General features: G+C 33.4%; 5 protein-coding genes and 1 non-coding gene across 10 annotated transcripts; 3 read left to right on the top strand and 3 right to left on the bottom strand.

Moving 5' to 3' along the window:
• The first annotated feature begins 41,270 nt into the window (after window positions 1–41,270).
• LOC113689066 (uncharacterized) lies at window positions 41,271–44,124 on the top strand. 2 transcript variants are annotated; one of them, XM_072050169.1, is made up of 5 exons: window positions 41,271–41,529; window positions 41,636–41,695; window positions 41,863–41,901; window positions 42,104–42,142; window positions 43,896–44,124. In XM_072050169.1, exons 1-5 carry the CDS (start codon window positions 41,417–41,419, stop codon window positions 43,945–43,947), a joined length of 303 nt encoding a protein of 100 aa, XP_071906270.1. In that variant the 5' UTR covers window positions 41,271–41,416; the 3' UTR covers window positions 43,948–44,124. The 2 variants fall into 2 exon arrangements, with proteins under 2 accessions (XP_071906270.1, XP_027062701.1); XM_027206900.2 differs by having other exon boundaries at window positions 41,863–41,913.
• A 43,983-nt stretch (window positions 44,125–88,107) lies between these two features.
• Window positions 88,108–90,868, top strand: LOC113689065 (uncharacterized). Its single transcript, XM_027206899.2, has one exon. It carries the CDS (start codon window positions 88,416–88,418, stop codon window positions 90,639–90,641), a length of 2,226 nt encoding a protein of 741 aa, XP_027062700.1. The 5' UTR covers window positions 88,108–88,415; the 3' UTR covers window positions 90,642–90,868.
• A 3,922-nt stretch (window positions 90,869–94,790) lies between these two features.
• LOC113689722 (F-box/FBD/LRR-repeat protein At1g13570) lies at window positions 94,791–97,787 on the bottom strand. Of its 4 annotated transcripts, none has more exons than XM_027207472.2 (4): window positions 97,483–97,787; window positions 95,592–96,438; window positions 95,330–95,491; window positions 94,791–95,251 (listed from the first exon to the last, which is right to left on the bottom strand). In XM_027207472.2, exons 1-4 carry the CDS (start codon window positions 97,497–97,499, stop codon window positions 95,036–95,038), a joined length of 1,242 nt encoding a protein of 413 aa, XP_027063273.1. In that variant the 5' UTR covers window positions 97,500–97,787; the 3' UTR covers window positions 94,791–95,035. The 4 variants fall into 4 exon arrangements, with proteins under 4 accessions (XP_027063273.1, XP_071906572.1, XP_071906571.1 ...); XM_072050471.1 differs by having other exon boundaries at window positions 95,592–96,408; window positions 97,483–97,786; XM_072050470.1 differs by having other exon boundaries at window positions 95,592–96,611; window positions 97,483–97,785.
• A 708-nt stretch (window positions 97,788–98,495) lies between these two features.
• LOC113688952 (transcription initiation factor TFIID subunit 7-like) lies at window positions 98,496–103,931 on the bottom strand. Its single transcript, XM_027206780.2, has 6 exons — window positions 103,792–103,931; window positions 103,068–103,187; window positions 100,046–100,179; window positions 99,833–99,952; window positions 99,449–99,518; window positions 98,496–99,047 (listed from the first exon to the last, which is right to left on the bottom strand). The coding sequence occupies exons 2-6, from the start codon at window positions 103,183–103,185 to the stop codon at window positions 98,884–98,886; spliced, it is 606 nt and encodes a 201-aa protein (XP_027062581.1). The 5' UTR covers window positions 103,186–103,187; window positions 103,792–103,931; the 3' UTR covers window positions 98,496–98,883.
• Window positions 103,932–116,221: 12,290 nt separating this feature from the next.
• LOC113689063 (DELLA protein GAI1-like) lies at window positions 116,222–117,695 on the bottom strand. Its single transcript, XM_027206897.1, has 3 exons — window positions 117,134–117,695; window positions 116,863–116,991; window positions 116,222–116,805 (listed from the first exon to the last, which is right to left on the bottom strand). Exons 1-3 carry the CDS (start codon window positions 117,693–117,695, stop codon window positions 116,222–116,224), a joined length of 1,275 nt encoding a protein of 424 aa, XP_027062698.1.
• Window positions 117,696–131,743: 14,048 nt separating this feature from the next.
• On the top strand, window positions 131,744–131,850 carry LOC113691200 (small nucleolar RNA R71). Its single transcript, XR_003448612.1, has one exon. It is a non-coding gene; the product is annotated as a small nucleolar RNA R71 (small nucleolar RNA).
• Window positions 131,851–144,179: the final 12,329 nt, after the last annotated feature.

Below are 144,179 nucleotides of genomic sequence, written 5' to 3'. Positions count from 1 at the left end.
TAGAATGTTGAATAGAAAAGTGGGAGGGAAGATGACAAATGATTTTTACGAAGTTGATTACGGATTATGTTCTTTAAATATTTTAATTTTAAATGAATCTTTCATATATTGACAATGGATATAATTATCATACTTGAATGCATCATATGTAAAATTTGAGATTTCAAATTCAAATTAAAATAAATTGTCAATTATTCAAACTTGACAGTGTATATATTGTTAGTATATAAAAAAAATTTAATTTTTTCATTTTTTTTATTAACAAATGTGCGAGATTAGAGATTTGGTAATAAAACATGAGAACCTAAACAGTTTTTTTTTTCTTTTAAATGAATGAAGAAGTGATAGAATATTACAGTATGGAGTAGGAGAATAGGATAGAAGATTCTTAGTATTTTTACTAAACAGTGGGGGCAGAGCCTCATTGATGGCAGTGGAGGCATCTCCCCCATGAACAGTCCCTCCCCTCTATGTTTCTTTGCACAAATGTTACAAATTTTTAAGTATTGTGGTGGTTTAAATATTTGTGCCTCAGTAACATATATCAAACATATAGAAACTAGAATAAGTTTGTAGCGATTATTCTTGACAATTTTACCTAGTACCGAAATATCACACCAGCCTCCCTGAATTCGACTGCTTTGGTTACAAAAGAAGCCCATGTCAGAACAATTGAAGTATAGAATTGACAACAATTTAATGTCAGCACATTTTGTTCCACATTTATTTCTTATGGGCCCCAAAAGAAATTAATGTAAAATTTTTACATTGAATAAAATGGCTATACAAGAAAGGAGAAAAGTTGGGTTGACTTCATGGATTTGGAAAAAAAAATTTATCACAGAGCCAATTTATGATTGTTAATTACACATGACATGGTCATTTTCTCGGTATGAGAACATGAAAGATTTGGTGAAGGAACCCAATGAAGAGGCCTTATTCTGCACAGAGAAGAGGCAAGCAGAGTCAATTTTTAAGACCAGCAGTTGAAGTATTCCAAAGAGACGAAGCACAGCAGTTGAAAAACAAGGATGGCTTCATCAGCTTATAGAGGAAATTCATGTCAGCTGACAAGGTCCAGGGTTGCTATAACTGTTGGAATAGCAGTCCTTATATGTACTACAATATTTCTGCACTCCGTTTGAACTAGCTGTTTTTTGGGGTATTTTTGAAAAATTTTGCTGTAATAGAGTTTTTAGATTATATTTTAGGATATTTTTGAAAAATATTTTGAAATATTTAAGAATAGAAAAGTTTTTAGAATATATTTTGAAATATTTTTTAAAATTTTAAAAAAATTTAAACTAATTTTTAGATTACCTTTTAAAGTACTTTTTTAAAATTTTTATTGTATTTGAAAAATACTCCCATCCTAATCTAATTCAATAGGCTCTATACACAAAATATTTATCAGAATGCATGTTGAGAATTCTGAGACTCTTGCCCTTGTAATCTACAATAATGTCATGTGAGAAATAGCTCCGATCCTATTTTCAAGATATACATGACTAATACTTCAGTTGTTGCTCAATAAAAGCATAGACAAAGTAATCTAACGAAATAAAGCTACTTTCACGATTCAATTTTTGATGATAGAAACATGACTTTCTTTTGCACACGCAGTCTACTCTAATTTCATATAAGGTTTTCTTTGAAACAATGTTCATGTTAAAAACTCAACAAAGAGATGCCACAAAAACCATCTGTATTCATAGATTAATCATTCATTTAAAGATATTCTTCTGGATGAATATGAACAAATTAGTAACAAATTAGTAAGTCTTACTCAAATATCTACTTTAACTCTCAGTGTCTAGTTCATAAAGCCATATAAACCTCATCCATGTAGCTAAACAATATACATCATACGCAGCAAATGCATGCCATCATCGACCATAAATTTCCCACCATAAACTTCAACATATTCATGATCCGGACCTTAAATAAGTCATCATCTCTACAGGTTACCCTTTAAACAAATCTAGGGCCAAGACCTCTATATTATTTCTAAAGGATTATCCTGATAAAACTCAGTTTGGTAGTAAACTTGTTAGCAATTAGTATAATATGCTACAAAAGGCGCCATCTGCTTATATGCTAAGCTAAATGCTGCCAAATTGGAAGATATTTTGATAAAAATTGAAGCTGATATTTTGCTTCATTAAGATTATTATAATAAGCTATTATGATGAGGGTAATTGGATAAATTTGATTGCATTGATAGTGACATTTTGTTATATCAAGTTCGAGGTGAATCTAAGATTGCAAACAAGGGCGTTAGATAAAATTATGAGAAATCTCAGAGAAGGTTTTTGAAATTATTTTTCATTTTAATTGTATGTAATTAAATGGTAATGAATGCATCCTTAATTGAAGGAGTATCAACCACAGTCCTCATGTTCTACAATTAATTTCTTTCTACAGGTTTTAAGGTAATTCAGGTTATAAAATTTCTTTCTATAGGTTTTAATTTCTTTCTAAATGTTCTTATAATGGCATGAATGAGATTGTTTGTAATTGGCCAATTCCTAAGACCGACGTGCTCGTCTTCTATTGGATCTAAGCCAACATCTTTAACAATATTCGTAGCTTGGCTGGATTTTTCTTCTGATTCTTTTATCTGTAAGTACCACAACCAATTGATAGATAATTCAAAGCCGTTTTCTTCCATTTATTTGATGCTACGCAAGTTCTAGTAAATTATTGTCGATGTACTTCCCAAAATTAGATCAAAGACCTAGAGATGGCGCCCAGTCCCATCCACAAGTAACTCCTCTTGCCCCCATCACTGCCTTGCTCCGCTCCTTCGTAGGTGCTCACGGGTGGCAATTTCAATTTTTTTCTTAAAGTCTGGCTCAATTTACTACTGCCATACTGTTTACTGAACTTCTCTTGTTGGCATGGTGAGGCAGCAATTCAAGAAGCGTATGCATGAGACAGAATCAAATAAAATCCAAAAGTTAAAAGATGATGCTGCAATGGGACTGACAAATCACATAATACATGAATCGGAACAGATAATTGGAAGGAAATTCAGCAAGAACTCTTGAAATAGATCTACTAGTTGTATTTGTCTTGTATCGTTGAGGTCAGGCTTCTGTCGCCCTCAAGAACTGTTCTGAGGCAATAAAATCCAAGCATCTTGGTTTTTTTTTTTTTTTAAAAAAAAGAAATAGATCTACTAGTTGTCTTGTTAGACTTCCTTAAAGCAAGCTGTTGAACTTTTTGTTTATAGTGAATATACTAACATGACAGGATGGAGTTCAGTCTTCATTCTTGTTCCCCACTCCCCACACAAAAAAAATAATAATCAGGGTGTTTCATTTTCTCTAGTCTTCTTGAGCAATTGTAGCATGTTCCTCTAGTCTTCCAATCATAGACACCATTACTCCAGTAAGTATAACTACGACTAACACTCTAGCCATGAGTATAGTGTACATTTTGTGCCATAGAAGAATGAGACACTAAAAGTCACAGCACAATTGGTAAAAACGTGTCATAATTGAGAACTCTTTTATTTAATTTTCTTTCATATCATAGGCAAATAAATTCACACCTAAGAAGTACAACAAAAGATATCATCCTGCTAATTACATTTCGAAAAAGAGACACAAATAGACATAATAAAGTACATGTATGGTGATCTAAAAGTAAGGACATGAAGGTCTTGTTCACAATTTTATAGAAATCGAAAGGATTTTTAGCATATCAATTCTTAGTTGGGTGATAGAAATATTTGTGTGAGCTAAAAAAGAAATTCGAGATTAGATGGCCAGAAAGTTTGGAATTATGGTATTATAAAGCACATAAAAAGTACAATATTAAAATTGAAGAGTAACACAAAGGAAAAATCGTTTAAAATGTCCCTCACATTTTGCAAAATTACTTTTTTCGTCCCTCACTTTTAAAAGTCTAATTTTATGTTCTTTACAAATTCATATTAGTCAAATTTGGTACCTACTTAGGTTTTTGACTAATTTTTGACTGGAAACCACCACGTGCCTTACATATGATCATGTTTTAAGGGTAAAATTGTTAAATCAAATTTTACATAATCCAATTCATAGTCCGTCATGTTTCACAAAATAAATTTTTTCTCCCTCACATTTGATAAAATGAATTTTTTTCATCCTTCACATTTTTCAAAATGAATTTTTTCATCCCTCAATGATCATGTGTGCGAATAAATTTTTTTAAACCCATGTATATATCTATTTGATTTTACCTAAACAGTACGAATAGCATATAAGCGAAATCAAATAGAGATATATTACATGTTATTCGTACTGCTCAGGTGAAATCAAATAGATATATACATAGTTTAAAAAAATTGTTAGGTTTTCACTCACATTCATTTTCTTTTACTCGAAAATTGAAAACAAATAAGGCATTTAATCTTAAACATTATCAAATGTTTATATCAAATTAAATTTGCATAGAAAAAATGCACAAAGGAAAAGTATGACAAAAGGAAGTAAGTGATTGGCTCTTTCAAATTAAAGACAATCATAAGGCAAGTAATTCAACAGTTAGTTTTAAAAATGGTGAGTAGAAATTTTAGATTTAAATTGCAATTTGTTAGTACGTCTATAGAATTCGAGTTATGATCCATTAATTAGATAGCTTTATTATACAACTCAATAAATAAATTATTACAAAAAAAAGTCACAAATATTGAATAGGTTAAAATGGTAAAATCATATAGATATATACATGGGTTTAAAACAAAATTGTTAGTTTTAAGCCCCTGTATATATCTATTGAATAGCATGTGTATAAATACGATTAGCTTATTTAGGTGAAATCAAATAAAAATATATTACATATTATTTATACTATTCAGGTAAAATCAAATAGATATATACATGGGTTTAAAGAAAAAAAAAGCTATTTATGCACAAGATTAATGAGGAATGAAAAAAATCCATTTTGAAAAATATGAGAGATGAAAAAATTCATTATATGAAATATAAGGGACGAAACAATTCATTTTGTAAAATATTAGGGACGAAAAAATTTATTTTGTGATATGTGAGAGACTATGAATCGGATTATGTAAAAATTTGATTTGATAATTTTGCCTTTAAAAAATGATTACGTGCAAGGCATGTGGTGGATTCTAACAAAAAACTAGTCAAAAACTTAGGTAGGGACCAAATTTGATCAATGTGAATTTATAAGGAACATAAAATTACACTTATAAAAGTGAGGGATGAAAAAAGTCATTTTGCAAAATGTTAGGGACGTATTTGAACGATTTTTCCCTAACACGAAATTAAATTATAAGGGACCGCAATTAAATTCAAAAAACAAAAAAAAAAGAACCTAAATACCAGGAGGAAGAAGTGAGGGTGATGATTACTATTGCTAGAGTGCTACACAAAGATATAGAAGGAAAGAAATTTAGCAGCTGAACTGAAAAACACAAAATGGGGTAAATTATGATATTTTAAGTCATCTAAAATATATAACACAAAAAAATTAAAGAACAATACAAGAAAGAAACCAAAAACTAGGATGATGAAGAGAAGAATATTACTAGTGCTACATAAAGATTTAGAAGGAAAAAAATTTGGATTATCACTGTGCTCATTAGATCTTGAAATTCAATACTCGTATAGCCATAAGTAATGTAGATTTTGTGCCATATGCGCATGAAACACTGGCAATCATGTCATAATTGAGAAAATTTTTTATTCATTTTCTTTTATTAAAAAATAAGTTAATTCATGACTAGAGAAGTACAATCAAAGATATCACACTAATCATTACATCGGGCATAGATAGGCATAAATGATGTAAATATATTGTACTATCAGAATGAGAGTCATGAAACCACGAAGATCGTGTAAAATATTTTACAAAAGTGAAAGGAATTTTACCTTATCATCTTTAATTATTCAAGTGAAAGAAATATTTGCACAAGATGAAAATGAAATGCGAGATTAGATGGCTAGAGAGAGGATTGAGGCAAGGAACAATAATATCTCTACTTAGCTTTTTCTTCTAGCTATCAAACTGTTTGTCATAATTATTATATGAAGCAAGGCTATGATTTTCATCTACACTGTCAAAAACTTGACCTCTCCCAGTTAGCTTGTGCAAGTGACCTTTTCTTACTCACAGCTACTATAAAAGATTCTTTGAAGTGATTGATAAGATTGTTCAGGACTTTGGGCTTTTATCTAGTTTACATCCTAACCTTCAAAAATTTCAAGCTTTTCCTTGTAGGATTTGATGATACAGTGGCCACTGAACTTTGTAAATAGTGCATATTCTAAGAGGGAAGTTGCTTGTAAGCGATCTCGACTGCCACTGCTTACATCTAGACTATCTACAAAGGAGTTTCAGTTTTGACCAAAAAAAAAAAAAACAAAGGAGTTTCAGGCTATCTTTAGTAAAATTTAGCCAAAAATTCAAGGCTAGGCTAACAAGAAACTTTGCTACGTGGGAGATTGCAATTAATTCATGCTGTTCTCAGTGGAATCCACCTACACTAGACGAGTGCTTTTGTACATCCTAAGGCAGTGTTCAGGGGGATTGGTTGTATGCTGACTTCACTTCTGCGGGCTGGTGAAGTAATGCAGCACTATTGTACCAAAGTTAGCTAGAAGAATGTCTGTCTGCCTAAAAAAGAGAGAGGACTTAGCTTGTTCGAACTTGCACCCAAGAACAAATGTTTGATTTTGAAACTATTGTGGAACATGTGTACCAAAAGATACATTCTTTAGGTTAAATGTGTCCTAAGATTGTTCTTAAGGGTTGTTTTCTGTGGGGGTGAAAATCCCTATGGACTGCCCTTAATCCAAGAGAAACGTTTCAAAACTTAGAGCGATAGCATAGCCTTTTATACAGAGAATGGTAGCCAATGTGAGCCGGGGGGGTGGGGGGGGGGGGTTATATTTTTGGTTTGATAATTGGCATCCATTAGCCCAAGTACATTAACATTTCTCTCCAACCTGCCTTCTTGTTTTGATGTCAAAGATAAGATAAGATGGTAAATGCATCTAGGACAGTCCTAGAAATAGTGAAATGGGCGGAGAAGGTCTGGAGAAGTCAGAATACCGACACAATGTGCTCCTGATCTTCTCATAGCATTTCCTAAAGAGAAGGAATAATTGCAGAAACCTCCTCTGAGATTTCTGATAATAGCACTCACCTCCTCTATAATTTCTAAAATGGTACTAACCTCGCCTAGGAGGAAATTGGACCTATTATTAATAATAAATTGTATGATTTTACTTTTATAGCCTAACTAATTGCAGAAACTTAATGAACGAATTTTAGAAAAGGAAAATTATTTTTTGTCAACAAATTGAGTGACTAATTAAACTAGATTACCTGTGCATTTTAACATCATTAGCCATTGTAAGCAAAACTAAGGAATGGTGCCAATTGAGGGGAAAAAATGGCGTATATGTTTCCATATTATGTTTTTCAAACCAGTTAATTTAAGTCTAATATCATACAATTGTAAAGACGAAAACCAGTAAGCAATTCTGGAGTTTCTACTAAAGTAAGTATAAAGAGAATTTGCACAAATGTAACTGCTCAAGTCATTTTTATATCAAAACCTCCTCTAGTTCAGCCTACTGCTACTTTTCAAGTTGCTATATCTCTTTTCATTAATATAGTTATAACTCTGTAATCTGGAAATATCAATAGCAGCAACAGTTTTAGTACGTGGTTTTAATGCACTTACTGCAATTTTCATTTACTAAAGACAACTTTATCTTATTAGTATGCACTTCTAATTACTTGTAACTAGGCTTATCTCATGCTCAATAACTTTTAGTGATGTTTAAATATACTGTTAATTAGCTAATTGTTCAACAATAATTTTTTTTGTATATGATTGGTGCTGATAATATAAGCAGTTATGTTACCCCCACAAATAGCTATTCACATTACTAATAGAGAGTTTTAAAAGTGACGTGTATTTTTTATAAACTTTACTACAATAACCTGGATATGTAATCATTTAACTAGCCGTTAATATCCACCGTTGCTTCATGTATTGTTGGCAAACTTCATTCAATTGCTCTTACACCTGTTGAATTTTACTAATTCTTAATAAATTTTCATATTTTGTCATTTCTTTGTTAATAAAACTTGGCAAGAAGTACGAAGGGCAAAAAAATCTGGTATAAATTTCTCATCTCACTTCTTAAAAAAATTTTTTAATGGTAACTTTTTTGGTATGGACTGGACTGAATCTACAACACAAACCTTAAGTTCAAGGGTGGTAAGTGCTATTTTCTAAACTATAAGGGAGGTAAGTGCTAGTGACAGAAAACTCAGGGGAGGTTTATGCAATTTTCCCTAAAGAGAAAGATCAAACTATTTGGACCCCTAGTTCCTCTAGTACATATTTGTTAGGATCCAAGCACACAACAAATGACTATTAAGACATCAAGTACACAACAATTTAATGACAAATAAATCACAAGCATAAATGATAAATAACATACAATATTTAACGTGGTTCGACTCCATTATTGAGCCTATGTCCACGAACAAAGAAAACTCGTTCTTTATTATGAGAGAAAAATCCTATATAAGAATATAACTTGAATACAAACCCAGCCATTATATACTATCTCTTATCTCTCAAGAACCTTCTCTCACACCCCATGTATAAGGCTATATGAAACCCTTGTATGCTCTTGTGTGCCCTTTGCGTCTCACTTTGTAGTATGTCAATCTACTTATTTATAGAGAACATCATTTGGCTAAAAACTAAATAACAACAAGAAACCAATGCTAATTCATAAACTTATACAGAATAGAAAATAACTTCTAAATGGTAAACAAAATAGGAAATTCTTTGACAACTACTCCAAGTAACTAAAACCAAATAGAAAACTAGTTACTTCCATACAAAATAAGAAATCTACCTAAAAGAAATTAAACCAATTTTCTAACAAATCTCCATCTTGGCAAATATTTTTTTTAGCAACCATTTGCTTTCAACTACCAAATAATATGGTACTGAACTACACATATGAATCAATACAGTCCTGACACCAAATTGATTCAATCGACAAATGAACATGTGTAGTTACCCCAAATCCAACCTCCAGTTGCAACTTGATTGCCTCCAGTTGACTCTCTTTGCATTCTTTTCACCATCACTTGCAACTTGGGATCCTCTTCTATGAGTTCTAACTATTGAGGCAATCAAGTGGTAAAATCACCATACTTCTTTCCATTCTTAGGGCTGTCTCACTATGTATGGTTTTTAAAACTCCATCTGCAAAGTAAAATTCGTTGCCATCAGCGTTTTTTGGTATTTTGAAATTAGATTCCTTTGTTTTTTTAAACCATATGCCACACCACCTAAATAACTTAATCTAGTATCAACCGTTGGGCTTGTGATAAAATCTCCACCGATCCACATCCAAAAATCGACATTAGATTTCATTTTTTTCTTGACTCTTGAATCACCTACCTAGATTTGCTGTCAAGTATTTCCATGTTTTTCGCCTTCCCATCTTTCACAATCAATGCTTCCTACTAAGTCATTGAAATAAGGATATCAACTATTAAATTGTTTAATTGGTAATAACCACCAATTCATTTGATCTTAATAGTCAATTACGATCCAACCACAAATCTTGCCTTATTGCCCGTGAATAGTCCTGTCTTGGAACTAAGTTCTGATATCGCTTGATAGGGAAAAACATTTCTAGAAAATCCATCAAAGAGTCCAATACGTAAGTCAGGAATCCAACTCTGATCAAAAAATTTAAGTCATTAGGTCTCGGACCCTTATTTATATATTAACCATTCTTTTTTTATTTTTCGGACCAATGTAGGACAATCCTTTACTCATGGATCTAACAAATTTTCCTCTTCATGAGTAACCCTTACATTAAACCCAAATTTATAAACCCTTTTTCAAGTCCACTTTAATATTCAACGCAAGCCTATCTTATCAGTTAAGGCCACCTCTTCTCCCAATCATGAACCCTCTTTTTTTCAACATCCAAATTGCATTTTGAACCTTTGCCAAATCCATGGTGCATCTGGTCCACTTTTGCATTTCAGTCCACCATCAAGAAGAGAATTTTCGCCGGTCCAACTCTTAAAAGAATTTATTTGCCGATGAGTAGTCTAGTCTCGCAACTTGAAACTCTAATACCAATTTGATAGGGGGAAACATCTCGAGAGAGTCCACCAAAGAGTCTAATATGTAAGTCGAGAACCCAACTTTGACCCAAAATTTTAAGCGATTAGGTCTCGAATCTTTACTTACATATTAACCGCTCTTTCTCTATCTCTTGGACCAACGTGAGATACAATATTTTATTCATAAACCTAACAGTATTTTCTCTAAAGCTATTCGACTTCAGGGATTGTGTGTAGTTTTTTATCAGTTGATATGGGGAAAAAATTTATGTTCCTATTTGTTCTGTTATTTTGTGATTGGTTTGTAGAACAAGGCTTAATGTTATGGATTAGATTCTATGGAGACTACTGGTATCTAAGGCTAAATGTCTGCTAAATGAAGCTAGTGATGAATCCGTTTGGCCATGAGCAATCTTTAAAGATCGAGGTAGTTGGGAAGAAGAGATCACTTGGTTGGCTCAACATTTGTAAACTGACTGATTCATTTGGACTTTAAAAGATTGATCTTTGTAGTCTCTGCTATATGAAGCTAGTGATGAATCCGTTTGACCATGAGCAATCTTTAAAGGTCGACGTAGTTGGGAAGAAGAGATCACTTGGTTGGCCTACCATTTGCAAACTGACTGATTCATTTGGACTTCAAAAGATTGATCTTTGTAGTCACAATCTATCAGCCGTAGAGTGCTGGAAATGTTGGAAGTAATCCTAAGTTTACAACCTTTTGTGTGTGTGTGTGACGTGTATACATATAACATTAAGCTCATTCTAATCAAGTTTTATATTTATAAACTCCTAAATACCCCACACATGATTTATCGCAAGTATACGAATCGTGAGCGAGTATAGAGTATTAAGGGTCGATCCCACAAGGAAGATTGCAATTACCGGCACTACTAAAGTTTCTCTATTATTAAGACTATCAATAAATTATAACAAGTAAAACCTACTGAACTTATGCAAGAAAATAATAAATGAAAGCTCCTTAGGTTGTGGTATCCCTAACTACTCATGCAAGTGCTATATTTGGATCATTGAATACTACTATCTAAGTTAGTTATGGTGTAATTTCCTTATGCATTTGAATCCTACTTTCGTAGTGAATCAATTATACTTATAATTAATCCATACCTATTCTCATGGTTATGAAATTAGTTACAAGTTCATTTTTTCAGTGAAATTACATGAAACCAATCACTAAAACCACATAGGTGCACCTCTACTCTCGTGAGTATACTCCCTATGTTTAGCACTTTTTGAACTAGTATTAAATCTCAATTTTCATTGCAGAAAAAACACCTTAGATAATCACAATCAATGGTACTGGATTAATCATGATTTAAAAAGCCAAAGTGCTAAATAACTTGCTCAAATCATAGTAATCAAATAGCGAAATAATAAACACTATCAATCATAGAAAGTTCAACCAAACCCAAGGCATAAACTTTAAGGACACATAATAAACACAAAATCCAGAACTTGTATATTAACTATACTTAAGAATCTGATACAAAAGATAAAGAGTTAGAGAAGAGATAACTCATGTCACTTGAGCTTCAACTCCTGCTTCTTCATCTCCATCTTTATCCTAATCTAGCTAATATACAAGAATGGATGAACTATACTAGTCTACACTAATGCTAACCTAACACTCAGAAGATGAAACAGCTACATTTCTGCACTCTCCAAGTTCTTCCTTATGTCTCTCTAATCTTCCTTCAATCTTGCAAGTTTTGGCTATATAAAGATGAAAGGTGGTCAAGAAATGAGGCTTACACCTCCCTTTTACAGCTGGTAATGTTTCTCACATGTCTAACATTACATGTGACTTAGTGGAGGTAAAATTGAGTTTTTCACGTAAAGAACAGCCTTCTCTGACCACAATCTGGCCAAGTTTCGACCAGATTGCTACAGTGACATTTTGGTGCACTTTTGTTCAATTTCCAGCTCTGCTCCGATTTTGCGTAACTTTCAACTGAACTTTTTTTAATGATAAAAACTGATTTAGCTCTTGACCAAAACATAAAACTTGTAGCCCTTTGAGTAGCTTTCTAATGCATCAAGAATCATCTCATTTGAATTTATGTAGGCTGAGAAATGACAGAAATACCCTTGACTGCTCACTGCCTTGTTTCAGCTTCGACGAATAGAAATTAGCTACTGTAATTCAGTTTTTTGACCTAGAAAACCTTCAAACTGGATTCCGATGTCTTCACCAAAGTTGTAGATCTATCTCTTATCTTCAAATTGGTTTAAGAATCATCTCAATCCGATCATTGTAGCTCAAGTTATAGCAGAAATATGAAAATGTGTCAAAACTGTCAAAATGCACAAAAGTATTTTACACCAATTATAACCAAAATGAATTATTTTCTTCCAATAATGTAATCAAAGTGACTTAAAATAATATAAAATGTCATACAATTATTACGTAAATTAGTCACTTATCAAATTCTCCCACACTTAAACCATTGCTTGTCCTCAAGCAATCCACACATAATCAACTACAGTGATTCAAGAGGTGAAACAATATATGCATTTTTGTCAAATCTAATTCCTCATGACTTGGAAAATAATCATTATACAATTATTCAAATTACACTAAATACTCATAATATCAAGTAAAGGAAAGATAATTATACCATAATTTAGCAAATTAAACTTAATCTCTCACCTTAACCTAATTTCACAAATAAGCAAATCACATAGTCAATTTATAACTTTCCTCCTCTTATAATCATTTTTTGCTCAAAATTTACAACTAAGAGGGATTTATTCACACTAATTTTACTTAAATCGTGAGAATGCCTTTTGACACGAAAATCGACACTTTTAGGTGAAGATTCCCGGTTACTCAACATTTGACTTATTCGAGTTATTATGCATACTCTTAATTCAAATATCTTTTTACGCAAAAGTTGACATTTGTAGATGCCAACCTCCAGTTACTCGGTACGAGAATCATTGGAGTAGAATAATTTTTATTTACTTTCTTTTCTTCTTCTTTTTTTTTTCTTTTTTTCTCTCTTTTTTCTTTTTATCAGAAAATAAATAGATTTTTCCTCATAAAAAATTAAATCAAAGGAGGAGTACAGCTTTTATTGATTATATCAATCACTTACTTGCAAAATTAAGTAAAGAGAAGAAATTCCATTAAATATGTAAAATTATAAGCATAATTTTCGTCACTTTACCAAATATAATTTCTAAAATGTAAAAAATTCTAATTGCATAATAATCATTTCTAAGTTAAATGAGAACTAAACCTTCCAAAATACGCATAAAGTTTCAACAATTGGAAGAATTTAAACATTTAAAGTTGGAACAAATTAGCCATTTTTGAATGAAAATGCAAAAATTTGAAGAACTTTTGGGCCATAGTGAAATATTGGAAAATATTTTAGAAAAATTTTTACAGAGTTTCTCCTTATAAATGGATGAAAACTTCCCTGCCAACAAACCCAATTTCAGGCAAATTATCCACATGGCAAATAATTCAAACACAATTCCAATATTTCTAAGCATTTAAGTTCACCAAATATCATCACATAGCATTAAAATGCAAGTTCAAATATTTCCTCCCCCACACTTAAACTTCACATTGTCCTCAATGTGAGAAAAGGAAAATAAATAAAGAGTAAAAGAGAATACTCCCCTTATGACTTGCGCGATCCAAATCCATATAAATTTCCAACCATATTTGGGAAAGAATGGAGAGTTCACTCATTGCACCCTAAAAAAGACAAAATCAAAACAAATAAATTTCTTAAAAATAAAAGGTTGCAATCAACAAGAAGAAAAACATGCAAGTCAAGGAAAAAGGAAAAATGATCAAGCATGTGGAACCATACAATGTTCATAGGATAAAACATGAAATGAGCTAATCTTTGCTAATCAAATATATGCATTAGTATCCAAAGCAAAGGGAAGCTAATTTCACACAATAAATCCACAATCATGAACAAAATAAGTTCCATTTATACATTTTGTCATCAATGATCAAGTCCCATCAAATACAAAAGTAATCTCAAAATGGAGGCAAACACACCAAGCCAAAATATAAATGACTTTCATGATAATTCATGAAATACTAAAAATCATTGAACTACAAAGATTATAAGTGCATTTATGAATTTCATAAATTAAGGCCATCTTCAATTCACCTTTTCTTTTAGAATTACCTAAGAATTCAAGAAATCATTCAATCAAGTACCTTTTCATTCATTAGGTAATCTAAATTACTCACATGAATATCATAAACTCCCACAAAGCTAATTAAAATGTTACATTGGCCACTTAATATGCAACTTTGTCACCAAGCCAAATTAAGCATAAAATTAATAAAAATTCACTAAATAATCACAAACTCATGAGTTAAACATCACCAATAATCATCAATAAGCTCAATAAGCACAATGTAAAGCACCAAACTTCACAAAATGAAAAAAAAAATTCAAAATTGCCCAAAAATAGAAAAAAAATAAAAATTGGCAAAATTCAAATGACAACATTTGGTAAAGATTTGTTACCTCAAACTTGTTAGTAGATGATTAATGATGCAAATAGTGAAGAAACCCCCAAAAATTTCACTCCAATTGGGCCTCAAATGAAGAGTTCAAAGATGTAAAACCCTTGATCTTCTCAAACTCAATTCCGAATTAAAACTTGTTTTTGAAGAAGTTTTAACTACGAAATCATCTCTCAAGTGAAAGGGGATTGTTTTGGTATTGTTGGTTTGAAGATTAGATGGTGAAAAGAGTGAGTTTAGTGAGTAGTGTGTGTTTTACGTGTGAATGTGTGTGTAAGTTGAAGGAGCAGGGAAAGAAGAAATGAGGAATCCGTTCCTCTTGAATCTGAAGAACTGCCAGAATCCTGCCAGAATGAGGAATCCATTCCTCTTGAATCTGAAGAGCTGCCAAAATCCGGCCAGATTCTGGCCAGTGAGCAAAATAATATATATATATATATATATTTTACGAAGTTCCCTGTCAATCCGGCCGTAAATCCGGCCAAAACTTGGCCGGATTTTGTTGCAAAAAATTTTCTGATTGCAGAAGTGGATCCGAGGCCTCGGATCCATTGAATCTGCACTTATTGCACAAGTTTCTACAATTTTTAGTTAAACCCCAATTCGAAACACACTCTCCAATTCGTGCTCTACAATGAAATTTTTAACAATTCAACACTTCACACACATGGAAAGTGACTTAAACATGAATTTCAGCACATCAAAACAAATAAAAAACATGTAGAATGGAAATTGAAGGTTGAGGTTCTTGAATCAAATAGTCCCTTCGACACTTCCAATGCATATGATGGTGCTCAAATGGTTCAAAAGAGTGCAAATAGGTCATGAACACAATTAAACACTTGAATGCACTTCAACTTCATGCAAATAATTAACTTAACCTCATAACATGAAATTAAGCATTGTAAACTCAACAATGAAGGTTAAGCTTCCCTTTTTTCACATATGTCTCCACTCCTTATAAACTCTTTTGCAATTGAAATAATGTGCATGAACCCTTGCCATTGCCACCTATAAAACACACAAAAACACTAGTTTAAACAACTTAAAAGCTACTAAAAATAAGAAATCGTTGGGTTGCCTTCCAACAAGCGCTTCTTTATAGTCATTAGCTTGATTATATCACCTCATTTTTCAAGGAGGTTCAGTTAACGAATAATCCACCATTTTAGGCCGTGGTGGATCATTGAAAGGTGACTTAATAGAAAAAACCAAATGATCTAATGATGTGAGAGATGGAAGTGACTTACATACTCCAAGTGTTTTATAGATATTTTCTTGAATATGCACCACTTGAGAACTTACCAAAGGAAATGCCATGAGAGTATCTTGGGCAGGAATACCTTTAAAACCTATACTTTTTATACACTCCTCAAGAGGGGTGAAAAATGAGTCATTAAAACTCACCTCTTGAGATTTAAAGTTAGCTCCAAAGATATTATTATGTGAAATGGACATTTCCTCATTGAAACACAAGTTAGAATCATCATTTTGATCAAAATGTAACCCATTTTCACATATAACATTTCTACCATTCATGCTAGGATCTTTTTGTAAATTATTAGAGAAAATAACTTTACACAATGCATTCAATTGCTCATGTATTCTACCAAAGTGAGAAGTTAATTCATCTATTTTTTCCTCAATCCTATCAAAACGGTCGGAAGTTGCATTTGCTAGCTTTTCTATTACTAAATCAAATTGATTAGAGAAATTTTCTACAGCTAGCTCCCAAGATGCATTAGAATCATTAGCTAATGGTTCACTTTCTAACTCTCAAGACAAAGGTGCATTAGCTAACTTCTCTATTGCCAACTCCCAAGATGGTTTTGATTCATATTGGACACTTTTAGGTTGGTAATCATAAAAATACGGATAATCACTATATGCACATTGATTTTTCCAACCATAAGAAGGAGAATTGCTGCAATTAGCACTATATCGATCAAAACAGGGATTGTAATTCTCTAATTCATCATAATAATTCACATTTTGTGCTTGCATACATGTATTAGTAGCATGATAACTTCCACACATGTCACAAATCACATAATAAGAATTAAAAGCATTAACATTCCTCCCTTGCTCAATTTAATGCATAATTGTGTTCATTTGAACTTGTAGCATCATAACTTCAAATTTAGCCTTTAAGCACCTTAAACCATTTTCAAAAGACATACATTCAGTAAATTCTTGGTTACCTCTGTTGAAGAAGCTTTGCACTTGGTAACCATCCATTGCCAATCTTTCACTTCTCAAGCATTGTCCTTCAAATTGATCTATGCTTCTCATCACCTAAAATTGCTTTTAAACAACTTAAGAGTAAGATTAGTAAGAAGAATAGGTGATAAAACACATACACATATAAAACACTAAATTATAGAAAATAACATTCACACTATAATTAATAAAATATCTAAACTAATAAAGTTGTTCTTCACACTGATATTGCCAAATTTTCCCCGGCAACGACGCCAAAAACTTGACGTGCGTAGGGTATACATATAACATTAAATTCATTCTAATCAAGTTTTACATTTATAAACTCCTAAATACTTCACACGCGATTTATCACAAATATACGAATCGTGAGCGAGTATAGGGTATTAAGGGTCGATCCCACAAGGAAGATTGCAATTACCGACACTACTAAAGGTTCTCTATTATTAAGACTATCAATGAATTATAACAAGTAAAACCTACTGAACTTATGCAAGAAAATAACAAATAAAAACTCCTTAGGTTGTGGTATCCCTAACTACTCATGCAAGTGCTATATTTGGATCATTGAATACTACTATCTAGGCTAGTTATGGTGTAATTTCCTTATGCATTTGAATCCTACTTTCGTAGTGAATGATTTGACTTATTTGTCAAGCGGGTTACTAAATACTTGGTAGAAAGTATGAAAAAAATTGAAAAAAAAAAACAGAAAAAAGTCATAACAAAAAGAAATGGTAATGGGGCCTTTGTCCTATATGTGCAAATGAAAATCAGGTGAATCTTTACCCGGAGTAGAGCATAAACCTAAAAAGATGAAAGAGACCCACTTAGGAACAAGAGAATACCATCGTAATTTGGATTGATTTTCGATGAAACAATACATCAATGAGAAGTTAATTAGATGGGTTTAGTGACTTTTTTATTATATTTTTTTATTATATTTAGAAATAGTAAAAAAAGAGTCAAAACTCGTGTTTATTGAAGAAGAAAAAAGCCTTTCGTTAGAAGTCAGAAAGAACCTGTTATGAGAAAAGAAGACGGACTGGAATCTATACATTGATTCTTTTTTTTCGCAATTTTTTTGAACCATATGCACCAAAAGGTGCATGTACGGTTTCTAAGGAATATACATGTACCTTAATCAACCGACTTTATCGAGAAAGATTACTTTTTTTAGGCCAAGCAGTTGATAGTGAGATCTCAAATCAACTTATTGGTCTTATGATATATCTCAGTATTGAAGATGATACCAAAGATCTGTATTTGTTTATAAACTCTCCCGGCGGATGGGTAATCCCCAGAGTAGCTATTTATGATACTATGCAATTTGTATGACCAGATGTCCATACAATATGCATGGGGTTAGCCGCTTCAATGGGATCTTTTATCCTGGTTGGGGAAGAAATTGCCAAACGTCTAGCATTCCCTCACGCTTGGCGCCAATGAGGTTTTTATTTGAGAGAAATTAAAGAAGACTATGCCTTCGCCCTATGAAATATGAATATTAAGTAATAATAGCATGGCACTTCGAATTCGATACGAGAAAATTTTGCATTATCAAAAAATTAGATTATGTATCAAAAGGGTGGTATGAGAGAAAGGATATTTCCGATTTTATCTTATTTATCGGGAGTCCACTGCAGCGTCACAAACCTTTTTGTTTTTATTTTGAAAGACTCTTAACAATATTTATGTTATGTAAAGAGAGTGAAAAAAGATTTTTCCTCATTTGATTGCATCAAAAAGAAACTTTGGGATTGCTGAATCACAGACAAAAAAACAATAAAAATTTATATAAATATATAAGGCAACGAAGCCATCATAGTATTTTTTAACTATTTGGAAAGGAAGGGTGGCATTTTGATCAGTTAACCATCTGGGTCTGATATATTCTTCTCTTTCTTCAATGGAAGGGAAGGGTCAATTTTATTGTAGAGCCATATGCAATGCACAAAAGATAAAAGATGCTTGTACGGTTGTTCAATTCTATCCTTTTCCTATTTTTATTTATCTTTCTTTTCTCTTCTGAGATAGAGGAACTTTTTATTATGTTATATCATCAAGGTAATGATCCATCAACCTGCTAGTTCGTTTTATGAGGCACAAACGGGAGAATTTATCCTAGAAGCGGAAAAACTGCTGAAACTGCATGAAACCCTCACAAGGGTTTATGTACAAAGAACGGGCAAACCTTTATGGGTTGTATCCGAAGACATGGAAAGAGATGTTTTTATGTCAGCAACAGAAGCACAAGCTTATGGAATTGTTGATCTTGTAGCGGTTGAATGAAAATAACATGGATTTCACCAAAATCCGCGATTTGAGATTTTATCTCTGATTTTAATATTCTATTACATATTTATTAATATAGAAGTAATTCATAATCATCTGGTTAGGATCAATCTAAACCAGTCCATTATGTATACAATTCAGCATGCCAACTATTAAACAACTTATTAGAAATGCAAGACAGCCAATAAGAAATGTCACGAAATCCCCCGCCCTTCGGGGATGCCTTCAGCGTTGAGGAACATGTACTCAGGTGTATATGCGACTCGTTATGAAATATCCAGGCTCTGTTTAGAAAAACCAAATTCAATTGGTAATATATCTATGATTACTAGTTCTGTCATAGATATTTATTACCAATCGACTCGTTATGAACAATTACCGGTATTACTAAAATTTCTCTATTATTTAGACTATCAATGAATTATAACAAATTTAACCTACTGAAATTATGCAAAATAACAAATAAAAACTCTTTAGGTTGTGGTATCCCTAACTACTCATGCAAGTGCTATATTTGGATCATTGAGTACTACATCTAGGTTAGTTATGGTATAATTTCCTTTTGCATTTGAATCCTACTTTCGTAGTGAATTAATTATACTTATAACTAATCTATACCTATTCTCATGGTTATGAAATTAGCTACAAGTTCATTTTTTCAGTGAAATTACATAAAATGAATCACTAAAGACCACATAGGTGCACTTCTACTTTTGCGAATGTACTCCCTATGTTTAGCACTCCTTGAACTAGTGTTAAATCTCAATTTTCATTACAGAAACAACACCTTAGATAATCACAATCAATGGTATCAGATTAATCATGATTTAAAGAGCCAAAGTGCTAAATAACTTGCTCAAATCATAGCAATCAAATAACCAAATAATAAACACTAACAATCTTAGAAAGTTCAACCAAACCCAAGGCATAAACTTTAAACATACATATTGAACACAAAATCCAGAACTTGCATATTAACTATACTTAAGAATCGGATACAAAAGATAAAGAGTTGGAGAAGAGATAACCCATGTCATTTGAGCTTCAACTCCTCCTTCTTCATCTCCATCTTTATCCTAATCTAGCTAACATACAAGAATGGATGAACTATACTAGTCTACACTAATGCTAACCTAACACTCAGAAGATGAAACAGCTACATTTCTGCACTCTCCAAGTTCTCCCGTATGTCTCTCTATTCTCCCTTCAATCTTGCAAGTTTTGGCTATATAAAGATGAAAGGTGGTCAAAAAATGAGGCTTCCACCTCCCTTTTACAGCTGGTAATGTTTCTCACATGTCTAGTATTACATGTGACTTAGTGGAGGTGAAATTGAGTTTTTCGCGTAAAGAGCAGCCTTCTCTGACCACAATCTGGCCAAGTTTCGGCCGGATTGCTACAGTGACATTTTGGTGCACTTTTGTTCAATTTCCAGCTCTGCTTCGATTTTGCGTCAATTTCAACTGAACTTTTCTTGATAATAAAAGCTGATTTAGCTCTTGACCAAAACATAAAACTTGTAGCGCTTTGAGTTAGCTTTCCAATGCATCAAGAATCACCTCATTTGGATCTGCGTAGGCTGAGAAATGACCTAAATACCCTTGACTGCTCACTGCCCTGTTTCAGTTTCGACCAATAGAAATTAGCTATTGTAAAGTCTGTAATTCGGCTTTTTGACCTGGAAAACCTTCAAACTGGATTCAGATGTTTGCACCAAAGTTGTAGATCTATCTCTTATCTTCAAATTGGTTTAAGAATCATCTCAATCCGATCATTGTAGCTCAAGTTATAGCAGAAGTACGAAAATGTGTTAAAACTGTCAAAATGCACAAAATCCATGTAAAAAGTGATAAAAACCTCATTTAATTGAACAAAAGCATTTTATACAAATTATAGCCAAAATGAATCATTTTCTTCCAATAATGTAACCAAAGTGACTAAAAATAATATAAAATGTCATACAATTATTACGTAAATTAGTTACTTATCAGTGTGTGTTGGGGAGGGGTGCTACGTTTACAACTGTTAGACGTATACATTATCAGATCCATTATTGACATGGTGTAGTGTGCTGTCAAAAGCCAAGGAAAGTTTACAAGAAACAGAAAGAATTATGAGCTTTCACTAGAAAGCCAACTCTTTTTGGAACAATATTGCTAGCTTATTGGCTTTAACATCTTTTTTTTTAAAGGCTTGTATATAGATAGTGGTTGTTTCATTTATGGATAAAGAATAATACCCTTGAGTGTAATCTAAATTGGCTAACATCAATAAAATGACAGCCGCTAAGAGGAAAACACAAAGTTTTGAAATTACGATATCATAAGGCACCAAAAAAAATATAGCATTAAAAAGAATTACAGGACAACACGAAAACAGCTACAGATTTCTAGAGGAAGAAGAGAGGATGAATTATATTAATCCTACATAAAAACATTGAACGAAAGAAATTTAATGCCTAATCTAAATCTCTAGTGTGTTATGTGAAGGCTGAATCCTATTTTTTCTTTTTCTTTTTTTTTTAATTTTTTTAGTGCAAGTGAGAGATCTTTAATTAAGTTGAAACCTCTTATTGATACTCTCTCTCTCCCGTACCATCGAATCCATCCCATCCCTCCCCCAATTTTTTCTTACTTAGAAGGAAAAGAGCTCAAAGTTACTCATAATGCGAATTTATAGTAATTTAATTTTCCATTTTTTCTGGTCAATTCACATTATAGAAGTGTAACTGGTAAGAAAAATTCGCCATATACATAACCAATTTTCATTTCATTTACCACGCATGGAGGTAGCACTATGCCCCTTCTATTGTTCAAAGATAATTATTTTTGTCCAATTTCTTCCTCTTTACTGAGCTAATTTGTTGGTTACTTCCCTTTAAGCAATGCTTGTAATTTTAGCTTTATATTTAGTTACGGATAACAAAAACCATATGTAGAGCTATCAATACTTGAACATCAGTTACAAAAGGATAAGTTGTTATAGATGCTTTGTTGTATTTCTTTTCCATTTCAGATTTGGCTAATTGATTTTTGTATGACCACTGGACCAACATACTATCGTTAATTTTCTACAAGAAAATTTCTTTCTTTGACAATTAGAAGAATGTCTTTTGCTCAGAGAGAGAGAGAGAGAGAGAGAGAGAACATGATACTAGTTTAAATTGAGTATAAATTCAGTATTATGGCAGAACTATTTCATAGGCATTATATATATGGATATAACTTTACCAAATTAAAATTTAGTGCCTTTGCGTCAACCAAATCTTGACAGAATGCATTTAGAAAGAGTTGATTATGCATTTTGTTAGTTGTAGCCAACAATTAAGTATTTCCATATTTGTTATTCTTTCAAATTTTAATTGTTGAGTATCAGCCATAAAGCTAAAAAGCTCAAATATTTGTCATTTTCTTCGTTTAGATTATATTAAAAAGAAAAACACATTAACCTTATCAAATAGTCTTCAAATCATCACATGGATTATATACCATATTGGTCTGCAAATGTGCATCTGTTAGTCAATAATATAAGGATTAACTCCATTTTACACCCTTGAACTTGCATCACTTTTTGACTTTGTAACCTAAATTTTAGTTTTGGATACTTTGCTCCATAAACTCCTAATTTTGGACATTTTGCACCCTACGCTCTCAATTTTGTTCCATTTAAATCCAATCAATGATTATGTTCACAAAATTAATGAGATAAAAGGGTGGTGAAAATTAATGACAATATACCCGTTTTATTCCAACTATGATTTCTTTTTGGCTATTTTTAGCACCTTGTCATTTATTTATGTGGTCTCAATTACCATATTATTAGAAAAATTAACAAGATAAAAGATGGTGCAAATCAATGATAATATATTATTTTATTTTTCTATAATATCTTGGCACTTTTTAATTACTTTCGGCACATTATCATTGATATGTTGGGTTCTCTGTGGTTAATTTTGCAAAAGCTATCATTGATTGGATTTAAATAGGATAAACTTGAGAATTTAGGACGTAAAGTGTTCAAAATTAAGAGTTTAAGGTGCAAAATGTCCAAAATTGAACCTTATGGTGCAAGATAGGAAAGTGATACAAGTTAGGGTGTTCGAAGTGGAGTTTGTCCATAATATAATCAATTTCTTTTCTTGATTCTTTTTTTCTTATTCAATTTCTATATAATTAATACTATGTAAGTACTTAGCTCTACTTTCAGGATCATGAAACTTACGAAAAATACGAAATTTTCAGTTTTGAAATACATCATAATAATAATAATAACTTATGATTCGACAACCAATTCCAGAGGAGGTTTTAATAATATGAAATGGTCAACCAAATAGAGTTATTTTGACTCCTTAATTGAGTATTATTGGTTAGTTAATGTTATGAAAACTAAAAGAGCAACATCATAACTTAAACTTTTGTACTCAGCATATTCCTCTTTATTAATCTAGTAGTGCTTATTGTAGCTATAAATTAACAATAACATGAACATGTCGAGGCAAATAAATGTTTGATGAAAAGATCCCATCAAGTTTGTTCTGATTAAACATGCAAAAATCAGTTCTTGAGACTTGAGAGGAGCTATGCAACGATTCTGATTGTAGCGTGGCTATTGTGTAAAAGGAGACTTCCGACCAAGGACAAACTAATGGCCTGGGGTCTTCAGCTCACCTCAGATCAATGTGAGCTTTGTCATCGAGCAGTGGAGACCATAGACCATCTCTATTTTGATTGTCCAACAGCTAGTGGAGTTTGGCAGAAATCACAGAGGGTTTGCTTGATAAAAAGGGGCATATACAGTGGACTGTAGAGTGACTTTGTAAGTAATTCTATCTCTTTTCCTGATCAAGTTGGGAGGTTGGTGCTGCTGCCGTAGTGTATCAGCTATGGAAACTGAGAAACCAAGGAATCTTTCAGTGGAAACCTGTCTTTGCTATTGACATTGTGGCTGCTATACTTGCTATAGTACAAGATGTGACTGAAAGTTGGAGAAGAATCGCTTGCACTAAGTTGAACTGGGAGCTAGCTTTGGAACCATGGCTTGACTCATGAGTCATGATTGCTTTAGTGGTAATTGTTCTATGTCTCGTACTTTGGTAGGGATATACCGATGTAGTTGGAATGTTGAATTCCTGCTGTATACGCTCTGTTTCTTTGATCAATAAAATGGTTATATTGCCCAAAAAAATAAAAGATGAATTGTGCTTGCTGTACTATTTTTGTAGGTGAATCTATTAAGTGTAAACAAAGTCATTATTTTGATTTTATAATTTGTTTTAATTTTTGGCAGTAAGCAATATAACAATGGCATTAAATTTTGTGGTTATAGATTGAAAATTGAGTGAAAACGATCAACAAATTCCTACAAGTGCATAGAGCCGATCGTAGTAATAATTAACTTGAAATATTTTTGGGGTAAAACTCATAGGGACAAGTTAATTTTTTACTTTAATAATTCTAACAAATTGCAAAAGTTGAATTTAAGAGATTAAAATACTAATTAAGAAGCAAAATAGGTGAAGAAATCTAATAAAAGAGGGGTTGAGAAAACAATAGATGAGAGTCTAGGCTTTTAGATTTTAATCCAGAATTTGAACCAATTATCCGGTTACTTTCTTAAAAAGCCATGAATACATTACACAATTATATTTTAAATTATTTCTCGATACATCTAAAGTGTGTCTAATTAACTCCTACAACTCTCTCAAGATCATAAGTGTTCAATTAAACCCTTTAAGAGATTATGTGATATAATTGTGTCATAAAAATCCTTTTCTACTCTCATGATCAGATTAAATATGTTCATCTATCTAGTGCACGGTTCAGTGGTGGAGTCAGAAAAAATTCTCAGTGGGGGTAAAAGCAACACTAAAATTTTTTACCTACTCTTTTTTTAGTTTTTTAAGCAAAAAAAAAAAAAAATCACCAACAAGTTGAAATGAGAAGGCTTTTTTTAGCTTACTTTATATGGAACTTTGTGGCCTACATATCCTTTTAGAATTTTAGTTTGTGAACTAACTTAGAGGACCACGTAATTCTTTCACATCCTTCATAAGAAAATTTCTGAAGGTACACTTAAGATTATATTAAAATTCTATAGGTACCATAGGAATTTTAAGGGAGGGCAGTGGAGGCTCGTGCCCCTTGCACCCCCACCTTAAATCCGCCATTGGCATGGTTGTTTCTCATTTCTTAGTTCAATACAAACCCAAAGAACATGTTCATGTTGATGAGGCATAAACAATTAATAGAAATCAAGATAGACAAATCATAGCAATAGGCAAGAATATATCTGGAGAAACTAATCATAATTCCTTCATAAAAACCTTAACACTAGAAGCACGTTAGTTCAACATATTCATAATTAAAACCAAAAATTCAAGAAACAACATTAGCAATAATGGAGAATAAAGTAAAGAAAACTTCTCAGTTTGTCCGACTTCATTCCTTGTGTTGGTTGCTCTTTGGTTCTTCCATGTCTTCTTCTTGATCTCTCAAGAAAAATACGTAAAAAAGATGAACTAAAACTTAACCTAGTGTTTTCTAACCTAAAAATGACCGAATGTACTCCTATTTATAGCTTCCTAAAGTTGTACCCCAAGTATGGTAGGATTGGGTCTTGAAAAGCTGCTAAAAATCAAGTTTGGTCATGTTTCCTGATGAAGTCTAGCCCAAAGACCGGCCCTAAATCTAGACCCTGACTTGTTTCGATGCTCATGAACCATCAGAATCTAAGAAAGTTCGGCATGAAATCCCTTTCACTGTTCGACGCTAGACATTAGATGCGCGGGTGGATTTGTAAGGATCCCCGTGCAGATCACTTTTGAAGCCCAATTACGCTAAGAAGGAGCCAAATTAACTTTTTTACAAAACATCAAAGTTGTAACTGATAGGGTGTGAAATTTTCATTTAATTCATAATTATTTCCCCTTTTATTCAAGCCAAATATTATATTAATTGATCGATTCTACTTATATTTGGTATTTGGTGCTAATTGTAGGAAAAGGAGCAAAACGTGAAAAAAGGGACAATTTTCCAATAAATTTGATGGTGGCACGTTCGGAACTAAATTCCAAGTCCAAATCAAATTCAAGGCAGTATTGGAGGAAGATTTTGAAGATTTTAATCTTCATTATTAGTTTTAGTGCTGGAATAGGGAACTTGGAATATTATCTTAGTAGTTACCTTTTTCTATTTAGGAAACATGATGTGTTATTGGTAGTAGAGTCCGAATAGGAAACAAAAAGAAAAAGCAAAGGACGGACCGTTTGAGGAAGAGCAAGCTTGCAACATTTACGGAGGGGAGATTAACTCATCAAAGTCCCGCTCCCGTTTGATTACTACTTCCTGGGGGAATAAAAGAGGGAGCCGGCAGACTAGTAGAAAAAATTCTTTTTTCCTTCTTTTCAGCCTAAAGAGGCAATGAGAAACATTTTGTTCTTCACCATGATGGAGAGCTGAATTCCTTTTTTCTAGTCGAAGGTTAACTTGAAGGCGTGGTTCCAAATATCTGCGAAATCGAATTAATTTTATTTATTTCTTTTATTCATTGCTATTTGTACGTTTCCTGATTTAATTGTTTATGCTTATTATGTTATTTGAATGTCAAGGGACCGATATTTGAATTAACCTAATGATCTAATGCCAAATTAATTGATTGAATCCATAATTGTTCAATTCATTAATACCAGTGGCGACTAGCGTGATTGGTTTCTTGTTAGGGAAACGAATGATCTAACTTAAACAAACCCTCGTAGCGTGTTTGTTGGTTAAGGTTGGACTTTTCTAATTCTTAATGCAATCAAGGAATTAAATCCTACAGTCGTACCTAGAGTTATTTCTTGGTTCGAGAAATAGTTAACGGTCGTACCTTGACTATCGAAAAAGTAAGGAAAGGTTGGTTGTTTATTGCGTGTATGACAACTATAACCAATCTAGTACTGAGCAATTGAATTATCTTTGCATCGATGATCAATTGAATGGACCGTGTCTGAAAAGTTGCACCTTTGGCTAGAGTCGTATTGGTCATTGATTAATTCCTGCTTATTTCTATTAGTTGTTTTGTTAGGTAGTTAATTAGTTATTTTATATTCTCCAAAAACCCCCATACTTCGGACTCTAAAAGAAATAAGTTATCCCCAGTCCCTGTGGATTCAACCCTGCTCACCGCTATATACAAAATCTATATTTTTTCTCGAGTAGGTAATTATTATTGCACAAACTCGACAACCCTTTGAATTTGCTTTCCAATAGCACAAGAATCACAGCATTTGGACTTCTGGACTCTAAGATATACTCAAGATACTGAGAATTGGTCCGAATAGCATCACAGTGAAACTATACTTTAGTAATTTGGATTTTTGGCTATGGAAATGTGAGAACTAGACTTTGATGTCTGATAAAAATTGAAATTGTAGAATCATTTTCCTAGGTTCAAAATGAATTAAGAATCATCTCAACCCAATTTGTGTAGCTCAAGTTATCATCAAATATTGAAACTTGTCATTCCTGCCAAATCCCTTCCTTTTCACTTCTTCTTTCATTATTTCTTCATGCCACATTTTTGGTCAGTTTTCTCTCCAAATTGAGCTCTACACAACAATATAACAACAAAAATAATTAGTTTCCATTCAAAATAAATATCAAATGACATAGTTAACTAGTGACTTATGCATATAAATGCACTACATTTTGCATCTTATCAGAAAACAAAGACAGTTTAATGCCACTCACTCTCATTACCTCCAAAGCTACAAGAACATTATTGATGAAGAGGCTTCTTTATAACATAATGAAGTTCTTTACATGACAATTGGTTAATGTGATTTTGGTTGGTAATAATGAACAATTACTAGTGCTTGAATGATCCATGAAATAAACCACTATTTAGGCCTTATGAAGTTATTTAGATGGCTTGAGTTTCCAACATCCATTTTTCAAGATTGTAAAATAAGGAATTTATTTAGTGTAACAAATTATTATAGATATACAGAATCATGCTCATCTGTTTTGTAAAGTACCAAATTCAAGAGAACAAAAAAAAAAGTAAATAATTTTTCCATCCACTTTAGCGCGTGTACTTATCATTTAACACTTGTTTGATGTTCAAAACCATGCATAGACATAATTACCCAACCCTATACTTGGCCAACTATAATGTATTTTTGCTGAAGTAGAAATTTGCTCCCACTTCTGCATATGGTTAAAATTCTAGAATGAAATGATGAATCATAGATGTCATATTAAATAGTACAGGAGCTTGATTAAAGTTCTATGCTTAGTTATTTTGATGCTTCCACTCAAGTATATCATTTTCCTTTAAGATAGAATCAAGATTAGCTCATACGTTGTCAAGGTTTAACCTTAAGCAAGCCATGCTCTTGACTATTGATTTATCATCTGCCAATCAATAGAGTAAATTTATTCTTTCAAAGCACCTTTGGATTTACATGAGAAACCTATAAGTTTGTTGGGATACTGGATCTTTTCTTGCATGCTTGATAGAATGATGCCTTCTATTGAGCAACAATGAAATTCAAGAAAGAGTCACTAGTATAATTCTTGAAATATTAACATACAGAATCACTAATACTATACACTAGTTCAATCAAACTAAATTTTGATATGACATACGTGGTTAATAATGGCTTATCAAATTTTCACTATTTGCCTTTGAATTGACAAAGAGGTTGATTTCTCTAAGCAGTTACTACCTTGAGGTCATTCGAAGGCTTTACGGAGAAAGGATTAGAACACATGGTTATTGGTTGAAGAGCCATTGAAGTCAAGTTAAGGTTGATTTTATATGATATTATTGGATTTTGTCAGTCTTGAACTCTTAAATTAAAGTTTTCTATATGAACTCTATAGGTTGACCTCTACCCATTAGAATAAGTCTAAACTGACTTATTTATGTCTTTAGCAATTGTTATCACTTGTTAATCATCCTATTGGCAAATGTTTTTAAGGATCACATCAAAGCAATGATCACTTGTCATTAGTGTCAAATATTAATTATGGAATTCTCAAAACTTATAATAGTGGGAATTCAGGTCGAACTCACAGGGAACGGTTGAAACCTTCAATTTCCTTTGTCAAAATAGTAAAAAGTAAATTGGAATAATTAAAACTACAACTAAAATTAAGACAATAATAATAAAAATAGAAGATAAAAGTAATAAATAACGAGTCAAACCAAGAACATGAAGATCTTTATTTTGATTGATCATCAATTTCTAAAGATTCAACCTTTAATCACTATTTGGCTTAAGTTACCTCAGACGCCAATAATAACTCACAGATTCTCTGAATTCAACAATTAGAATGACACACTGAAATTGTATTTTTGTTATTACACAATCTAGGTTTTGATGCAATCCCAAATTAACCCAATAACAACATTAATAAATAAAAATCAGCCAAAGATAACAATAACCCGTAACACATGTAGTTATTTAATCAAAACCATGACTCTCTCTAAGGATTCACCAAAGGGGACAATGAATTGTTAGCCTTATTTGCCATATAAAAATACTAACACGAGACAATTATAGATCTAGATTAGTATTTTGGCTTGAAGAATACACATATGGAGAATAATTGGCTACTTGCTTTTCAAACATGTATCAACAGATAATAGAAATTAAGGAATCACGGATAGCAAATCAAAGATTGACAAGGTCAAACCCAATTTCACGATCATTGGAATAAAGACTTCAATCCTTGACTTGAATAGAGAATTAGGTAAATACTGCCCTCAAGAGAGAAACAAAGATGTTCATGGCCAACTCTAGTTCTACTTATTTTAATCTGCTCCTAAGAATGTAGAATATGGGAAAGTAGCACTCTCAGGTCGTCTTCTTCTTTCCCCTCTTAAAGTCATCCAAATCCTACTATTTATGGTGCTAGGAGGTAGGGTTTTTGAGTTATTCTTGGATAGGTGAGTTAAAATTGATAAAACGTATGTCCAAGCAATATCGGTCCTAAGTCGGGTTGTAAAACGAGTGCCCATCATTGGTTAACTTATCAAATTGACCAAAATCAACTTCAAACTTGAATGGGCCTTGTGTTTGGCCCCCATTATAGCGCCCTATAACTGCTGCCTTTATGTACTTAGCATTCTCCGTCCAAATTGAGCTCCTTTTGCATTTGCACTCTAAGTGCTTTCCAACCTGTCCAATCATAAAATATACATTAAGTAGCCCTTCTAAAGATAAAATATACATAAAATCATAGTGATAGAGGAGCATAAAAACATGATAATTAGGACACATCAAATTCCCCTACACCAAATCTTTGCATGTCCTCGGCCAAACTCAACTAGAGAAGAGATGAATAATACCTAAACAACTAACTCAATTCTCTATTAGAACATTGAAGTGATACTACCCCTACAAAACGATCAAATACCAAAAACCAGAATACAATATTGAGCGAGATATTAAATAACCAAAAATCTCTTAACAAAGCAAATGCACCCAAGCACAAAAATCAACCTAAGTGATAGACTTCACAGGATGATTTCACTCTCTCAAGCATATGCAATAATCACACAAGTAGGGGTATGTATCACTCAAATTTGTTTCATAAAATACATCTTGCAAAGAATCTACTCTTTCAACACCCTAAAATATGCATAACATGAATCATAAGAACTTCAAACTTTGGTTGTAATGGGGCTAAGGTTAAAGGTAAGATAGCTGGGAATGTAAGATAAATCATTAGAACTAGTAGAGCATATAAACAATCTCCCACTGAAGATAACTCCCAAAACTTCTCTTCAATAGAATCAAATGTATCCCTTGCGAACAAGAAGTCATTCTGCAACCATTAGCTACCCAATTGACAATAATAACTCATAACAAACCAATAAAGCACCAAGAGAATATTAATAATGAAAAAGGATACTTTCTTTGCTTTTCTTTATTAATAACGAAAAGGGATACTTTCTTTTCTATTCTTTATTAATAACAAGAAAAAAAACACTTTCTTTCCTTTTCTTTTCCTTTTTTTATTTTTCTTCTTTTGTTTTCTCATTTTCAGCTTTTTATTTATTGTATCCTTGTCAAATTTTGAACATAATTCCCTCTTGTGCAAATATCATAAACCTGCCCAATATATCAACGCCACACGCTTTCAACAAAATAACCCCCATTCACTAGAAATAACCCATCCATTTAACATAAAAATACTTCACTAGTTACGAAAGATAAATGAAGATTAGAATTAAGAGTTTAAAATGTTAAAGATGGGGACAATTTGAAAACCAAGAAAAATGGTCATTTGGCTCAACAGGTCTAGCAAAAGGTTCAATACCAAGGTTGGTTCATTTACTCAAGTCAAAATTTGATAAATAAAGATGGCCTTAATCATTTTCATCATACATATTCCAAGATAACTTCAAGAAAGACACCGAGTGAGTTTTAGAGTAACAAATTTATGAACGATATCATATAACAAAGAGGAATAGATTGACAATGAAAACTCAATCTTTAGGCCCAAAAGCTCATAAGGTTATTGTTTATCACACTAGGCCAATTCTACACAAGACTTATCTATTGCATCAATTAATTCAAGATTGCAAAATATCACCGCAGCATTGTACGTAGCATTAGATGATTGTTACACTACTCTAAACATAACTACTAACATTCATGAACAAAACAAACAAAAGAACATAATTAACCAGCACTACCTAAATTCAACATTGTCCTCAATAATATAAAGAAATTAAAAAAAAAGAATACTCTCCTGAGAAATGGTGAGTAGGTATGGTGAATATTAAGTGATGTGAATATGCAAATTGGAAAACCATTTAGAGAGCCAGACATAGAATCAAACATGTTTTGCCCATTTATTACTGCCACTACTTTCATTATTACCTGCTCAATAATCAAGAAAAACTACTAAGCATAAATATAAAACTAAGTATAAAATAAAGTGATTTAAAATATGAAAATGTTGGGTTGCCTCCTTACAAGCGCCTCTGGTTAATGTTCCTAACTCGACATAGCTACATATAAAATGTTTCAACTTGCTTCACTGCTTCCACAATATGTTCCTGATATCCTTCATAAATGCAGTGATCTTTCTTAGGTGCGACATGAAATCTCCAATCTTCACGATCACTAGAAAGCACAAAATGGACATTAACTGAATATTTGATAGCATCAAAAATATTAAATCTAATGATCTCACTATCAAACTCCATGGTCAATGTACCATTATATTAATTTTATTTTTAGCAATCCTCAAGAAGGGTCTTCCAAGTAAAATAGGTGCTGGATTTGGAGACTTATCATCCTCTATGTTCAAAACATAAATGCCACTTAGAAAATTAATCTATCAACCTGCACAAGAAGATCTTCCAATACCCCTTCAAAGTAAACATTAGATCCATCTTCCAGTTGAATAACGACTCTAGTTTCTTTTAAAGGACATAAATTCAAAGAAGAATACATTGACAAAAGCATGACATTGATAGGTGCTTCTAGGTCTAACATAACTTGTTTAATTTGAGCATTACCAATAGCACAAGGAATTGTGAACATACCTAGGTCCTTATGCTTTGGGGATAACTTCTTTTGGGTCATGGTCGAGGCAGCCACCTTTTCATTCCTCTTGAACTTCCTCTTTGTAGTACATAGCTCTTTAAGGAACCTTGCATGCTTTGGAACTTGCTTAATCACCTCAAGCAATAAAATGTTAACTTTCACCTTGCAAAACACATCAAGATCTTGCCCTTCCTCATCCTTCTTAGTTTCACTAATCTGCTCGGGAAAGGAGAAGGAATGACAATATTAGGTTTAGAAACATTAATTTTACTGTCACTTACTATTGGTAAATCCTCCACTTCCTCTATTGATATGGTTTAATGAGATTCCGACTCCTGCTCTCCTTGAGCAGGCTGCTTCAACTCTTTTTCATTTCTAAAAATCAGTGCACTAACACTATCCTAAGGATCTACTATAGGCTAGATAGCAAATTTCGTGAGTTCTAAGCTTGTAAATCAGCTATAGGTGTGGCTAACAGTCCAATTTGAGTTTCCAAATTTTGAATACTTGCTTGAGTTAAACATTGGAATTGTGCTGTTTCATGCTAAAATTGTGTCATTTCTTGCTGAAATTGCATAGTGAAACTAGCTAACGACTTAACCATGTCCTCTAGAGATGAACCGGCATTAGTACCTGAATAATCTAGCACTTCTTGTTGAATTGGTCCTTGATGTGGAAATAAGTAATACTGGTAGGAACCTTGAGTTGGTTGACTTCCATAGATGTAGTTAGGATACCCTTCCTACCCCGAATTATTCGTATATGAATAAGGGTTATATTTCATTTGGGGTGGATCATGCATGCTTTCCCCAAATTGAACATGCTCATATGGGTTTTCTTGAAGTAGTGGGCACATGTTTGTAAAATGTGTTGCCAATGAACAAACTCTACAAACGTCTACTGCTTGCATATTCATCTCAGCTAATTGGTGAACCATAGAGGGCAAATCAGAAAGTGTCCCTTCCAGACCAAAAGCACCAGCCATTGCTTCCTTTAAAGATAAGATACACCTGAAACTTGTGGCCAATAAAAATAATAAAATTGGAAACAAAAATATGCAAAAATTAACAAAAGAAAAATAAAAGTTAATATTGTTTCCCAGCACCAGTGCCAAAATTTTAATCACTTGTCGCAAGTGCCAAAATTAATTACTGAATTTTTAAAACTTTTAGTAGTGGGAGTCCAGGTTGAACCCACAGGAAATTGCTGAAACCTTCGATTTCCTTTGTTAAAATAGTAAAAAGTAGATTGGAATAATTAAAACTACAACTAAAATGAAGACAATAATAATAACAATAGAAGATAAAAGTAATAAACAACGAGCCAAACCAAGGACATGAAGATTTTTATTCCGATTGATCATCAACTCCTAAAGATTCAACCTTTAATCAACTATTTGGCCTAACTTAGCCTAGACGTCAGTAATAACTCATAGATTCTCTAAATTCAACAATTAGAATGATATACTCAAATTGTATTCTTGTTATTAGACAGCCTAGGTATTGACGCTAGGGGTGGAGCTGAGTCGAGGAGCTCAACTCGAGCTCGATATGATCGAGCTCGAGCTTCTCGATAGAGCTATCAAGTCGAGTTCGAGTCCACAAATTTGATACTCGAAAGCTCGACGAGCTCTATCGAGTATCACAAAAAAAAAATAAAAAAATATATAAAATGATTAATATAAGTAAATAAATTCTGAGGAATAATTATGGGTGAAGTGATAATTATACTAAAAAGAATAGTCAACAAGTTCCTACTTCCCGCCCAGACTTCCCATCAAGCCTTTGTAGCCTTTGTAGCCTTTCTGCCTTTCTAGCCTTTCTGCCTTTCTAGCCTTTCTAGCCTTTCAGCCAGTTCCCACTTCCCACTTCCCACTTCCCATTTCCCATTTCCCATTTCCCATCAAACCTTTCTTCCTTTTTCCAACTCCCAAGTCGTGTCTCTGTTGCTAGCTCGTTGAAGCTTCGCAGAGCAGCTATTGATTTGCTTATCCATTGCCGGTAGCTTTTGAATCCGCCTGTAAGTTCAGAATCTCCTTATCTCCTTTTTGAATTTATGTATTAAGCATGCGGGTAAGAACTTGGTTGTATTATGTATTAAGCATTTAAGCATACTGGTAAGGAAAACGTGAGGAAAATTTGTATTTTAAGCTTGTTGCTGAAATTGTTGGTTACTGTATTTAGATTTGGTCACCACAACCCGTGCATCTGATATGAAAGCCTCCTCGTCTTCTCCGACCTTTTATTTTTTCTTCTCCTTCTCTTGAATCTCTGCCACCCACTGGCTGTTTAGTGAAGAGTCTTCAAAGAGAGAATTTTGGGTTAAAGATTGATTTGTTATTTCTGTCTTTCTGTGCAATTTCTCATAAATTGGATACGAGCAAGGTTTTTTTTTTTTTGCTAGAGGAATCACTTGTTTTCTCTTGAGCCTGTTGGCAAAGGTCTGAATGCTGCCAAGGCACATCAACAGCATGATACCCTGCAAAAGCTAAGAAACAACCATATTGATTAATGAGCATTGCTGATTTCATATTGTTCATGTTTCTAAGAATGGAACTCCTAAAGTTTTTCTTCAGTACGTGTCATCTGACCTCCATGTTTGCATATCTAGAACAATATTTGAACTTTCTATAATTGGTTTAGTTGGTCCTAGCTAACAAAAGTATAAAGTTAGGGATGAAGCAACACAAGTATAAAGGCTGGTATGTATGGATTTACCAAGTATGATAAAAAACAGGGATGAAGCAACACAAGTATGAAATTTCTTTTCCCTTTAGCATAAGTCAAAAGATATTTGAGACAGTTGAAAGTTGTTTTTATTTTAAGCCTTTGAAAAAAATGTAGGAAGAGTATATCATAGCATCTGATTACTGTGATTAATACAGATTTATACATTTGTTGATGATCAAAGTGTGATTAATGAAATGTGGCAGGTTTAATCTTTTCATTACTGAAAAGAATTATCAGCAGAACCTCAAAAAATGTATTCTTTATTTAATTCATATGCCTAAAACTTCTCTAAATAATTATCGGAGCAAGGTTTTTTTTTAAATAGTTTTGTTTACACCCTAAAAGCTTCTGAAATTCATGGTGAAAGCCTCCGTTAATGGATGTGTCTTTCTTTAGCTTGAAAATTTCCTTGCCCTGATTTGAAAATTTGTTGTCTTTCTTTAGCTTGGAACCTTGGACTGCATGTGTTTATGGACTGATGTCAACCCAAGACAAGGGCAGTCAACCCGAGATTTCTTGTATCCCACCGGTTTCCAATGCTGATTCATGTACTCCATTGATATTGGACAACCCAATATTTGTCTCCAATGAGTCAACAATGAATCCAGGAAACATGATGACTAATCCAATTACACAAAGTACTCCTTTGGGTAATATACAAGAAGGACAAGAAGTTGTGGTTACTGACGATAACAATGAAGAAGGAGAAAATGATAAATTAGGTGAAGATGATGAATTCCATATTCCAAAACAGAATAAAACTTCTGAAGCTTGGGAGGACTTCAACGAATTTGAAGAAAATGGCAATTACTATGCCATTTGCCGTTACTGCAATAAAAAGCTATCGAGGGGTAAATCAAAGCAAACAACTAGCTTATGGCGGCACCGAAACTCATGTCCATCTAGAAAAACAAGTTTAAGACAAGCTGCACAACAAACGAAACTGAACTTTCAGCCGGCTGATGATGCATTTCCTACTATACCACCTTTGCATACCGGAAAATTTGACATGGAGAAAATGAGAGAAGCCGCTGCACATTGGATTGTGATGCACGAACATCCCTTCACCATTCTTGAAGATGAAGGTTTGAATATTTTCCTAAAGCGTGGCATGCCCGAGTGGCAAAAGATCACTAGAGGAGTAGCAAAAAATGATTGTGTGGCAGTCTATGAACTTGAGAAAAAGAAGCTGAAGAAAAAGTTGAGAAATGTGAAAAAGGTGAGCCTCACAACCGATCTTTGGAAATCCAAAAATCAAAAGATCGAATATATGGTTATTACTGGCCATTGGATTGACTCGGATTGGAAGCTACAAAAGAGAGTGCTCAACTTTGTTCACATACCACCTCCTAGACGAGGGGTTGAGATTGCTGCTTCACTCTTCAAGTGTGTGAAGGATTGGGGTATTGAGCAAAAAATACACACAATTTCAGTTGACAATGTTTCAGCCAATGATGTGGCTATTAGAGTTTTGCGGGATGATTTTAGTAGATTGAAGAAACTATTAGGTGGGGGCAAGTTGTTTCATGTTCGATGCTGTGCGCATATCTTAAACCTTATTGTTCAAGTCGGCCTTTCTGAGATTGCGGACATTGTAAACAAAATTAGGGACAGCGTCGATTTTGTCAATCGCTCGGAGACCAGATTATTGTTGTTCACTGAGATTGCACAACAACTTCAAATACCCGGGAAGAAGTTGCTTTATGATTGTCGAACAAGATGGAATGCCACCTTCGAAATGCTAAGCTGTGCTATGAAGTTCAAAGATGTTTTTCCTCATTTTCAAGATAGAGATCCACTCTACGATTCCTGTCCAGCTTATGAGGATTGGGAAAAAGCAGAAAAAGTGTGCTCTGTGTTAGAGAAATTTTGGGCAGCCACGCATGTGATATCCGGGAGTGAATATCCTACGAGCAATTTGTTCCTTCAAGAGGTTGTGAAAATTAAGAAAGTCTTAGATTCTCGAGCAAATGATGAAAATGACTTCATCCGAGCTATGATTAGAAAGATGAAGGCCAAGTTCGACAAATATTGGGGCGAATGCAATTTGTTAATGGCTATTGCTGCCATTTTAGATCCAAGGCAGAAAATGAGAGTTGTTGAGTTTGCCTTCCCTCAAATGTTTCCATCTTTTGAGGCACAAGAACATATTTTTAGCGTGAAGAAAGCTTTATTTGAGCTTTATGATGAGTATGCAGATTTGAATGCAACTGGAAATGAAAATGCAGTCCACTCATGTGCTTCAGAAGGGCCACAAAAAAATGCAACATCTTCTTCTAGATGGGTTGACTTTGATGAGTACTGTGACGAAATGGAGACTACTGAGCCACAAAAATCTCAATTGGTGGATTATTTAGAAAAGGCTCGCCTAAAGACTGGTTCCGACCCAAATGCCTATGATTGTTTGGAGTGGTGGAAAAGCAATAGGGTTGCGTATCCAATATTGTCCGAAATGGTGGCTGACATCTTGGCTATTCCTGTAACTACAGTGGCATCTGAGGCCACATTTAGTGCCGGAAATCGAGTTATTGATAGCTATCGTGCTTCCTTTCATCCAGATACGGTTCAAGTGTTGTTGTGTGCAGGGGACTAGTGTAGAAAGCTTCACGGGATCTCAAAGAAAGTGAAAGTAAGTTTTATTGTTTTATCATTCAACTTTTGTGGCCAAATTCAACAAGTTATGACTTTTTTTCTTTCTAAATTATTTGCCTTAGGTGGTTTTTATTGTAAATGCAGCAAGCTAAAATAATCAAAGAAATTGAATTGCCCAAGATTTGAAGGTCTATTGCAAAGGGCTCATTTTGAATCAGGTTTGGCATTGTGGTTATCTAGAGTTCTTGATAATTTTGTACCTTAATTTGATTCATTTTTTGTCTTTGGTGATATTTGACAGGACTTATATTTTTTTGGTTGGCAATAGGTGTTAGAAACTTGGAATTTTGGAATCTGAACTCTATGCAGTTAACATCTCAAATGACTTGTCTCAAATCTGTACAGCTATAGTGAATTTGGTGACTTTTTTACTCAAGCGAATGTTGACACTTGACAAGCTGTGGTTGCCAGTTGTGTTTTGACTTTTTTGACTCAAATCTGTACAACTTTGGTGATCTGGAGATTTTTTTGACTGTTGACAAGCTGTGGCTGCCAAGTTGTGTTTTGACTTTTGACTTTGGACTCAAATTTGCATAGCTATAGTGAATCTGGTGATTTTTTTGACTCAAGTGAATGTTGTATAGCTACTACCAGGTTGTATTTTGATTTTTGACTAAAATCTGTACATGAGTTGCTGTATAGAATCTTGGCAATGGATCTTAATAGAATGTTGTATTGAGAACTTGATCTCAAATCGTACAGAGTTCAGTGTATTGTGACTAAATACTATTAATATCAAGTTCTCTATTTCTTTTGCTTACATGGCTATTTTGGCTATTGAGAAACTATCATTTTTTCTATCATATTAACTAGTTTGATACTATTGCTTTTAGAGTGCTTGAATCACATGGTTGGCATTTGCGTTGAAATGAAGCAAAATGCATGTTTTAATATGAATTGCTATATTGAAGGATAGCACAGTTTTTTGCGCTCAAATTTTGCTGAATTCTGGTCTAGAAAACAAATGTTTTCGAGCTCATTTTACGAGCTTAGTTCGAGTACTCGAGCTCGAATCTTATACGAGTTCGAGCTCGAGTTATCTTTAATTACATCGAGTCGAGTTCGAGTCCAAAATTTGAGGCTTGTTCGAGCTCGAGCAGTACTCATAACCTTCGAGCTCGAGCTCGAGTATGGTACTACTCGAGCTCGAGTATGGTACTACTCGAGCTCGACTCCACCCCTAATTGACGCAATCTCAAATTAACCTAATAATAGCATAATAATCAAGAATCAACCAAAGATGACAATAACCCATGATACACGCAATTATTTAATGAACACCCTATAACTCCTCCTCAGGCTTCACAAAGAGAACAATGAATTGTTAGCCTTATTTGCCACATAAAAGTACTAACACAAGACAATTACGGATCAAGATTAGTATTTTGGCATGAAGAATACACATATGGAGAATAATTGGTCATTTACTCTATCATACATATAACAAAATAGAATATAAATTAAGGAATCATGCATAGCAAATTAAAGATTGAAAAGATCAAATCCGGTTTCACAATCATTAGAATAAAGATTTTGATCCTTGGCTCAAATATAGAATTAGCTAAATGCTACCCTCAAGAGAGAAATAGAGATGTTCATAACCAAATTCTAATTCCACTTATTCTAATCTACTCCTAAGAATGTAGCATATAAGAAAGTAGCCATTCTTCTTCTTACCCTTTTAAAATCGATCAAAACCCTCTATTTATAGTGCTAGGAGGTAGAGTTTTGTGTTGTAATTGAATAGGTGCATTAAATCTAAGAAAATGCATGTCCAAACAATGTTGGGCCCTAAGGTAGGTTGTAAGACGGGCGCCCATCATCAGTTAATTTGTCAATTTGAATAAAATCAACTTCAAACTTAGACAGGCCGTGTGCCTTCATGAATTTTGCATTCTCCTTCCAAATTAAACTTCTCTTTTGCATTATTTTCACTTTAAGTGCTGTTTAACCTATCCAATCATAAATTATACCTTAAGTAGTACTTCTAAAGATAAAATATGCATAAATTGTAGTGATAGAGGGATATAAAAACATGATAATTCGGGCACATCAAGCAACTCTGTAACACCTATAATTTTTGTCAGTCACTTCACTTATGAAAGTTGTGAATTTCTTGATTAATAACTCAAATGTGTTCCACTCAACAAGCAACATATCATTTGATTAACAACTCAAATGTATATTTTATGAAATGAGCTATCATCATTTGAGCCTAATATCTTAATAATAGATGCTTGTTCAAATAGAGAGCAATGATTAAGATATAATACTTAATAGTCATAAAGCATCTTTCTATCGAGATTTTATAGGAATAATTGTTTACATTTGATGTTCTTTTGTCTTTAGATATTGATCTTAACTTTTCTTATACCGCATTGTTTGGAGATGATCACCCCATACAATACAATGGGCTACCAAACATGAGTCAATGCCATTGATTCCATACTTGTAATTTGTCAAATGAATATTAAGTATTTTGATTCGTTTTTCTACTTTTCTGTAGTTCAACTATTTTTTTAGGGATATTAATTTCATAAACCCTTTAAATTTTTTGTATGACTTCATATTTTCATGAATAAGTAACTCCGCTCAATAGCTTATATTTGTTAAGTTGATGTTCTTGTACAATATTTGCGTGCTGGTTAAAAATATTTATGGGATAAGATAAGGATGTGTATACTAGTTTGTTAACGATTCTCAAATTCTTGTTGAAACCATGGTTGAGTGTTGTGCTATCAAGGCTAATCTGATCGAAAATACTAAAAAAAATAAAGAAAGAATTGTTTTTAGCATATGTCAAATAGCACTCAAATTGATCAGATTCAAACTCTACTATTATTTGTCTTATAAATTTAATTTTCTTTGTCTTCTAAATTTTCAAGTAATAAAAAGTAGCAAAATAAAACTAAATGCTACTTTGGATCCATCCAAGGTGTTCTTTTACTCAATGGTCATCACTCTCCAAACTTCGTACCAGAAAGCAGTTGAATTATTAATGGTTGTACTTGTCTAGACTACTTAAATTTTAAGTATTCTTCCAATATTTTAAGGATATATATCTTTTACAACTTTATGACGTAAAAATGCCAGACGTCATATGTCCTTGACCACTAAAAATATTGATGTGTCAAAGGTAGGATTTTACTACTGTATTGACTAATTTTCTTCTCTCTCTCTCTTTCCCTCCCCAACAACCAGAAAAGAAAAGAAAAGATTGCATTCTCCAACAAGAAGGTTTTAGCGTCTAGATCTAAATAAATACCTCAATAAGGCTGTACATATTTCTCTCACAATTTCCTAGTAACAAAAGTCATGGCAAAGACAAAAATTCCTGGCCACATCAAATTTGGCAACCCTACTGCTCAAGCACTAATTCAGAAACGTAAAGAAAGTGTTGAAAATCCACCTATCAAGGAGCTGAACAGGTATTAGATATCAACAATTTCATCTTTGTACAATTTGTTATATATCCTGTAACTTGATTATGTTTTTGAGTTAGTTTAATCATTTGAATATATTCATCCTTTATAGACTTGAGGAAATTGCACGTTACTATGATAGCCCTGAAGCAAAACAAGCTGCAACCGATCTGTGAGTAACCAAATCCTTCATTAAAAATAAAACATTTAAATTTACATTATTTCAATAATGTCAGTATTATTTATTTTAAGAATCAACCTTTGCTTTTTTTTTAGAATTTTGAAGTCAGTTTTTCATTTTTTTATTGTATAATTTTATTATGTTGATTATAATTGCAGGACGCATTATGTTTGCTTTTTGCAGACAAAGAACAGCAGGTCACCCTCAGAGTATGATGATTTATTTGCTATTGCAGATCTCATATAGTTCATCTTAATTCCATGTTTGAGATATTCTAAAACTTTATGTTTAACATATTATACAAAGACATTTAACACTAGACTTGGAATGAATCATATCAACTTTTTTAGTTTCTAAGCTGGAGAAGAATCCATTTTTATTGTTTGATATCATTTTCAGGGAAGTCGAAAACAGAAGCAAGATGCTGAAAATGCTCAGGTTCGGTGTACATGCATTGCCATCAATTGATTACTCATGATTAAATTTCCAAAATCTTGAATACATAGTTATGCACATATATAAGTGCTAATGGAAGATAATAAATCGACCTTAAAAAAAAAAAAGACCTCACTACTAGCTTACAAAGTTGCATTTAATTAAATCTTGACAGTTAAAAGTTTTCTAAGAGAAATACAACATATTTATTATTGAAGGCATTATTATTCAATCCTTATCCTTAGCAGCTCACAGATTGACTATAGGTAGGCAAATAAATGAGCAACTATAAGAATTGACCACTTCACACCAAGAAATTCATATATATACATGTTTCCTTACATATTCACACCCTAGTGTCAAAAATTTTGCTTTCCGACTAACCAAATAAGAAATATCTTATGCTTCATTCTCCAAACATTGTTAAGGTTCAAATTTCCTGCTTTCCAGTCCTTAAATTGTATTACGTATTCCTTATAGCCAAAAGAAAAAAATCAATTCCTAACTAATACAATGAACTTTGTCAAGGCTTGGAGTATAAAGTTGCTAACTTTTCCAAAATTTTCAAACTAAGAGTAATTACAAGGAACTTATCCTATAAAAATCACATCTCCTATAGAACGAAATATTGGATGTAGGTTAAAATTGTACTCATTTAATGTATGAAAAGTTCATGTAATGAGACCACAATAAATAATGAGAAAAAAATTTTAAATTTCTTAGTTTAGCAATTATATAAGGGTTAATCACATTTATCCCCTTAAAGAATATCATATTTCTCAATTTACCCCCTAACCTTTAATTTTGCTCACTTAACCCCCTTTAGGACAAAATTGCCCTTGCATTATTTTGACTTTTCATTTACCTTGTTTTTCTTTCTTTTATTTCTTTTTCTCTTTCTTTTTTATTTAATTCTTCCTCATTCCCACAAAAATTTTCACCTTAATGATTGAAATTAAAAAAGAGGAATTGCAGAGATCTATCTTCTCTTTAAATGATTAAAAAAATATTCAAATCACTTTTCTAAAATACAATTTTTTAGCCTTTCAATTCTTTTAATTTTGGATTTTCCTCTTTCCTTTCTAGTTTCTCATTTTATTCGCAAGAAAATATCTTAAGATGAAATTGTGACCTGATTAATAATCATCAATTGAAATTTGTGAGACGTTGCATCATACAAAAAATCAAAATTAGTTTTTGATGCCTTTTAAATCTTCACCCAGAAATATGCAATTACAAACTCAAAACAAAAATTGTCGTTGAAATAGAATTTCTATTGGGAAGGATGAAAGAGAGAAGAAGGAGAAAAATAAATAAAAGAAAGAAAAACAATTTCATCTTATGATATTTTCTTGAGAATAAAATGAGAAACTAGAAAGGAAAGAGGAAAACCCAAAATTAAAAGAATTGAAAGGCTAAAAAAATTGTATTTTAGGGAAGTGATTTGAATATTTTTTTAATCATTTAAGGAGAAGATAGATCTCTGCAATTCCTCTTTTTTAATTTCAATCATTAAGGTGAAAATTTTTGTGGGAAAGAGGAAAAATTAAATAAAGAAGAAAGAGAAAAAGAAATAAAAGAAAGAAAAACAAGGTAAATGAAAAGTCAAAATAATGCAAGGGCAATTTTGTCCTAAAAGGGGTTAAGTGAGCAAAATTAAAAGTTAGGGGGTAAACTGAGAAATGGGGTATTCTTTAAGGGGATAAAATGTGATTAACCCATTATATAATACATTTTGATTTTTGTTTTTTTGCAGGAAATGGACCAGTTGGGATAATATCTGTCGTTTTTTCAAGCGAGTATGGTGAAAAACAAAGGAAAGAGTCTAAAGATGCCATATGATAATAGCTTCAGAACAATTAGAAAGCTATGTCGAAGTAATCTGGCTTCTTCCTTGAATGTGTGGTGCTAATAGCACAAGAAAATATGTTTCATAAACCTTTTCAGTATCTAATATTAATTCTATGATGAATGAAGTTTTGTCAGTCATGATCCCTACAATATTTTTATTTTTGGAAAAAATGTCTAATTTATGCAAGGCTTCATTTACTTCATTTATCAAGTAGAACAATGAAAAAATATTAATTATGGCGAGAATATGGACATTAAATCAGTTAAATAACTATCCCCCCCCCAAAAATCTATCCCGCTATGCCAATGATGAACTTGCCAAACATAATCAGCTAGAAAAACCAACAAAATTATGCACTTATCTAAAATTAATTCTTCTTTAAAGTTTCTAGTGTTCTGGTACCAATCATTGATAATACATCATAATACCTAATTGAGTGTTGTTCAATCAATGCAGCCATAAAAGAGTATATTTAGCTATTCTCAAATATTGGACAATATTCATCATATAAAGATTTCTTTACACAAGAAAGTTGATGAACAACGACGTTTCTTTGACAGCAGATTTGCCAGTCCACATTAGATGACGGATCATCATTATTCAAAAGTTCTCCAAGAGAAATCAATGTCTCTATATATAAGAAAGTGTCAAAACAAAAAAAAAACTTATTTTTTATGACATTATGTTCAATCCTTATCTATAGGTGCTCACAGATTGACTATAAGTAAGCAAATAAATGTACAACTATAAGAATTGACCATTTCACACCAAGAAATTCATATATATATACATGTTTACCCTATCAATCTTAATGCAGTGACTTCATACCCTAGTGCCAAAAATTTTTCTTTCCGAGTAACCAAATAAGAAAAATCTCATGTTTCATTTTCTAAGCACTGTTAAGGTTCAAATTTGTGCCTTTCCACTCCTTAAATTATACTACATATTTCTTTAGCCAAGAGAAAAAAAAAATCAATTCTTAACTAATATAGTGACCATTATCAAGACTTGGAGTATAAAATTGCTACCTTTTCCAAAATTTTCAAACTAAGAGTACTTATAGGGAACATATCCTATAAAATTGCATCTCCCATAGAATGAAATATTGAATGTAGGTTAAATTGTGCTCATATAATGCATGAAAATTACATTTAATGAGGTCGCAGCAAGTAATCAGAAAGAAATTTTACATTTCTTATTTTAGCAATTATCTAATGCATTTTTTTTTTTTGGCTGGGAGTTTGCAGCAAATGGATGGGATGGTATATATCATTTTTTCAAGCGACTATGGTGAAAAACAAAGGAAAGAGTCTAAAGATGCCATATGAAAATAGCTTCAGAACAATTAGGAAGCTAAGTCAAAGTGATTAGGCTTGTTCATTGAATGTGTGGTGCTAATAGCTTTTCCTCTATCTTAAGGAAATAGTGCAAGAAAAAGTGTATCTTAAATTTTCCAGTATCTAATATTAATCCTATTATGAATGTAGTTTTGTAGGACTCTGGTTTTGGAAACAATGTCAATAAATATATCTTTATGGATTGACTGTTGCTTAGTGGTTACTTTCGCAACAAATAAATCAGGTTGAATTCATGTAGCTAAATCACTCGATAATGAAGATGTCATATCCAGAAACTTTTATGTACCAATAATAGATATCTAAAGAAAATAATCTGACCATCAAATTTTTTATTATGCCAAAATAATGAATGCTAAAATAATTTTCTCTTTTTTCTGGAAAAAAATGCCTAATTTTATTTAGATTTTGTTTCCCTATCCAAGGGAGTTCTTGAACTTTAAAGTTTATACATAGAACGAAACAACTTGCAGTGTGGGACTAATTTATTCCTAGGCTCCTACGATATCTCCAAGAGATAGGAAAGGAATTCTCTCACTTCTTTCTCTTGTTTGCTGACCAAAATAAAGTAGCATGGAAAAGGAAAGGAATTCTCAATAAAACAAGTACTGCGAATGATGTTTCCTTTTAACATTAATGATGTTCTCCACATGATAATTGGTAAATATGATTTTGGTCGGTAATAATAAACAATTACTAGTTCTTGAATGATCCATGAAATAAACCACTGTTTGGGCCGTATAAAGTTATTCAGATGGCTGTCTCCAACATCCATTTTGCAAGACTGTAAAATGGGGAGTTTATTCAGTGTAACGAATTATTATAGATAGGGATAATTTCAGAAACCTCTCATGAGGTTTTTGACTATTCACTGGTTTCCTTTCAAATATAAAAAATTACACTAACCTCTCTTGAAGTTAATTATTTTGTAACATTTAGACCCAATTGATGATTAAAAAGTGATATTAGCAGAGAGAAGATAATATGATTCCATCATTGTTCCTCATCTACGGCATTATATAATTAATTTAAATTTAATACCAATCTACACATTAAAATATAAAGATAATAAACTATTTTTGATACCATATGTAATTTAATCCCTGATGATAAACAGCAAACTAAAGTGTTTTCTTTAATGGTTGGGCACATATTAAATTAATTAAACAATTTAATAGATGTGGAGTAATAAAATCATATTATGTCCTCTCTCTTAATATCACTTTTTATCAAGATTTTATGGGACTAATTGTTTACATTTGATGTTCTTTTGTCTTTAAATATTGATCTTAGCTTTTCTTATACTATATTGTTTGGAGATGATCACCCCATAAAATACAATAGGCTGTCAAACATGAGTCCATGCCATTGATTCCATACTTGTAATCTACCAAATGAACGTCAAGTATTTTGATCCATTTTTCTACTTTTCTGTAGTTCAACTATTTTTTTAGGGATATCAATTTCATAAACCTTTTAAGATTTTTTGTATGACTTCATCTTTTCGTGAATGAGTGACTACACTCAATAGCATATATTTGTTAGGTTGATGTTCTTTTACAATATTTACATGATGGTTAAAAATGTTTATGGGATAAGATAAGGTTGTTTATGCTAGATTTCTTGTTGAAACCAATGTTTTGAGAATCGGACCGAATCGGCCGGTTCAACCGGTTGAACTACAAACTGATCATGACATGGGTCCGATTCTATGTTACAATTGAAATTGTCCAAGAACCAGTCATAACCGTCAAACCCGATAAACCGGATCGAACCAACAATTTCTGATTTTTTAGTTTTCTCTCAATATTTTTTTAAAGTTTTGCAAAATGTGACTAGTAAGAATTGAACTCAAGACCTTTGCTACACAAGATCAACATAATAACCATTGCACCATCACATTCACTTAGTCTCGTATTATACCACGTTTATATAAAATAAATCTCCATCTTTCTTTCTTCCGTTTTCCCTACAAAATCTCATGCCCTCATAAATATTTCTTTGTAATTTTCAACTCTCTCCTCATTTCCTTTGTCACCCCTTTTTAATCAAAGTTTTTTAGTTTTAATTTATTGATGTTTTCTTCCATCTTTTAATTTTGTTTTTGCCTATTAAATTGAAAATTTTTTTAAAAATAATTGTTTTTAACCATAAAAACTAATTATTAAATACCACAACCACTCACTTTCATCTCATTTTTTTGTTTCTTATCAAGTTTGCATCTCTATTTTCGATTCTCCTGACTTTCTCCGAACTCCAAACTCCAAATTTTTTTTTAAGATGCAATCTCTAAATCCAAAAAACGTGAATTAAAATTTAAACTCACAATGTCTAATTCCCATATATGTGAATTTTGTATAATTTCAAAATATAGTGATATTTTTGGGTGGGATTTAAGATTATTTTTTTTGTAGATATAATTGAGATTGAAATGAAATTTATTTGTTTCAACTTATAATTTAAAAGATTTATTTTTGAAAATCCAAGTTTTTTGAAAATATTAAACTTTTCATCATATAAAAGTTTAAATTAATCCATTGCATGTCTTATTTTGTGTGTGTGTGTGTGTGTGTATATATATATATATTTATATAAATTATTTTTTAAAAAATTTATTGAACCAAGGTTGAATCGGTCCGATCGGTTGAATCTTGATCCGAACACTTCACCGGTTCAATTAACAATCCGAGTTTTAAAACATTGGTTGAAACCATGGTTGGATGTTGTGCTATCAAGATTAATCTAATTGAAAATACTAAAAAAATTAAAGTCTATACAAGTTTAATTTTCTTCGTCTTACAAATTTTCAAGTCACAAAAAGTAGTAAAATAAAATTAAATGCTACTTTGGATCCATCCAAGGCGTTCTTTTACTCAATGGTCACCACTCTTAAAACTTCGTACCTGAAAGTAGTTGAATTATTAATAGTTGTTCTTATCTAGACTACTTAAATTCTAATTGAATATTCTTCCAATATTTTAAGGATATATATCTTTTACAACTTGATGACGTAAAAATGCCAGACGTCATATATCCTTGACCAATTAAAATATTGATGTGTCCAAGATAGGATTTTTACTACTATAGTGACTAATTTTCTTCCCTCTTTCTCTCTCCCTCCCAAACAACCAAAAAAAGAAAAGAAAAGAATGCATTCTCCAACAAGAAGGTTTTAGCCTCTAGATCTAAATAAACACCTCAATAAGACTGTACATATTTCTCTCACAATTTCCTAGTAACAAAGTCATGGCAAAGAAAAAAATTCTTGGCCACATCAAATTTGGCAACCCTACTGCTCAAGCGCTAATTCAAAAACGTAAAAGAAGTGTTGAAAATCCACCTGTCGAGGAGTTGAACAGGTATTAGATATCAACAATTTCATCTTTGTACAATTTGTTATATATCCTATAACTTGAATATGTTTCCGTGTATGTATTGGTTTAATCAGTCGTACATATTTCTTCTTTATAGACTTGAGGAAATTGCACGTTCCTATGATAGTCCTGAACTAGAGCAAGCAATAACCGATCGGTGAGCAGCAAAATCTTTCTTTAAAAATTAAAGCATTTAAAGTTACGTTATTCCAGAAATGTTAGTATTCTTTTCTCTTTTTTTTTTTCCTTTTTTTTGTTATGAAAATGTAACAAATTCGTTGATCAAGTGCCTTTGGTGGTAATTTAAATCGACCTTGCTCTTTTTCGAGAATTTTGCTGTAACTTTTAGAATTTTTTTCCATTGCATCACTTAATTATGTTGATTATAATTGCAGAACACTTTATGTATGCATTTTGCAGGCAAAGAACAATTGGTCACCCACAGGCTATGGTCATTTAATTGATTTAGTTGCTATGGTGGTTCTCATATAGTTCATCTGAATTCCATATTAAAGATGTCTTAAAACTTTATTTTAACGTATTATACGAGAACAGTTAAACTAGACTTGGACTGAAAATCATATCAACGTTTTTAGTTTCTAAACTAGAGAAGAATTCATTTTTATTGTTTAATGTCTATTTCAGGCAAATTGATGCTAGACGCAAGCTGCTAAAAAGGCTCAGGTTTGGTCTACATGCATTGTCATTAATTGATTACCTATGATTAAATTTCCTAAGTCTTGAACACATAGTTATGCACATTTTTAAGTGTTAAAGATAGGTAATAAATTGATCTCACTATTTGCTTACAAGGTTGCATTTAATTAAATCTTGACCGTTAAAGTTTTCCACAAGCAATTATTGTGCCTATAGATGATAATGCATCTAAAAGAATTTTACTTTTAATGACATTATTATTCAATCCTTATCTTTAGGTGCTCACAGATTGGCTATAGGTAGGCAAATGCATGTGCAACTATAAGGATTGACCATTTCACACCCTGAAATTCATATATATATTTATGGACATACATTTTACCCTATCAATCTTAATGCAGTGACTTCATACCTAGTGTCAAAAATTTTTCTTTCCGATTAACCAACTAAGAAAAATCTTATGTTTCATTTTCTAAACATTGTTAAGCTTCAAATTTGCTCCTTTCTGCTCCTTAAATTATACTACATATTTTATAAACATTGTGAAGTTTCAAATTTTTTTGGTCCGTTCCTTATGTTTCATTTTCTAATACATTTTGATTTTTGCTTTTTGCCAGCACTTTGCAGGAAATGGTCAAGTTAGGACGGTATGTTAACTCAAGCGACTATGTTGAAAACCAAAAGAAAGAGTCTTAAGATGACATATGATAATAGATTCAGACCAATTAGGAAGCTAAGCCAAAGTAATCAGGCTTCCTTGAATGTATGGTGCTAATAGATTTTCCTCTATCTTGGGAAAATTGCGCAAGAAAAAGCGTTTCTTAAACTTTTCCAGTATCTAATACTAATCCTGTTATGAATCAGACTCTGATAGTTGCAAACAATGTCAATGAACATGTCTTTTATGATTAGAAAATGACTTGACGATGAAATTTATGATTAGATGCCAAGTTATGAGTGCTAAAATAATAATTTTTTAGGGAAAAAATGTCTAATTTTATTTATATATATATTTTTGCCTGTCCAACGGATTTCTTGAGTTTTGAAGTTTATACATGGAATGAACCTACTCGCAGTGTGGGTCTAATTTATTACTAGGCATATACTATCTCATCAAGAGATAGGAGCATTTAGTAGAATCGTTGAAATAGAGCCAGACTATGTGTGACAGCCCCACCTTCCCCTAAGGCGAACCAAAGGGGTTAGCGGACTGCCTGCCCAGCTCTCGCCAGGACTAACGGTACGGTTTACGTCAATCTAAAACGTTCCGGAACATAACATCGCGCGCAAACAAGTCAAAACACGAAATAAAATAAAATAAAATAAAACGAAAACCGAAGCCGAAATTTATCTAAACCATAGCCAAGCATATATGTACAACGGAAATCAACATTTACAACCATAATGGCATGCCAAAACTATTCATTAAGGAGTACACATTCGATTTGCCTATCAAAAGGAAATGAACCCGTTATACATTAGGGTTTCACTTCAAGAGCTATACAAAAGACATTTACAAGCTCAGTATGGCAATTGACTATCCAGTCCATTTTCAAAAGCAATTATATCCCTGTAAGGAAAACAAATAACACGGAATGAGCCAAAGCCCAGTGGTATACCACCCAATAAGCAATCAAAGTCATGTAAGAATGAACCTTCATTTAAAGTGCACAAATAAGCAATGAAGCAAAACGGTAAAAGGATACGGTCGGCTCTCAAGAGCCCATTTCCACGCTTGCAATCTTGAACCAACCTCATTGACTCTCCGTCAATGTTAAAATACCAAACCGTAGACAACTCTTTACTTCCATTCCTTCCACCCAACATACCCCAACCGGGCCCGCACTCCATTCAGTAATATTTTTGGTAATACTCGAGTGTACCGGAACCAAGGGTCTCATTACCACAAGGTTCCCCAGTACAGTCCCCGTGGCGATTCAATCTTCACGACCAAGCCCTCGCCGGCTCGATCCAATTGACTACCAAACGGGGTTGAGCTCAGTAATGCAGTAAGGCCGTTGGACATCGTCCAAACGACATCAATTCAGTTTCCATGAAATGGAATTCACCAACCAATATATCAAGTTCAGTAATGCAATAAAACGGTAGCCATTCAGTGACAATATCAAAAGAGGTGAGGGCGGTCAAGTACACCCTCACCTTAATCAATTTCAATATTCGAATAAGCCATCAAGGCATCACATAACATTTAACAAAGCCACATAGTAACAATTTAGTGAGTGGTATACTCACCAAGCAAGTAAGTGGTATTTCATGTACCACGATCACCAAGCCGTCGTGCACTACCTTCACGCCCTAGAATCATGCAACACATACAATAAGACTCCATGCCGAGCCATAAACAACACCAATTCACAACCCTAATAGGGTTTCATATGCATAAATGAGCATAATAGCAAACCAGAAATTAGAAAATGGCCTTAGTCTTGGCCCCAAATAGAAAACTGTTTTACACTCATTATGCGGTAATGGTACAACTCTCACTACAAATATCGGTTGGGGGTGTAAGACCCACCGTTTCGAAGCTATGGAACAGGGCTACAATAATGTAGAAGACCACTCAATCCAGTTCCTAGCTTAACTAGGTCGAAAATGCCAAATACTAACCCAGAATTCCTAAAACAGGTTCGCAAAACACAAAACACTGTAATCAGTATATCTCAGTCCTTACAAGTCCAAATGCCGAAATTCCAAAGGCATATGTTAGCTAAGACACTCAGCTACATTTCATCAGAAGACACCAACTCCAAAATCCAAACCAATTCCAGTCAAAATGGCCAATTACTATCGCAGTTTTCGCATTCTGCTCAAAGCAGAACAGCTACAGTAATTTCGTCATAACTCATTCTACATTAATCCAAATGACCTGAAATTTTGCAGGCACATCAACCTCATCAATACCTACAACTTTCATGTTTTGAGCAAAGTCAAATTCGGCCTCTAACACAGTGATCTAAAACCGGACAGAATTGGGGCTTCAAGAACCCTAACTTTCCAATTTTCCATCCAAATCCAAAATTAGTTGCATTTAACCACATTTGACATCCACTAGAGCCATTTCCAACCATTACAATTCATCATACAAGCCCCCAACATCAAGATCATATTAAACCAGAAAAATTCCCAATAAAATAAAAACTTCACCATAACAAGCCAAATCAAGAAATAAATCACATTTTCACACACTCATGCCACTTCTAAGCATCATATGACCATTATTAGAGGTAGTAGGGTGTTCAAGCAACACTTACCAAGAAATCAAGAGAAAGAGGGATATTGGACACCTTTGATCTTCAAACAAAGTTCACCAATACACTTACTAACACTAGAAGCAAAGTTTTTATGGAGTAGAAACAACTCTAGGCTTTGGTTTGTGGTAGATTGGACCAAGTGGAAGCTTGCAAAATGAAAAAGTTCTTCTCCTTCTTGAGCTTGGGATGGCCGGCCAACACAAGGTAAGAAATGGTAAATTTTTATGATTTTTTTTGAGATATTTAACCCTTGGTCAAGAAAGTCAAAATGATGAATAGTATTTCTTTAAAAGTATCCAATAAGAAGGTGACACTTGTCACCTTCATTAATGCCTTCTTATCTTTCTTTTCTCTCTCACATCAATCACTTCACACACACTACTTATCTCTTAACACCCGATAAATTTATAACAGTATCCGAAACTTAACCTTATTGGCCGAATTTTTCCGAACTTTTCGCACTAGTGGGTCCCACGTCCATTATTTATCCTTAATTTTCTAAAAACTCGCCAATGCTAGAAAAATCATCTTAAAACTATAATTGCTCATAAAATCCTCTCAGAAAATATTTCTAAGCCAGAAAATGCAAAAATTATGCAATAAAAGGGGAAATAACCCTAGGAAAAATATTAGGGTTTTACGGGCTCTCACACTATGCATAATTAGGTGCAAGGAGAGTGCTAGTTCAATATTCACATTGATATTTCAAGGATTTCCAGCCATACATATATAAGAAGGTGTTGGGCCATTTCATTCATTGTCAATTGATTTTGACATGGAATTCTAAGTAATTTAACACGGTATCAGAGTTAGACCTTGGGTTTGTTTGTTACCTCATTTATTTTACCCGTGACTTGGTTCTTTCTCTACTAGTTTAATTCCATTTGCCAAGTCACGTTTGCGAAGGGGTGTTAGTTGAATATTCCACATTGATATTCCAAAAATTTTCAGCCATACATATAATGTGTTGGACCACTCCATTCATTGCCAATTGATTTTGAAATACAAGTCCAAGTTATTTAATAGAGAGAATGCTTTGTTTAATTTTTAGGACAAGTCCTTCTTTATTTCCTAGAAAACACTAAGGAAATGTTTCCAATTACTCAGTTGATTCCAAGAACCAAATGAATTGACACCATTCTCTTTGCTTTATAGTTGAAAACTTTTCTAAACCACATAAAAAAAGCATGCAATATGCTAAGTTTATTTTAAAGCACAATAAGATTAATTTAGTAACCAGAATTGATGAAAGGATTATTGACAATCCCAAAATGCAAATATCAAAGCAAAAATAAATAAGACAGGGACAAAGAAATTTATGTGATTCAGTCAAGTTGACCTACATCCACGGGTGGAGAGCAAACTTTCACGATGAAGAAGAAAAAACAAAATTGCCTTAAGAAATGTTCTTAGACCCAAAACATCTAATACTTAAAACACAAGAGAACCCAAAAATATTTTATGAAACAAAAGCTTTAATAACCAAAAAATTCAAATGGCCCACTAAAACTCTCTTAATTTGGTACACTTAATCCTATCACAGGCCCACTTTATTTATAACCAATTAGGGGAAAAGACTCCCTTACAAAAAGTGATATGGGACAAAGCCACACATAAGAAACCTCCACCTTGGTGTGTCCCAACATCGACAATAGCAAATCTATTCTATCTTCTCCATATAAGTCCCAATGGGTCTAAGTCATCAACACCGAACACCAATTAAGTCCAAACACTGCTTGAACTTGTAAATTGGAAGAGATTTCATGAACATGTTAGCATGATTCTCTTTGGTATTAATTTTCTGAACAAGAACTTTTCCCTCAACAATAGTATCACGAATGAAGTGAAACTTCACATCAATGTGATTCATCCTCTCATGATACATCTAGTCTTTAGTTAAGTAAATGGCAGTTTGACTATCACAGTAAATAGCAGTAACACCTTAATGTAGATTGACCTCGCCAAACAAATCCTTCAATCACTAGATTTCTTTGATTGTCTCGATCACAACCATATACTTTGCCTCCAAAGTAAATAGAATTATAACAGATTGTAAAGTAGCTTTTCAATTAATTGCTTAATCACCAATGCATAATACATAATCTGAAAGTGATCTTCTCCTATCAAGATCTCCAGCGTAGTCAGAATTTACAAAACCAACCAAAGTGTCATTGTTTTTCCCAAACTCTAAACAACTGTATGAAGTCCCTCGTAAGTATTTAAAAAACCATTTCACAACCTACCAATGTACTTTTTTAGGACAAGACATCTATCTGCTAACAACACTAACTACTTGTGTGATATCTGAATGAGCACAAATAATTGTATACACAATACTGCCGACTACACTGGAATCGGAAACCTATGTCATATACTCTTTCTAACAACTGACTATGATAACTAAGCAGCAGATAGTTTCAAATGACTAACAAGAGAAGTAGTTATAGTTTTAGCATCTTTCATGTCAAATTTCTCCAAGATTTTTTCAAGGTAATTTTCTTGAATCAAGAATAGCATTTCAACTTCTCAATCTCTCTTGATTTTCATGCCAAGAATTTTTTTAATTGCTCCCAAATGTTTCATTTCAAATTCACTACTTAACTGCAAAGTGTGAATTTCTGATAAATTCTTGGTAGCAATGAGTATGTCATCAACATAAAGTACCAAATAAATAAAAGAACCATCATCTAACTTTCGGAAGTAAACACAACTACCATACATGCTCTTTAAATAACCACGACCCAACATGAAAGTATCAAATCTCTTATACCACTATTTTGGAGACTGCTTCAATCCATATAAGGATTTTTTCAACAAACAAATATAGTCTTCCTTTTCTTCAACTTCAAATCCCTGAGTTAGTTGCATATAAATTTTCTCTTCAAATTCATCGTATAAGAAAGTTGTTTTAACATCAAACTGCTCCAACTCCAAATTATACATGGCAACTAAAGTAAGCAAAACACAAAAGAAACATGCTTAATAACAGGTGAAAACGCATCATTTAAATCAACACCTTATACCTGATCATAGCCCTTTGCAACCAACCGTACTTTGTATCTTGCATCTTCAACCCCTGAAATATCTTTTTTCTTCTTGGAGACCTATTTACATCCAACAATTTTCTTATCTAAAGGTTATAAGAATTCAGGTTTCATTTTGATGAATAGACTCAATTTCTTCATTCATTGCAATTAACCACTTAGCAGAATCATCACAAAAAACTACCTTTGAATAGATAGTAAGTTCACCAACTCCATCAGTTTCTTCTGCAACTGACGGGATTTTGATATACGTACAAGTTAAAAATCCGAAATATACTCGTTTCACTGCAAGTATACAGGTCAACTAATAGTTTAGAGTATATATCGGGTCGATCCCACAAGGAAAATTGAACAATTAACAGCACTACTAAAACTTCTCCATTATTTAGACTATCAATGAATTATAACTAGTAAACATACTAAACTTATACAAGAAAATAACAAATGAAAGCTCCTTAGGTTATGGTATCCGTAACTACTCATGCAACTGCTATATTTGGATCATTAAGAACTACTATTTTGACTAGTTATGATGCAATTTCCTTATGCATATGATTCCTACTTTCGTTGTGAATCAATTATACTCATAACTAATCCATACCTATTCTCATAGTTATGAAATTAGCTACAAGTTCATTTCTTCTGTGAAATTACATGAAATCAATCACTTAAAACCACATAAGTGCATCTCTACTCTCGTGAGTGTACTCCCTATGCTTAACACTTCTTGAACCAGTATTAAATCTCAATTTTTATTGCAGAAACAACATCTTAGATAATCACAATTAATGGTACCGGATTAATTATGATTTAAAGAGATAAAGTGCTAAATAACTTACTCAAATAATAATTTCAAATAACCAAATAATAAACACTAACAATCATAGAAAGTTCAACCAAACCCAAGACATAAACTTTAAAGATACATAATAAACACAAAATCCAAAACTTGCATGTTAACCATACTTAAAAATCCAATACAAAAGATAAAGAGTTGGAGAAGAGATAACCCATGTCACTTGAGCTTCAACTCCTCCTTCTTCATCTCCATCTTCATCCTAATCCAACCAATATATAAAAGTGGATGAGTTAGACTACTCTATACTAAACTAATCTAACACTCAGAAGATGTAAGAACTACATTTCTGCACTCTCAGGTTTTCTCCCGTATATCTCTCTTTGAATCTTGCAATGGTTTTGGCTATATAAAGATAAAGGTGGTCGAGAAATGAGGCTTACACCTCCCTTTTACAATTGCAAAGTGCTTGTCACATGTTTGACATTACATGTGACTTGTTGGAGGTGAAATTGAGTTTTCCGTATAAAGAGCAGCATTCTCTCCGGCCAAGTTCCGGTCGGATTGCTACAGTGACTTTTTGTTCAATTTCTGTTCAATCTTCACTGATGCTCCGATTTTGTCTCAAATTCAACTGAACTTTTCTTGATGATAGAAGCTGATTTAACTCTTGACTAAAACATAAAACTTGTAGCCCCTTGAGTTAGCTTTCTAATGAATTAAGAATCATCTCATTTGGATCTATGTAAGTTGAGAAATGACCAAAATACCCTTAACTGCTCATTGCCCTGTTTTAGCTTCGGCCAATAGAAATTGGCTACTATAATTTGGCTTTTTGACTCAGAAAACCTTCAAACTGGATTCAAATGTTTTCACCAAAGTTGTAGATCTATCTCTTATCTTCAAATTGGTTTAAGAATCATCTCAATCCGATTACTGTAACTCAAGTTATAGCCGAAATATGAAAATGTATCAAAACTGTCAAAATGCGCAAAATCCAAGTAAAAAATGATAAAAATCTCATTTAATCACTTAAAACATTTTTGCCAATTATAACCAAAATGATTCATTTTCTTCCAATAATATAACCAAAGTGACTAAAAATAACATAAAATATCATTCAAATATAACGTAAATTAGTCACTTATCAAATTCCCCCACACTTGAATCATTGCTTGTCCTCAAGCAATTCACACATAATCAATTACAATGATTCAAGAGGTGAAACATTATATGCATTTTTGTCAAGTTTAATTCCTCATGACTTGGGAAACAATCATTATACAATTGTTCAAATTACACTAAATACTCATAATTTCAAGTAAAGGAAAGATAATTATACGCTAATTTTAACAAGTTAAACTTAATTTCTCACATTAATCTAATTACACAAATAAGCAAATCACGCAGTCGTTTTATAGTTTTTCTCCTCCTATAATTTTTTTTTTCAAAATTTTACAACTAAGAGGGACTTATTCACATTGATTTTACTTAAATAGTAAAAATGTCTTTTTAGACGAAAATCGACACTTTTAGGTGAAGATCTCCGGTTACACAACATTTCACTTATTTAAATTGCTATGCATACTCGTAATTCAAGTACATTTTTATGCGAAAGTTGACATTTGTAGATGCCAACCCCCGATTACTCGGTACAAGAATCATTGAAATATAACAATTTTTATTTACGTTATTTTTTTTTCTTTTTTTCTCTTCTTTTTTTTATAGAAAAAGTCACATGATCTAATGTTGTGAGAAATGGAAGTGACTAACCTATCCCAAGTGTTTCATAGATATTACTTTGAATATGCACCACTTGCGAACTCACCAAAGGAAATGCAATGAGGATACCTTGGGCAACAATACCTTTAGAACTTATATTTTCAATACACTCCTCAAGAGGGGTGAAAAATGAGTCATTAAAACTCATATCTTGAGGTTCAAGGTTAGTTCCAAAGATATTATCATGTGAAATAGACATTTGCTCGTTGAAACACAATTGAAATTCATCATTTTCATCAAAATGCAATCCATTTTCATATACAACATTCCCACCATTCATGTTAGGATCATTTTACAAATTATTAGAAGAAATAACTTCACACAATGCATTCAATTGCTCATGTATTCTACCAAAGTGAGAAGTTAAATCATCTATTCTTTCCTTAACCCTATCAAAACGGTCGGAAGTTACATTACCTAATTTTTCTATAGCTAACTCCCAAGGTGGCTTAGAATCATTAGCTACTCTGTCTATTGCCAACTCCCATGATGGTTTTGATTCATATTGGACACATTTAGGTTGGTAATCATAAAAATTTGAAGAATCACTACAAGTACATTGATTATCCCAATCATACGCTTAAGAATTACCCCAATTAGGACCATATTGATCAAAACAAGGATTGCAATGCCCCAATTCATCATAATAATCCATATTTTGTGCTTGTATAGATATATGAGTAGTATGATAACCTCCACACAAGTCACAAATCATTTGATTAGAATTAAAAGCATTAACATTCCTCTTTTGCTCAATCTCATGCATAATAGTGTCCATTTGAACTTCTTATATAATTACATCAAATTTTGCCTTTAAGCATTCAAACCATCTTCAAAAGACATACTTTCAGTAATTTCTTGGTTACCTCTATTGAACGAGCTTTGCACTTGGTAACCATCCATTGCCAATCTTCCACTTCTTAAGCATTATCCTCCAAATTGACCCGCCATCCTCATTATCTAAAATTGCTATTAAACAACTTAAGAACAAAATTAGTAAGGAGAATAGGTGATTCACACATAAAACACAAAAATAAAAGAAAATAACATTCAATACACATTAAACAACTAATAAAATGTCTAAACTAATAAAGTTGCTTTTCACACCAATATTGCCAAATTTTCGCCCGCAACGGCACCAAAAACTTGACGGGATTTTGATATACGTACAACTTAAAAATTTGAAATACACCCGTTTCACTGCAAGCATACAAGTCAACTAGTAGTTTAGATTATATATCGAGTTGATCCCATGACAAAAATTGAACAATTAACAGCACTACTAAAACTTCTCCATTATTTAGACTATCAATGAATTATAACAAGTAAACATACTGAACTTATACAGGAAAATAACAAATGAAAGCTCCTTAGGTTATGATATCCCTAACTACTCATGCAAGTGCTATATTTGAATCATTGAGAACTACTATTTTGACTAGTTATGGTGCAATTTCCTTATGCATATGATTCCTATTTTGGTAGTGAATCAATTATATTCATAACTAATCCATACCTATTCTCATGATTATGAAATTAGCTACAAATTCATTTCTTCTGTGAAATTACATGAAATGAATCACTTAAAACCACATAGGTGCACCTCTACTCGTGAGTGTACTCCCTATGTTTAACACTTCTTAAACCAGTGTTAAATCTCAATTTTCATTGCAAAAACAATACTTTAGATAATCACAATTAATGGTACCATATTAATTATGATTTAAAGAGCTAAAGTGCTAAATAACTTACTCAAATAATAGTTTTGTAAGGATCGAAGACAACCAATCGAAAAGCCAATCAATAAGCAATTAAAAGATCATAAATGTAACAATAAGTAAAAGGAAAGAATTGCAAACCAATTAACTACCCAACTCCTCTTGAGCTTCAAACAAGCTACTTCAAATTGATGAATTACAATCACACTTGTGTACAAAGGAAGGTTCACCTCCTCCTTGCCCCGAACTCCCTCGGTCAAGCCAGGACGTTTTACTATCCCTCAGGACAACCCTCACAGAGCTACACTCATGAAGTATTCACTCACAAATGAAAAGTTTACAATGAACCTCACACCACTAAGACTACAAATCTTCTTTGAAGAGTATTTTCTCACTAAAATCTCTCTAAATCTTTTGTATCTTCAGTGTGTCAAAGTTGTTTGAAGTGTCTGACCAACCACTATTTATATAGGACCAAGAAAGTGCCTCATTAATGCTTCCAACGGATAGAGAGTAGCTGAACAGTCAACTAGCCGTTGGTAGTGTCGGACGTCCGATAGCCTTGTTTTATGCGTCTGACAGCAGACAAACAGATTTGAGAAATTATCTTGTTTCTATCGGACGTCCGGTAGAGACATATTCAGCGTCCAATAGTTTCGTCGACTTCGAAGGATCCTATCGGACGTCCGAAGCATGCGTCCGAAGTTGTGCAATGATTATCGGACGTCTGATCCTGACATCTTGAGCGTCCGACAGCTTCAGCATACTTTGTCATCTTTCAATTGTACTTGATCATGGAATCAAATAACTTCATAACTGAAAATATATCTTGAAAAAATATTAGTATCATCCATTTGTTTTGTAAACATCAAAAGATACGGATCAAGATCAACAATCTCCCCCTTTTTGATGATGACAAAACAATGGATGGAAAGAAACAAAGTATAAACTCCCCCTCAATCATTGCAACCAAAACTTTTAAGAGCCAAATTCATAATCTCAGAATAACTCCCCCTTACACATTGCATCCATTTCTCCCCCTTTTTGTCATCATAAGAGTAAAAATCAACTACTATAATCCAGCAACAATAACAGAGAATTCAATATTCCAAGAAAAAAATAGAGAAATGACAGCAATCACAGCAAATCATCATGAGATCAGCATTATTCTTTTATCTCTCTTTTTGACATTATATAGATTCAGTAGTATTCAAAGATATCAGCGAAAACTCAGATCAAAGTATCAAAAGAAAAAATATTATGAACAAGAATCACTGCAATGATTAGACAAAACCTCCTACTTGTTAAAATTAGCATCATGTCTAACTATCCACATGCATATCATACCTCTTCTCATATTCTTTCTCACATAACAATCACTATTCATGTGACCTTTTTGACAACAAAAATTACTCATAATCAAAGAGTTATTTACATGAACAGGTTTAATAAATCTTACTTGTCTTCTCCTATGGATAGCAAACTCATTTGAATTAGAATTCAACCTATTCTTTTGAAAACAGACTTATTTTTTGTGTTGAAGCAACTCATTTAAACCATCCATTCTTCTTTTCAAATCACCTTGTTCCTTTTTGAACAAATCACAAAGTTTTACTTTTCTATCAAACTCAAAATGTAAAGCAGTCTCACTCTTTTTGAAGTAATCATTTTCAGCAATCAACTTTTAGTTTTGTTGAAAAAGATTTGCATTATCTCGAAGTAAAAAACTAATTTTCTGTTTTAACTCCTTGTTTCTAACATAAGATTCTTTCAAACTATCATGCAGTTTTATAATGAAATGTTCAAGATCATATTCAGTTTCATCATCACAATCACATTGAGAGTTAGAAAATGTTACCTCATCATCTCCAATTGCCATGAAAGCCAATTGAGTAGATTGATCTTCCTCTTCAATTTCACCATCGGAATTGCATTCATTCCATGTGAATTGAAATTTGTTTATTCTTGGTTTTCTTCCTTCTTTCTTCTTCATCACTGGACAGTCACTTGCATAGTGTCCAGGTTGGCCGCATTCAAAGCACTGATCAGTTTGCTTTTTGTTGAACTGATTTGGGAATGAATTGTTAGGTCCACCTTTTCTGAATCTCCTCTTGTTGAGTATTCGTTTGAAACTTCTTGTGATGAGAGCGATATCATTGTCATCACCTTCCACATCTTCTTCATCTAGGGAGGCAGAATCATCTTCATCTTGTGAGGCTTTTAGAGCAATATTCTTTCGCACTTTTGCATCCTCTTCCTCTTGCACCTTAGTCTTAAGTTTCATCTTATAAGAGGTAAGAGAATTAATAAGAGATTCAATAGGCATAGTATTCAAATCTCTAGCCTCCTCAATAGCAGTCACTTTATTTTCCCAATCATTGGACAAGGCATTCAGGATTTTTCTATTTTTCTCACCAAGAGAATATTCTTTTTTCAGCACCTCTAAATCTTTAATGAAATCATTGAATCTACAATACATTTGATCAACATTTTCATGAAGTTCCATCTTGAAAGATTCATACTTTGTAACTAGAATGGACTTCTTTTGTTCTCTAACATTCTCACTACCTTCATCAATTTCTTTCAGTTTGTCCCAAATTTCTTTAGCTGACTTGCAACCCTTGATTCTAATAGATTCATTTGAGTCTAATGCACAATATAACACATTCATGGCTTTTGCATTTAAGGTGAGATGAGCTCTATCCACAGCAGTCAGTTCACTTCTTGTTTTCGGTCTAGATGCATGAGTATTTTCATCTATAAGAGAGGCATCATATGGACCTTCACTAATAATAAACCACAATTCGATATCAATAGATTGCAAAAAGATAATCATTCTTTCTTTCCAACTCATATAATTTGACCCATTAAACACAGGTGATCTAATAATAGAATGTTCTTCAAAAAACATAACATTATTGGTTGTCATTTTTACTCCCAAGCCGATTGAGCTTAATCTGAAGGAGACCAAGCTCTGATACCAATTGTAAGGATCGAAGACAACCAATCGAAAAGCCAATCAATAAGCAATTAAAAGATCACAAATGTAACAATAAGTAAAAGAAAAGAATTGCAAACCAATTAACTACCCAGCTCCTCTTGAGCTTCAAACAAGCTACTTCAAATTGATGAATTACAATCACTCTTGTGTACAAAAGAAGGTTCACCTCCTCCTTGCCCCGAACTCCCTCGGTCAAGCCAGGACGTTTTACTATCCCTCAGGACAACCCTCATAGAGCTACACTCATGAAGTATTCACTCACAAATGAAAAGCGTACAATGAATCTCACACCACTAAGACTACAAATCTTCTTTGAAGAGTATTTTCTCACTAAAATCTCTCTAGATCTTTTGTATCTTTAGTGTGTCAAAGTTGTTTGAAGTGTCTGACCAACCACTATTTATATAGGACCAAGAAATTGCCTCATTAATGCTTCCAACGGATAGAGAGTAGCTGAACAGTCAACTAGCCGTTGGTAGTGTCGGACGTCCGATAGCCTTGTTTTATGCGTCCGACAGCAGACAAACAGATTTGAGAAATTATCTTGTTTCTATCGGACGTCCGGTAGAGACATATTCAGCGTCCGATAGTTTCGTCGACTTCGAAAGATCCTATCGGACGTCCGAAGCATGCGTCCGAAGTTGTGCAATGATTATCGGACGTCCGATCCTGACATCTTGAGCGTCCGACAGCTTCAGCATACTTTGTCATCTTTCAATTGTACTTGATCATGGAATCAAATAACTTCATAACTGAAAATATATCTTGAAGAAATATTAGTATCATCCATTTGTTTTGAAACATCAAAAGATAGGGATCAAGATCAACAAGTTTCAAATAACCAAATAATGAACACTAACAATCATAGAAAGTTCAACCAAACCCAAGGCATAAACTTTAAAGATACATAATAAACACAAAATCCAAAACTTGCATGTTAACCATACTTAAGAATCCAATACAAAAGATAAAGAGTTAGAGAAGAGATAAACCATATCACTTGAGTTTCAACTCTTCCTTTTTCATCTCCATCTTCATCCTCATCTAGCCAATATACAAGAGTGGATGAGTTATATTACTCTATACTAAACTAATCTAACACTCAGAAGATGTAAGAGCTACATTTCTGCACTCCCAAGTTTTCTCCCGTATATCTCTCTTTGAATCTTGCAATGGTTTTGGCTATATAAAGATAAAGGTGGTCAAGAAATGAGGCTTATATCTCCTTTTTACAGCTGCAAAGTGCTTGTCACATGTCTGGCATTGCATGTGATTTGTTGGAGGTGAAATTGAGTTTTCTGTGCAAAGAGCAGCCTTCTCTGACCACAATCCGGCCATAAATCCGGCCAAATTCCGGTCGGATTGCTACAGTGATTTTTTGTGCAATTTCTGTTCAATCTTCACAAATGCTCCGATTTTGTCTCAACTTCAACTGAAGTTTTCTTGATGATAGAAACTGATTTAACTCTTGACCAAAACATAAAACTTGTAGCCCCTTGAGTTAGCTTTCCAATGCATCAAGAATCACCTCAGTTGGATCTGTGTAGGACGAGAAATGACCAAAATACCCTTGACTGCTCATTGCCCTGTTGTAGCTTCGGCCAATAGAAATTGACTACTGTAATTCGGCTTTTTGACTTGGAAAACCTTCAAACTGGATTTAGATGTTTTCACCAAAGTTGTAGATCTATCTCTTATTTTCAAATTGATTTAGGAATCATCTCAATCAGATCATTGTAACTCAAGTTATAGTCAAAATATGAAAATGTGTCAAAATGCACAAAATCCAAGTAAAAAGTGATAAAAATCTCATTCAATCACTTAAAAGCATTTTACGCCAATTATAGCCAAAATGATTCATTTTCTTCCAATAATATAACCAAAGAGGCTAAAAATAACATAAAATATCATTCAAATATAATATAATTTAGTCACTTATCAATTTCCCCCACACTTGAATCATTGTTTGTGCTCAAGCAATTCACACATAATCAATTACAATGATTCAAGAGGTGAAACAATATATGCATTTATGTCAAATTTAATTTCTCATGACTTGGGAAACAATCATTATGTTCAAATTACACTAAATACTCACACTATCAAGTAAAGGAAAGATAATTATACCCTAATTTTAATAAGTTAAACTTAATTTCTCACCTTAACCTAATTTCACAAATAAACAAATCACGTACTCGTTTTATAGCCTTTCTCCTCCTATAATTATTTTTTTTTCAAAATTTTACAACTAAGAGGGACTTATTCACATTGATTTTACTTAAATAGTGAAAATGTCTTTTTACGCGAAAATCGACACTTTTAGGTGAAGATATCCGGTTACTCAACATTTCACTTATTTAAATTGCTATGCATACTTGTAATTCAAGTACCTTTTTACGCGAAAGTTGACATTTGTAGATGCCAACCCCCAGTTACTCGGTACAAGAATCATTGGAGTAGAACAATTTTTATTTACTTTCTTTTTTTTTTCTTTTTTTCTCTTCTTTTTTTATAAGAAAATAAATAGATTTTCTCTCACAGAAAATTATATAAAAATAATCAAAGGAGGAGTATAACCTTTATTGACTATATCAATCACTTATTTGGAAAATTAAGTAAAGAGGAGAAATCTTATTAAATATGCAAAATTATAGGCATAATTTTCCTCATTTTACCGGATATACTTTGCAAAATGCAAAAATCCTAATTGCATAATAACCATTTCCAAGTTAAATGAAGATTAAACCTTCCAAAATACATATAACATTTCAACAAATGGAAGAATTAAACATTTAAAATTGGAACAAATTAGCCCTTTTTGAATAAAAGTGCAAAAATTTGAAGCAAGTTGGGCCATAATAAAATATTGAAAAAGATTTTAGAAAAATTTTGATGGAGTTTCCCCTTATAAATGGACGAAACTCCCTGCCAACCAACCCATTTTCAAGCAAATTATCCACATGGCAAAATTTTCAAGCATAATTCCAACATTTCTAAGCATTTAAATCCACAAAATATCATCACATAGCATTAAAGTGCAAGTTCAAATATTTCCTCCCCCACACTTAAACTTCATATTGTTCTCAATGTGAGAAAGGAAAAATGATAAAAATAAAATAAAGTAATACTCCTCTAATTAACTTGTGCTATCCAAATCCATGGCCAAGTGATGAATTTTCAACTTTGTTTGAGAAAGAATGAAGAGTTCAATTAATGCACCCTGAAAAAGACAAAATCAAAATAAAACAACTTCTTAGGAATAAAAAGTTACAACCAATAAGAAGAAAACATGCAAATCAAGGAAAAAGGAGAAAGGGATCAAGCGTGTGGAACCATACAATGTTCAAGGGATAAAAACAAGTAATAAGCTAATCTTTGTTGATCAAGTATATGCATTAGTATCCAAAATAAAAGAAAACTAATTTCACAAATAAGCCCATCATCATGAACAAAGTAAGTTCCATTTATACATTTTGTCATTAATGATCAAATCCCCTCAAGTACAAAATGAAAGAGGAAGAGAGGGAAGAATAAGGAAAAGTGATCCGAGCCTTCGTTTTTGAAAGGATCCGAGGCCGGATCATGATGAGTGAGTTCGGATAAAAAAAAACTCAAAATTTTCTCTTATTGCAGAAGCAGATCCGAGGCCTCGGATCCATTGATTCTGCAATTTTCAGTTTGACCCCAATTTAAAACACATTCTCCAATTCGTGCTCTACAATGAAATTTTTAACAATTCAACACTTCACGCACATGAAAAATGACTTAAACATGAATCTCAACACCTCAAAATAAATAAAAAACATGTAGAATGCAAATTGAGGGTTGAGGTTCTTGGATCAAATAGTCCCCTCGACACATGCAATACACATGATGGTGTTCAAATGATCAAAAGAGTGCAAATAGGTCATGAACACATTTAAACACTTAAATGCACTTCAACTTCATGCAAATGACTAACTTAACTTCATATCATGAAATTAAGCATTGTACACTCAAAAATAAAGGTTAACCTTCCCTTTTTCACATCGGTCTCTACTCCTTATAAACTCCTTTGCACTTGAAATAATTCGCTTCATTTTTTGTCATTGCCACCAATAAAACACACAAAAACACTAGTTAAACAACTAAAAGCTCACTAAAAACAAGAAATCGTTAGGTTGCCTCCCAACAAGCGCTTCTTTATAGCCGTTAGCTTGACTATATCTCATCATTTTTTTCAAGGAGGTTTAGTTAAAGAATAATCCACCATTTTAGGCCGTGGTGAATCATTAAAAGGTGATTTTATAGCAAAAGTCACATGATCTAATGATGTGAGAAATGGAAGTGACTTACCTATCCCAAGTGTTTCATAAATATTACTTTGAATATGCACCACTTACGAACTCACCAAAGGAAATGCAACGAGGATATCTTGGGCAACAATACCTTTAGAACCTATATTTTCAATACACTCCTCAAGAGGGGTGAAAAATGAGTCATTAAAACTCACCTCTTGAGGTTCAAGGTTAGTTCCAAAGATATTATCACGTGAAATAGACATTTGCTCATTGAAACACAATTGAAATTCATCATTTTCATCAAAATGTAATCTATTTTCACATACAACATTCCCACCATTCATGCTAGGATCATTTTGCAAATTATTAGAAGAAATAACTTCACACAATGCATTCAATTACTCATGTATTCTGCCAAAATGAGAAGTTAATTCATCTATTCTTTTCTCATCCCTATCAAAATGGTCGGAAGTTACATTAGATAATTTTTCTATAGCTAACTCCTAAGGTGGCTTAGAATCATTAGCTACTCTTTCTGTTGCCAACTCCCATGATGGTTTTGATTCATATTGGACACATTCAGGTTAGTAATCATAAAAATATGAAGAATCACTATAAGTACATTGATTATCCCAATCGTACGCATAAGAATTGCCCCAATTAGGACCATATTGATCAAAACAAGGATTGCAATGCCCAAATTCATCATAATAATCCATATTTTGTACTTGCATATATGTATGAGTAGCATGATAACCTCCACACAAGTCACAAATCATTTGATTAGAATTAAAAACATTAACATTCCTCTTTTGCTCAATCTCATGCATAATGGTGTCCATTTGAACTTCTAACATAATTACATCAAATTTTGTCTTTAAGCATTTCAAACCATCTTCAAAAGACATACCTTCAGTAATTTTTTAATTACCTCTATTGAAGGAGCTTTGCACATGGTAACCATCGATTGCCAATCTTCCATTTCTCAAGCATTGTCCTCCAAATTGACCTACCCTCCTCATTACTTAAAATTGCTTTTAAACAAGTTAAGAGCAAAATTAGTAAGGAGAATAGGTGATTCACACATAAAACACAAAAATAAAAGAAAATAACATTCAATACACACTAAACAACAAATAAAATGTCTGAACTAATAAAGTTGCTCTTCACACCGATATTGCCAAATCTTCCCCAGCAACGGCGCTAAAAACTTGATGAAATTTTGATATACGTACAAGTTAAAAATTTGAAATACACCCATTTCACTGCAAGTATACAGGTCACTAGTAGTTTAGAGTATATATCAGGTCGATCCCACGAGGAAAATTACACAATTAATAACACTATTAAAGTTTCTCTATTATTTAAACTATCAATGAATTATAATAAGTAAACATACTGAACTTATTCAAGAAAATAACAAATGAAAGCTTCTTAGGTTATGGTATCTCTAACTACTCATACAAGTGCTATATTTGGATTATTGAGAACTACTATTTTGACTAATTATGATGCAATTTCCTTATGCATATGATTCCTACATAACTAATCCATACCAATTCTCATAGTTATGAAATTAGCTACAAGTTCATTTCTTCTGTAAAATTACATGAAATGAATCACTTAAAACTACATAGATGCACCTCTACTCTCGTGAGTGTACTCCCTATGTTTAAAATTTCTTAAACCAGTGTTAAATCTCAATTTTCATTGCAGAAACAACACCTTAGATAATCATAATTAATGGTACCAGATTAATTATGATTTAAAGAATTAAAGTTCTAAATAACTTACTCAAATAATAGCTTCAAATAACCAAATAATAAACACTAACAATCATAGAAAGTTCAACTAAACCCAAGACATAAACTTTAAAGATACATAATAAACACAAAATCCAAAACTTACATGTTAATCATACTTAAGAATCCAATACAAAAGATAAAGAGTTGGAGAAGAGATAACCCATGTCACTTGAGTTTCAACTCCTCCTTCTTCATCCTAATTCAGTCAATATACAAGAGTGGATGAGTTATACTACTCTATACTAAACTAATCTAACACTCAGAAGATGTAAGAGCTACATTTTTGCACTCCCAAGTTTTCTCCCGTGTATCTCTCTTTGAATCTTGCAATGGTTTTAGCTATATAAAGATGAAGGTGGTCAAGAAATGAGGCTTACACCTCCTTTTTACAGCTGCAAAGTGCTTGTCACATGTCTAGCATTACATGTGACTTGTTGGAGGTGAAATTGAGTTTTTCGTGTAAAGAGTAGCCTTCTCTGACCACAATCCGGCCAGAAATTTAGCCATAAATCCAGCCAAGTTCCGATCGGATTGCTACAGTGACTTTTTGTGCAATTTCTGTTCAATCTTCACTGATGCTCCGATTTTGTCTCAATTTCAACTGAACTTTTCTTGATGATAGAAGTTGATTTAACTCTTGACCAAAACATACAACTTGTAGTCCCTTGAGTTAGCTTTCAAATGCATCAAAAATCACCTCATTTGGATCTGTGTAGGCTGAGAAATGACCGAAATACACTTGACTACTCATTGCCCTGTTTTAGCTTCGACCAATAGAAATTGGCTACTGTAATTCGGCTTTTTGACTCGGAAAACCTTCAAACTTGATTCATATGTCTTCACCAAAGTTGTAGATCTATCTCTTATCTTCAAATTTGTTTAAAAATCATCTCAATCCAATCACTGTAACTCAAGTTATAGCTGAAATACGAAAATGTGTCAAAACTATCAAAATCCACAAAATCCAAGTAAAAAGTGTTAAAAACTTCATTTAATCACTTAAAAGCATTTTACGCTAATTATAGCCAAAATGATTCATTTTATTCTAATAATATAACCAAAGTGACTAAAAGTAATATAAAATATCATTAAAATATAACGTAAATTAGTCACTTATCAGCAACAGACAAATTATATTCAACCAAATGTGCATATCTTTGTGGTGATCAATTATTCCTCCTTGGTCAATCTTTGGCTATGAAATATTGCTCCTTTTCAGAACTATTCTCTTCAGTAGATTCAAATACATCTACTACGTTTGTTGAATAGAAGAATCAAAACTACCAATTTCAAACTCCACCTGCTTTTGCATATTATTAACTATATGACAAGAACCAAAAGACTCCTTTTTGGAAAGTAACATAAAAAATTTATCAAAAGTAATATCTTTATTGATCATAAATTTTAAAAATTTGGGATAAGGACACCACAATATGTACCCTTTCACACCAAAAGCATACCAAAAAATATGTAGTTTTAGTTCGAAACTCCAATTTTTAATCATTTACATGCATGTATGTTGGACACTCAAAAATTTTAAAATCAAAATAATTAGCAAAAACATCTGACCAGATTTTCTCAGGAGTTTTGAAATAAAAAAGTTGCAAAAGGAGTACGGTTAACAATATAACAAGTCATAGAGATCACTTCTACCCAAAAGTCCTTTATCAATCTAGCATTAGAGATTATAGATTTTGCTCTCTCTAAAAGTATTCTATTCATACGTTCAACCATGCCATTTTGTTGAAACGTCATCCTGATAGTGCGATGGCGAATAATTCCTTTATTCTTGTAAAATTCATCAAGTTCTCCTTCATAAAATTTCATGCTATTATCTGTTCTAAACCGCTTGATCTGTCTACCTGTCTGTATCTCAACCAAAACTTTCCATTACTTGAAAGTGAGGTAAACATCATTCTTATGTTTAAGAAAATAAATCATAACTTTTCTTGAATAATCATTAATGAAAGTCAACATATACCTGCCACTAGCCTTGGATGAAACACGAGATGGATCTCATAAATCTGAATGAATATAATCTAGAGTACCTTTTGTCTTATGAATTGCTAGTGAAATGAAGCCAGCTCTTTCTACTTCCCAAACACAGTATTCACAAAATTCCAATGACCCAGTACTTTGACTGTAAAGAAGTCCCCTTTTGCTTAGTATGCTCAAACTTTTCTCGCTCATATGTCTCAAATGCATATACCATAATTTGGTGATGTCATAATTAGATAAAGATTATGATGAAATTGCAACCGAATTTGTGATAATAGATGCTTGCAAAACATATAAACTACTAGACCAGCAAGTTTTCATAACAACAAGAGTATCTTTAGAAACTTTCATAATGCTATTTTTAACTGTGTATTTGCACGCAAAAGCCTCTAGGATGTCCAAAGAGATAAGATTCTTTTTCAAATCAAGTACATATCTAACATTAGTGAGTGTTTTCACAATACCATTATGCATTTTAATTCAGACTGTATCCTTACCAATAACACCACAAACGACATTATTCTCATTAAAATAATTTCACCATTACAAGATTCATGAATTCCATATTGGGACACATGTGATAAGAGCACCCCGAATTTAAATCCATTCATGTTTAGATCTTGTCCTGTCATCAATCGCAAACAAAATATTTCCTTCATTCTCATCAGTTGCAACACGAGTTTCAACAGTCTTAGTACTTTTTTCACAAGATTTTCCCTTTTGCTTTCTCTTTTCAATTTAAAGCAATTTGCCTTAATGTGCCCCATTTTGTGACAATAATTGCATGCTAAATTCTTTATGCTTAGATTTTAAATCTAAATTTAGATCTACTACTGTCAAATTCTTTTTTCTCGGTTCTGCCCTTAGCAATAAGACCTTCCGTTTGATCTCCATTATTTTTTCCGATAATATCCCTATCTATCTACTCCTTAAATTTTAATGTAGATTTAATTTTTCGATACAAAATTATTTCTCTTTCATAAATCATAGTATCGCGAAAATATTTAAAGGATTGAGAAAGGAACACAAAAATAACAGGGCTTGATCCTCATCATCAATTTTTGAATTTATATTTTTCAAATTCATAATAATGAAATCAAATTTGTCAAAAAGTGAGAGTATAAATTTTTTCCAGTCATGCGAAACATATACAGATTTTGTTTTAAATAAAGTCAATTCTCAACTGTCTTCTTCATATACAAAGTTTTAAACTTGTTCCACATAACCTTTGCCGAAATCTCAGTGGCTACCTCCCGCAAAATCTCGCCAAAGAGATTTAAGATAATACTAGACCGATCCTTCTTATCCATCTCAACAAAATTTACATCTGTCACACTCTTTGACTTTTCTCAATTTTTTGTATCGCTAAATCAACTTTGTCTTGAACCAAAATGGCCTCCATCTTGAGCTGTCACATCCTGAAATTGACATTCCTGTTGAATTTCTCGATAACAATCTTTGATATTGTCATTGTTGTCACAAAATTCAAAGCCTCCCAAGAAGTTTTGATACCGGTTTTTTAAGTCTGACCCCAAAAAATTGACAAAAGGATTTTTGGCAATCCCAAAAGACAAAGAAGAAAACAAAAATAAATAAGATAGGAATACAGGAATGTAGTGGTTCGGTCAAATTGACCTGCGTCCACGGCGAAGGAGGAGCAAAATTTCACTATGAAAAAAAGAGTACAAAAATGCCTTAAAAAAATATTCGTAGACCCAAAATACCTAATATTCAAATTGCAATAGAGTCCAAAGTTATTTTACTAAACAAAAGGTTTAATGATTCAAAAGCCTAAACAATCCGCTAAAACTCTTGGTTTGGTGTATTTAACCCCATCACAAACCCACTCTATTTCTATCCAACTAAGTAAAAAGCGATGTGGAACAAAGCCACACATAACACATTATATGAAAAAGCTTATGACAATTCATAATTCATTTGCACCAATTCTGATGCGATCGTTGTTGCTTCAACTTTTGCAGTAGATGCATTAGCATCCTTCAGAAAAAAATAAATTATCTATTTCTATATCTTTCACCTATATCTTTCATCTAAACTAATGAAAGATATTACCCCTTCAAGCTGTAGTGGCATTAGCACAAATACAGCAGTGAAGAGTTAAAGCAAGTTTCATCCTCTTTGAGCTCCATGAATGACATTTACTCTCTAGAAAACAATGATAGATGTGTGTGTTCCTGTTATAATTTTACCTTTGCCTTTCAAATACAGAAGGAACTGAATATGCCTTCTTGATTCCGAATCTATCAATGAAACAAGAATATCAAGAAATGAATAAACCTAGAAGAAATGAATGCAATCACTTTGGCAATCCTAGAAAGCAAAATACAAGGAGAGAGATAAAAAAGGAATAGGGTGAAAAAACATAGTTCCCAAGTAAAACCATTCGTATAGAAAATCAGCAATCTGCAATAAAAGTAGCATAGCTTTCAGGATACTTGATTGTGCACTAAGAATAGTTTGTAGCTCGTTCGCTTTAAAGTATCTTACCTCTTCAAGTTCCTGCTTTTCTTAGTTCTCGATCTCCCATCCATGCTTCCCACAAAAGAACCGGAAAACAGGAGAGGTGCAGGAAACTTGAATCCAAGCCAGCCACAATACACACACATATATACATATGTATGCATGTATCTATGTATATATATGTGTGTGTATATATATATACTTTATGTATGTATGTATGTATTTAATGATATAGCGGTGAAACTAGGATCTCTAGCCTGGCAAAATTGTGCAAGGTCATTATTATACGAAGAAAAATTTAGTTTAAGATTATGTACTCATTTTCAGATATTTTTTTTCTTATAATTTTGTACATTAATAGCGTTGAAAAAATAGTACCACAGGGGAGACGTTTGAAAGAAATTGGTCTTTAGGAAGACAAATATTATGAGATACGAGGACTTTTAAAAATATTTATTGGCTAGGTGAAAAGAAAATGGTTATATTCTAAAACTTTTGTTTGTGTGTGTGTGGGGGGGGGGGGGGGGTGGCTGTGAAATAAGCATAAAAATTTGTAAAACATTCAACGGTTTCCTACAAATTTAGCAAAGTTGAGGATGGGTAATTGTCCACCCTCAAGAGTCAAGACAACCTAGCTCGGCCACTATTAAACAAAAAAAAAAAAAAAAAGATGATAACAAGAAAAGTACATATATTCAGATAAAGAGAAAAAAAAAAAAAGAAAGAGGATAAATGTAAAAGTACTCGAAATGAAGTAAGCAAGGAATATTGCAGTTTATAGTTCTTGAATTAGCCCAATAGCGAGTGGTTGAGGGAAAAACAATAAAAGATAACGATGCCATGGCCTGGCATTTACATTCAAAAGCTCAAGTAGGCAAGTTAATCTGTTTCTTCGGAGTCTAATAATATCACATTGGCAAGGCTTCATTTACTGATAAGAAATATGGGCATTAAATCATTTAAGTAACTATTCTCCCCCATTCTATCCTGCTATGCCAAATGATGAACTTACCAAACCTAATCAGCCAAAAAAAACCAACAAAATTATTCACCTGGATGAAATTAATTCTTCTTTAAAATTTCTATTGTTCTTGTATCGATCATTGATAATACATCATAATACCTAATTTAGTGTTATTCAATCAATGCAGCAACAATATAATAAATTCAACTAAGAAATTAATTCGATATTCATTATAAAACAAATTAAAATAAATTCAATAGAATAAAACAAATTAAAGCTCAATTTTTGGACAATATTCATCATATAAAGATTTCTTAATACAAGAAAAGAAGACGGAACGTTTCTTGGAAAGCAGATTTGCAAGTCCACAATGGATAATGGATCAACAAAATTATTATTGAGAAGCGGGCTTCTTATGAGCGTGTTCGGTGTCTTTTGAAATTTTAATCTTTGAACCTAAGAAAGAGGAAAAAAGAGAAAAAGAAAAAAGGAACAGGCCTAGAATGCAAGGTTAGTAGTATGTGTTTGAACGTGGTGGGGTTTTCATTTTTTATTTTTTGATAGAAAATTTATTCTGAGCTTGGTATGTTTTTGGATTTAATCAAAGTTATTAATGAAGAAGTCAAGAAACTCAAGCTTGTACTTTTTATTTTTCTATCTGAATATTAAATTTTGTTTGCCCTGCTGTTTGTTACATTCATGCCCACATCAAACAAATTGATGAAGTCAAAATTACATTGACTTGGATAGATTTATTTATTTACATATGAATCACAAAATCAATGATTAAATCAAATTTGATTTGAACATCGAGGTCATTGTTCTTCATCATTTTTATGTTTGATAGTTCAGTTATTCTATTTTTGAGAGTCATGGTGGGACTTTATCATTTCAATTAAATTTCACTTTGCACCCTTCAACTATGTCCGAAAATTTCACTTTGTTCCCCAACCTTTCTAATGGGACATTTTAGTCCCTAAAAGTATGATATTTGTTCCACTTTAATCCATGAGCTGTAAAATATTTCCTATTTTTAGTTTCCCACTTTTCCCTAGCTATGGTATAAATCTTGTCCATTTGATTGTAGGTTTGCGGTTCAAACCTCTATATTTGCAATAAAATCTAAAGGGTGTGCAGTAATGTACGTATTTAGTATAGAGATGGGATTCTCTCCCTTTAGCCCCCTTTGACTCCATTGGCCCTTCCCTAGTATAGGTTAGACTTTAGAGTACGAGTAAGAGTAGGAGTTAACAATTGACCCAAAAAAATGTAAAATTTATAACTAATTAACTTACAATTTAGAATCACATAAATATGTGGGAAAGAAAATGCAAAAGTGAACTCTATTATTCTATTATTTTATCTAATTTTAAATAATCAATATTTTTTGAGTTTGTTTTGTATAGGAAATTATTTGGAAAATCCTTTTGCAATAATGTAATCACACTTTTTGTGATGTGATATATATATACACACACATACATCTACATATATACATATATATATATATATATATATATATATATATATATACATAGGATAAATAAATAATTGCAAAAGGAGAAAAATGATTAAAAATGTGTGGATGATACAATCAAAAAGTCTTTTGAAAAGATTTGACAATCCAAACAAATCCTTGATGTTTTCATTTGCTTTTGCATCTCTAATCTTTTAAAATACTAAAAAAAATTAAATTTACTATCTGAATTCAGACTTTTTTTTTTGTTTTTGTTTTTGAGTATCTATACTTAAGACTTGCTTTAACTAATTCTCAATTTTCTCCATAATCACATTTCGCTTTGCCTAATCAAATTTTGCTTTGTTTTTCACTTATAGAAGATTGAATAAGAGAATATCAATCATACATGCCAACCAATTAAGAATTTCCATATTTATCTTTCTTTCAAAATCATAATTATTGAGTATTTTCCGTGAAATAAAAAAATTTATTATTTGCCATTTTCTTTGTCTATGTTATATTAAAAAGCAAACACATTATCCTTATCAAACAGGAGTTTATTGCCACAATAATCTTCCTCTTAAAAAATATTTCCAAACTAATGTAGTTTCAAAATTTATTCCCTTGTTAATATGTTTGTTGCCATGTGGACTTTAAACTAATCACCCTTAAACTTTAGCTCTTCTCTTCTTTCATCTTGAGAGGTAAATCCCATTAAAATGTCAATAACTACTCAGAGCTTAATTAAAATTCACATTAGATGAATCCTTCATTGTTTTTAGGGTTAATTCCACTTTGTCCCCCCAAACTTTGGACAATTATCCACTTCAGTCCCTAAACTTTAAAATGGGACACTTAAGTCCCTAAACTTATAAATACCTCCCACTTAAGTCCCTAAATTTATAAAATGGGACACTTAAATCCCTATACCCTTATAAAATGGGACACTTCAACCACCAACGGCATTCAGGATTTGTTAACAATTTTCCTTAAGTGGGAAGTATTTATAAGTTTAGGGACTTAAGTGTCTCATTTTGAAATTTAGGGACTAAAGTGGATAATCGTCCAAAGTTTGGGGGGACAAAGTGGTATTAACCCTTGTTTTTAATAGCTCAAATTTTGCTACTTCTTCTCTATATATTGTTCATAGTCTATCTTGAGGAAATTCTTAATATATTTGGAAATTTCTTTAATCGTCATAGCAACTAAAAATTTTGCTGCCATGTGTATGATGAATTGCCATACAAATAAACTGAAAAACTTTAGAGATCTATTTTGTTAATTCATGATTTTTTATTGTTAGAATGCATAATGATAACTCTTCTAGATATCAACTATTAACTAGCCTTGGTGTTAATTCTAATGCTAATTATGACTTAGATTCTCTATGATGGGTTAAAACAATGTTAGACTTTTTTTTTTATTTCTCTTTTCCTTTAAAGTGGAACTTTTATAGTTCACACTAAACTATGATCATTATTAGATTCAAAGTTTAAGTCTGATTAGTTTTCCATATTTAAAATCCACATGACAGCAAATATATTAACAAGGGAATAAATATTGAAATTGCATTAGTTTGAAAATATTTTTTACGAGGAAGATCATAATGGCAATAAACTCTATCAAACGGCCTCCAAATCTTCCCATAGATTATATACCATACTAGTCTGTAAATGTGCATAGTTTCTATTAGTCAAATAATTCAATCCATTTCTTTTCTTCAATCATTTAAGTTTTTTTTTTTTTGGTGTGTAGTACTCAGCTCTACTTTTAGGAGATGTGCATAACTTCTGTTAGTCAAATTATACAATCAATTTCTTTTCTTCAATCGTTTATGTTTTTTTTTGTTTAATTTTTGTACATAGCTAATACTGTGTGGTACTTAGCTCTACTTTTAGGATCAAAAAACTTATGAACTATGTGAAATTTTCAGCTTTAGACCTTTGCAAAAAAGTTTCAGCTTTAAACTACATTATAATAACCAAAGTTTTTTATTCGATAACTACTACCAGAGAAGAGTTTTCAATAGCATGAAAGGACCAACCCAACTAAAATTCTGTAATTATAGAGTTATTTTGGCCCTTAGTTGAATATTGTGGCATAGTTAATGTTATGAAAAATAGAAAAACAGGATCATAACTTAAATTTTTGTACTCAACATATTGTCCTATGAGAAGCAAAATTATTTTTCCTGTTTATTAATCTAATGGCATGTGCTTTTTGCAGCTACAAATTAACAATAACATGAAAACATCGAAGCAAATAAATATTTGATGAAAAAATCCATCAAGTTTGTTCTAGTTGAACGTGCAAACATCGATTCTTGAGTGATTGAAAGTACAAACAAAGTCATTATCTTGATTTTATTGTGTTAATTTTAGGTAATAAGCAATACAACAATGGTGTTCAATTCTGTAGCTATAGATTGAAAATTGAATGAAACCAGATACAGTTTAATGTCACTCACTTTCGTTACCTCAAAAGCTACAAGAACATTATTGATGAAAAGATTTTCTTTTAACATAACGAAGTCCTCCCCATGATAATTAAATAATATTATTTTGGTTGTTAATATCAAACAGTTAGTAGTTCTTGAATGCTCCATTAAATAAACCATTATTTAGGCCTTATAAAGTTATTCAGATGGCTTGAGTTTCCAACAGCCATTCTGCAAAACTGTAAAATGGGGAGTTTATTTAGTGTAACAATTTATTATAGATATACAAAATTACACTCATCTCTTTTGTAAAGTACTAGATTCCAGAGAACAACCAAAGAGCAAAAAATTTTTGCGTCCACTTGAGTCTGTATATTATCATCTAATACTTGGTTGATGTTCAAACCATGCATAGACATAATTACCCAACCCTATCCTTGCCCAACTATAATGTATTTTTGTTGAAGTAGAAATTTGCTCCCATTTCTGCATATGGTTAAAATGTTAAGAAGGAGTTTTGGGGGGAAATTTCTCTATATTTCACTATTCTAACGTGACAATAGTACAAGTCTTGTATATATACCTATACTTACAATAGGGTAAGATATAATGAATCTATACAATCTTTTAGATAGCAACTATTTTAAATAAATGTCTAATTGATATACATCAAAATTAAGAAGATATTCATAATCAACAACCATCGAACACTTCTGGTGCAACTTTATAAGTGAGTTGCCGAAGCTTTTAATGGGCACAACTTTCATGAGTATATCGGCCAGCTAATCTTTAGACTTCACAAGTGGGAACCGCATTACTTTATCTTCAACATTTTGTTTAGTGAAGTGCCAATTCACTTCTATTGCAGCAAAGCCATGCTATTGATTGTCTATTCATCATCCGCCACTTTCCAGCGATTTCCATCAATGGACAAATTTCTTCTTTCCAAGCACCTTTGGATTTATACAAGGAACCTATAAGTTTGTTGGGCTATTGGACTTTTCTTGCTTCCTTGATAGAATGATGTCTTCTATTGAGCAACAATGAAATTGATCAAGAAAAAAGTGACTGGTATAATCATCGAAGCACTAACATAAAGAATTAATAATATTATAGACATGTCAACATTCTAAAGTTACAAGCTAAATTTAAAGTTAAGGCTGATTTTACATGATATTGAATTCTGTCAGTCTTGAACTTAATTTAAAGTTTTCTGTATGCACTTCATAAGTTGACCTCTACGTAATAGGATAATCTAGATTTACTTGTTTATGTCTTTGGTAGTTGTTATTCCTTGTTAATCATCCTGCCAGCAAATGGTTTTGAGGATTGAATTAGAACCACTCACTAACACTCGTAACTTTTATCGATCACTTCATTCATGAAATTTTTGAGCTTCTCAATTAATAACTCAAATGTGTTTCACTAAGCGGGCGAGACATCATTTTGGTTAATAACTCAAATGTATTTCACTAATGAGCTATACATGGTTTGAGATTGATATCCTAATGGTGTGTATTTGTTCACATAAAGAGTAATGGTTAAGGTATAATACTTAACAGTCATAAAGCATCATTCTAGCGAGATTGTGTAGGACTAATTGCTATGAAATCACTTTATATGCTACTAATACAATAGTAGATTATCTCTCCTTAGGTATTGATTTAGCTTTTCTTATACTACACTGTCTGGAGATGATCACCTCATACATATAATACGGTGGGCTGTCAAACATGGGTCCATGCCCTTGATTTCATATTTGTTATTTGTCAAATGAGTATTAAGTATTTAGATTCGTTTTTCTACTTTTCTTTAGTTCAACTAATTTTCTGGGATACCTTTTAAGAGTTTTTATATGACTTTATCTTTTCATGAATGAGTGACAATGCTCGATAACATAATATACATATACATACATACATATATATATATATACACATGTGTGTATGTATGTATGTATTTATGCATGTGTCTATGTGAATTTGGGCGCACACACACATATATGTATATATGTGTATACATACCTAGATACATACATACATACATACATGCATGCGCATGCATGCATGTATGTATGTATGTATGTATGTATGTATGTATATGTATATGTATATATACACACACATGTATACATGTGTAACACACACATATATATATATGTATATTTGTGTGTGTAGACACACACACATGTTAAATTGACGTTCTTTTACAATATTTGCATGATGCTTAAAACTGTTCATGGGATAAGATAAGGATGTTTATGCTAGTTTGTCAATGATTCTTGATTTCTTGTTGAAACCATGGCTGAGTGTTGTGCTATCAAGATTAATCTAATCGAAAATATTTGAAAAAATAATGAAAATATTGTTTTTAACAAATGTCAAATAGCACTCAAATTGATCAGATTCAAACTCTACTATTATTTGTGTTATAAATTTAATTTTCCTCGTCCTATAAATTTTTAAGTCATAAAAGGTAGCAAAATAAAACTAAATGCTACATGGAGCCATCCAAGGTGCTCTTTCGCTCAATGTTCACTGCTCTTGAAACTTCGTACTAGAAAGTAGTTGAATTATTAATAGTTGTTCTTGTCTAGACTACTAAAATTCTAATTGAGTATTCTTCCAATATTTTAAGGATATATATCTTTTAACCCCTAAACATAAAAATGCCGGATGTCACATGTCCTTGACCCCTAAAATGTTGATGTGTCAAAGATAGGATTTTTACTATTATATTGACTAATTTTCTTCTCTCTTTCTCTCTCCCTCCCCAACAACCAAAAAAGAAAAGAAAGGAAAGTATTCTCCAACAAGAGGGTTTTAGCCTCCAGATCTACATAGATACCTCAGTAAGGCTGTACATATTTCTCTCACAATTTCCTAGTAAAAAAAAGTCATGGCAAAGAAAAAAATTCCTGGCCACATCAAATTTGGCAACCCTACTGCTCAAGCACTAATTCGGAAGCGTAAAAAAAGTGTTGAAAATCCACCTATCGAGGAGCTGAACAGGTATTAGATATCAACAATTTCATCCATGCACAATTTTGTTATATATCCTGTGACTTGATTATGTTTTGATCTTGGTTTAATCATCTGAACATATTTCTCCTTTATAGACTTGAGGAAATTGCACGTTACTACTATAGTCCTGAAGCAAAAGAAGCAACAACCATTCGGTGAGTTGCAAAATCTTTCTTTAAAAATTAAAGCATTTAATGTTACATTATTTAGTATTTATTTTCTTTTTTATTCCTTTTTTATTTTCTTTTTTTTTGTTATGAAAATATAACAAATTCATTGATAAAGTGCCTTTGGACGTAATGTAAAATTAATCTTGCTATTTTTTTGAGAATTTTGAAATAACCTCTTCATTTTTTTTGTTGTATTGTTTAATTATGTTGATTATAATTGTGGAACACTTTATCTTTGCTTGTTGTACACAAACAATAACAGGTCACCCCAGGGCATAGGGATTTAGTTGCTATTGTGGATCTCATATAGTTCATCTGAATTACATATTAGAGATATCATATATCAACGTTTTTAGTTTCTAAACTAGAGAAGAATTCATTTTTATTGTTTAATATCATTTTTTGCTAGTTTGAAAATAAAAGCAAGCTGCTGAAAAGGTTCTGGTTTGGTCTACATGAATTGCCATTAATTGATTACCTATGATTAAATTTCCTAAATCTTAAATGCATAGTTAAGCACATAATTATGTGCTAAAGGTAGGTAATGATTGATCTCTCTATTTGCTTAAAAGGTTGCATTTAATTAAATCTGGACCGTTAAAGTTTTCCAAGCGCAATTAATGTGTCTATAGATGGCAAAGCATCTAAAAAAAATATTTACTTTTAATGACATTATTGTTCAATCCTTATCTATAGATGCTCAAAGATTGACTATAGGTAGGCAAATAAATGTGCAACTATAAGAATTAACCATTTCACACCAAGAAATTCATATATATGTACATATTTACCCCATCAATCTTAATGCAGTGACTTCATACCCTAGTGTCAAAAATTTTTCATTTCGAACAACCAAATAAGAAAAATCTTATGCTTCATTTTCTAAACACCGTTAAGGTTCAAATTTCCTTCTTTCCTTTCCTTAAATTATGTACATATTTTTTTAGCCAAAAGAAAAAAATCAATTTCTAACTAATGCAACAAACTTTGTCAAGACTTGGTGATGAGGATATCCAAGTTGGTCATGGTTCGAGTGATGATCAAGTTAATGTGCTAGTTGGTCCAGTGACGCGAGCTCGTGCTAAGAAGTTCAAGGAATCACTTCATGCTCAATTTCGACCTCTTAAAGAGCAAGGGCCACAAAACGAACAAAAAATGTAGAGGTACCTGAGGATGTCCGGCGTGAAGACCAAATCCGAGCTTCATGAACCCTAGACATCTAGAAGATATCTAGCACCGGACTTCATCGTATATTAGCTAAGGTTTTCTGTTTTGTTTCCGTTCATTTTCCTTTTGGTTTGTGATTGGCTACTATTCTCCTCCATTCTATCCCGCTGTGCCAAATGATGAACTTGCCAAACCTAATTAGCCAGAAAAACAAACAAAAATATTCAATTATCTGAAATTAATTACTCTCTTAAAGTTTTTACTATTCTTGTACCAATCATTGATAATACATCATAATACCTAATTTAATGCTATTCAATCAATGCAGCTATAAAACAATAAATTCAATTAAGAAAACAAATTAAAGCTCAAATTTTGGACTATATTCAACGTATAAACATTTCTTTACACAAGAAAAGAAGATGGAACAACGACGTTTCTCGAACACCAAATTTGCCGATGCCAGTCCACAATGGATGATGGATCAACACAAAATTGTTATAGAGAAGCTCTTTTCTCATATTCTAAACCAACTTGTTAGAAGGCCTACACTTACTTATAAGAGTGTTTGGTGTCCTGCCAAAATTTTAATCTTTGAACCGAAGAAAGAGGGAAAAAGAGAAAAAGAAAAAAAAACGGGTTTTTATTTTTTATTTTTTGGTAGAAAAATTATTCAGAGCTTGGCATGTTTCTGGACTTAATCAAAGTTATTAATGAAGATGTCAAGAAACTCAAGCTTGTACTTATTATTTTTCTGTCTATATATAAATTGTGTTTTCCCCGCTGTTTTTAATATTCAAGCCAAGATCAAACAAATTGTATGAAGTCAAATTCAGGACTTGGAGTACGTTTTTTTTTTTTTTTTTTTTATGCAAACCCCAGAAGTAGATTCATTTATTTACATATTAAGCACAAAATCAATGTCAAAATTTAAATTGATTGGAACATCAAGATCATTATTTTTCATCGTATTTATGTTTTAATAGTTCAGTTATTCTGTTTTTGAGAGTCTTGGTGTAACTCTATCATTTCGGTTAAATTTCACTTTGCACCCTCCAACTATATTTGAAGTTCTATTTTGGTCAACAACATTTAAAATGTGGCAGTTTTGTCCTTAAAGTATGATATTTGTCCCACTTTAATCCCTAAAATATAAAATATTTCTTATTTTAGTCCCTAAAATAAAATATTTGTCCCTAAGATATAAATTTTTAAGTATAAAATTTGGCCTAGTTCCATTGATGTCTCTACTTAAAATGGGACAAATATTATATTTTAGGGACTATGACGTCCCATTTTAAAATTTAGTAACTAAAGTGACAATTTAGGCATATTTGGGGGGTGCAAAGTGAAATCTTTCCCTTTCATTTGATGAGTTCATAAACCCAATAGCGTATCGTTCATTCAAGTGTGCCTATAACTACCACTACTACCATAACCCTACTGCCACCATCATCATTAACAACACCACGCATCACAACCAACAAAACACTGTCAGCACTAGTACCATCATCTCCACCACAACCATCAAGAAATCACCATCAGCACTGCATCGATTGCTGATGGAAGAGATGAGAAGTAGGCCCATAAAAGGAAGCTGATTCGGATTAGGTCGCCGAAGTAGGAAGGAGGAGACGAGAGAGGAGAAAGAAAAGTAAGAATAGAGTAAACAAAATGATGGAAGAAGAGAGAGGATGGGAAGAGGTGGATATTTTTTATGGCATTTAGATTGGGAGGAGAGAGGAAGGTCTCGTTTGAGGTTACGGTACGCTTTTAAAAAAATGCTTTAAAATACTTTCTTTTGGTTCATAAGATAACATAGGATTGAATTAATGATACTGTGTGATTCATGTTTGGTTGCCATTTTATACATAGGATGATACATTTCAACTAGCCGAATTAATCCCCTATTTATAGGATAAAATAATCTCATGGGGTGAGTTGATATTAGTCATAATAAAATTTTAGACTAACAGATAGGATGATAAAATTATAAACTAATTTATCCTTATAAATATGCATTAATCTATTATACACTGACAGTATATACACTTTCATTATTGGATGCATGACACGTAATCTGAATTTAAATTTGAAATTCAAATTTTGCATGTGTGTTTATGCATCCAAATATGATAGTGTATATACTGTTAGTGTATAAAAGATTAACTTTACAAATAATATAAATGTATACTTTCATAATTATATAACCCTACTCCCCCTCGACAATACAACACAAATGGACTAATTTGCCCCTACTAATTAATTTTAATATTTTTTTTACTAATATGCCCCCATTGCCAATATAACAATATTTAGACTAATTTGCCCTTGTGGATGATACACATTCATTACATAAATCATACTCTCATATAATAATATGATAATAAACAAACTAATTAGCCCTACTAATTATATTCAATTTTTTGACTAATTTGCCCATATTTAACATCATAATAAAAGGACTATATTGCCCTTGGACTAAATTGCCCTTACTAAGCTCATTTTCTCAACCAAATTCTATATAAATACACAATCCTATCAATTGGACTTTGTGAATGAAGACTTCAATAAGTTCAACTTTGGCCCAAAGAGAAATCTTCTATATTGGTTTGATCTCAGCCATTTAAAGCTCTTAAATGGGTTAGATTTTAATCAATTTAACCTTAAGTTTGCCAAAACTTGGGCTATCATTTAATTGGATTTCAAATTTAGGTTCAAAATTTTAGTCAAAATCTATTTTTACGAGCCCGCATGGGCTGAGTTTGAGTGAATGAAAATTTTTATATATCAAAACCCTTGATTACTTTATAATTCTAAAATTTGTTATTAAATTATTTTATTAATATTTTAATAAATATTAAATTATTTTATTAAAAAGAATCTGCAATTTAAGGGGCATTTTGACCATTAAAATAGTAATCCTATTTCATCCAATCTCCAACCAAATATAGGATAGGATTATTCCTGAACAAATCCTATCCAAACCCAAAACCACCCAAACATTAGATAATTTGAATTATTAATCTGATGATGACTCAACCCAAAATTAATAATTTGAGAATAAGTCATCCCATCTCATTCAGTTCGTGAACCAAACGGACCCTAAAAATACTTCTAGGGTATTTGGTAATTAATTTTTCATAATTTAAAGAGCCCAACTTTTGATAATTTGAAAGCACTTTTGTTAAAATTTAAAAGTACTTGTATAAGAAGTATTTCTTTAGAAGTCACCGCAACCCCAAACAGCCTAAGTATTTGAGCACAATAGCAACAATATTTAGGGTTGAAATTGGAATTTAGGAGAGAGTTGTACTCAATTCACTCTCAGCATTTGCTCAGTGTATATTTACACCTTTCGTTAAAGTAGTAATAATCTTGGGTGACACTGGCATTATCATCAAATAGCAACATCCAAATCAACAAGAAAAGTTTGTTATTTGTTGCGAAATTTATGCTAGAATGCTCTACCAAATGTTTAGCACTTAACTTCTTTGAATATACTATCCAACATTATATTAAAAAAATGAATAAATAAAAAATTTTTTATTTTTTTTAATAAGAGAGAGATAGGATTTAAGAAACGAGCAGAAGAAGGAAAGAGGTTAGAACCCAAGAGTCTCCTCTCAATCTTGGAGGCTCAACCATAAAGAATTTTTTGTGCTATAGCAGAATAGTATCACATCCACCCAGGATCACTTCGGCCTATGTGATGGAATTAACATAAATAAATAAATAATTCATTGAGTGCATTTCCACTTGGCGTGGGAAATTGGCCGTCCCAAACATTTTATACTCTTTTTTTCGCCTGAGATCATTTTATACGTTCTATCAACACTTTTGTTAAAAAATTTAATTTAACATGAAATTTTCTTACTGCCTATTACGACAATAACATATCACCATTCATCACTCACTGGCAAGTACACGAAAACCTAAAGTTTAATTGCTTAACTTTTTAAAGCAAAGAAAACAAAATAGCGTTAATAAAAAGAAAACATCGTCAATTCAACATGGTCTAAATATGCATGTAACAGTCATCAAATTTCCAGTTTACTTTAAAGTAATTTTAAGTCGACGAATTTGTACATATGCAATAACTCTAAAGATCTGACCATTGAGAAAATTCTTCTATCACAAAGAAAAAAAAAGCTATTTTTGAATAATAAAATGTATGATATTGATTGAATTTAATTGATTCTATGTCATCTAAAAACACTTTTATAGTTTTAGCACTTCGGTTTTGAATACAGTTATTATATTGATAATTATCATATTTTCAAATATTTGCGTGTGTGTTTTAGTGCATTTTTAGTGATTTTGGAGAATTTAAGTAGGATAAATAAGGCTTTTTACCAACTTTTCGAGTTAAGTGTGATTTAAGAAGATGGTCAATCTATTGATGAATTTCATGTTAATCTACACAAAAAAAAATTAAGAACTGCGAGTTTTTATTTGGAGGCAATGTGGATAGAGAGTGAAAATGAGTTTTGAATCGATGAACTAAGTGCTCCAACTCGTTTTAATTTTTTAGTTTAAAATTTTTCTTTCTTCTTAGTAGCTTATTAATTAGGACATGACCTATTAGCTTTTAATTTTGTTGTATAAAGTGAGTTACTATTTTGTTTCTTTATTTTGAAATTTAATTTAATGGACACATGACTAGATGTCACTAAAGTTTGTCTAATTAGGAAAAATTCTTAAAATGTACTAAATCTGCTTTAAATTGGATACATTAGAGACCAAATTTGCTCTCACCAAAATTTTAGGGACTAAAATTGCACATATACTAAACATTGATACCAGATTTGTTTTTTAAAAAATTTTAAGGACTAAAACTACAAAAGGGTGAATCCATTAAGGACAAAACTGTATTTCTCTTTCCAAAAAATTATGACTAATTAGCATGCAACGGAGAATTACATGAATGCACCGGAACGGGACGAAAGTGAATCAGTGACTCCTATCGTTTGATTATTTTATCTGATTCTAAATTTTAATTTTAAATACTCAATACTTTTGAGTCTATTTGAATAGAAAATTATTTGAAAAATCTTTTATAGTAATGTATTAATATTTTTTTTAATGTGATATATGTAAAATAAAAAAAATAATTTTTTTTCAAAATAAATAAAAAAAGCTTCAAATAATATTTTTTGCAATATGGCCTTCTCTTTATCAATTTATTACAAACGATCACACCCCCAAAAAAAAATTTCCCGAAATTCCACACCAAAATTTAGAACTGGCTTTCAAATTTGAATCGGAATTAACTGGGTTTATAAACTAAAATACATGGGACCCACCTCCCCCTTAAACCCTACACCGACCTCTTCCAAAGTCCTTCCTGAAGGCTGGCTGCCGGGCACCGACCTTAGAAAACCTAAGATTTTTTTATTATTTTTTTAAAGAACTTAAAAATTAAAAATCTTGATTCTGAATCTATCTCCATCCCCAAATTTCCCCGACTCCAACCTAGCAAAGGATTCGATTTCAGTTTTGTAGTTGGATTCCAATCTAGGAAAGGATTCGGTTTTATTTCTATCTACAAATATAATTACATACAGCCATTATAGTTTGAAATCTGCAGGTTCTTTTCTTTCCTTTTTTTTAAAGAATTTTTGAGTGATTCGATACAATTATGAATTTTCCTGTCAAGGTTCGGCCTGGAATGAAGAGGGAATATGCTTTTCTGATGAGGGAAAAAAAGCTTTCCCCTGTTGATGATGACATAGGAGGGGAGAACGGGAACAGGAGAGTTACCAGGTCTCAGAAAGGTGGCGGTAAGAACTTTCATGGCTGGATTAAATTCGAGGATTCTGAAGAAAAAGAGGATACAAAGAGTGATGTGATAGATGTACGTAGTGATGAGGATGATGAGGTAACGATAATATCACGGAAACCAAAGGATAAGAGAAGAGCGAAAAGTGTGAAGGTGGATTTCTTGGATTATGATGATGTTAATGTTAATTGCCATAATGGGGTTTCTTTTGATCGAAATTCGGCAAGTTTGAAGGATCTTCTTGAGACGGGTTTGCTAGAGGGCTTACCTGTGCATTATGTTTGTGGATCAATGGGTGAAAATAAGGCAGGGGAAGCAGGGCTCCGAGGAGAAATTCGAGGGTGTGGGATAACTTGTTTCTGTGATGCATGTAAAGGGAGTCGAGTTTTGTCGCCTGATCGGTTTGAGTTGCACGCAAGAAGTGGAAAGAATTGTGCTGCTGATAATATTTATTTGCGGAATGGGAAATCCCTTCGCGATATCTTGAATGCTTGCAAGGAGGATGCTTCTTCTGATGACTCATTGGCAGTTCGAGTCCTGAAAGCTATTGCTTTTTCACAGGCAAAAGCTAATAACTTGTGTGATTCTTTGAGGGAGTCTGAAGATCAGACTACTCAGTCAACTGATCGCGTTGGTTCTAGGCCCACGTTACCTGCCTCCAGCAAGAACTCGTCTGCTAAATGTCCTAGGAAAAAGGTTGAAGGAAAGCTGACCAAGAAAGATCTTAGATTGCACAAAGTGGTTTTTGAGTCGAATTTGCTTGCTGATGGAACTCCATTAGGCTATTATTCAAAGGGCAAGAAAGTGCTTTCGGGCTATAAATCTGGTTCTGGGATCTTCTGCTACTGTTGCAATAAAGTAGTTAGTCCCTCAACGTTTGAGGCTCATGCTGGTTATGCTGCTCGGCGCAAGCCTTACCACGAGATATATACATCAGATGGAGTATCCCTTCACGAGTGGGCTTTAGCAATAAAAAGAAATTTGCATTCGTCTGTAAATCAAAGTGATGATATCTGTTCAGTTTGTGAAGGTGTGGGGGAGCTCTTGTGTTGTGATTTGTGCCCCAGAGCTTTTCACCACGGGTGTGTTGATCTTCCAAGAGTTCCTGAGGGCACTTGGTATTGTAGATGTTGTGTGAATATGCTTAAAAATGAGAACTTTGTGGAGCACAATGCAAATGCTGTAGCTGCTGGAAGGGTTGCTGGAATTGATCCTGTGGAAGAAGTAAGAAAACGATGTGTTCGCATAATTGGTGCTTCAGAAACTGATGTTGGTGGATGTGTCATTTGCAGGGTTCATGACTACAATGAATCTGATTTTGGACCTCGCACAGTTATTATTTGTGATCAGTGTGAAAGGGAGTATCATGTTGGGTGTTTGAAAGACCACGGGATGGATGACTTGCAAGAATTGCCAAGTGGGAACTGGTTCTGCAGCAGAGTATGCAGCAGCATTTACTCTGCCCTTCAGCAACTTGTAAGCAGCCGGGAACAAAAGCTTCCAGATTCTCTGCTAAGCACAATGAAAAAGAAGCATGAAGATGATGCTGATCTGAATGTCTCATGGAGACTTCTCCAGGGGAAAATGGCTTCCGAAGAAAGTAGGAAATGGTTGTCTGATGCTGTTTCTGTTTTCCATGAGCGTTTTGACCCCATTGGCGATCCAAGCAAAAGCAACACTGATCTTATTCCTTCGTTGATCTATGGAAAATCCAATAGAGATCAAGATTATGGAGGAATGTTTTGCGCCGTCTTGACAGTAAACTCAATAGTGGTGTCTGCTGGAATTTTCCGAATATTTGGCCAGGATGTGGCTGAAATCCCACTGGTTGCTACGACTAGTAGTTGTCAAGGCAAAGGATATTTCCAGTCATTGTTCTGTTGCATTGAAAACCTCCTGGCATCTGTCAATGTGACAGACCTGGTGCTTCCGGCTGCACATGAAGCAGAATCAATGTGGAAGAATAAGTTTGGATTCCGAAAGATAAGCCCTGAACGATTGAAGCAATACAGAAGAGATCATCAACTGATGACATTTTTAGGGACATCTGTTCTACACAGGAGAGTATCCAAGCTTGAATTGTGACCAGATAGAGGTTTATCTATACTGTGGTAGATACATTACCAGATAGGAAGGCCCTTTATTGTTGAGCTCACAGGATGATGGTATAAAATGTTGGAGCTTCTCTTTAGTCAACCAGCGTGAGAGTACTTGCATTGCACTTTTTTGTGATACTTGCTCAGATAATCACTCTCTTGAGATCAATTAAAAGAATTAAAAGAAGATTTAATTGATTAAAAGTGTTGTATTGATATCAATCTTCTTATTCGATAAATTATAAAGAAGACTTTTGTAGGTGTTTTAACAAAACATTACTTGTACTTTCCTGTGAGAATCTTAGGAAAAAAAACAATAGACAAGTAATTTGGAAAATAAAAGAAAGAGAATTTATTGAAAAAGGTTAAAAGGTTAAAAACTATTTATCACCATGCCAATTAATAAGCTTGTTTAGTCTCTTATTAGTTAACAAAAGAATTTAATAGTTCATTTAATAACTTAATGATATTTAATTACCAATAGTCTAATCTAAATAGTTTGCTCACGTCTGACAACGTTCTAAGTGTGGACCTGGAATACAAATTAGAGACTATGCTCCCTTCTATCCTCTGATTAATTCAATAATAAAGTTCAAAGAAATTTAGATACATATATACAATATAAAGAGCTAAATAGGTTTCTTTATCTTCTATGGCTCATGTTGCAAAGCTATCCTCCCTATCCCCTAGGGGAAATTCGCAACGGATCTTCCGTGCCAATTTGTATTTCATTTTTTATTATATTATTATTTCTCCTTCATAAATATTATATTTTAGTTTTTTTTATTTTTTTAAAATCCAATAACTATTAATTGAGTAAAAAATAAATACAATAATCATTAAAAAAATTGATTGTCTAAGTTTGTTAAATTTTGTGCATTACTTAGTTAATAGTTATTAGATCTTGAGGAAACAAAAAAGAATTAAAATTTGATATTTATGAAGGGAAAATAGCAATATAATAAAAAGTGGCATAAAGAGTGAAACAAAAGATTCACTGCGGGTGAAATTACTCTACGTTTTATGTATATATGTCTGAATATAGATCTTCTTCTTGTTTATAAATCTCAAAGTATGCTTTTATAAATGGCTATACAAGTATAGTATGAGATAATAGTATCCTAGTTTTTGTTAGTAATCCTCCTCTAATTCCTATGAAGAACGGAAACATATTTCCAATCAATTATACACAAAATAAGTATATATTTCGTTTATTTCCAATCAATTCTACACCGAAAGAATTATATATTTCGTTGTAATCATTTTCATATATTGCACCACCTAACCAAATCATTGCATATAATTGGTAAAAAAAAAGAGTAATAGACATTTTTCACTCGTATATCCGCATATGAAATGTTCACGTTCACTTATAAAGCTGGACGTATGAACACAAATAAAAATGTGTACAATTAATTCTTTTTATTCGCAGACATGATATACTACAAATATCCAAACCTGTATATCTATTCCTTAGATAAATTATTACATGCCTATAATCCTTACTCTTATTGTATACCAAGCACGACCAAATTGATATAGGTTTTACTAATTGTAGAATAATAAAGTCTTTTTACATATTCTAACCTACCAAAACTGATATTTGATTATATTCCTTTCCTGAATGTATTTTGTTCTCTTTTCTTTTTTCTCAATATAATCCTTATAATATGTTGAGAGGATGTAAGATTCTTTATGTTTTTGTGTAGTGTCCTTCATAGTAAAGCAATAACTCATTATTGCCTTTTTTAAAAACATAAAAATATAATAAATCCATAATTATAGGGAAAAAAGAAAGAAAATTTAAACATAATTTTGACATGTCAAATTTGTGGATTGTGTTAAGAAAATTTGAACATAATTTTGATCTATCAAAATTTGTGGATTTTTTTTTTAATTTATTTCGAAGATATCAAGATATTGACAAATACGGATCTTTAACATTATAAACATACAATTAATGATTTAACTTATGCAGCTTTTATGTCATTGAAATAGTAGTATATGAGACTCGGGCCTAGCTATGTGGGATAGCCAATCACCATTATAATATAGCAAACCATGATCGTTTGGTTCAATTGATAAGGACGGATTACTTCTTCACAAAAAAAGTCGTGTATTTGAATATTGTTACGAATGTAAGAACTGTATTAGTGAGAGATCTATAGAAACCTCTGTAAGCGACTTATGATCTCAAAACACAGCCTGCTTCATGTTGGTGGCCACAAACGAACCCGCCCAACCTTTTTTTTTTAACGGGCTAAAAAAAACCATGATCATAGGGCACTTAAATAATACATACATACATACCGATATTTTTAACTTTCATTATCTCAGCAAAGAAAATTGAAGCAATTTAGCAACAGGTGTGACTTGAAACAAGTAAAGTGGCAGTTTTTCTGGTGAGGATTACAAGAAGTTGCCAGAGGATTACATTGACAAGTTCTATCTATGAATGAGAAGCTTGTATTTGTCATCACATAGAAGAATTGAATGGTGCGCTTGAGGATGGTCTTGTACCACCAAAGAAATTTGGGTGCCAACTAGCCTGACAGCCATTAGGCAGCACTTGGTGGCATATTTAGCGGTTGGTTTTAGCAGTTTACGAGGCAATATGTGAGATTAAATGTTTTGGGGATTATAGACATGATACCTCAACCAGGATATGGGTATATGAGGCACAGATATGCGACCTGAACCACTGGAAAACTAGCAAGAATTTGGCTGGTCACCAGTCTGAGAGGTTTGCAGGCATCCCTTTAGGGAAATGTTTGGATGGTTGGTTTCAGCAGTTTAAGAGGCATTTGAATGGAATCATGGTCTCTAGGATGATAAGAAACACATATCTTTGACAAGGAAGGATTGATGGGGCTGGCAATTTTTGGAGCCACTGGAACCTAGCCAGAAAGTCTGCTGGCTACTGACCTAACAGAGCAGGCAGGTCTTCTTGGCAACTTTGCAGGTTTTGTTTGAGCAATTTAAGAGACCTTCTAGTGGGATTATAAGGTACAATTCTATAACTAGAAATGGGCTTTAGAGGGGTTGGTGGTGATCTGAATTATCATTTTTATGCAGAATTCAAAGCTGAAAAATTTTATTAAGTTGAAAATAGATCCGCAGCAATTGTGGAAGAAAGTAAACAAAAAAAAGTCACTATTCACATAAGAATAAACACATTTTATTAACTATCAAATATATAAACTAATAGCTAAATGTATTATATACATTAAGATTCCGGATGCAGACTTAGTCTAGGAACATATAACAAATTCTCATTCCAAAGCACAAAACTAGAATTAGAATGATTATTAAAAACTAAATTTTATTACATAATATAGAAATTGTAAAGAAAACAAAACAAAAAAAAATTGCTGGAGTTGGAGGGAGAGCCTTGAGGTAGATTCAGTAAAGTTGAGGAAAAATCAAACCAATGCTTGAAAGGCTGAAAGTAGTTACTTGGTATTTGTTTTTTAATAGTACTATTTTTGTCATCCAAGTCAATGTATATAAATAGAATTCTAGAAGGAGACTTGGACAAGGAAGAATAAGTGAGAGCAATTGAAAAGAAGTAAAATTGACAATGATCAAACGCATCAATTGAAAAAATTCTTGCTCTGTATCATCTTTTGGGCTTGATAAACAGCTGTGCAAAACGTGGACAAGGCATTACTGTATCAATTGTGGCAACACAAATTGACCTAAAATTTTTTATATCAAATTTCAATTTTATCAATGGAATACATGAGTTTTTGAACCGGGATTCAAAACTATCTTGAATCTCAATATGTAGAACTGAATCCATATACTATTTAGGCCCTAAATTTTCACCTAGCTCAGCTGTTCCCAAAACAGAATAGGGTACTGTTTCTGCAGGCAATATTACCTTTACAGGTCCTATTTCTGTGATGTTTGGGGTGCATTTTATATCCATTTTTATTAGTTTGGCCATGTATAAGACTGCAAAAAAAAGGGTGTTTCTTTAAGCTTACAAAACAACAAAATTCAGAGATTCCAATCTTTATGTGACTTTGATCAATAGCATCCTTGCCATTGCAGGCGAACACAGATGATACTTTTGAGCAGCAGTTTTAACGCATGCTGTTAAATTGAATTAGATAGGTTGACAAGAAAGAAGCTATTCCATGAAAAACAAGAAGATAATGTATTGACAAATCAAGAGGAAACTAAGATCCCGATTTTCCAAATACAAAAACAAGAAGATACCACATAGAGATAATCACCATAAAGAGGAAGGTGTGCTTCATACAGTCAACCAGCATTGACAAATTGAAAACAGAGTTTCTAAGTTTCAATTCCCTGGTTCGAAAATCACTTCAACTTTAGGCGATGCTCGTGAGAACCGCAACAACTCCTTTGATGTGTTCAACCTTTCAAGAGGGTCAAGGTCTTGGTTCTCTTCAATACACATTCTTTCAAGTGATGGGAGCAGAATAACAGAAGCTTTACAAGAAGCAGCTCAGATGTCGAACCTTTAAACATTTGCATGGTCACAGTCTGGAGTCCTTTAAAACTTTGTTTCATCAGACCTGGTTCTTTCAAGTAAGTGACAGTTTTCTCGTCGTATATGATCTGCTTATCCTGTTAGACAGAAAACAAAATCAGTACTATTATCAACATTTCAATGGGGAAAAAATCATGATTAGTAACAATTCTTACCGCCCAAATCTCCAATTCAGACAAGTTCCAAGCACTCTGCAATAAGCAAAGAATGCAAGCAATCTCGGCACAGTGATAGGTAATACGAAATGGGGTCAGATATACCAAGGAGCTAACTTGATCAATCGGAAGCCTCTGAGGAATGTCACCTGCTGCCAGATGCTATGAAGTAGACCACAAAATGAAATCCATTACTCGAACATGTTCAAGTGCAAACAACCTCATCTATGTTAACCAGAAAGAAACAGAAACGAACAAGTACCTTGAGAAATGATCCGTTCAAATAAAGACACTCGAGTTCAGGCCAACAGCCAAGAAGCTTTGTCAAAGTAATGTTCTTATCCAATTTATCATGTTCAACTCCATCTGACAATCCAATGTACACGGTTACCAGGTCTTTGCAGGTGATATAATAGCTCAAGTCAAGATCGTCATTGTCCAGAAGAATCAAGATTCGTAGTGATGGAGCAGATACACATAAAAGTTGGATGCCAAAACAGTTTTTTAACTCTAATTGAACAAGTTGAGGGAGATTAAGGACTGAGAACTGAAAGGTGACTGTTTCCAGAACAAGGTGAGTGAGCTTTCCGAAGAAGCCTTCTGAGTTTGGTGCCTTAAAAATACATTTAGTCACCCTTATATAGGCAAGTTTTGGACAACTGAAAGCATAACAAGGTACTTTGTAAGGATTAGGACTTCTGTTATGAAGAATGAGTTTTGTCACATCTTTTCTCGACACGAATAACAACCACTGATCAATGCTGGAGTATTGAGTTGAATACAATTCTGGAATGTCAAGAACGAATTTCAAAATGGGTCCAAGGTGTTGAAAAAGTATTCCATTGACTTTGTTTACATATTCGGTTAGGAAAAAGTTCGGTGAATTGTTTCGCATTATCTCTGCATAGAATTGCTCGTCAAGAACAACCTCAGGATATTCAGCCCAAATATATCTCCATTTGCTCGACAAAATACTCGTTCTTGCTGCATCTCGAATGGGCATGCGTCCTATTATATTCTGTATGGCATTTATGGGAAGGTTTGAGAGTCTATCTACTGCACCCCTTTCCTCAGCAACCCTTGCACGATTATCAGCAGTCATGATTCTGCTGATAAAAGCAAATGAACACAACAGAAGGAGACTATATAATTGAACAGTACTTGTCTCCTTACTAAAATTAACAGTTCAGCAGAAAGCAACATCCGCACACACATTCCAATGTGCAATGGACAAATGAAAGCCATCATCTTAAAAAGACAAGATGAAAACAGATCCACCAAGCTGCTGTGCGGTCATTCAAACATCACAAGTTAAGGTTTGGAGAAAAGACAGTTTACAACTTTCCAAAACTAGGCTATGCCATCATTCCTATGTATATCGTGATTACACATAACCTAGCAACAAGGGAATACTAGAAAATTTATACTTGTTTGGACGTAGATTACCAGCAACAAGCCAACCATTATAGTGGTAATCCAGCAAAATCAAGTTTAATATTGAGATTCGATTAAGGCCTACTCAAATTCAATTACGAATAAACTCAAGTTGAGTTCACCAAAAAATTTGGTTATAAGTTTTCACGTATTCTTGTAATATGAACATTCGAAATTAAGATCAAAGCTTGTTTTAGAATAATTTAATTCTAGAACTCTTTTTAAATAGATGTATATGGGAGATAAAAAAGTGTTTGGAAAACATATTTGAAGTTTTTACAAACATATATATAAAAAACCTCACCATCCATCTCCAAGGAAAAAGAGAAAATTAATAACTTCACTATCTAAGCCACTGGAGAATCTGAAAACCATAAAGTACCGGAGCATAACCACCCACCCCCCCACCCCCCCAAAAAAAGAAAAAAAAAACTTATAAAGAAGGGGAAATTCTGAACACTAGTTTTTGAAGCTTTACAGAATTAAAAGATCTTTTTTCAGCTCGAAACCCTTCAATTATTTTCAAGAAATGATGTATGCATCGCTACAGAAGTACTTGTGCTTCTAATTCTATTTGCAAATCTTGCAAATATAAATAAATAAATAAAGAATGTAGCATTTTCTTTGTATTAATTTCAGAAACGAAGCAAAAATAGTGACAACAAATGAAGTTACAAACTAAGTTCCAGTTCATTCTATCAAGCAAATTGAAAACATACCGGCAATTGAGAATCATTGTTCTATAGATACAGACGGGGCTTCTTCACGGACGAGATGCCCAGAAACCAGAAGAGAAACTCTGCAAAAAATATATATACACTAAAGAGGTTTTGGAGATTTATGGCCAGTTTGGGAGTTTAAGATAGAAAAGAAAAGAAAAGAAAAAATTGAGAGACAAGTTTCCTTCAAAGTTGTTTGGAAGTTTAGGAAAGAAGAAAAAAGGACGATTTCTTTTCATTTGGGGGGTTGGAAAGGGAAATAAATGTTTGACTAATATATCGCGTACGCGTAGACCGTGTGTAATTAAGGGGAAAGAGGCCATTTAAAAACAGTTACATCTTTTGGCTTTTATATAAGGTGCAAACAAGTCGAGTTTAATTGAATAGCGTGCAAGCTTGCTTTATCAAAACTCGAGATCAAACTCGCATTGATCGAATTCGAGCTCGAATTCAAGCAGCTCGAGCTACTTGATGAATTGAGCTTGAGTTTAATATATAAAACTAAAAAATTTATCTAATTTAAATAGATTCAATCGAACTTCACATAAATAAATTTTTTTTATTATTTTTATTTATTAGTATGAAATATCAATTTTGTTTCTTATTTAAAATTATATAAAATATAAAATTATATTTCTTACCCTCCATTAGGTTGATTGAACTCCATAAGCCTAAGTTCGAGTTCAAACTCGAGTAATGCAAATTAAATCGAAATCGAGTTGAAGCTTAACTTTCAAGATCTCGACAAAGTCAAGTTCGAGTTCAAATCCCAATTTTTTAACTCAAATCGAGCTTTAGTGTACTATTTGAACTCAACTCGACTCGATTACATCCCTAACCTTTCCATCCAAATCAGGCCACGTTTGGGAGGAAAACTTGTCCCGGAAGGAAAGTGCACTCCTTCCAATTCTTTTACTTGCCTATCAAATGATCGAGAACCATCAGTCTAGTCACTGCACTAGAACAACAAAACAATGAACTTCGAAAAAGCTATAAACACCACAACATCCCAGTGGGGAAGACAGGTAAATGTCCTCAACTTCCTTGAGTATAGGTCGCCCCACCCAAAGAAAAAAGGGGTTGACAGACCATGTCCCATCTGACAAATTTAACTCTGCCAGAATACCTTAGCTACAATGATTCCACTCTCATTAGATACCTAACATCCTATTGGTATATACAACTTATCCAATGTTTGAAAATACAACAAAAATGTTGAATCTCAAGTAGACTATCAACACTACAAGATCCAAACAGGGCACACCAAACCATAAACTACTTTTAACTCCTTTAACTAGAAACCCCTAGACATAAACATTTGATGATGACCCACGACCCTACAAGTTAAATATGCAAATAGTATGTCTAACCACCTACTTAAGCTTAAATGAAGGACCTCCATCACATTGAATCATCAGACTCATCAGAATCGCTTCTGTCTGGCTCCCCACCAGCCGTCTCAGCCTCAGGTACATCAGGCTTCTCTGGAGGCTTAGGTTCCACCTTCTTACTTGCATTACGAGCATTTTCCTCGCCATCTTCCTCGTGCTCAACGGCTTCAACATGTAAGTTAGTCAAGGAATAACAACGATAAAATTATACACTTTTGAAAAAAAAAAATCTGAGGAATGCACAGTTTCGCAGCATACATAAACTTCCACAATCCTCTCAAGTCACAATGGTAACTATTAAAAGAATGTGGCATTCTGAATTCCTGCTTCAATTGTATGCGCACGACCTCCCTGTAACATCTAACAATGAAACAAACAAAATGAAAGTATCAGATTACACAAAAAGCTAGAATAATGAAAAGTTACCTTGGCAAGTTAGGATTCTCTTATGCAAGTACAACACAATCATCTGTCACAGTATGAACTAAAGAAAATTTAACAAATCACTAGTCTCAATTAAGTCCATAAAAGCTGACTACTTCACATTCTGAAAGCCAGAGTAACTGGAAGGATATCAATATTCTCAGCGGTTCCACCAGCCATAATATTCTGCAAATCTTTCTCAGCACGCCGAACCAGCTCCGGCTGCAAAATGACACAAGTGCACCATAACTCACTTAAATAAATAGTAAAAACCAATATAATATTAGCACTCATTGTTGAACTTATATAGCTATCCATGCAGACATGCCTACAGTTACAAAATATGTGATTGACGCTTCATGACAATGAACCACTTTCTCACACCCATTGCAGCCATAATGTATCTTTGTGTATGTCTCTGTCTGAGTTGTGAGCTTTTTTTTCTTTCTTTTTTTTTTCTGTGTGTGTGTGTGTGTGTGTGAGAGAGAGAGAGAGAGAGTATACTGGAAGAAGAGACAGTTCACAAGGCCACATACATTTAGATCTGGTTCTCTGCGAAACCTTCGCCTTCGAGCATCCCTCATCGGAGGGGTGAGGCCGTGTCTGTACTCCACCTCATCTGGAACATTGTCACCTTCCTCCTTCACCATAATCATCTGCAAGTCATCACAAATTTTACAAAATTGAACTAAGAACTCTCCAGATGTCATGAATGTTACAAAACAATAATTGACAAGAAGACAGCATACTTGACCAATATCTGCAGTTTTAATCAGAACGCTATCATCATAAGTTTTGTATGACTCCACAGTGCCAGGTAAATCCAAGAGAAATGCAGGGAAGTGATCATTTCCTACTGAAAATGTGCCACTTCTGCTATCCTCTACAAAATATCAATCAAGTCCTCAAGAAGATTGATGATGAAGAAAATAAAATTTATGCCAATCAATTAAGGATTGAGAAGGGCTTTTAAATGTTGGCAGCATAGCAAACAATAATATGTAAACCATATTAATTCATGCAATATCCAGAAATTCGTTAACATTTATCCACCAAGTCTAATTTTTCATGCTGTAACAGTTGACAGAGAAAGTGTTCATTCAGACACAGTTTCATCTCTTACATTCAGAATCTTGAGTTTGTGTCGTTACTTGGACTGACACATAAATAATATTTCACCGTCATTATTCATGATTAGACAAAGTTGTGGATTCACTTGAATGCATTTCAAACATGTATTATCCTTGGTGAAGTTAAAAGACAATGATTCATATCATGATATCAATCAGCTCTGAATTAACCATGGGGCCCATTTGTTTCCACTTGGGAGTCAAAATTGGATTGGAATGATATACTAGAGAATCAGCATTGGTGTTATCAAAGGCAATGAAGCATTTGATTGAACATTTAGGAACGGGTTTTATGCATTTTTGCCCAAAAAAAGTTTCCTTTATGACCTCTATTTCTTAATTCAGTTTCCTTCAGGCTTTCTTATCCCCTTTCCCAATAGCATTGACCAGTCTGCCTTCCCCTACCCCCCACAAGTAGCACGAGACTGCCACCATCAACCACCACATCCATCTGAAGAGGCCGATTTTACACAATTCAACTCCTTTTTATGAATTTTTTTTTTGTGAATTAACAATTAAAGATAAGTCCTTGAAAATCATATAAAAGAGACCAACAATAACGCCAATGGTGAATACTCACACTTCAATGTCCAAACTATCCAAAAAATAAACATCTTTCAGCTCCCTAGACCTCCAACAGCCATACAATTTCTCAAAAACTAGAAACAAAATAATCCAAGTCCCAAGCTTGAACTACAACCTATGATAGATCCACCGACCTACAAAATAACAAATTTATTCATAGATGTCAAATTGCTCCCTATGTTAAGTAAATTGTGGATCCACTAAACCATTGCATCAAATCGAGAAAGACAGCAATGGCCACTACAGCAATTTCACAACTAGTGAAGAGCCACAACAAGCAAAAAACATAGAGCTAGAGCTAGCAGAAGGGTAATAAGGGAGGGAGAGGAAGTGGGAGGCAGAGAGAGAGAGAGAGAGACAGATTGCAGGGGCTGTGGAGATAGGGTGAGGAGCGCAGATGGAAGGACAGGATTTATACCATGACCACAAGGAGGACGGAAATTGGAAAATGCAGTTTTTCTTACAACCTTTTGTATTTTCCGTTTTTTTTTCTTTGTAAAATTATTTGATCTCAAGTATGGGAATAATTTTCAAACTGCCACATTTGCATATATCAAGGAAATGAAAGCAACATACAAATTCACATAAAATCCTTCTGATCACCATTAACATGCATGATTTAAATTGATACCCATTTGTTGGCCCATGCTCCTTTACCAAATGAAACTCATATTGGTGATCTGATTACATTATATCCCATCCTCCCAATATTTATCTGATAAAAACTGGTTGTGGGCTTATCCAAAGATTCAAATATTTGTAACCAGCTTTCCATTTTCAACTCTCCAACAGAGATGAGATCTTCACTTGAAAGATGTGAATCCTATTTCAATTGAACTTAGACTGCTCATGTGCAGTTTAAGTTACATGAATCCTATGTCAATTGAACTTAGACTGCTTATGGGCAGCTTAAGTTGTGCATTTACGTGTATTTGCTTTCCTGATTCTTACTTCCCATTTTCCAAAACTGTTTCAAGAAAATGGTTAAGACCACACTTCAAATATAAGAACAAGGTCCTAGAAGAACAACACCACCACTCCAGATCAGGTAACTAATTAAGAATTTGGTATGGACCATATACATGTGTATTGTGTGCATAAATAGAGAGAGAGAGAGAGAGAGAGAGCAAAAAGAAAAAGGTATCATGCATCATTCAAGAGAATCAGTGAGGATAGGGACAGAAGAAAATTAAAACCTCGTTGAATCTTAATTTCTGAAGAAAAAGGCAATGTGGACAGATGCAATTTTGGTTGGACAAATTTGCTGACCAAGTTCTTTAGTCTCCTAACTGGCAAATTTTTACCAAAGAGATACAACTTGAGCCCAGCAGGAATGGCAGCAATAATAGAAAAAGGTCCAATAACATCCTAATATCTATTGCCCCTCTCCTTCTCCGATTTTCCGTAACCTTATCTACTAGGATACTCAAGGACGCTGATGAAAAAAGAAATCCCCAAAAGCCCAAGTGGGCTGTCAAGCGCCAAGGTTGGAAACTACAACCATAAGACAGAATCTAATAGGAAAGAGTTATTATACAAATTGTATAAAGGACGACTGAACCAAGTTTGACATAGGTAAGCAATCTCTTTAGAAGATAAGAGTGGAAAACAAGTGACCAACTTTTAGATTAAAAGGACTATTCAAATCAAGGTTCAGCGAGCCAATCAAACTGTCCTGTGAGATTCAAAAACATCAAAAGCACCAAAGGAAATATGTATATATGCAGGTGTGAGTAATTTAAACATTGCCAACACTAACATTAGCAAACATCAGGGAACAACAGATTGCACTTAAGTACAAAATACTACCAAAAAGCAGCTCAGCTGCACCGAGAGAAGCAACATCAGCAGTGAAAAGAAACTATAAAAGCTTCAAACAAACATTGACATGCCTTAATCTGAATAAAGAAGAAGCATAGCAAAACGTTCAATTAAACCAAATAATTGAATTGCACTAATTCCTAATAAAATCCTTTCTTGATGCTTCTTACGTACATTTTCAATTTATTAATTGAACACAAATTTAAGAATACAGATTGCTAAATCAGTTGCTCACCAGAAAAGGTTAAATCTAATGACTTGTCATCAGAAGATGAAGATGCATTTTCACTCAAGAGACGGTCTAACCGTTCGGCTACCGAAGGTGGAACCCGTAGTATAAATTGCTCTTCCATGCCTGCACACAAACCCAAAAAAAAAAATCATCTAAAGCAATTATTCGAACAGCTTATTTCTTTGGCTCATCGCTCTTGATTTCTACCACAAAGAGGATGTTCTATACAAACTGGTGTCTGAATTCAGGCATCCATCGGTCAGTTAGGGAATGAGAAGAATTTAGAGGCTGCCAACTCCAAACTCCAAAACTTTATTTTTGGATTGGATAAGCAAATGAAATTACTGATTTGTCTTTTTGATTTTGCAATTAGTATAAAAAAGGGAAATTCGTAATGCTACTTTTGCAGCTTTACAGGATTAAAGAAGTTTTTTCAGCTTGAAACACTTGAACCCATTTTGAAGAAATGATGTATGGATCGCCACCTAAATTATGCAGCTAATTCTATTTGCAATCTTTCAGACAAGAAGCAAAAATTTTAAAAAAAATCAAGAATATATCACTAGCTTAGCATTGATTGCAGAAAAGAAGCAGAAATAGTGAGAACCAATTAAATCCCAAACCAAGCTGCGGTTCATTCTATCAAACAAATTGAAAACATCCCCGCAATTGAAAGTCATTATTCTATGGATACAGAAGGGAGTTCTTCATGGAAAAGTAAAATCACCTGGAATTTCAGTTGCAGAAATTTTGCTTCAAGAAGCCCAGAAGGCAGAACAGAAACCCGGCAAACAAAAACGATGTAATAACTAATAAGGAGGTTTTTGGAGATTAAGGATAGAATTTGAAATAGGGTCGGGTAATTGATGATCCGATCCAACTCAATCGGGTATGCATGGTCAAAGCTTGCTAACCCGAAAAGATACAAGGACATCTTCTCCTGTGCTTTGTTTTCTTGAAAAAATGAGTCTGTTTGGGTCCTTTTTCAAAAATTAGTTTTTTAAAGATTATAAAAATTTTTAAAACACACTCTAAAAAAAAGTCTAATTTTTTAATATTTTAAAATATTTCAAAAATATTTTAAAAATACTACTATTCTTAAATATTTGAAAATATTTTTTAAAAATATCCCAAAATATATTTTAAAAAATCTGTTATAATAAAAATTTTCAAAAATACTTTCAAAAATAGTTAATCTAAATGGACTAGAAATGTTTATTTCACAAAGAGTTAATTACCGATTGACCCCTGAATGTGGGACTTACTTATACTTAGCACCCCCAAAATGCAAACAAATTAAACTTTATGCCGAGAAGAAAATTCTATTTTGAGTATTAAATTTTTTGGACAAATCTACTCTTCCAATAACATTAAATTCTTTCCCTTCCATTAATACTAAGAGTTATAATTCAGTAATTGTTTCCATTAAATTCTTTCCCTTCCATTAATATAGCAAAGTAGTTTCTGGGAATATTCAGCTTCTCAAGCATTTGATTAAAATAAAAACATTGAACGGGTTCAATCAAATTACAGTAAAGAAACTTTTAAATATTGAACTGATGGAATTAAAATTAACACTCCAGCAATTGCACACGCAAAAAAATTACAACCTTCATTGTGTAAAAATTTCCTTCAATCAATTTCATTGACACATATCAGCTATCAGATGTCCTTTTCCCTCCTTCCTCTGATCATAGGAGAAACAATTGTTCCATATTCCTCCAATTTTTAGTCCAGAACCAATCAAAGATATCAGTACAGGAATTAAAATACAAATGGAACCAGAATCTTTTGGCCTAGCTCTATGTAAATTACGTTAAAGCATCATCAGTATGTATGAAAAGAAGCATTCTTCTCGAGGATGCATATGATTAATTGGCATGATCAATTTGCTTACACCTGTATCTCGTGGAAATTGATCCTACTTCTTAGTAGAGTTAAATAAGGATTCAGTGCGATTGTGTTTGTCGTAGTTTTGTCCTATTGTTGTACATGCTCAAATTTTTAAATTTCTGGTATATAAATACATTTTAATGTTATATTGAATACGTGTTTAACATTTTTTTTTTTTCATGCACACTGAGGGTGGTCATTTCGGCCTAGCTTCATTAAGCAGGCTCCGCCTTCCCCAAATTCCACCTCGGCTTCGAATTTCACCTCGGCCTCTTCATACCGACCCGAGGTGGATACTCCTGAGGATCCAATATTCATCCCGATCACCTCGGCCATCGCGGTGGCCACCATGAAGTTCCACTGTGTTTGATGGGACAGCTGAGGTCAGGTCACAGACTGACACTCGCAAGGGAACAAGACGTCTGATAAAGCCTGTCTGACAGACCTGATGGGATTAGGGATGGCAACGGGGCGGGGTTGGGGCGGGGGGACCCCTCCCCCGTCCCCCGTCCCGTTGCCTATTAGTTTCCCCCGTCCCCCGCCCCGTCCCCCGCCTCCCGCTCCCCCCGCCCCACCCCGCCCCCGCCCCGCCTTGCCCGGCTTCCCTCGCGGGGGCACCCGCGGGGTTAATAAAATTTTATTATATAATTTTATTATAATTAAATTTTAATAAATAATCAAGTATTAAAATATCAACACATCACCAAATTATTATTCATTGTAATTTTACAATTGAAACTCATAAAAACAATCAAACAGAAGTTATTTGAATACAATCCAATATGATGAAATAAATATAACTAAAATAGTCAGATTTTCACTTTTAGTACAAATGCAATCACTAATTCATCATTGTGTTTGTGCTTTTTTATGAGAAAAAAGTGTTATTCTATTAAGTGTAATTAGAAATTTAGTATAAATGTATTAGTAAATTTAGTATAACTAATTAATAAATTCTATTAGTAGACATGTATAATTATTCATATAATTGATAATATCAATTATATTACATAAACTAATATACATTATATAATACATCTAACTAATAATATCATTATCATAAGTTTATAACGAATTAACTTACATATAATATATAGTCATTTATATATATATATATATATATATATATATATTTTTTTTTTTTGGGGGTGGTGGGGCGGGGGAGTATACCCCCGCCCCCCGCCCCGTTTCTAAGCGGGGGGAAAAAATTCCCCCCCGCCCCCGCCCCACCCCCCGCCCCAACCCCCGCCCCGTGAGCCCCCCGCGGGGCGGGCACCCGCGGGCACCCGCCCCCATTGCCATCCCTAGATGGGATAGACTGACATGCTCAGTTTGCCAAGATCTGGGAAGTTGATCCCTACCGCCATTCCCTCCCAATTGTCCCATATAAATGCAGAAATCTCACTCAGAAAAAAGGGACAAGAAAAATACTCTGTAAGAAACACTATCCCAAAAACTCTCACTAAATTCCCTCTCAATCTAAGCTAATTAGATCGTCGGAGGAAAATCGGGGGACTCAGCCCCACCACTGATAATTTGAGCAGGTGACTTCTGTGAAGCAGTATCCACTTCAGGAGCTCACTCCCGCGCTTTAGTGCCGCCTATTGATCCCGAAAATCACCTCTTCACACACCATTTTTACCATGAAATCAACAAATTAATGTAATTGTGTACAAAATAATGTAAAAAACATAACAATCGAATCCAACTATGCGGAATCCTAATAACACTCAGTCCTTTCCACTTTGAACTTAATTACGTGTATGTTCACCTTATAAAAAAAACTAGTGAGATTGTGTTAGGTATTACTTAATTATTAGCAATTGAAGGCTTGCAATATTGCTTTTCCTCCTTCAAAAATTATGCCTGTAACATCAAATATTAATTGCCTTTGCAAGATTCACATTATCGTTTATTCATAATGTATGCATGTCCTTTTCGTGAAACTAAATGTGATTAAATTGAGAGATAAAGGAGAAAACTTTGGGACATGCCCGCGAGAGGAAAATAAGAGGGAACTTTCCAAAACAAAACTAGAACAATAAATCCAGTCAACTAACATCAATGGAAATCAAAACCAAATGGTCGGAAAAACATTTCTGCTTTGGGCGATGCTCGTGAAAACTGCATCAACTCCTTTGATATGTTCAACCTTTCAATTGGGTCAAGGCCTTGGTTCTCTTGAATACACATTCTTTCAAGTGACGGGGAGCAGGCTAATAAAAGCTTAACAAGAAGCAGTTCAGCTGTTGAACCCTTAAAGTTTCTAATGATCACAGTCTTGAGTCCATTCAAACTTTCCTTCATCAGACCTGGTTCTTTCAAGTGCTGGAGTGTTTTCTCGTCAGATTTGATCCGATTACTCTGTTATATGCATTCCGAAAACAAAATCAGTACCACTTCCATCTTTTCATTGGGTTAAAAACCGTAAGCCTAATGTCCTTACCGACCAAATATCCAATTTAGACAAGTTCAATGCACTCCGCAGTAAGCAAAGAATGCAAGCGATCTCGTCCCATTTATAAGTGAATTCCATCGGTATAATATATACCAAGGAGTTAAGCAGATCGACTGGAAGCTTGTGGGGGATATCACCTGCGGCCAGATGCTATGAAGTAGAACATGAGATGAAATCCATTAAAAAATCGAACATGTTCAAGGTCAAACTACCTCATCCGTGTAAACCAGAAACAAATAGAAATAACCAAGTACCTGGAAAAAAGATTCGTCAAACAAAAGACGCTTGAGTTTGGGCCAACAGCCAAGGAGCTTCGTTAGAGTAATTTTCTTTTCCAGTTCATGATGTTCAACTTCTTTTGAAAATGCAATACCCGCTACTACCAGGTCTTTGCAGGTGATATAATTGCTCAAGTCCAGACTATCGTTGCCCAGAAGAGTCAAGCTTTTAAGTGATGGAGCAGATATAGATAAAAGATGGATTCCAGAACAGCAAGGTCAATTGAAGAAGCTGAGGGAAATTGAGGACTGAGAACTCGAAGGCGACTGATGTCAGAAAAAGGTAAGTGAGCTTTCTGCAGCCATCTAAGCCCTTTGGTGCACTGAAAATACACCCAGTCACATTTAGATCAGCAAGTTTTGGACAACTGAATGCATAAGATGGTACTTTGTAACGATTAGGACTTCTGTTATGAAGAATGAGTTTTGTGACATCCTTTCTTGACACAAATAGCAACCACTGATCAATATTGGAGTATCGAGATGACTGCAATTCTGGAATGTCAAGACCAAATTTCAGAATGGGTCCAAGGTGTTGAAAAAGTATTCCATTGACTATGTTTCCATATTCGGACTGGAAGAGGATCGGTGATTTGCTTCGCACCATCTCCGTGTAGAATTGCTTGTCAAGAACAAGCTCTGGATATTCAGCCCAAACATATCTCCATTTGCTCGACAAAATACTCGTTCTTGCCGCATCTCGAATGGGCATGCATCCTATGATATTTTGGATGACATTTATGGGAAGGTTTGATAGTCTATCTACTGCACTCATCTCTGCTGCATCCATTTACTACTTTCTGCAGCCATGATTATGTTGATGAAAGCAAAGGAATACAGTAGAGGGAGGTCATAAACTTGAATTGTTCGTGTCACAATTGTGAATAGGAATAGTACTAATATGAGCACTTCAGAGAAAAGTTGCATCCACAAACACATTCTAATGCGAAATGAACAAATGAAAACCATAATAATGAGACAAGATAAAAACGGATCCAAAAACAGATCCACCAACACCAAGTGAGTATTTACCACCACCCAAAGCAGAAATGTGGTCATTCGAACACACAAATTATGCGAACAGTTAATTTACAGCATTCCAAAACTCACTCAGCTTGTGTTGACTGAGTTTGAAACCGAATTCAAGCAGCTCGAGTAGTTTGACGAACTTGAGCTCAGGCCTTTTTATTGTATGTGATGCTCGAAAGCTTTTGGAGTTTAATCAAACTCAATTGATCTTCAAACACAATTATATATTCTTATTTTTTATATTTATTAGTGTGAAATCTCAATCATATCTCTTGTTTATAACTATATAAATTATTAGTTCATATAACTTAAGCTTGATTGAGCATATAATTGAACTTGATTAAAGAGCTATTATTGATCAAACTCGAATATGAGGTCTAGTAAGCTAAACTCATATTGAATTCAAACTCAACAAGTTTTAGAAGCTCAATGAGAACTGAGATTCCAACATTTTAACTCGACTCGACTCAACTCGTTTGTCTCCTTACAATAAAATCAAATTTTCATATGGGAGTTCAATTAAGATCTGCTCAGATTCAATCATGAATAAGCACAAGCCCAGTTCAAAAAAGTATTGGTTAACTTTCATGTGTCCTTATAGAATGAAATCGAGAATTAAGATTAGAGTTGTTTAAAATAATTATATTCAAGCACTTTTTTTTCCTTAATTAATGTGTATTAGGGATAAAATGTTGTTTCCATTCCAAAAAAAAAAGCGCTATCCAAACCATTCAACAATCAACCAAGCATAAAATTACTAAAGCATGAATTACAAAATCAACGGAGAACTCCATATATAACGATTTCCTGCTATGCAGAATTACAGAACCGATTTTTATTTAATGAAGTATGGATCAACTTAAGTTATGCTGCTAATTCTGTTTGAAAATCTTGCAGAAAAGAAGCAAGAAAAAGAACAAAAAGGCTATGAATCTAACACTAGCTTGATAACGTTGCAGAAAAGAAGCAAATATACATGAATCAAATTAAATTCCAAACTAAGTTTAAGAATTTTATCAAGCAAATTGAAAACATCCCAGTAATTGTCGATCATTATTCCATAGATATAGATGGGGCTTGTTCATGGAAAAGTTATTACCTGGCCTTTACGTTGCCGAAATTGTGCTAGAACATGAGAGAAAAATCCTGCGGACATATGTATGAAAAAAATTCTAGAATACAGAGATATTATCCTTGCTAGGAAACCAATTACTTTTTATCTCTATGGAAACCAGTTACTTTTAAGATTTATTTTAGCTTTATATCTTTGCTAGGAAAGTAGTTTACTTCAATTAGGATTCTATTGGGAAGACAATTGGATAAATAGGCGAGGGAGAGACAGAAGAGAAGTCTTATTAGTTTTTGGAACTTTCATCTCTATGGAAACCAATTACTTTTATTAATTTACTTTAACTAGGATTCCATTGGGAAGACAATTGGATGTATAGGCAAGAGAGACGGAGGAGAGGTCTACTTAAAAAAGGATTAATTTTATGTATACTAATAATATATATACTTTTACCATTAGATGCATGACACATAATCTAAATTTCAATTTGAAATCCAAATTTTGTATGTACTGTATAGAAGATTAACTCTAAAAGAAAAGAAAAAAAGGAGATTTGATTAGAATTTTCAGTCAACTTTTTTCCTCTCTCTCTTCTGCTCTTATAGGCATTCTCTTGTTCCCTTCATAGGCAATATTGTTATTTGTCTTTCTTCTCTCCTTGGCAACATTTCCTCCATGAAGAGTAGCTAAACACTTTTTCTAATTCGAGGATAATCGAAACTTTGGGTCTACAATAATTGAGAGAACCAATTTAATTGAATTGCTTCATCTATTCATGAGCATCTACATATTTTCTATATTTTCTTGACATGATTAAATAATAATCACTAAAAGTCAATATGTACATAAAAAATACAAATATTCATTGTTTAGAAAGAAGGAAAAGGATTTGAAGAGATAAAAGTTCAATATCCAAACAAAAAAAAGAAAGAAAATTAAACATACTCATACAAGCAAAAGAATTTGGTGAGAAAAAATTTTGTCAGTCAGAAGCAATTCAAAATGCGAACAATATACACTTTACACCAAGAAGAATGTTTTATTATGACCACCAAAAATTTCGATCAACAATGCCCTTAAAATAACCTCAAATTCTTTTCCTTCCATTGACACTAAAAGTTCCAATTTTATCAATTTTTTATTTAAATGTTAAATTTTTTTTAGTCATCAAGTTGTTTTCAATCATTTATCAACTACAATCGTTTCATTCATTTTTGGTTTTCTTTGTGTATTTAGTTTTTATTTCCTCAAATTCCTTTCCTTCCATTCATAGCACAAGTGTTTAATTTTTCATGATTTTTATTTACATATTATATATTTCTCTATCGATTTCTTTTAGTTAATTTATACTATGACTATCCTGAATTTTATCCTTTTTTATTTAGATATTAAATTTCTGGTCATTAAATTTGATTTCTTTCACTTTAACACGCTAAGTCTTTTCAAATTTTCTTTATTTAGCTATTAAGCTTTTCTCTTCTCAAAAAATTTTTGTACCTTTTATGCATGTAGTGTTTCTAATTTTGTGACTTTCATTTAAATACTAAATTTTTTTTCTCACCAAACTCGTCTGCTTGTATGAGTGTATTTAATTTTCTTACTTTTTGATTGCATGTTGAACATTTATCTCTTCAAATCTTTTTCCTTCTTTCTGAACAACGAATATTTGTATTTTTTGTGATTTATGTACATATCGACTTCTAGTGATTAGTTATTCAACTGTGCAAAATAACCATGTCAAGAAAGTATAGAGAGTATATAGATACTCATGAATAGATGAAACAATTAAATTAAATTGATTCTCACAATTATTGTAGAATCAAAGTTTCGATTATCCTCCAACTAGAAAAAGTGTTTAGCCACTCTTTATGGAGGAAATGTTGCTAAGAAGAAAAGAAAGACAAATAACAATATTGACTACGAAGGGAAGAAGAGAATCGCCTACAAGAGCAGTTGAGAAAGAGGAAAAAGTCGAATGAAAATGCTAGCCAATTAATCTCCTTTTTTTTTTTTTCTTTTAAGTAGACCTCTTCTCCGTCTCTCTTGCCCATGTATCCAACTGCCTTCCCAGAATCCTAATTAAAGTAAACTAATAAAGCTAAAACAAATCTTAAAAGTAATTGGTTTCCATAGGGATAAAAGTTCCAAAAACTAATAGGACTTCTCTTCTGTGTCTCTCTTGCCTACATATCCAATTGTCTTCCCAATAGAATCCTAATTGAAATAAACTACTTTCCTAGCTGGGATGTAAAGCTAAAATAAATCTTAAAAGTGATTGGTTTCCATAGAGATAAAAATATACTTTCCTGATAAGGATATAAAGCTAAAATAAATCTTAAAAGTAATTAAAATTCCCAAAAACTAATACGACTTAAAGTCCATATCCCATTAGATAACAGCAGAAAAGCGATCAGCATAGGTGGTGCATAATTCCGTCAAGCGATGTAAATCCCGCTGATCTCCGAACTTCCTAAGCTCCAGGAACATGCCCACGCCATATTCACAGCAGTCTTCTGGAAATTCGACTTTTAAATTATTTTTAGTCTCAAACTCTTATAAACATCACCAAACACAAAATATAATTGGAATCCATCAATTAACACAATATTTTGCTACAATTAGATGCATATTAAGTTCTCTATCAGTTGTAATTTCCTTGAAAATTGTGTTTTGGGGAATATGAGTAAAAAGTTTTATGTTTTGGGTAGTTGAGCTATTATGTGTTGATAGAAATTTGAGCTTTTATGGTTGGATAGAGGAACCGAGGATGTGTTAAGGTTTTAACATATGGTCATTTGGAAGTGAAAGCCAAAATATACTATTGGAGTCAGTCAGAAATAGCAGAATGGAAGGGACTTGCTTGGGCTCAGTATGAGATTACAAAATCCATAATGAATCAACTAAAATGTCAAAATTACCTCTATATGAAGATGGAAATTATTCGTCAACCATAACAGGTTTATGGATAGATTTTGAGAATCATGAGAGAATTATATGAAAAAACACTAAACTAAAAAGGATTAAAATGTCGTGCATATTACATTTATATTTTGGTTAATTCAATCATTTTATATTCCAGACAAAGGTAATCTTGACATTTCAGTTGATTCTATTACAAAGGACCAATTTCGTCACTTTGATACTTTAATCAAAACTACAAGAGTATTATGTATAACTTTTGAAACTATACGAGAGATATGTAAAAAATGCTAAATTACAGGAGGTAAAGTGTAATTTACCCTTAAGTATATATACTTAACCAGTGTTTGTTGAGCATGACATGCAGTTTACACACTCGGTTAGCATTTACACTGTATTGGCTAAACAATATGTCCCTTGAGCCAATTTAACTTGCTGTTGTACATTAATTTTGTCATTACTAGTCTTTTCTCGTATTATTTAATTGTTAGACTGCGAGATTTTAATTTAGCTTGTTTACATTTGGACAAACTACTTAGAGTGTTTCAAAACTTTTGATCGTTAACTTTTGACCCCTCGTCTATTTAAAGTCTCAAATTGACCCCTTAGTAATGAAAAGTATCAAAATTTGGTCCTTTAGTCCATTTCAATAATTAGAACTAACCATATTTACGAATAATGTGTGTCTCTTCCACCTGGTGCTGATAATAACTAATATTTAACACTAAATTATGACTTGGTATGCCCATTTCACCTCTTATGCCAAAAGATCCCCTATGGTTTAGCGAATATTATCGTTTCAAAACCTACAATATAATCCCTCATTGTTAGTAAATTTGTTAATTTACAAGAGAAATCATCAGAACTATCTCGACTTGTGAAAAATATGTGTTTGGCGAGACTTGGTTGGGTAAAACATATTTTTAACACAAAAATATGACTTAATGTGTCCATTACACCTATTGCCAAAATAAAAATACTCAACCGTAGTCTATCATTGGTCAAAACTTGAAGAAGAGAAAGCAATAAATTTGGAGAGAGAAAATTTTGTCCAAATAACTCATATATTGGCTAACATTTTTCATTTATATTATAAGCATGTTTTCCAACCATTTCTTTATCTTATATAAATCACATGAGAAAAACTGCTACACAGTTATTACCAAAAAAAATTCAAATAACTTTTTAACCAAGCACACTATGTTTGCTTGTTCACTTTGGGTGTGTGTGAATTAGAAAAAGAGATAAAAAAACTTTATATTTTATAATCGAATATTGTTAGTTAGCTTACAGTGAGTTATCTATTTTATTGTTGTAGTAAAGAAAAAAATACAAAACATTTTCTTATGTCTTCAGGAATATTTTCTTCAAGTTATCTTGGCGGTGGCAGAACTAAGGATTTGGGATATCAATATAAACTTCACGAAAAAGCTATTAGTGTTAATTTCAAAAACTTATAAACCATGAGAGGCTAAAATTGTGTAGGTTTTTAAACCATGGGAAGGTAAACTGAATATTGACTAAACCACATGGGAAGTTTTGGTATTTAATTCATTTATTTGTATGGGGACAACTGTGACATTTTGCTTATCAACGTTAGATATGACAATTTCCATCACTATTTTAAAAACTTACAAACCATGATGTGCTAAATTGTAGGTTTCTAAATAATAAGGAAGTAAGTTGAACATTCACTAAATTAAAGGGGGTATTTTTTGTATTTAACCCAAGGGTCAATTTTGAAACTTGCAATAGATATAAAGGGCTAAAAACTGACGAAAGAAATAGTTCAGGGTAGGACTGTCAATGGAGCTGGACCAACCCGAGTTCGGCTCATTCAGCCAAGAAAAAGTCTGGTGAACCCGACCTTTTAGTGAGCTGGTATGAGTTTGGACCTAAAAATAATCCCAAATTAAATATGAGCCGAGTTTGGGCCTCATTAGGTTCAAACGAGATATAGGTCCGGCCTTTTAATTATCTATATATATAATATTTATATTTTGATATTGTATATAATTATATATTCAAATATATTATTACTAAATACTAAATATATACAAATTACAAAACACAAAAATACATCTGAAGACTCCTCTACTAGTTTTTTTGAGAGCCAATATTGATAATGCATAACTGAAACTCTAACTTTTCTTATTAGTTGAGTAAATTTTTATATTGGCATAATATTGGTTGATTTCTTTTTGGTCTAGAAACACAAATCATCAAGATGTTTGGATTTAAGTTACAAGGCTACGAAAAAGTTCCAACTTTTGAAGATGCATTAACTTATGACCGCATGTTTTATTACTATCTTTCATGTATTTTAAACGAATTAGATATAAATATTGTTGAAAAATTTTTATTTATGTACTTTTTAAGAACTATTACTTGCTCATGTTTAATTTTAATGTTGTAAAATCCTGTGAATATTAAATTAATTTTACAACTTAATAGTTATAGTAATTATATTGAGAAAATTGAAAAGTAATAAGTGAGTTTGGGCTAAACCCAAACAAGGCTCAAAACCCAAATATTTTGTGAATTGAGTATGAATTTCACATTTATTAATCCAAAACTTATGGCTCAAATCTGAAAGTATTACAAATTAAATGAGTTGAGTCTGAACTTATGAAAATTCAACTCATATGGCCCAATTAAGAGGCCTAGTTTAGGGTTCCCAAGCAACATACCCTTTACATTTTTAAATCGTTACTCTTTTTGAATAGAGTCTTAAACAATTACAAATCACCTCCCCAAATTTTTTCTGAAATTGAAGCTGATTTTCCTCATGTCAGTGTTGCCTAACTTGACAATAGATGAGTTTCTAAACTCCTAACGAATAGTTGATCTATGTATACAGACATTGAATAATTGATAGCCAGACAGAAATGCAACTCCAAATCCACAAAGACTCCATTTTTTGCAGCCTCTTAAGGATCCAAAACATTGCTTTCTATTATTAACATGTTGCCGTTATAACTCAACCTGGTGCATCTGGGTCCATAACTCACAATATTTGTGATTAGAACAACAATCATATTTGCTTGATATTTAGGTTTCGCCATTAAAGTTAGCAAATCATGTCTAACTAAGCATCCAAGTCAAACTTCATCAGACTTTATTCAGATATCAATAGAGCATTTTCCAAACTTGAATCAGAAATAATATGCTTTCTATTAAATACACAGAGTTCAACTTGGCATTGTCTAATTATAAACTAGAATGCCTCCCAAGCTAGAATTTAAGGTTGCTGAATTGATCTTGTCATCTATTTAGAAACTCTAGATTAGTTTGTTTGTTTGGTTTACCAGATCACTACATATATGTATCAGCTGTTAATCAACCAAGCTTGAGTAGAGTTCCAATTGGTTTGATCCAAGCTTCAGGCTAAAAAGCCTAGTTTTCTGACTGCGAAAAAGAGAAAACACGTCAAGAAAATTACAGACGTAAGTTCCTGAGAAGACATAATCAGCTAGCAAAGATTAGTAATACTGCACAGCTCCAATAACTCTTAATCAGAGGGGAACTCCCATGCAGAGATAGATTGAAATGAGGTTTCGTTCCATCTGAAGATCAGAGATTTCCCATCCATAACCGAAGTACCAGGCCTTAACTGATCAGACCTTTTAAGTGTCAAATTTGCTTGCAATATTGATGTTTGGCTGAGATCTGATTCCACAAAACCGAACTTTTTGAAAAGGAATCTCCAGAAACCAATTCTTTCATGTCTCAGAGTCCTCTCTGTACCTTCAGCTGTGAGAACATCATGAATCATCCCCCACCAGTGAACTTCTTCTACCGGTTTTCTATACAGGATGTGCTTTTCCATACAAGAATTCATGGAATCAATTAGCCCGCTGATAAAGAGGAGTGTTTCTTTGAAAAGTTCCAGGAAATTTGGTGCATTTGTACAGACCTCCACTTCCTTGAGCACGAGAAAACATGGCTTGGGATTCTGGATCACTGCCATCAAGGCTTCTAAATGATTAGGCCATGCTAACAGTGACCAAAGCTGGCATGCCAAGTCAATTGCTACAGCTTCATTAGCCTCTAAATCAAAGAATTCTTCCTTGAGGTCCTTGAGGTCTGACGCAACTACCTTAAATGAGAAAGGTAAGTTAATGGTCTAAGCAAAAGATGACAACTGTTTGCCAGTCTTTTTCATGGTTTCTTCACAGGTTCCAGCGGCAGTAATCTTGAGAAGTTCAAGAGGACATTCATGACGGACAGCAAAAGCTTCCATAATCAGTGTCCACTGCGAACCATTATCAATTTCAAAATCTATTAAATGAACCTTCTTAGTTGATGTCACAGCTTCCAGTATGGGTTGACTTGATATGAATTGTGTTTCCAGACAGAACGGGACTTCCTGTTGACATGACATGATCACAGGTTCTAGAAAAATATTATCCAGCTCCTCAACCATTGGCAACCATTCTTGACCTTTTAAGTTTGTCTGATGAAATTATTCCCCACTCTTGATCAATTCTCTCGTTAAGTGCTTTAGCAAAGTAGTATACAACCCTTTGAACAGAATTATCAGTTTTAGAAGCTAAGACATCGCACATATTCAGCAATTTTCTGGCGTAAACAAACTTTTCATCTTCAACTTTCTCAGCTGCAGCTTGAACTAACAGTGCAAGTTCCAAGTCTTGAGCAACTTTGGAAGATACACCGCATTGACCTCTAAAGCAACCTTTTACACTGGAGAGAACATCTGCCTTCTTGGACTTTAATTGAACCAGCCGTGCTTTTTCAAATTTCATAATCTTATCAGTCGGCGAGGATTGAAAGCTACAAGAATTATTTGGGATATCAGGGCTCACTTCAAGGAGGTTTTGCGAATCCCTCAAACGTTTCAACTTTGTACCGCGTGGCTTCAGAAGTTCTACTGATGTTAGAGAAGGAAATGGGCTTTCCACCTCTTCTTCAGAATTACAAGAGATTTGCAACAAATAACTGGTTATTACTAGACAGGAATCCATATCTTCCCAGTCTTGTGGTAAAAAACAAAATTTGGCCAGGGAGAAATACCTGAAATGATCGCAAATTTATAACCTCAAATCTCTCTCCTCCTTTTTCAATAAAAAATTATACTGTGTTCCTCAGCTTGAATTTCAGAACTGATGAAAACTATGGCTCAAGGTACTGATATCCACTGCTGGACATACAAGTTATACCCAAAAAAGCCATTACGTAATACCAGATAAAACAATCGCTTAACAGGCTGCATCTAGCAGTAACCAGAGGATACATATCGTGTCTAGACAAAATCAATTACTTTCTGATAGCAGTTTCTGGTCTGAAAATCCTTATATGGGATTATATGGGCGACTGGGGAATTGTTTAGTTCCATAGGATCTCCAACTGGGGATTGTTTGATGTTAGCTTTATGGTTTCTCTGACAAGTTTGTGTGCACCTCAGATTCCAAAATGAAAATTGCCAAAATATATCCCTATGCAAATGAACTGAGTTAGACATCAGCTTTTGTTTTCTTTCCCATTTTCGGATATATTTATATTGTACAAAGTGATATGCCTGCAGAAAACTTAAGCATCTTAATATATACTTGGATTCATGTTCATATTCTTTCCAAGTACCTAGTTTACAAGCACACAAGTCCTGAAAGCAAATTTTACCGTATGAACTACAAGCCTACACTGAATCTTAGGAATCTCATTATTTTAGCATCTATAATTAGGGATGTGCTCCTAAACTTGATATGGTTCAAGAGTTTCAGAAACTACAGTAGGCCTGGAGATGTTGGAGGACCAAAAAAGTTTCAATAACATCATACGAATCTTGTTAATCAATTCTTGAAAAATTATTAAATAACATGTTGAAATGACAGAACTGGGATTCTCATTTCATCAGCAACATAAGTTGAAATATAAGGCAAAAGTCTTGTTAAATTCTTTGGAAGATCGTTGTGAATGATTAAGTGCCTGTTTGATAACATAAAAAAGTGCTGAAACTGAATTCATTCAGACATTCAGATGTTGTGGGTGTTTGATAAATAAAAATTCACCTGCTGAACTTATTAAGTGGTGCTGAATTTGTATGTATTTTTTTCAGCACAAGAATCGTAACTGAATGCTTAATTTGAATGCTTAACAGAATTGACTTTGCACTTTTTGTCCCTAATGTTTCGAATTTAGATCATTATGGTCCTTCAATTTTTGAATAGTGATATTTAGCATTTCAGGATGAAACAAGATATGAACTAGATCAAAATTGCGCTAAAAAACATGCAAAAACAATAAAATTTTTTATTGTTTTTTTTATTTTTATTTTATTTATTCATCCCATCATCTTAGACTTATTTTGTTTTACGTAGTTGGTCTCAAAATTGGGATAATATGTGCATTTATTGTTTTGCATTATGAATAATTTAATTCATGATGAGTTCTAAAATTTTTCCTTTACTTGTGTTGATAATTAAACTCAATTAACTAACCCATTAAAATATAGGGTATGTATACCATATGCAAATTAGGCTAATTGTTATTTCTTGTTCCCATTTCAATTAGTTATCAATTGAGTTTGAGATTAAGTTGGTATTTTGCAAAATCATTGAATCATTCAATAAAATTATCAAGATACACAAATAGTAAAATGAAAATTTTAAAACTTTATTATTGGAATGCTTGATGGTGTGTAAATTCATAGTGTGTAAATATGCGTGTAAAGCAAAGTTGGCCCCCCCTATTTTTCACAATTTTAGTTTATATTATGAGAGTTTATATATATATGAATTAGCCACCTTCAAATTACTTTTTTCTCCAAAAAAAAAGTTATTTATTTTTCATTGTGCTAGTTATTTAACTTTCAAAAAAGTAAACATATAATCAATAATCCATAGTAAATTGACCGAATTTGATATATTATAATAAAAGACCCAATTCATAATTATCAATGGGATAAAACAAAGTAATTACTTTATTGGCTCATATACAAATATACAATTTAGCTCAATTGATTAGATTCGTTTTCACTCCTCATGTATCAACTGTAACTACAGAACAGGCATTTCAATTATGAAGATAATTAAGACAAAGTTCCAAAACAAGATGGAAAATAATTTCTTGAATGATTGCCTTATTGTGTACATAGAAAAAAAAAAGTTGTTGAAAAATTTAGCATTGATTCAATCATAGATAAATTTACTTCTAAAAAGAATGTAAAGCTCAATTTACTTTTAAGAAAGAGGTTAAAATTTTAGTGTATGTTAATATAACTTTTATCTTTTTTAATTAAAAATAGTTATATTTATATTGCATGGTTATATATATATATATATATATATATATTTTTTGCATAGGCAACATATCAGAGCACCTTCTCATAATGTGTAAGTTGGGTGGTTTGTAATATAATTAGATATTTGTTTGACAAAAAAAAAGTAATATAATAAGATATTTAATCAAAGTTTATTTTTTGCCTTAATTTTCGTTATGACTATGCTGCATATTTATGAAATAGACGTACCTTTGTAATTAAAGATAATATTTGATATTTTTAGATGTCATATATTTAAATAGATGAAAATTATTTTGAACATAGCATATTAAAAAAAATTAGGAAAAATTTTGGCCCCCCTAAGAAAAAAATTTCTGGTTCCGTCACTACTTACGTCCCTTTGCTAACATACACTCATCAATTCGATTAATTCTTCCTCTGATCATGTCTGGAATGCAACATACGTAGCTATGTTATCGTGGACAATGAGGTTAATTTTGCGCTCAAGGAGGTTTTTGTAGAATGACCATGCAAATATGCTTGCTAGTGCTGCAATATAGGGTTTTTTTTAACTCTCTAACCTTCATTTTCACATAATAATTAATAAAAAAAAATTTCTAATCGAGAAAGCTAAAATAATTTGACAGGCGCCAATGCTTAAATTTCAAAAATGATAAATTAATGATTTTTAAAAAAAATAACCATTTTTTATGCATTTGGATATTTTTCTTAATTAAAGGTAGCAAAGTTTTGTGTTTTGGAATTGCAAAAATACAATGAAGAAATTGTTCTATCCTTGGAACACAGTGAAGTGGTTCAATTTGGTATGGGGTAAAAGACATGTTCCAAAGTTTGCTTTTATACTTTGGTTGGTCGCTACAAGTAGTTGCAGCAGTGGTTCGTGTGATTCAGTGTGTATATCTCTCATGGTCAAAGGCTCCTCGAACAAAAGAAAATCTGAAAATTGCGTTAGAACGGAGACTAGATGACGGGTATTTTACATACGTACAAGTTTAATTCCGATTTTACACCCGTTGGACTGCAAGTATACAGGTCGCAATTGTAGTACAAGATGTATATCGGGTCGATCCCACGAGGAGCAATTCAAACAATTACTAAACCCTTATTTTCTCTATTATTTAGACTAACCATTAATTTGAGCAGAGAAAATCTAATGCTGTAATCTACAAATCTGATATACAAATCTAGTTTAACAAATGCTGAATGCAAATAGAGAAATTTCACTTAAGGAAGATTCTAGGGATGTAGATTCCACTTATGGCATAAACAACACAAATAAATGGATTTACTTCTTGCTATTATTCTTGCTTAACCAGAGATTCATTTCCAAAGTTTCCAAGTCTCATTTTCATGATGAAATGGCCTAAAGCAATATAGATTTCCCAATTTTCATGGTGAAATACTACTACTACTCAGTTTTATTTCATGAAATGCTAAGTAATCCACCTAAGTGTATCTCTATTTCATGAACATACAACTCAAGCTCTACTCATGTGTTTCCATTGTTATTACCAATTCTCATTGAACAATAACAACTATAACCAAACTATTGGTGATCAATCAATAGCAAGTAATCACAGCTACACAAGTAGACAAATTAATACAAGATATAACAAGTGTAAATCACATTCAATTTATACTATTTAGCCATAAGTTTCATCCACTCCCTAGATGAAGGAGTTTAGCTACTCATGAATGATTTAACAATCAAACTCACAAGTTTATTAATGCAAAACCTCATAAAGTACAAGTATAAGAAAGATAAAAGAAAGCTTAGCCAATTGAAGGTGAAGCTCTCTAATTCCTCCTATGCTCTTGCACAATCTGATTACAAGTGAAAAACTCCAAAGACAAAGTGCTTCTCCAAGAACTCCTAACTAGAGAGAAACCTGTTACAAAATGAAAAACTAGCTACGTATGGTAATCCAGACCTCTCCCCTGCTTTCTGCATAAAAATCTAGTCAAAATTCCATTCCTCTCACTTCATAATTTCCTCCACTCAGATTTTGTAAAAGAAGTCAAAGATATGATGTTTCCTTTTTGCCCACACTCATTTGGTCTTCTCTTTTGTTGCAGAAGCATGTGCCACCGATTTCTGTCCCTCAAAATAGTTGGAAAAGTTGTGAGAAAGGTAAAGAAAAACGGCTGTTGCACTTACTGAGGAGAGAGACAGATCCGAGCCTCGGATCCGAGGAGTGAAAATGGATCCGAGCTCGGATCTTCAGGATCCGAGGGATTTCATAATGGATCCGAGGTCGGATCGTCCTGACCTCGGATGCTCTCCGCCAGAAGTACAGACGAGGGTTCGGATCCCTCTTATACACACGGATCCGGGCTCGGATTATAGGATCCGAGGTCTGCACAAGATGGATCCGAGGTCGGATCGTCCTGACCTCGGATACACTCCGCCAGAAGTACAGACGAGGGGTCGGATCCCTCTTATACACACGGATCCGAGCTCGGATCCGTGTTGAGCAATTTTCCAGTTTTTCACTTCTTCTCTTTTTCTTCATTTTTTGCTCCCAATTTCTTGTGTACTTTGTCCTCTGGATGACCCTTATATTCCTTTGAACTTGTGCATGAATTTCATACATCAATTACCTTCACAAATTCACAAGATTAACGCATTAATTCACTCATTTATCAATTTTTGAAACCTTAATCAATATTTAAGCAATTATCACCAAAAGAGTTCAAATATGGCTTAATCTTCTCAGAACATACCAAAAATTAATGCCAAATTCATACAAAATGTACGTTAAATATTCACTTATCAAATTCCCCCACACTTGAATCATTGCTTGTCCTCAAGCAATTTTACACAAAACTTACTTCAAATATTCAACAATATACGTACTTTTGTCAAATTTAATTTCTCAAAAACCTAGAAACCAATCATTATGCCATTTCTCAGATTACACTAAATACTCATAATATTTAATTAAATAAAAATAATTATGCCTTAATTTCAACAAATTCAAATCAATTCTCTCATTCTATCCTAATTTCACAAATAAGTAAATCACATAGTCAATTTTATGGCCTTCCTCATCCCAAAACTTAACAATTTAGAGGGATTTATTCGCATTTCATTTTATTTAAATAGTGAAAATGTCTTTTTACGCGAAAATCAACACTTTTAGGTGAAAATTCCCGGTTACTCAACATTTCACTTATTCAAATTGCTAAGCATACTCTTAATTCCAATACCTTTTTACGCGAATGCCGACATTTGTAAATGCCAACCCCCGGTTACTCAGTATATGAATCATTGGAGTAGAAAAATAATAATATTATTAATTTTTTTTTTAACATATAATTTCTTTTTCCCTCTAAGTATAATTAAAGGAAGAATTTGGCCTTGTTTTTGACTATATCAACCACTTACTTATAAAATTAAGTAAAAATGATAAATCTCATTAATTTTTGCAGAATTCTAAGCATAATTTTTCTTATTTAACCAAATATACTTTCTAAAATGTAAATATCCTAATTGCATAATAATTCATTCCAGGCCAAATAAGAACTAAACTTTTCCAAAATACACATAGCATTTTTATCCAATGGAAGAATTAGACACTTAAAATTTTAACATTTTGGCCATTTTTATGGAAGAATTGTAATGAAATATTGGAAAATTTTTTAGAAAAATTTTGACAGAGTTTCCCCATAAAAATGGATGAAACTCCCTGCCAACAACCTCAATTTTCACAAAAATTATCCTCATGACTATCTCCACATATAATTCCAACATTTTTAAGCCATAAACAACTAAAATCATGCATTTCAACACACAATCACCCATAAGATAAGTAATGCCTCCCCCACACTTAAAATCTACAATGTCCTCATTGTAGAGGAAGGTAAAAGAACTGAAACTTCCCTCAAAATAGGTGGTGATGCCGTTTGAATCTTTTAATCATCACGCTCATCCATTTTCTGTCCAAAATACCATAAGTAGCACAAAATGATTTAAATTAAAGAAAAATAAAAGCTACAAAGTTTGTCTTAACAAAAGAAAAGAAAAATAAAGAAATAAAAGGTCTAATGTCCTAAAAAGCATCATGGCTGCTGTGAACGAGGGTCTACTGCCTCCTCGGTTCCATGAGGACCCTGTGAGGTACCAATATGGCCCTCCTCCTGATGAGGTGTCGGTGTAGGGGACCGTCGGATATGAAAATGATCCTCGATCGCACGAAGACGGCGATCATGTCGGTCGAGTCGCTCAGTCATCATCCGTTCCGTCTGGTCAATGCGCTCGACGACTCGCGTCTCCATACAGCAAATAGCATTGAGAAGCTCTTGCCACTTGGAGCGCGATTTAGGAGGTGGTCGTGGAACCGGAGGAGGAAGAGTCTGCTGTGCCTCCGTCTCTTGAGTTTCCGCTTGTGGTTCAGTGTGAGGCGGAGGCTGAGTGGAAGTCGATGCTTCTCCTGTGTCCCGGACCAAAGTAGCTCCAAAATCAGTAGAAATACCCAAGGATTTGAGTAACGAATCATTTACCTCCTCGGCCGACCTAGTTACCACAGCTCTCTCGGTTCCAATGGGAATCTTGAGCTTCTCAAAGATGAGGGATAGCAGCCGAGGAAATCCAAAACAAGTCTCGCCGGCCCTCATACGAGCTGTGGTTCACATATAGCTGATGATAATGCTGGGTAGAGGAATACCAGTCAACTGCCTACCCACTCCATGTATCATTTTATCCAAAAAATAGAGATCGCTATTTCGGATCTCCCGTTTACCACTCTTTTTCGGCACAACATTGAAGGCAAAAAGGTAGAAGATCAGGTGGTACCGATGCTCGAAGGAGTCGGCATATACCGTGAGTTTTTTCGAACTTTCTCGCTCACGGTATTGACCCTTTAGACGGCCCACGGCTTCTCCCACTTGCCAAGGGTCTCGAGTTTTGAATTCCTTGGTCAGTTTGACATCTTCGCCTTCGTCTTTGAGTTGGACGAAGTGTCTCAATGTATCTCGATTGAGAGTCACTCTTTTACCTCGAACCCACGAGACGATGAGATTTCCACTGTGGCTCTGCTTGTTCTCCACATTGGCATAAAACTCCCTGACCAGGTTGGGGTAGTAGTGCTTGGGCAACTGAAGGATGTTCTCCCATCCAAGCCTCTTGAATGCTGTCGAAATATGGTAGTGCGCATCCACCTCTGGAGCCAAGTGTTTCTCAATGATGATCTCCTTGGCCAGGCCGGCTTCATACCACTCTTGGTTTTCGAACGATGTGAATCGTGTGGTATCGTAATCTGGCGGTGGCTCATCACGGCTAGTGGATGCAGTTTTCCGGCGAGATCGAGGTGGTGATTCAGGCGAAGGAGATTCTTCCTCAAGCGACTCCTCATGCACAGAAGGTGTGTGTTCCTCACTTGAGGAAGGAGTAGGAGTACGAATGATAGCCCTCCTTGTGCGAGCCATGATATCTACACACAATCAGGATGAATATGCATTCAAAACATTTTAATCTTGCTCGCAACTAATAAACAAGACTTTAAGAAAATTTCGGCAGAGTTTCCCCATAAAAATGGATGAAAATGACAATGTGCTCTAACACAACATCTCCCCATTGCCTTATGAACAATATCCTTAAAAAAAAACAAAATTATCACCATAAGAACAATTTTCTCAATTCTAATCAAACAACCATTACTAATGATATATATTATCACAATGTAGCATAATTGTAGCATTAAAATCCAAAATATATATCTTTCCAAATTCATGTCCATTTACCTAGAAAAATTCAACAAAATAATATCAAATCTATGATTCCCTAAATAAACATAAAAAATTGTTATCACAATCTATCTAAGAGCAATGTAGCACAATTGTATCAAGGAAGTCCAACAACTATGCAATTATCATAATATTCCCAAAAACTAGAAAAATGTAAAATAAAAAATTATAAACTGTCAAAGAAATTCGCAAATTGTTACCTCAAATAGATGGAGTGATGATGGAGGATGATAATGATGCAAAAATGGAGAACAACCAAGCCCAAACGCGACCTCAAATTGCAAGATTTCAATTCGGCCCTAATTTGCGTTTTGAAGATCAAAACCCCTCAATTTGATGTTTTTGATTTCAAATTGTTAAGGGTTAATGCTCAGAAGAGGTTAGTGAAGGTTTTTGTTGTGAAAAATTGGGAATGTTATGGATGAAATGGAAGATTGGAGGAAAGGGAATAGGGTTTCGAAGAGAGAGAAAAGGGAAATCTGGAAAAATGAGGAACCGAGGCCTCGTTTCCTTTTTTATCGTGAAAGGATCCGAGGTCGGATCCTTTCTGGAAGGGCTCGGATCCGATAGGGCTCGGATCAGCCCTAACAGAAACACAGACGAGCCCTCGGATCTGTCTGGGTTGGAATGGATCCGAGCTCGGATCGATGGATCCGCGGTCAGATCTGTCTGGGCTTTTAGGATCCGAGCTCGGATCCTTGTGTCTCTGCAACAAATTGCAGAAACTGCAATTTTTTTTTAAACTTTTTCTCCCTTTTTCGGCCAATTCCAAATTACACATTGGACATCCCTTTTTTCAATTCCAACGTCCCATGCACATGTAATATACCATAAACATAATATCCAACCTCTCAAAACACAACAAACACATCTACATTGAAAATCGAGGGGTGAGGTTCTTTGATCATTTTTGCATTTTTACACTAAAATGGCATTTTTGAGCATTAAATGTATATCAAATGAGTCCATGAGCCTTTATAACCATGATATCACCAAAACTCACTTAAATATACTTGAAATGCACAATGTATGTATATGCATGGGAATTTTGAGCACTTAAAACACAATTTGGTAAGAAAAACTCCCTTTTACACATATTCTTCAAGTGCACCTCCGAGATGGATGATAAAACTCCCGTACCTCCTATAAACAAGTGAAATACATCTAATTAGTCAATTAAATCACACCAAAATGTAAGAAACACCTAAAAACACACAAATACTCTATTATTATTGGGTTGCCTCCCAACAAGCGCTTTTGTTTATAGTCGTTGGCTCGACAATCCTATAACTTCTTTAATTCTCCTTTGCATTTCCTAAGGAGTAAATTACCCCTTTAGGAACTTTTTCTCCTGCCAAATAGAGCTTCAATCTTTGACCATTTACTTTGAATGGAGCACCATTTTCTCCTTTTATTTCCACTGCTCCATAAGGAAACATGCGAACCACTTCAAATGGACCGGACCATCGAGACTTAAGCTTTCCAGGAAATAATTTAAGTCTTGAGTTAAACATCAAAACCTTTTGCCCTTCTTCAAAATGCTTAGGGAGGATATGTTTATCATGCCAAAATTTCACTTTTTCTTTGTAAATCTTGACATTCTCATACGAAGTCAACCTCAATTCCTCCAATTCGCTTAACTCAAGCATTCTCTTTTCACCTGCAGATTTAAAATCAAAGTTAATTGCTTTAACGGCCCAATAAGCTCTATGTTCTATTTCCACAGGTAAATGACATGCTTTCCCATAAACAAACTTATATGGAGACATTCCCAACGGCGTTTTAAATGCCGTTCTATACGCCCATAAAGCATCTTCAAGCTTGTTTGACCAATCCTTTCTTGATCGGTTTACTGTTTTCTCCAAAATGATTTTAATTTCCCGGTTGGCCAACTCCGCTTGTCCATTAGCTTGAGGATGATAGGGGAGTGACTTTTTATGCCTGCACCCATATTTAAACAACAAAGTGTCAATAGCTTTATTACAAAAATGCTTACCTTCGTCGCTTATTATTGCCTTTGGGACTCCAAACCTACAAAATATGTTCCGTTTCAGGAACTTAAGCACAACTTTAGCATCATTAGTTTGCGAAGGAATGGCCTCCACCCATTTAGAGACATAATCAACTGCTAAAAGGATGTACTTGTTATTATATGAGTTAGGAAATGGTCCCATAAAATCAATGCCCCAAACATCAAATAACTCAACTTCCAAATATGTAGTCAAAGGCATTTCATTCCTTCTTGAGATATTACCGGTTCTTTGGCATTGATCACAACTTTTCACCCAATTTCTAGTATCTTGGTGCATAGTAGGCCAATAAAATCCAGATTGCCATATCTTTGCTACAGTCTTAGTAGTACTAAAATGACCTCCCGTTTCAAGAGTATGACAATGCATTAAAATGCTATGTACCTCCTCCTCCGGAACACATCTTCTAATTATTCCATCTGCACAATGTTTGTAAAAGAATGGTTCCTCCCAAAAGTAATGTTTAGCATCATTTAAGAATTTTTTTCTTTGATGAGAATTCAAATCATTTGGTATCACTCCACTAGCTATAAAGTTAACTAGATCAGCATACCATGGTGACTTATAAATTGCCATTAAAAACTCATCTGGAAATTCTTCTTTAATGGACAAATGGTCATCTTGCTGCATGTTCTCCAGTCTAGAAAGATGATCTGCAACTAAATTCTCGGATCCTTTTTTATCTTTGATCTCCAAGTCAAATTCCTGCAACAATAAAATCCATCGAATTAATCGCGGTTTTGCATCTTTCTTATTTAACAAATACTTGAGTGCTGCATGATCAGTATAAACGATAACTTTAGATCCTACTAAGTACGATCTAAATTTATCCAATGCAAAAATTACTGCTAGCAACTCCTTTTCTGTTGTTGCATAGTTAACTTGAGCTTCATTTAACATTTTACTTGTATAATAAATGACATGAAGTCGCTTATTATGTTTTTGCCCAAGAACAGCCCCAACTGCAAAATCACTTGCGTCACACATTAATTCGAATGGCAAGCTCCAATCCGGTGATGCTATGATAGGTGCGGAGACAAGTTGCTTCTTTAACCTATTAAAAGCAAGTAAACACTCATCAGTAAATTGAAAAGGAACATCTTTTGCAAGTAATTCACATAAAGGTTTAGCAATCTTGGAAAAATCCTTAATAAACCGCCGATAGAATCCCACATGTCCAAGAAAGCTACGAATGCCTTTCACATTGGTTGGTGGAGGCATTCTCTCAATAACCTCTATTTTGGCTTGATCAACCTCAATACCTTCTGAGGAAATTTTGTGGCCTAACACAATACCTTCACAAACCATGAAGTGACATTTTTCCCAATTGAGTACAAGGTTCGTTTCTTCACATCTCTGCAAAATTAGATCTAAATTGTTAAGACAATCATCATAAGTAGATCCAAATACAGAAAAATCATCCATGAAGATTTCCATAATTTTCTCATTAAAATCAGAGAAAATTGCCATCATGCATCGTTGGAAAGTGGCCGGTGCATTGCACAATCCAAAAGGCATCCTTCGAAATGCAAAAGTACCGTAAGGACAAGTGAATGTAGTTTTCTCTTGATCTTCTGGTGCAATGACTATTTGATTGTATCCTGAAAAACCATCCAAGAAACAATAAAATTCATATCCGGCCAATCTTTCTACCATTTGATCAAGAAAAGGAAGAGGGAAATGATCCTTCCTAGTAGCTGCATTCAATTTTCTGTAATCAATACAGACTCGCCAACCAACCACAACTCTAGAGGGAATCATTTCATCATTTTTACCATGTACTATGGTTATCCCCCCTTTCTTTGGTACTACATGGATAGGAGAAATCCACACACTGTCAGAAATTGGAAAAATTATACCTGCATCCAACCATTTAAGGATTTCTACTCTTACCACTTCTTTCATGTTTGGATTTAACCTTCTTTGAGTCTCAACCACTGGTTTAGAATTTTCTTCCAATAAAATCCTGTGCATACAAATAGTTGGACTAATTCCTTTGATATCAGAAATTGTCCATCCTATAGCCTTTAAATGCTTCCTTAAAACACGTAAGAGCTTGTCTAATTGTTCCTCATTTAATGCTGAATTTACAATCACAGGCAATGTCTCTTTTTCTCCAAGAAACGCATATTTGAGGTGCTTAGGCAGCGGCTTTAGCTCAAGCTGCGGTGCTTGCTCACATGATGGTGGAGGTAGCCCTTTGCTCAGTCCTAACGCCTCGTATGCATTTCTCCTTTTATAAGGAATTTGTGCCTGCAAAAATTCAGTCATTTCTTCAATCTGTTCCTCTTGTATACCTATACCATTAAGACAAAGTTCAAGAGAATCATTATCAAGATTTACTTGACTCATTTCTAATGCCAATTCATCACATATGTCAACCGAATAAACATGGTCAGTAAAAGAGGGATATTTCTCTACTTTACTCAAATCAAATTCCACTTCCTCTTCACCGATTTGAAACTTAAACTTACCTCGTTTGACGTCTATTATTGTACCTGCAGTGGCCAGAAATGGTCTACCAAGTATAATAGGTACATTTACATCTTCCTCCATATCTAAAACAACAAAATCGACAGGAATAATAAATTTCTGCACTTTAATGAGCACATTTTCCAATATGCCCATTGGATGTCTAATAGACCTGTCAGCCAATTGCAAGGAAATGTTAGTACGCTTCAACTCTTTCAACCCCAATTGCCTAGCCACAGTTAAAGGGATCAATGACACACTTGCACCAAGGTCACAAAGTGCTTTAGAAAATTCTACATTACCGATAGTGCAAGGAACTGTAAAACTCCCTGGATCTTTCAATTTGGGTGGCAATTTGTTTTGTATGATTGCACTACATTCTTCTGTTAATGCAATTGTCTCACTGTCTACCAACTTCCTTTTCTTGGTCATTATCTCCTTGAGAAACTTCGCGTACGAAGGAATCTGCAAAATAGCATCCACAAAAGGAATGTTAATATGTAATTGTTTAAAAATGTTGACAAATTTCTCAAATTCTTTGTCATTTCTTGAAGGCTTCAATCTTTGAGGGAATGGCACCGGTGGAGAAATTGGTGTTGGGTCTTCCATTTGCAGTTCATTTTCCTCTATCTTTTCTTTCCCTTTTTCTTCCTTGCTTCCCTCTTTTAACTCACTCAATTTCTTATTCTCTCTTTTTTCAAACTCTCTTCCACTTCCAACTACTGGCGGCTCAACTAATTCCTTACCACTACGGAGGGTTATGGCCTTCACATGCTCCCTTGGGTTCACTTCAGTTTTGCTAGGTAAATCCCCTTGGTTACGATTATTAACCGCATTGGCAATTTGGCCTAATTGGACCTCAACATTCCTGTACATATTGGTGAGTTGGTCCATTCTTCCCTCAATTCTTTCAAACCGTTGAGTAGTGGCACTAACTAACTTTTCAATTTTATCATTTGATGCATTGGCTAGCTTTTCGATTGCCAATTTCCAAGCTGGTTTGGACTCATGCAGTGTTTGCTTTTGTTGAAAACCTGGTGGATTAATTGGTCTTTGTTGGTTCCCTTGATCTTTCCATCCAAAATTCGGGTGATTACGCCATCCTGGATTATAAGTATTGGAGTATGGATTGTTTTGGGGTGGACGGTTGTAATTGTTGAGATATTGAACCTGTTCACTGCTAGAACACATAAAATCATCATGATCTCCGCCGCAAATGGTACAACTTGCAACAACTACTCCTTGATTAGAACTAGAACCAACTTGCCTATTAAGCATCTTAACCACATTATCCATTTTTGCACTTAACATATTCAAGGTATCTACTTCAAGCATACCTGTGGTTCTCCTTGAATTACCTCGTTCGTTTGCCCATTGGTAGTTGTTAGCAGCCATTTCTTCGATCAATTGCTGAGCTTCCTCAGCTGTCTTTCCCATTAACGCTCCTCCCGCTGCTGCATCTACATGTGTCTTTGTTGGATAAGTGAGACCATTGTAAAATGTTTGGACTACTAGCCAATCGGGTAGACCATGATGAGGGCATCTTCTTTGCAATTCCCGATAACGCTCCCAAGCTTCATACAATGTCTCTCCTTCCTGTTGAGAGAAACTTGTTATATCCATTCTCAATTTAGCAGTTTTTCCAGGTGGAAAGAATTTATTAAGAAAAGCCTTAGCTAATTCATCCCAAGTAGTAAAAGTATTTGGAGGATGAGATTGTAGCCAAACCTTAGCCTTGTCCCTTAGTGAAAATGGAAACAATCGAAGTTTAATCGCATCTTCACTAACACCATTAAACTTAATTGTATCACAAATTTCAAGAAATGTTGACAAGTGAGAATTTGGATCCTCAGTAGCATTACCTCTATATTGAGATTGTTGTACCATTTGAATCAATGATGGTTTTATCTCAAAATTATTAGCGTTTACCGTTGGTCTTACAATGCTAGTTTGAGATCCTTGTGCTCCCGGTAAAGCAAAATCTCGCAGAATTCTCCTATTTGATTCATTTTCTGCCATTTCTTCCTCAAATTGTAATTCTATCAAGATATCTTCTATTGGCTGCCAAACCTCTTGTTCCTCTTGATGTGATGTATTCCTCCTTTGTCTGCGTAATGTTCTTTCAATTTCCGGATCGAAATGTACAACTCCTCGATTTGATCGGTGCATACACTACAAACAAAAACAAGAGAAAGTTTTTATACTTTTAATTCAACAACTTGAATAAAGATAATGAAATTTATCTAAATTAATAGAGATGATGAGGCCCTAATATTGCTGCTCCCCGGCAGCGGCGCCAAAAACTTGACGGGTATTTTACATACGTACAAGTTTAATTCCGATTTTACACCCGTTGGACTGCAAGTATACAGGTCGCAATTGTAGTACAAGATGTATATCGGGTCGATCCCACGAGGAGCAATTCAAACAATTACTAAGCCCTTATTTTCTCTATTATTTAGACTAACCATTAATTTGAGCAGAGAAAATCTAATGCTGTAATCTACAAATCTGATATACAAATCTAGTTTAACAAATGCTGAATGCAAATAGAGAAATTTCACTTAAGGAAGATTCTAGGGATGTAGATTCCACTTATGGCATAAACAACACAAATAAATGGATTTACTTCTTGCTATTATTCTTGCTTAACCAGAGATTCATTTCCAAAGTTTCCAAGTCTCATTTTCATGATGAAATGGCCTAAAGCAATATAGATTTCCCTATTTTCATGGTGAAATACTACTACTACTCTGTTTTATTTCATGAAATGCTAAGTAATCCACCTAAGTGTATCTCTATTTTCATGAACATACAACTCAAGCTCTACTCATGTGTTTCCATTGTTATTACCAATTCTCATTGAACAATAACAACTATAACCAAACTATTGGTGATCAATCAATAGCAAGTAATCACAGCTACACAAGTAGACAAGTTAATACAAGATATAACAAGTGTAAATCACATTCAATTTATACTATTTAGCCATAAGTTTCATCCACTCCCTAGATGAAGGAGTTTAGCTACTCATGAATGATTTAACAATCAAACTCACAAGTTTATTAATGCAAAACCTCATAAAGTACAAGTATAAGAAAGATAAAAGAAAGCTTAGCCAATTGAAGGTGAAGCTCTCTAATTCCTCCTATGCTCTTGCACAATCTGATTACAAGTGAAAAACTCCAAAGACAAAGTGCTTCTCCAAGAACTCCTAACTAGAGAGAAACCTGTTACAAAATGAAAAACTAGCTACGTATGGTAATCCAGACCTCTCCCCTGCTTTCTGCATAAAAATCTAGTCAAAATTCCATTCCTCTCACTTCATAATTTCCTCCACTCAGATTTTGTAAAAGAAGTCAAAGATATGATGTTTTCTTTTTGCCCACACTCATTTGGTCTTCTCTTTTGTTGCAGAAGCATGTGCCACCGATTTCTGTCCCTCAAAATAGCTGGAAAAGTTGTGAGAAAGGTAAAGAAAAACGGCTGTTGCACTTACTGAGGAGAGAGACAGATCCGAGCCTCGGATCCGAGGAGTGAAAATGGATCCGAGCTCGGATCTTCAGGATCCGAGGGATTTCATAATGGATCCGAGGTCGGATCGTCCTGACCTCGGATGCTCTCCGCCAGAAGTACAGACGAGGGTTCGGATCCCTCTTATACACACGGATCCGGGCTCGGATTATAGGATCCGAGGTCTGCACAAGATGGATCCGAGGTCGGATCGTCCTGACCTCGGATACACTCCGCCAGAAGTACAGACGAGGGGTCGGATCCCTCTTATACACACGGATCCGAGCTCGGATCCGTGTTGAGCAATTTTCCAGTTTTTCACTTCTTCTCTTTTTCTTCATTTTTTGCTCCCAATTTCTTGTGTACTTTGTCCTCTGGATGACCCTTATATTCCTTTGAACTTGTGCATGAATTTCATACATCAATTACCTTCACAAATTCACAAGATTAACGCATTAATTCACTCATTTATCAATTTTTGAAACCTTAATCAATATTTAAGCAATTATCACCAAAAGAGTTCAAATATGGCTTAATCTTCTCAGAACATACCAAAAATTAATGCCAAATTCATACAAAATGTACGTTAAATATTCACTTATCACTAGACCAAGAATTATACAAATCGTTTTGAATTGCACACAACTACTACACTTGTGAGACCCTTGATCCAAAACTAGTGATGTTAAAAACATCAATTATTTAGGCCAAAGTACAGTTTTTCAAAATTACTAATAGGCAATACCTAATCCAAATTGATGTTTTTAACCCCACTAGTTTTTGCACAAAGGGCGTCACAAATTGAGTTGTGTGCAATTTCAAATAATTTGTGTAATCCTCATTACATTTGGTATAAATATGTACAGTTTTGGTGTAATCGCCAATAGTATAACTTGGATACAAATTTGTATTTATTAACTCATACAATTAAATTAACGATTACACTAAAATTATACGTATTTACATCAAATATAGCGAGAATTATACGAATGAGCTAGTTTGAATTGGACATGTGAGACTCGTGATCAACTAGTTTTTGTATATGGTGAACTCACACTTAATTAGGTTCAAAGATACCTTGAATCCTTACTTACCTTGACTGGAAAGTAGGATCAATTTCCATGAGATACAGGTAGTATAAGCAAACTGATGTCAATTAATCATATGCATCCTAGATAAGAATCCTTTTTTTTTCATGTATAATGAAGGTGCTTTAGCGTAATTTACATAGAACTAGGTCAAAAGAATCAGATTCCATTTGTCTTTTAATTCTTGTACTAATCTTTGATTGGTTTCTAGATTCATAATTGGAGGTATATGGAACAAAATTTTCTCCTTGAACAAAATTTTAATTCCATCAATTCAAAATTTAAAAGTTTCTTACATTGATCTGCTTGAACCCGTTCGATGTTTTATATTGCTCAATCAAATGCTTAAGAAGCACAATATTCAACTATTTTAAAGGCATTGTGTTTATTGATTTATTTATTTATTTTTGACCAGTTATTCCCGTGCCCAAAATATCTCTTCATGGGCTACTGTTCCACAGTTCTTAGTAGTTCAATCAGGGAAGGATGTAAGCAGTTATTCAATCTCTTTGGACTTGCAAACTTTATTGCCTGTCTAATTCGTCTTGTTTTCAATCTCTGGATATAAATTAAGTGAGAAACCACAGGTTTCTTTCAGGCTGGAACAGTTCAATAATGGAAGGAAAGGCCAAATCAGGACCAAAAGTTCTGATTTTCTAAGCTTCTTCCTATTAGAAAAGGGATTAAGGACGGTGCCTAAGTGATCTTGCAAGAAAATTGGATCATGATATATTTTGGGACAATGAAAGGCCGTTTTACAGAACAAAACGGATGAACTATAAAGAAATGATCTTGTATATTACCTACTTTATAGCTAGTGGGCAAAGTAAAGTGCAAAAAAACTAGCAACATTATCAATTTTTGGTTCTTTTTCTGTACATCATTCTTAATGATTAGCAAGTTAAGTTAGGCTCCTCAAGGAAGGAAAAGAAAAAAAAACTCTAGGTTTGACTAGTGATTAACTTCACCTTCACTCAAATGATTTCCTTTGTGCCAATCAGGCAATAAGACGATTATGTGTGACACATCGAATTGAATTATTATTGTCGAAGGCTATAGAAGCCAAACATAATTAAACTTGTACAGATTTAATCTTTATTATATTCAATTGCTATAAAATTACTCTATCAGTTTTCTAGTATTTACACATAATATCTAATTAACCACTAGGATCGGCTCAGTGCTAACGGAGAGCCGTTAGAGTCTTCTCTGTTGTCAGGTTTAGGATTCAAATCATCTGTCTGAATGCTCGGTATGCGAAAGATTGTGGGGAGGAGTGTAAGAGGGGTAAAATAAACTTAGAAGAGTAACAAATATGACTTGGTGAGGGCTAAGACTAATATGAAATGTTTCAGAATTTAGAGGGTACTAATGCAAATTTCAACACTTAAAGGGTGGCTGTGCCCCTATTTTCTTCTCCTCTCCTGAATTGCAAGCTATTATGCACCATACGGCTCATACCCGGAAACTAGAGGTGTCAAAATGGGTGACTTGGGCGGGTTTGGGTTGGGTAAAATGGGTAATGGGTATAAGTGAGTCAACTCATTTATACCCATTTAATTAGATGGGTATAAATGGGTAAGTCAAAAAATGAATTGGGTAACCCAATTACCCATTTATAACTCATTTATTTTAACTTTTTGCAAACTCATTTAAATTCATTTTTGCAAACTAAGTTATCAATTTATACCACTCTTTGTACCCATCATTAGTTTTAAATATTTACTTATAATGTTCAATAAACTTAATTACCAATTTTTTTCATTTATACTCTATGTCACAAAATTACCTATTATTTAATAATTGAATAATACGAATATAAAAATTTGAATTAAGTACTATAAAAATTAATATAAAAACTTAATCCAAAAATTTTGAACCCCTAACATTTTTTTCATAGATAAATTTAAAATTTCATTTTATAAAGATAAGAAAATAGGCTAAAATTTATCATAAATTGGTAATGCTAAAAAATGAGCAAGTTAACAAACTAAGAGAAAATAAAATAATAAGATAAAACCAACAAATAATAATAATAATAATAATAATGTTAACATAATGACAAAATGAAAATTTTGAAAAAAAAAAAAAGGTAGGGGAAAAGAAGAGACTTGGGGGAAGAGAATTTTAAATGGGTTAATTGGGTTTGATGGGTTATCCAATAATACCCATTTATTAAATGGGTATTATTGGGTAACCCATTTATACCCATATACAAAAATTTAAGATACCCATACCCATCTATTCATGGGCGGGTATGGGTAAATCTAGTTAATTGGGTTGATTTGACACCTCTACCGGAAACTGACTGCTGTGGGAGGCTGGCGACACGAATAGCCTTTTCGCATATTATTTAACTGCTAGATTTTAATTGAGCTTGCTTATTTTTCTAAATTACCGAAAAAGTCCCTAAACTTTTTTATCATCACTTTTGACCCCTCATCTATTCAAAGTCTCAAATTGACCCCTTGATGATAGAAAAGTGCAAAAAATTGGTCCTTCAGTCTATTTACATAGTTAGATTTGTCAAAATTTTGCCTCAAATCCATCAACTTTAATGTTAGACATGAACGGAAGAACCAAGAATTGATGCTTGTTATTATCAAGGGGCTGATTTTCGGACTTGAAATAGATGAGGAACTAAAACTTAACAAAGTAAATTTTAGGGGCTCCCTAAGTAGTTTAGTGTTTACTTTTAAAACTTAACTATTTTTTAATAGAGTCTTAAACAAATCATAAATCACCGGTCCAAAATTTTTCTGAAATTGAAATTGAAATTGATTTTCATGATTACCAATTTCTAGTCTCAATACCCTTGGTTCTACCTATATGGTCAGTATGCAAACCAGCACAAATTATACAAAAAGGACAAGCTGGATTCTTTCCTGTAGTTGTCAGTGTTGCCTAATTTGTGATTTAGAAGCCCAATCATATTTGCTTGATATTTAGGCTTTTCCATTAGAGATGACCAATAATGTCCATTAAAGTATGTAACTCAAACTTCATCAGACTTGATGCAACTTCAGATATCAATGCATTCCAAACTTAAATCAGAAATAATATGCCTTTTTTGTATCAAGACTTCTTCAGTTCAAGTTGGCACTGGTTAGAATGCCTCCCAGGCCAGGAACTTGAGCATGATGAATCACTGTTGTGTAGCTTTAGAAACTTGAGATTAGTTTGTTTGATTGGTTTACAAGATCACTGCATATATGTATCAGCTGTTAATCAGCCAAGCTTCAGTTGAGTACAGATTAATTTGATCCGAGCTTCAGGCTAAAAAGCCCAGTTTTCTGACTAGGCAAAAGAGAAAACAGGACAAGAAAATTTCAGACGTAAGCAAGTTCCTGAGAAGGCATAATCAGCAAGCGAATTTCACTCCCAAACAGAACCATGATTTTGGGCACATTTGCTTATAAATAAGTCATCCGACAATACTTTATGGAAACAATTATCGACAACAATATCAGTAACTAGAAACAACCTCCAAATCAAAATGTAGTTATTTGCAAAGTAAACAAACCAATCTGTGTCAGTTGCCGATATTTATAACCAAACAAAAAAAAAAGGGCAAATTCCACTTTACCCCCTTGTGATTTAGCCTTTTTTTGCATAACCCCCATATAATTTCAAAAACTATACATAACCCTCTCATAATTTAGATTAAAGTATCAAAGTGACGGGAATGATCATTCTTAACAGAGTCACCTAAAATGTCAAAAATACTCTTATGTAACGTTGAAAATTATTTATTAACCAAGGGGGGTTATGTGTATATTTTAAAAATCATAAGGGGGTTATATGGTAAAGTATTAAACTATAAGGGCGTCATATGGTAAAATATAAAAATCATACGGGGTTAATGTATCATGTATTTATAAAGGTAATTTCGACATTTTTAGAAGTTCCGTTACGAATGATTATTTCCGTCATTTTGACACTTTAATCTAAATCATGATGGGGTTATGTATAGCTTTTGAAACCATAGAAGGGTTATGTAAAAAAAAAAGGCTAAACCACAAGGGGGTAAAATGTAATTTGCCCAAAAAAAAAGAAGAAAAAGACAAGGAAACCCTTTTAAGCTTTTCTTGAGCACAACTTGGAAACATTTCAGGCTTGTATATATCTCATTCAGAGCTCAGGGACCATCTGATGCCCTCCAATATATATAAAAACCAAGCATTAGCCACGAATCATTTATCCCTGCAAAGTATGCATGGAAAAAATTAACACTTCCCAATTAGACATTTAGATTCAATGAAACTTATTAAAGAAAAAAGAAAAAGAAAAGGACATGCTTTTGAATTACACTAGTACTTGGCTTAATGCTTAGTGTGAAGTATTCTAGTTATCCGTCAATAAATGGTAATGAAGCTCAACACAAAAGTCGAAAAGTGAAGAGATTACATGATATGTACCTATCACTGCATCAACAATGCTGAAAAGTAATTGAAGCAATGTGTTTGATTTTATCAAAATCCTTGCATTCTCGACCATCTATAACTTTAAGTCTATCAACAAAAGTACGAGGCATACCAAAAATAGTCAGTTCTTCGAGGCTTGCAACATCTTTCAATCCTTCTGGAATCATTTCCTACATTTGGCATCTAGAAATCTGTAGACAAGAAAGATTAGGCATTGCACCTTTCTCCACCCTCCAGCTACGTAAACTGAACAAGTCAGAAATTCTGAGATGTCGAAGTTGAGGAATGACCAATTCATGACAGATAAAATGTTTTCCTCCGTAAGACTCAATATCAAATGCGAGATATTGTAATTGAGGAAGTTTTTCTAGTGATTCCATTGGATCTTCTCAATTCGAGTATACTCTAATGCCAACTTGACCAAGCCTGGGAGGAGCTGCTCTTCATATGGGGAAACTTGCTTATTCTTGCTCTTAGGTACAAATGATGTAGGTTTTCAACTGCCAAGAGACTTCTTAGGAGGGTAGACCCCTGTTCTGACTCAATAGATAAAACGCCACTCAGGGTAAGTGATATCTCCAGCAAATTTTTCCCTCTCATGTTCATGTAGTTTGTGATAGCGCAAAGGCCCTCATTATTAGTAACAGCTACATCAAGTACTCGAAGATTCGGTAGTTCATAAAGATCAGCAATTTCATCTCTATCACTTCGGAATCCATCAAGTCTCTCCAACTCAATCAAGCCATACAGTCGAACTTTTATTTTACTTCAATGCCTGCACTTGTAGGAAGATATAAATTCCTCAACCTTTTCATCTTTCCAACAACATTTGGCATTTCTATCACGTTTAATGCATACAGAGAGCCATTTGGCATCTTCGACAACTAGCTTACCTGTAGATCAAGAGTTTGGAGGAATAGTAATTCAGCTATTGATGATGGAAGACCACTTAAGTTGAAATTGCAGCCTCTAAAACTCAAAAGCCTTAAATGGATGAGTTTCTCTAGACATGTGGGTATATCTTGCCCTTCAAAATCATACTTTTCAAACTTCAGGACTCTAAGCGATTTGAAGGTCTTATAATTAACATTTAACCCTTCAGCCCAAATGATTTTCTTTCTCGAACACCAAGCATCATCACTACTGCGAAAAAGAAGACAACGAAGTTGTTTTAAAATCCTCCACAATAGCGTTAGCATTAATAGGGGCTTCAACATTGGTATTTATGTGGACGACTAATCTGTAGGCATCATTGTTGGTGTGAGAAAAGGAATCCAACAAGGGCTTCTCGACACCCCGAAGATCTATGACCTCAGAAAATTCTTCTTCTCTTCCTTTCTTTAAACAAAAGTCTCGCATCACATGATGAAGGCGACACAAGGTTGAAAATCCATTGACTTGCATTTGAACAATAGATCTTTGCCCTAATTCAATCAAATACCTCTCTGCAACATTGAATAATGTCCCCATTTCTTCGGTGTTGTGATAAAACCATGCCTTCTGCAATCCATAGTAGGTAGAGTTCTTTGGCATCTATGTACTCATCCTCCAGAAAAGTGCCCAAGTAAAGGAAGCATGGTTTCAAATAGTATGGCAAGGTATTATAACTCAGAGACCATACTCTAGCTATCGCTCCTCCAGCTGATCCTTCTTCATTGCCTTACCCAGTGCTCAGATATGAACCAATATTTGCATTCACAATTTTCCACTCTCTCAATGAATCCTTATATTTGAGAATTCCTCCAAGCACATGAAGTGCTAATGGTAGACCCTCACATTTGCGTACCATTTCGATGCCAACGGCCTCTAGATTTTTTTCAATCTCGAGATCTGACCCACAAAAAAAAAAAAAAAACATACAGATATATGACTTGTCAAAGTTGATCTAATTCAGGTGCGGAGCCAGAAATGATTCTTAGTGGAGGCGAAAGCAATAGTACTAACATGTAGAAATAGTAAATATATTTCATGATTAACAACAAATGGTATACTCAATTTTACTAACAAAACAATTAATTAATCATTTTACTTCAAAATGCATGATAAGGGTATATTTTACGTGTTTTTAAGTACATTTTATCAGTTAATTTCAGTAGTTTAATCTAGGTTATAATTAAAATAATAAGGGTTTTGGTAAAAATATACATTTTTAATTAAAGTGGCTAACATTGCATTTCTATTGATTTTAAGGGTAAAAACTTCATTTTCTTGCAGGATTGTTGATTCAATCATCAAATGGTATGAATTGAGAAGAAATCTGAAGATTAGTGATGAATTGAAGTGTATAAAGAAGAAATGAAGTGAAAAATGTTTAATTGAAGAAATGCAGTTCAAGACAGTTTTGACGCTCCTCGGTATTTCGGATATATCTGGAGCTAAACATATCGGATTTAGGTGATCTTTATACCATTTTGAAGCTAAGAGAGAGATCTATATTTGGCATGAGAACATCGAAATCCAATTCTGCTGTTTTCTTGGTCAAAAAAAAAGTCGAAATACAGAAGCTGCATTCTATGGACGAGACTGAAACAGGAGTTTGACTAGGTGATAGTATTTCGATCATATCTCAGTCCACAGAGCTCCGATTTGGATGATTCTTGAAGCATTGTAAAGCTAATTCAAAGGGCTACAACTTTTATGTTTTACACAAAAGCTAGTTCGGCCTCCATCATAGAGAAAATTGCAGCTGAAGCGAGGCCAAAAGCACAAAATTGAAAACGCGAGTCATGAAAACGTGGCTTAAAGCCGCGTTTTTTCAAGTCACGTTTTGTAGCCAAAATTCTGTAATTTGCTCAGCCATTTCTCTTGTGTTCATACTACTTTCCAACTATATTTAGCAAGGAAATTTGGTTGCACATGCTTTAGAAGATATAGGGTAGAAAAGATGGCTTATTGGCAAGTCAAAAACATTGGTTATTGACTATCTTAACAAATTTTAGATTTGGGAATCCAGAGGTGGAAATTTTGACTAATGGAAAGGAGCTTTTTGAGCAGTTTTTATGCAGAAAAACAAGGGAGGCCAGATATCTACGGAGCTAGCATTCTTTCTTGGGAGAATTCTGTCTAGCTAGCAAGTCTTGCAAGGAGCACTTGGAGACTTCATCTTGTAATCATCTAGTGCAAGACATAGCAGAATTTTGAGAGTTTCACCATTAACTTGGCTAAGCTTTTCTTTATCCTTCTTGTACTTGTAACTCATGATGTTTTCCATTAATGAAGTTATGAGTTTGATTATTATATTATTCACGAGTAGCTAATTTTCTATATTTAGGGAGTAGATGAAACTTATGGCCAATTAATATGAATTGAATGTAATTTACACTTGTTGTATCTTGTATTAACTTGTCTTCTTGTGCAGATTGATTACTTGTTGTTGTTTGATCACCATTAGCAGGTCATTAGTTGTTATTACTCAATGAAAATTGGTAATAATAATGGAATAACATGAGTAGAACTTGAGTTTTAGGTTCATGAGAATAGAAATACATTCAAGTGGATTAATTTTATATTTCATGCATGAACAAGAGCAGATTTAGTTTTAATCAAGAGATTAGAGAAATCTAGACTGTTCTAAGTCTTATTATCATGAGAATGAAATTTTGGCAATTTTGGAGATGAATCCCTAGTTAAACAAGAGTAGTAACAAGTGTTAAATTCATTCATTTAGATCTTTTGTGTTATAAGTGGAATCTACATCCCTAGATTCAAGTTTTTAGTGAATTTTCTCCAATTGTAACTTGCATTTATTAAATCAGATTATAGACAGTAGCAAATATAATTTTTCTACTCAATCTCATTATAAGTCTAAATAATAGAGAAAATAAGGATCTAGTACTTGTAAACATTACTCCTCGTGGGATCGACCCGATTAATGTTAGGTAAAATGCAAAGAATTGGCAACTATTGTGACAAGAATTGGCTTCAAATCGTGATAAAAATCACTTTCCTTTAGGCTTTATTTGTCCGGTATAACGTGCAATAACCTTGGACAAATATCCTTTAGGATAAGATGAAGTTTTGTTTGTCTTAAACTCTTGCACAAAACAAGACAAACCCTTTGTGAACTAAGGAGTGCTTTTGAGAGAGTAAGGATAGTAGGAAAGTGATTTTCTGCAGCAAACAACTCTCTACTTGACCTCTTTATATAGGAAGATTGTTTGGGAAACAAAAGATCTCATTAAACACTTGTATGAAAAGATTCAAAGTATTGTGTATGAATAGATTCAAAGTATTGTGTACACATTCATGCACTTTAATTCATGCATCTCATGATCATTTAGATCAAAACATGAATCTATTCAATAATTCTCATATACATGAATACATTCATAAATGAATGTACTTTTTAGAAACATTCACAATACTATACATGTACCAAAAATTAATGAATATACATTAATTACATGTATGTACAGCATACAAATTTTGAAAAGTTTCCAACAATCCCCCGCCATTTTCAAAATTTAGAAAATGGATTTCTAAAAGGTCACCAAGTAATCTGACACTCATATGCATAAATAATGGTGTCTTTCGATTGAACCACTATCTTAGTGAAGGTTCTTTGAAATCAATCCTTCAAGATGGTAGACAAGCTTTGAACCACTTGGACATTGGACCAACCTCATAAACACATCACACACTAAGCAATGCACAACCATAAGTTCTTCAACGACACATTTGACGGTCTTGTATCACTATCCTTTCATGAATGTTTACAAAGTAAAGTCCTTAGCTTTGTGGTTTGCCGAAAACCAACATTCATATAGGCGACATCTTAGTGCCCCCGCCATAGATAGCACTTTTAAGATTCGTTAAGAGTCCAATGACTCATCCTTACATTTACACTGGCGAGAATAACATGTACTATTCAACATTGGGATGTCTCAACTTCACATAGTGCACCAACCACTAGAATGGTGTACTTTCACTCATTGAA

The sequence above is a fragment of the Coffea arabica genome, chromosome 5c (genome assembly GCF_036785885.1).
Source record: "Coffea arabica cultivar ET-39 chromosome 5c, Coffea Arabica ET-39 HiFi, whole genome shotgun sequence".
In the NCBI taxonomy this organism is placed as follows: domain Eukaryota; kingdom Viridiplantae; phylum Streptophyta; class Magnoliopsida; order Gentianales; family Rubiaceae; genus Coffea; species Coffea arabica.
This window is presented reverse-complemented; position numbering and strand designations above follow the sequence as displayed.

Excerpts from the sequence above, each read along its gene's own strand:
- LOC113689066 (XM_027206900.2), top strand. The coding sequence starts at position 41,417 with ATGGCAAAGACAAAAATTCCTGGCCACATCAAATTTGGCAACCCTACT. Across the intron at positions 41,696-41,862 it reads AAACAAGCTGCAACCGATCT|GACGCATTATGTTTGCTTTT; the intron begins GTGAGTAACCAA and ends TTATAATTGCAG. Across the intron at positions 42,143-43,895 it reads AAGATGCTGAAAATGCTCAG|GAAATGGACCAGTTGGGATA; the intron begins GTTCGGTGTACA and ends GTTTTTTTGCAG.
- LOC113689065 (XM_027206899.2), top strand. The coding sequence starts at position 88,416 with ATGAATTTTCCTGTCAAGGTTCGGCCTGGAATGAAGAGGGAATATGCT.
- LOC113689722 (XM_027207472.2), bottom strand. Across the intron at positions 95,492-95,591 it reads TGAACGGATCATTTCTCAAG|CATCTGGCAGCAGGTGACAT; the intron begins GTACTTGTTCGT and ends TCTACTTCATAG. Across the intron at positions 95,252-95,329 it reads CTGAATTGGAGATTTGGGCG|GATAAGCAGATCATATACGA; the intron begins GTAAGAATTGTT and ends TCTGTCTAACAG.
- LOC113688952 (XM_027206780.2), bottom strand. The coding sequence starts at position 103,185 with ATGGAAGAGCAATTTATACTACGGGTTCCACCTTCGGTAGCCGAACGG. Across the intron at positions 100,180-103,067 it reads ATTAGATTTAACCTTTTCTG|AGGATAGCAGAAGTGGCACA; the intron begins GTGAGCAACTGA and ends GATATTTTGTAG. Across the intron at positions 99,953-100,045 it reads AAACTGCAGATATTGGTCAA|ATGATTATGGTGAAGGAGGA; the intron begins GTATGCTGTCTT and ends GATGACTTGCAG.
- LOC113689063 (XM_027206897.1), bottom strand. The coding sequence starts at position 117,695 with ATGGATTCCTGTCTAGTAATAACCAGTTATTTGTTGCAAATCTCTTGT. Across the intron at positions 116,992-117,133 it reads GTCAAGAATGGTTGCCAATG|ATTTTGAAATTGATAATGGT; the intron begins GTTGAGGAGCTG and ends TTCATTTAATAG. Across the intron at positions 116,806-116,862 it reads AGAAACCATGAAAAAGACTG|TTGCGTCAGACCTCAAGGAC; the intron begins GCAAACAGTTGT and ends CATTTAAGGTAG.